Genomic DNA, 144,179 nt, shown 5'->3' with positions numbered 1-144,179 from the left:
AAATAAACATTTAAGTATATATATATATATATATATATATATATATATATATATATATATATATATATATATATATATATATATATATATATATATATATATATATATATATATATATATATATATATATATATATATATAATTGATATATAACTTAGGCTCTTTTATTTATTTATTCTAATTGCTGATAAAAGAAATAGAAGTAGATCTTTTGCTAAACTTTTATTCTAACACTTTTTTTTTTTTTTAAATATCTCATACTATTCTGAATAAAACACATTCATTGATTTTTCCACTAATAAAACAATTACTTAAAACAATCTTATTTTTTTTAATACTTAGAATTCTTCAGCAAAATAACTCATACTTTTCAACAAGTAGAATATAAATAATACTTATTTGAAACTAATTTTTCCATAATACAAAAGAAGCTTTTACATGCAACTCAAAGAGGCTTTTCTTTTTCTGAAACTCAAACAGAAGTAGAAATAAAACAAGCTTTTACAACTCTAGGATATTCTGCATATTTACAGGATGTTTCTTTGCTTAGCTACAACAATAAAACTCAAGTCTATTTTCAAGAATTACAACTTGCCTCTCATTTCTATAAATGAGGGCATACTTCTATAACAAATTTAAACAAATATTTGCATCTGGATTTAAGTATCTTCAACAATAATCTTCTGTGTCTTTTCATGGTTCCTATTCTCTTTCTCCTGACTTTCCTACATAATAGAAGATACAAATACGACCACGGAGTGCTCACCTCCTAGCCTAGGCTAACTGGTAGCCACCCCCGAGCTCGGAGAACCAATTCCTAGATGGGTAACATACAGGCAAACACATAGAAGGCAATGCATACAAATTATCAGACACACTCCCAACTTGGCTTCACAGCACCACACATTGGTGATGATCTTTTCAAAGGGTGGTAGTGGACCAATACCCTAAGGAGAACTGCAAGTATGAAATAAACAAGAAGCCATCTCTTGGCACAATAAATATATCAAGAATCTCAACCCCTTATTCCTTATGCCCCCCAAAGGCATTCTAGCCTTATATCCCTCCTTATGACCCCCATTGCACAAACAGGCCATGCAGCAAGGGTCACACAAAGATCCCTTGTGATCGCTCTCAAAAGAGAGTCTCTCACTCGAGGGTTGTCACTGCTACCACCCACAAGATCCTCTTCTCTCCCAAGAGTAAGAGGTCTTGAGGAAACTCCCAAAACACAACAAAAATCATAAAAAAATACCAAAAGATTTTTCAACAAAAACATTCAAGAAACACAGATTTCTTACACCAACAAACTTCCAGACATAAGCAAGAAGAAGACATTTTATTGAATAACTGAAACCAACCTTAATCTGCCCAAAAGTATTATGATATTTGAAGAAGAGCTGCCCAATCCACGAATCCTTTTTTTTTTTTCTTCTACCCTTAATCAATTTTTCTATTCCATAACATTATTTTCTTTTCAAAATTTCTGTTGTCTCCAAAAATGGAGAGTGGCTGATTACCCTCAAAATCTCAAAATCTTGCTTAAGAAGCTCACTCTCTGAGTTCTCACAAGTTTCTAAAAAAACAAAAGGGAAAGAAAGCAAAAATGCAAAAAGACTCCCATTCGAATAAGAAAATCTAAATTAGATTTAACTTCTAAATTTTCAATTTTCGCACAACTCAAAAAAGCCAATTTTTAAAGCGTTAAAAAGATCATTATAAAGTAGAAACTTGCCTAAAATTACCCCTAACCCCTAGGTATACCTTATGGGCTTTAGGAAACCCTATTAAACTACCCCTAGGTGTTCATTTAACCCATTTTAAACCCCTCTGAAGTTTATTTTCGGGTCAAACATAAGTTGACCACTCCAAATATTATATTCCCAAAGTATTTATGACAACACATTATTTTATTTAAGAAGAACTATAATTAAACACTTTCCCACCAAGAGACAAAATAAAACATTTGAATTTAAATCCACATATGTGTCAAGTGACACAAATAAAACACCTTTACAAAAATAAAACATGAAATTGTCTCTTGTGGTTTTTACACAATAAATTTAAATAACACCTAACACTCATGCAACATATACTATTACGAATAAAATACAACTCAAACGGGGTGTTGTCTCTCCAAATAGACAACCCCTGGCTTACGAACATACATAAGTCTAGGTTTGATTCTCCATAATTTTCCATGGTCACATGGTAAGTTTCCTGTGCATCTCAATTTACACATTAGTACTTTCAAATATCCATATATAATATAATTCAATAATATAACAATACACCTCATTACTTGCATACAATTTTCATCTGCACAGATTGAATACATCTTTTATCAAGCAAATTCACATAAGCAATTTCATCCCAATTCACATAAACTAAACATACATCATAGTTCTATATTCAGAGTAAAGTCCTACAAATTCAATAACGACATCTATCATAGCAATATCATCCTATTTAACAATCATGTAGTGTTCTATCTCATAAAGCATATAAGTAAATCACCAAATCATAGCAATGTTATCCAAATCCTGAAATCATGTAAGTTCTAAGTCTCAAAAAGCATCAAAATAAAGTATCCATCATAGTCTAAATATAAAATCCACTGAATGTCAGACTGAGTCGAGGTGAGGCCTCACAATGGGGAGGAGATCGAGTAGATCTACTTCACGACGGACTAGCAATGGTGGTGTTATGGGACCACCTTGACATCCTGGGGCAGGATCTAGTGGACAGGATCCACCTGCTGATAGAGGCAGTGTTGGATGATCATGTTATCTAAGCCTTCGGGCTTACATATTGTATTCACACACATTATCATTTTTGAGCTATATATATGGCATGTGGATTTTTTGGAAATCATCTATGTATATTATTTTTCATGTATGCTTTATATGATGTTATGAGCTATATGATGCATATCTACTTGAATTCTATACGATTCTAAATGCAATGGTAGTACATGTATGTAGTAATGATGTAAATGAAATCTAAAATGAATGCTAATGAACTCTATAATGAAATGCAAATGAACGCTAGAATGAAATAAAAATGAACTCTATAATGAAATGCAAATGAACTCTATAATGAATGATTTTTTGTATGATAATGGTTGAATAAATTTTAACTCAGATACACCTTGAAGGAATGTTAGTCAAATGGTAGAGAGAAAAATTGATGATAGAAAGAATGTTAGAAAGAATGTGAATTAGACAAAAGGTGAGAAACCAACAAACTATCAATAAGCAAATGAGATGAAAATAAGAATGAAATTGAATGAATCACAAACCTGTGTCACATATTTTATTGCGTCAATATATATTCATCACTGAGCCTTATTATTGAACAATGAAGCTTAGCACATCAGGGTATAAGGAACCAAGACGTAAAGATATCTCATTATAGAAACAAACACATAGCAGACAAGGAGTGAACCCTCCATTTTGGGAATTGCATTAGGGGTCGAGGTGTGTGTGGCGATTTCACCTTAATGTGAAGGCTCTTATCACAGACACCCACTAGAGAAATTTCCCTAGAATTTCATTGGTTCACACCACAAACAGCAAACAAAGAAAAAATTAATGCTCATCATAGCTCCTCTAGTCACCTGTGGACATCCTTGAGTAGCATACAAACAATATCTGTCACCAAATGATAAAAAGATAAAGACTGACCTGGACAAAATTTAGCAGCTATACTGACCTTGTGCCTTTGTTCTTAGTTGTTTGATGTGATGGTTGCTAATGTCTGATCTCATAAAGTTGTGGACTCCGTTTAAGACTGACCTGTCTAATTTTGAGTGTATCCTCTTCTTTTTAAGACAAGATAATGATCACGTTGATATGGATATGATACGATTGATAAGATAGTTTGATCAGTTGACTATAGATGTTTGACTGGATTGTCGTATCCTTTGTTAACTTCATGCAAAGTGTTTGTTGGATATCTGCTAGGGTATTTGTTTCTCACAAGACATTTTATTGCAAGTTTTTCTGATTGATTGATTTTTTGATTTTTAGTTCTTTTCCAAGAGCTTTTTCGATGTTTTTGGATTATGTAGGTAGATTTTTGAATGTTTTTGATTGGATGATTTTTAGGATCGTATTTGAATGTTTTTGGTTGATTTTTTTATTTTTATTTTTTCAATGTTTTTGCCTTTTGAGTTTTCTAATGTTTTTGGATTTTGAGTTTTTTAATGTTTTTGGATTTGTTCAGGACTTTATATTATTTTTTGGATTTTTTTAGGACTTTATCTGATTTTTAGGATTGTTTTAGTTATGCCCCCACTGTGTAGACCTACATGACATAATGATCTATAGAATGTATGTGGAGAAAAATAAATTTTTGACATGACCTATGTGAATGCAATATGCAAGATGAAGATGCATTTCCTATTCAAATAAGGTTGACTATGTTTGTTTTTGCATTTGAATACACCAATTGAAATGGAGGTGCAAAACATTTCATAGATAAGTAGTCAATCGATTTCTAAGGCCCTTCAGAACATTCATCTCAACACACTTAGTGACTAGGTTTTATAAATGGAGATGCGGAAAACTCCCCCATTGGTTCTTGAAACTTTGATCTTCTTTTGCCCATGTGTGTGTAAATGAGTTAATTCCCACTCTTGTGTTCACTAATGATCCTTAGCATCCTATACAACTAGCTACATGGATTATTCTAGCTTCAAAAGCATCCCGAATAGAGCCTCGCTACCAGCAAGCCTTGAGAGCTCCAATGAGGTTATAGACTATAATTTCTTAAATATTGCTCCATTGCCAGTAGGCGTCCATAGCCTTGATGGAGTTAATTGCATGTTCCTATAGTCAAGCTTTTTTTTTAATCGCATTTTGTATAGATGATATTTCAGTTATATATCATTTCTCTTTTTGCCTTTAGATGGATATTTGGCATAGTTATTTTTATTTTTATTTTCTTGCCTTGACTTGTAAGTAATGAAACCTACTTGGGTGTGACAATTACAATGGCGTTGAAGTAGAATTTCAGATTTTTCACTAGTCATATGATCAACTAGGTGTCTAGAATGAATTAGAGATTTATTGTGTTTGAGATATAGCAATTGATAGATTTTGGGTTAACAAGTCTCAAATAGTGAAATCACTACCCAGCCATAAGTAAAGCATCATCACAGGGTAATGTTGAAAATGAATCACTTTAGAACCTCAAAGATTTCATGTCCAAATATCTAAGAAAGGCGATGACCCTTGTTTTCTTTAGATGCAAACGAATGATAAACTCGAACAATTGCCTTGTTTTATTGGATGCTTCTATATAAGAATGTAGAACTTTAAGAATGCAATGTGTCTAAAATGGAAACTACATGTTATGCAATGTTTTAAATGATATGATATGTAATGCGAAAAGAAAAACCTAAACTACACAGCCCTTAGGTATAATATCGCTTAAGGTGCATGTTGTTCATAGGGTCAGAGATTGGATCTCCCTCCATGGTAGCCAAATTATAGGCTCCATTTCCTATGACCCTTGTTATAATGAAAGGACCTATCCAATTAGGTTCGAATTTCCCTAGCCTTTCTTGTTCTGCTAAGTTCCTTTGATTCTCTTTAAGTACTAGGTCTCCCACTTGAAAGGTTCATGGGCGGACCCTTTTATTATAACTTCGTCTTAGTTTGTTTTGATATCCTTGTAAATGATTGAATCTTGTTTGTCATTTTTCATCAAGGGTCTCTAGTTCTTGCAACCTTGCTACCTTGTAATTTTCCTCTGATATAATGTTTTGTAAGGATACTCTTAGAGATGGTATTTCTATTTCAATGGGGATTATTGCTTTTGTACCATAGACCAAGGAATATGGTGTTGCTCCTGTAGGTGTGCGTACTCCTGTTCTGTAGGCCCAAAGAGCGAGATTTAACTAGAGATGCTAGTCCCATCCTATGTTTGTGACTACTTTCTTAAGAATTTTCAATATTGTTTTATTTGTAGCCTTTGCTTGCCCATTACTTTGTGGATAATATGGCGTGGCAAATCTCTGTTGTATGTGGAATTTATCACACAACTCTTTTATTTCTTGGCTTTTAAATGGATGCCCGTTATTTGTAACAAAGCACATTGGAATTCCATGTCTACATATAATGTAGTTGAGCATGAATTTTTCTATTTGCTTTCCAGTGGTGTATGTTAAAGGAATCGCCTCAACCCATTTTGTAAAGTATTCGGTGGTTGTCAAGATAAACTTGTGCTCGTTGGAAGAAGTAGGGTTGATTTTACCTACTAGATCTAATCCCCATTGTGAAAATGGCCATGATGATGTGATGGGTTAAAGATCTTGTGCTGGTGCATAAATAAGGTCTCCATGCATTTGGCATTGTTTACACTTCTGTACATACTTATAAGCATCTTTTTCCATGGTTGGCCAGTAATACCCTGTTCTCAGCAGTTTCTTTGATAATGGTGGACTGCTTTGGTGAGCCCCACAGATTCCATCATAGACTTCTTTTAAAGCAAGGTGTGCTTCATTCTCATCCAGACACCAGAGAAGAGTTCCTTCGAAACCCTTTCTATACAAAGTATCAACTATAATGGTGTATCTAGATGCCTGACGAATAAAGGTCTTCTTTTGATTTCTGGATAGATATGGTGACATGTATTGGGTGTGTAAATATGTATATATTTCATTGTGCCAAGGTGATTCTAGACCCATGATTGCACATACATAGTCTGATAAGAGAGTCTCATATGCAGGTAGTGTCATGCCCAAACTTTTGGGCATGAACGAGATAAATTTTTTTTAATTCACTACCTAAAACATTAAATTTTGCCAACATGAAATGCATTAGAAAGTTTGTCTTAGCTATGTTCGAGTTAACTCTAACCACTAAATCAAGTAAATGAAAAATTATTTAAAATTAAATGCGGAATACTAAATGAATTAATTTATTATCTCATCAAATTTAGTCACTAGGTTAATTAAATCAAAACTCTCTACCATAATTGATGAAGATAAAATTAATCTCCAATATCCATTATTTGTTTTTAGGATCTAATTAAATTAGTCCTAAAACTTAGTTTATGACTGTCTATATTTTATTTTAGCAATAATTAAAAAGTGTTTAAACTAAATTGACTAAAGGGTCAATTAAATTCATAATGAATATTTTCCTATAAACTTTAATCTTAAAGACCTATATCAGGTTGAATCTCCAAAAATAATAATATAATTCTGAACATCATTTTTTAAAATATCCTCATGGTTATCAAACAAATATTTGCCCATATGTTTATTAAAACATATATAATTTATAAACACTTAATAAATTATTTAATCTAAATTTTGCCTTAAACTTTTATAATTTAAACTTTATGTATAATTATATAAATATCCATATATATATATATATATATATATATATATATATACTCTTTATTATAAGTTATCCATGCAAACCCTAACTTTATTAGTATAAAGATAAACCCTTTTAATATTTTTTTTCATTTCTTTATTCATACTATCATCTTTCGAACACCCTAACCCAAACTGGGTTAGGGTTTCAAATTTCTTTATTGTGCAGGGCTGAACGAAATCAGACATGATGAAGGGCAGCTGAGTTTTTTTTTTAAGAGGGAGGGACGGCGGCCATGGAGGGGGCTCCCCATAGGGATGGCCACTGTCGAGCTAGCGGGTCACGACCCACAGTGGCGGCCTAGGCCACCACTGTGGAACGTGGCTCACAGCCCCAGTAGCGTCGCTGCTGTGAGGCACCACCCACAGTGGGGGCCGAAGCCTCCCGCTGTGGGTTGCGGCCCACAGTGGCGGTTGTGGCCACCGCTGGAGGGGTCACCGCCCACTATTGCGGAGTGGGGGCTGCCCTGCGGGAAACTCCGTAGGGGCCGGGCCCCTTTCATGGTATATTTAAAAAAAATAAAAAATTATAATTTTTTTTTTATAAAACAAATTAAAATTATATATATCTATATAAATATATATATATATATAAATATATATGTATATATTACATATGGAAATATATTTTAATGTAAATATAAATAAATATATATATACATATACATATATATATATGTGTGTGTGTGTGTGTGTGTATGTGTGTGTGTGTGTGTGTGTGTGTTTATTTATATACATATATTCTAGATACAAATTAGATTTAGGGCTAAATTTTGTTTTAAGCAACCATATATTATTATTTTTTTGTTTTAAATCCAAGTTGCTATAATCTGAAATAATTTATTTAAACTTAGATTAATGACAAAAATCAGAACTTAAACAACATCTAAATAAAAATATATTAATCAAACTAGCTAGGCTATTTAACTTTAGCTTTTATATTCTGCAATAAGTAAATAACAGAGTTTAATAATTTTAACAGCAACTATATAAATATGCGATTATTTAAATTAGATAGACCATTTAATTTCTAGATTTAAATTTCTGCAAATAAATATGTGATTTTAATTTTTGCAACTTTATTTATCTAGAATCATTTGAATCTATCCTTAGAGATATGCAAATAGGAAATAAACTAAATATTTGTTTTCAAAGTAACATGCATGCATTCATTAACTTTTTAAGAACAATACAAGCTAAAACCCAATAAAATCATTTCATTTATGCAAAAATAAATTAACAAAAATACTGCATTTATTTAAGGCATTTTTAGAATACAATATAGACATTATTACAAGAGGGAGAAAATACCTAAACTATTCCCTCATTTATATTAAATGAGGACTTCTATTAAAATAGATACATTTTCTTTTCAAAGTAATTACAATCCCTTTCACATTGCTCCACTTTAAAATATAAATTATTTCAATCCCAAATCTTTTCTACAAACAATAAATCCATCAATCTTCTACTTGTCTTCTTCATTTTTTTTTTCAACAACCTGCAAATAAACCAAAAGGGCTATGACCATGGAGTGCTCACCTCCCAGCCTAGGCTAACTAGTAGCCACCCCTGAGCTTGGAGAACCAAGCCCTAGACAGGCTACACACATGCAAACACAACAAGCAGGGGAAAACAATCACAACAACATATTCCCAACCAAGGCTACACTGCACCACACAATGTGATGATTTTACATGGGTGGTAGTGGACCAAATACCCTGAGGAGACTAAAAGTATGGTAAAAACACAAAGCCACCTCATGGCAAACAAGATATATCAGAAGTTTAGTAACCTTGCATCCTTATGCCCCCCAAGGAATTCATGCCTTATTTCCCTCCTTATGACCCCCGAATGCATAAACAAGCCATGCAGCAAGGGTCACATAGATATCCCTTGAGATCACTCTCATAACAAAATCCTCTCACTCGAGTGCTGCCAAACTTCTACCACACACAAGACCATCCTCTCTCCCAAGAGTAGGAGGCCTTGGTTACTCCCAAAACATAGAATGCATACAAAAAAAAACAAAGACACAACGCATAATAATTTTCACAAACTAAAATGCAAGAGAACAACTTTTTCCACACAAACAATCTTTCCACCATAACATGCAACATGAAGAAAATAATACAAAGAAAAGTTTAACCAACCTTCAACTGCCCAAATGTATGCTAGATCTAGTTGAGGATGACCAACCCAATTCCACAATCCTTGTTTCTCTATCCTTAACCAAATTCCTATACCAATTTTTTTTTTCTTTTCAAAATTGCCTTGTCTCCAAAAATGGAGAGTGGGTGATTACCCGCAAAATCTCACATTCTTGCATAAGAAGACCTCAGTGAGAATTCTCATAGGTTTCTAAAATTGAAAAAGGAAAAAGTCCAAAAAAGATCAAAAGGGATCTCTCACCAAAAAGGTAAGTTAACTAACCTAGATGAAGCCTTCTAAATTCAATTTTCGCACATCTTAGAAAACTCACTTTTTAGGGTGACTAAACAGCCACATGGGAGTTGTCACATCCATAAAATTACTCCTAACTCTTAGGTATACCTTATGGGCTTTAGGAAACACCTTTAAACTACCCCTAGGAGTCCATTTAACCCTTTTTAAACCCATCTGAAGTTAATTTTCGGGTCAAACCTAAGTTTACCACCCCAAAGATTCTCTACCCAAGGGGAATATAGAACCACATTAAATTATTTTAAAAAGCTATGGTTAAAACAGCTCCCTCCAAGAGACAATTCAAAAATCAAGACATAATCAACACGTGTCAAGTGACACAATAAAAATACTTTCACAAAATTACACATGAAATTTTGTCTCTGGTTGGATTTACACAATTTAACACACATGCTACATTCACTTTCACAAATAAAATATGATACAAATAGGGTGTTGTCTCTCTAAATAGACAAACCCTGGTTTTACGAATGTACATAGGTCTAGGTTTGGTTTTCCATAATATTTCCATGGTCACATGGATAATTTTCATGTGCATCTCAATTACACATTAGTAATTTCAAATAACCTCATATAATATAAAACACATGAATAAGAATACACATCAAACACTTTGCATACAAATTTACATTTAAACAAATCAATATATCTTAGATCCAAATAAATTCACATAAGCATTTATCATAATCCACATAATTTTGATCCATACATAAAACATGCATTCCTATTTCTATCATCATAGTAAAGTCCTGCAAATCCAATAATGATACACGTCATCTCAATTTATCCTATTCTAGAATCATATAGAGTTTTGTATCATAAAACATATAAATAGAGCATCCATATATATCAATGTTATCCAAATTATGAAATCAAATAAGTTCTAAATCCATAATGTATAAAATAAAGCGTCCATAATAGTCTCAACATGAAAAATACTGAAATGCTAGGATGAGTCAGGGTAGGGCCTCACACCCTCCCCCTCTAGGCATAAACTTCCTCCTGGAGTTCATCAAAAAGATGGGGGTACTTTGATCTCATGCATGTTGCATCCTCCCATGAAGCCATAACCTCATCATAGCAATTCCACTGGACCCTAACCTGGTCTAGCTGGCATGCCAAAATGTGAATGGGCTCCAAAGCTAGCTGCTCGTCTAACTCCACCTGCAAGGTATCCCAATCTAAAATATGAGACTCATCATAGATATACTTTATCAAAACTGATACATGAAACACATCGTGGATGCATGACATGCTAGGTGGCAATGCTAAATGATAGGCAACTATTCCTATCCTCTCAAGGATCTCAAATGGTCCTACAAAGTGAGGTGCAAGCTTAGAACCCTTTCCATAATGGAGTGGACTCTTATGCAGTCACACTCTCAAGAAGACTCTGTCTCCAACCAAGTAGCTAAAATCTATCCTCTTCGCATATGCATATTTCCTCTGTCTATCATGTGCCTCTCTAAGACGCTGCCTAATCAAATCCACCTGCTGTTCCATATCCCAAACTATCCCAGGACCAATAGCAACTCTATCCTCTATGCGGTCCCAACTCAATGGTGTTCTACAAGGCCTACCATATAATGCCTGATAGGGTGGCATCCCCAAAGAAGTGTGATGCTCATTGTTATAGGCAAACTCCACTAAGGGAAGGTACTCTTCCTATTTGGTCTGATGATCCATGATGTACATGCGAAGCATATCCTCTAGCACCTCATTAACCCTCTCTATCTGACCATCCATTTTTGGGTGATAAGTTGTATTGAAGTTGAGCTTAGTGCCTATAGCTCCCTGTAATGCCTTCCAAAAGGAAGAAGTGAAGAGGGAATCCCTGTTAGAAATAATCTTGCATGGAACGCCATGAAGTCTGACAATGTCTCGCAAGAACACCTGTGCTACTGCTGGTGTTGTGAAGGTAGTCTGAACTAATGAAAAGTGGGCCGCTTTGGTCAACTTGTCAACTGTCACCAAGATGGCATCATGGCGACGGGATGACATAGGAAGACCAATGATGAAATCCATGGATATAGTATCCCACTTCCACTCTGGTATAGCATGAGACTGGAGCAACCCACCTGGATGGTGGTGCTCTGCCTTGACTCTCTGACACTCGGGGCATCAGGCTACTAACTTAACAATGAGCTACCACATTCCTGGCCAATGATATAACTGTCTCAAGTCAGTGTGCTTCTTCTTAACTCTGGGATGTGCTACATAAGTTTCTCTATGAGCCCCTGTGACAATGAACTCTCACAAAATCCTAGAAGAAGGTACATAGATGCGCCCTCTATGGCGTAATAGTCCATCGGACTCCAAGGAATAATCCACATATTTCCCTTCTAGAATTTCCTGAGATCGTATCACCTGACAAACCTTTGGATACCATCCATCCTCTAGCAACTACTGCAATATCCAATCTCTCAAATCTATGCCCATAGATATGGTGTATACCTCATGACGTCTCCTACTCAAAGCATCTGCAACTACGTTTTCTTTCCCTTTGATGTAGTGAACATCAAAATAATACTCGCACAAGAACTCCATCCATCTCCTCTGACGTGCATTAAGGTTCAGTTGAGTGAATATGTACTGAAGGCTCTAATGGTCTGAATGAAGCTCAAAATGATTACCCAAAAGGAAGTGTCTCCACCTCACAAGTGCATGCACTACTACTACAAGCTCAAGGTCATGAGTAGGGTAGTTAAGCTCATGAGTCTTAAGTTTCCTAGACTCAAAAGCTATAGCGCTACCATCCTGCATAAGGACTGCTCCTAAACCCTCTAGGGAAGCATCTGTGCAAACCATGAATTCAGCTGAGGGATCTAGTACTACAAGGATAGGTGCACTAGTAAGTGTCTTTTTGAGTTCCTGAAAGGCCCTCTCACACTTCTCTATGCACTCAAATTTCTTCCATTTACGCTGAAGAGAAGTAATAGGATGTGTGACTCTAGAGAATCCCTCAACAAAGCATCGGTAATAACCTGCTAAGCCCATGAAGCTCTTGACCTCTTTCACACTGGTTGGCACTAGCCAATCCATAATATCTTTGATCTTAGATGGGTCTACTGAGATCCCATCACCACAAATAACGTGCCCAATGTACTTGACCTCTAATAGAAAGAAAGCACCATTTGACAAACTGCCAAACAACTGATTATCCCTCAAACACTGCAAAACCTGTCTCAGGTGCTCCTCATGCTCCTTCTCATTCTGAGAACATATCAATATATCATTAAGGAACACAATCACAAAACGGTCAAGAAATGTGTGGAATACCCCATTCATGAGGCTCATGAAAAAAGCTGGAGCTTTCGTAAGACCGAATGGGACCACGATGAACTCATAGTGGCCATATCTAGTGCGAAATGTGGTTTTGTGGATATCACTTTCCACTATCCTCAACTGATGGTATCTTGAATTCAGATGAATTTTAGAAAATACTTTGGTACCCTGAAGTTGGTTGAATAAATCATCAATTCTGGGCAAAGGATATCAGTTCTTGATGGTTACTTTGTTCAACTGATGATAATCCATGCATAATCAGAGAGATTTGTCCTTCTTCTTCATGAAGATGACTGGTGCACCCCAAGGGGATATGCTAGGACAAATGTGACCCTTCTCTAGGAGTTCCTCAAGCTGCATCTTGAGCTCATTAAGCTCATTTGTGGTCATCCTATAAGGTGCTCTTGAAACTAGCTCCGCTCCTGGTATAAGGTCAATATGAAAGTCAATCTCTCTACAGGGCGGCATCCTGGGTAGCTCTAAAGGAAACACGTCTGAATATCCCTTAAGGATAGGATGGTCATCAATCGATGTTTCCTTTTCATCTTCTTCCCCTCTATCACTGATGGTGATGGCAAGTAACTGACATCCCTTTCACATGCTCCGCTTAAGCTGCATTACAAAAATCATACGAAGAGACATGGGTCTCTGAATCCTTGTGATTACTATGGGTGAACCCTGATCATCCTCACACTCAATTTCTTTTAGGTGGCAATCCATCTTAGTTGTATGGGCATAAAGCTAATCCATTCTAGGTACAATGCCATATGATCCAAATGGTGTAACTCTAAGGTCTACTAGGGTAGTGGTATTGCTAATCTCAAGCTGACATGCCCTGACCTCTGATTCAACTAACACTCTAGCCCCTGAAGCTAACTCCACTTCCCAACTGACACCCTGTCTAGTTGCCACTAGCCCGCAATGCTCCACAACCAATGGACATATAAAGGAGTCAGTAGCTCCTGAATCAAATAACATAGATACATTGTTACTTCTGATCATACCTACAGCCTTAATGACTGTGGCCTGGTGCTCTGCCTAGCAGTTGTCAACTGCTGCAAAGACCCTATGGGACCTGCCCATATCTCCAACTGTAGGCTCTGATGCTACCATCCTCTGATTCCCTACTATCTGACCTTGAGGACACTCTCTCACCATGTGCCACATGGCTCCACATGTGAAACAAGCACCGCATGCCTGAAACTGGATGCCCTAAGGCATAGAAAAAGACTGTCCCCCTGTCCTGCTAGAACCACTATACCCACCCCTGGAGGACTGTTGAGTCCTCATCGGAGGTGTGTAAGGAACTTGAGATCATTGATCTCGCCTCTGACCCTAAGACTACCACTGCTTAGGCTTTGTATCCTGCTGATTCTACAGAGGCCTCTGCCTATAGTTCTATTACGACTGTTGCAGAGGAGGGGGTTTGGAGAACCCCTGTGTGTTTTCTATTATTTCCCTTCCAATGGGGTTTTTGAAACCCATTTGTTTGGGGTATAGGGTTTCGATTCTAGAACTGATCCCTGGTATCCTGTGGCGTGACCTGAATCTCCTCTACTATCAATGCCTTCTCCATGGCAACCCGAAGGCTCCCTGGAGTGGACATCCTCACTGGTCTTGCTATGTCAGCATACACCCTCTAATGAAATGGTTGATGAGAAGCTTCTTGTCTTTCAGGTAGTCCACGTATGGTAAGAGCTCGAAGAATTTGCTCTCATACTGGGTCACTGAGAGACCCTTCTATTGGAGGTCATGAAATTCATCTATCCTACGCTGTTTGTAATGCTCTAACAAGTACCTCTCCCTAAACCTTTCTGTAAAAATCTCCCACGTGAGAGTATTAGAAACTAAGCCACACTTGTATTCCTCCTGTCTCCACCATGTGGAGGTCATTCCTCTCAATAGGTGGACTACTACGCGTGCTTTTAGATTGCTCTCATAAGAGAACAATGCAAAGCACCTATCAAGGCTCAAAAGCCAAGCCTCAGCTTCTACCCCATCGGTAGATCCCCCTAAAGATGGTGGCTGGAGGTGCATAACCTCCCTAATAAGATCCCCTGGCTCCAGACTAGCTCTCTCATAATACACTGGCTCTGCCACTGGAGGTGGTCCTGGTAGGTGCACAAACTCAGGCTCATTCCCACCCTGACTCTCTACAGGAATAGGAGGTGGACTCCTGCTTTGTTCCCTATCTGCCAATCTATGGCTCCCTGAGTTCAGATTTTCAACATGATGATCCTCTACTAGAAACCTATCCTGGACTATACCAATCAGGTTTTGGAGTGCTTCTAAGATGTTTCAGTTTGGGTCAACTGGTTGTTGGGGAGGAGCCTCTGGGTTCACTTCTGGAACCGATTCCTCCCTATCTACCTCTTCGTGTGCCATGCGTACACGCCTAGGTCCCCTTTTGTGCTTGCGAGCTTGCCGCATAGTCGGAGGCATCCTTAAGAGAAAATAACATAAAATAAATTTAATAACTAATTTCTTTGGAAAAATATTTAATTAATTAAATTTAAATCTCCCAGAAAATTAATATAATAAAATTAATAAAAAAATTAAAGCAAAACATAATGGAGAAAGGTTCCTAGTGTTGGAAACCTTGCTCTGATACCAAAATGTCATGCCCAAACTTTTAGGCACGAACGAGATAATTTTTTTAATTCACTACCTAAAACATTAAATTTTGCCAACATGAAATGCACTAGCAAGTTTGTCTTAGCTATGTTCGAGTTAACTCTAACCACTAACTCAAGTAAATGAAAAATTATTTAAAATTAAATGTGGAATACTAAATGAATTAATTTATTATCTTGTCAAATTTAGTCACTAGGTTAATTAAATCAAAACTCTCTACCATAATTGATGAAGATAAAATTAATCTCCAATATCCATTATTTGTTTTTAGGATCTAATTAAATTAGTCCTAAAACTTAGTTTATGATTGTCTATATTTTATTTTAGCAATAATTAAAAAGTGTTTAAACTAAATTGACTAAAGGGTCAATTAAATTCATAATGAATATTTTCCTATAAACTTTAATCTTAAAGACCTATATCAGGTTGAATCTCCAAAAGTAATAATATAATTCTGAACATCATTTTTAAAAATATCCTCATGGTTATCAAACAAATATTTGTCCATATATTTATTAAAACATATATAATTTATAAACAGTTAATAAATTATTTAATCTAAATTTTACCTTAATCTTATATCTATATCTCTATATATATATATATATATATATTTGTATTTATATATATATAAATAAAAATGATGTTTAATCTTTATTATAAGTTATCCATGCAAACCCTAACTTTATTATTATAAAAATAAACCCTTTTAATATTTTTTTATATTCCTTTATTCATACTATCATCTTTCAAACACCCTAACCCAAACAAGGTTAGGGTTTCAAATTTCTTTATTGTGCAGGGCCGAACAAAATCAGACATGGTGGAGGGCAATCGAGTTTTCTTTTTTAAGAGGGAAGGATGGGAGCCATGGAGGGAGCTCCCCACAGGGGTGGTCACTGCCAAGCTTGCGGGTCATGACCCATAGTGGCAGCCTAGGCCACTACTATGGAACGCGGTCCGCAGCGCTGACAGCGTCGCCATTGTGAGGCACCACCCACATTGGGGGCCGAAGCCACCCACTGTGGGTTGCGGCCCACAATGGCAGCTGCAGTTGCCGCTGGAGGGGTCACCACCCACTATTGTGGAGGGGGGGGCCACCCTACAGGAAAATCCGCAGGGGCCGAGCCCCTTTCATGGTATATTTTTTTTTTAATTTTTTTTTTTGTAATTTTTTTTTTATAAAACAAATTAAATTTTTATATATATATATATATATTATATATTTAATATATATAATTATATTACATATGGAAATATATTTTAATGTAAATATAAATAAATATATATATATATATATATTGTATATAAATATAAATAAATATGTGTATATATATATTTATTTATATACATATATTCTGGATACTCATTAGATTTAGGGCTAAATTTTGTTTTAAGAAACCATATATTTATTTTTTTGTTTTAAATTCCAAGTTGCTATAATCTGAAATAATTTATTTAACCTTAGATTAATGACATAAATCAGAATTTAAACAACATCTAAATAAAAGGATATTAATCAAACTAGCTAGGCTATTTAACTTTAGCTTTTATATTCTGCAATAAGTAAATAACAAAGTTTCATAATTTTAACATCAAATATATAAATATGTGATTATTTAAATTAGATAGACCATTTAATTTCTAGATTTAAATTTCTGCAAATAAATATGTGATTTTAATTTCTACAACTTTATTTATCTAGAATCATTTGAATCTATCCTTAGAGATATGCAAATAGGAAATAAACTAAATATTTGTTTTCAAAGTAACATGCATGCATTCATTAACTTTTTAAGAACAATACAAGCTAAAACCCAATAAAATCATTTCATTTATGCAAAAATAATGCATTCATTTAAGGCATTTTTAGAATACAATATAGACATTATTACAAGAGGGAGAAAATACCCAAACTAGTCCCTCATTTCTATTAAATGAGGACTTCTATTAAAATAGATACATTTTTTTTTCAAAGTAATTACAATCCCTTTCACATTGCTGCACTTTAAAATATAAATTATTTCATTCCCAAATCTTTTCTGCAAACAATAAATCCAACAATCTTCTACTTGTCTTCTTTTTTCTTTTTTTTTTCAACAACCTACAAATAAACCAAAAGGGCTATGACCATGGAGTGCTCATCTCCCAGCCTAGGCTAACTAGTAGCCACCCCTGAGCTTGGAGAACCAAGCCCTAGACAAGCTACACACATGCAAACACAACAAGCAAGGGAAAACAATCACAACAACATATTCCCAACCAAGGCTACACTGCACCACACAATGTGATGATTTTACATGGGTGGTAGTGGACCAAATACCCTGAGGAGACTAAAAGTATTGTAAAAACACAAAGCCACCTCATAGCAAACAAGATATATCACAAGTTTAGTAACCTTGTATCTTTATGCCCCCCAAGGAATTCATGTCTTATTTCCCTCCTTATGACCCCCAAATGCATAAACAAGCCATGCAGCAAGGGTCACATAGATATCCCTTGAGATCACTCTCATAACAAAATCCTCTCACTCGAGGGCTGCCAAACTTCTACTACACACAAGACCATCCTGTCTCCCAAGAGTAGGAGGCCTTGGTTACTCCCAAAACACAGAATGCATACAAAAAAATACAAGGACATAACGTGTAATAATTTTCACAAACTAAAATGCAAGAGAACAACTTTTTCCACACAAACAATCTTTCCACCATAACATGTAACATGAAGAAAACAATACAAAGAAAAGTTTAACCAACCTTCAACTGCCCAAAGGTATGCTAGATCTAGTTGAGGATGAGTAGCCCAGTTCCACAATCCTTGTTTCTCTATCCTTAGCCAAATTCCTATGCCAATTTTTTTTTTTCTTTTCAAAATTGCCTTGTCTCCAAAATGGAGTTTGGGTGATTACCCGCAAAATCTCACATTCTTGCCTAAGAAGACCTTAGTAAGAGTTCTCACAGGTTTGTAAAATTGAAAAAGGAAAAAGTCCAAAGAAGATCAAAAGGGATCTCTCACCAAAAAGGAAAGTTAACTAACCTAGATGAAGCCTTCTCAATTCAATTTTCGCACATCTTAGAAAACTCACATTTTAGGGAGACTAAACAACCACATGGGAGTTGTCACATGCCTAAAATTACTCCTAACCCTTAGGTATACCTTATGGGCTTTAGGAAACACCTTTAAACTACCCCTAGGAGTCCATTTAACCTTTTTTAAATCCATCTGAAGTTAATTTTCGGGTCAAACCTAAGTTGACCACCCCAAATATTCTCTACCCAAGGAAAATATAGAAACACATTAAATTATTTGAAAAAGCTATGGTTAAAACAACTCCCTCCAAAAGACAATTCAAAAATCAAGACATAATCAACACATGTGTCAAGTGACACAATAAAAATACTTTCACAAAATTACACATGAAATTTTGTCTCTTGTTGGATTTACACAATTTAATAAATTCAATTTAACACACATGCCACATTCACTTTCACAAATAAAATACGATACAAATTGGGTGTTGTCTCTCCAAATAGACAAACCCTAGTTTTACGAACATACATAGGTCTAGGTTTGGTTCTCCATAATGTTTCCATGGTCACATGGATAATTTTCTTGCGTATCTCAATTACACATTAGTAATTTCAAATAACCTCATATAATATAAAACACATGAATAAGAATACACATCAAACACTTCGCATACAAATTTACATTTAAACAAATCAATATATCTTATATCCAAATAAATCCACATAAGCATTTATCATAATCCATATAATTTTGATCCATACATAAAACATGCATTCCTATTTATATTATCATAGTAAAGTCCTGCAAATCCAATAATGATATACATCATCTCAATTTATCCTATTCTAGAATCATGTAGAGTTCTATATCATAAAGCATATAAATAGAGCATCCATATATATCAATGTTATCCAAATCATGAAATCATATAAGTTCTAAATCCATAATGCATAAAATAAAGCATCCATAATAGTCTCAACATGAAAAATACTGAAATGCTAGGATGAGTCGGGGTAGGGACTCACAGGTAGCATTAACTGTTATATGATAAACTCAAACTGAGTTTTGTTAGTAGGCATATTCAGAAGAGATCCTATGGTTGCCATTGCATCTGCTGCCTTGTTTTGTATTCTGGAGATTTGTTTGAAGGTAATTTTGCTAAAGTGCTCCTTGTAATCTTTGACCAACTTCTTATAAGGCATGAGTTTATCATCCTTCATATTGTAATCATTATTGACCTAGTTTACAATCAACTGTGAATCACCATAGACCTGTAACTCTTGTATTTTCCATTGTACAGTTGTATGAAGCCCTATGAGGAGAGCTTCAGATTCTACCATATTGTTGGTGCATGGGAAATTGATCCTAAATGACTTAGGTATAACATCCCCTTGAGGAGTGATGAAGAGGATACCCACTTCAGATCCATGATTTGTATATGATCCATCAAAATATAACTTCCACATTATTGGGGCAGTTAGTGTAAACATGGATTCGTCTGGAAAGTCTATTAGCAATGGGTGACTATCTTGCATAGAAGCCTCTGCTAATTGATCTGCTATGATTTTTGCTTTGATATCTTTTTTGTCCATGTATTCTATAACAAACTCGCTCAAGATCATAACCCACTTGGCCAATTGCCCAGTCAATGTTGCTCTGCTCAATAGGTATTTGAGTGGGTCAAACCATGCAATGAGTTGCACCTTATGACTCAACATGTAGTGTCTGAGCTTTTGGGATGCAAATATTACTGCTAAGCATGCTCTCTCTATGGAGGTATAATTAAGCTCATAGCCGATCAGAGTCCTAGTTATATAATAAATGGCTCTTTCTTTTCCATTTTCGTCATATTGTGCCAATAGAACTCCTAGAGCTGAGTTTGTTGCTGATATGTATAACAATAGAGGTTGTCCTGCAGTAGGAGATATTAACACTGGTGTGTTCAAAAGATAATCTTTTAGAGCTTGGAAAGATTCTTGGCATTGTTCTGTCCATTTAAAAGTAACTCCTTTCTTGAGTAAATGCTGGAATGGGTGACACTTATCTGCCAACTGTGCTATGAATCTCCTTATGGATTGCAATTTTCCTTGTAACCCTCCGAGTTGTTTAAGTGTTGATGGAGGTTGAATATCAATTATTGCCTTGACCTTGGCAGGGTCTATTTCAATTCCTCTATTTGATACTATAAACCCTAATAGTTTACCTGATGTTACACCAAATGCACATTTCTTTGGATTTAATCTGACATTATACTATTCCAACTGATCAAATATCTGTGTAAGAACTGCAAGGTGACTTTCTCTGATTTGTGATTTAGCCAATATGTCATCCACCTAATCTTCCATTATGTTATGGATCATGTCATGAAATAATGTTGTCATGGCTCTCTAGTATGTTTCCCTAGCATTTTTAAGACCAAATGGCATCACATTCCAGCAGTATGTTCCCCATGGGCATGTAAAGGCCATTTTATGTTGATCTTCTGGTGCAATTTTAATCTGGTTGTATCCTAAAAAACCATCCATTAAGGATATAATCTCATTTCCAGCTATGAGGTCAACTATCATGTTGATATTGGGTAGCGGGAAGTCATCCTTAGGGAAAGCTTTATTTAGATCTCAAAAATTGGTACAGATTCTGATGCCTCCTATGGGCTTAGTCATAGGTACTAGATTTGATATCCATTCTATGTAGTCAATAGGTCTAATAAAACCTACATCCAGCAACTTTTGTAATTCTATTGTAACCAATAATGCGATACTTGGATGCATTTTTCTCAATTTTTTCTTGTAAGGTTTAACTCCTGGTATCAATGGTAAGTGATACAACACTAATTTAGAATCTAAGCCCGGCATGTCTGAGTAGGACCAAGAAAAGTTGATAGGTCTTTGTTTGAGAAAATGAATGAATCTGTCTTTTTCTTCTTTGCTCAGTGATTTTGCCAGATGGATGTTATGTACAACTTCCCCTTCTATTATATTTACTTCTTCTGTTTCCTCTGTAAGTAATGTTGAACTTTCTCTTTCCATAGGAAGATTCCCCAAGTCATTAGGGGTAGTTTGATCCTAATCTTCTATTTGAGAAGTACTTTCTTCTCCAAAGTATGTCATTCTATTTAGGTCTATAGCAAACCTTGGTTTATGATCACCTCTCGGAAATCCCTCTTTGACTCCTAGAAATTCTAAAATTGCTTCGTCGTTTTCAAACCAATCTAGTGTTGGTTTTCCTTCTTGCCCCCAATCAATCAAGTCTGAATGTAGTAGGGGTAAATCAGTATTCCCTTCTATAGTAGAATCTGATAACATGAAGACTTGATTGTTTGATATTACATTGTCTGGTGGGTTAGAATCATGGAGTGATAAGAATTCATAGTCATGAGAATCTGTCTCACTGTCAATATATGTTTCATCATATGAGCTTTCATCACTTATTTCTTCTTGTTCTTGTCCCTCATTCTATTGTAGATTGACCGGTCTTATTTGTGCATTAGTGACCCATCTTAAGCGAGGTATAAGCCTTTGAAATCTTCCTTCATCTGTTTCGTTAGGTTGATCCTGAGTTTCCTCTTGTGGTAGAAGTATTGACAATAACCATGGGTGGGATTCAGGTGGTGGGGGTAATCCTGCATCTGTTGCCACATTAGCCTATACTATTGTGTCAATAACTGCATCATTTTGTAACTCTGCGGTGGGTTCTTGCAAGAGTTGTCACATGTCTTCGCCATCTAATTCTGCGCTTGGTGATGTAGGTACCTGATTGCTTGTTTGAGATGAAGATGGAAGAGCCTATGTGGACCAATTCCTTTGTGATATGTAATTTGATGGTTTGCTTGGTAGATTTAGTATACCAAGGCTATGTTGACTGGCTTGTGTGATATGTTGTACATGCTTGTATCCCAATCCTTGATTTCTTGGATTATCATTAGGAACAATAGGTTCCAGTCTTCCTTTCTTTTGTAACCCCAGGCCTGTGGTACCATCATATTCATGTCTTTGGAGTATTTTGAATCCAATGCCATACTGATCTGTGTGTATTCTAGGTGTTGTCATATGATCTTCTTCTCTATATATCCAATGGTTATCATCTTCGTTCAAAGATTCTTCCTCTAAGTCTCCCCATCTAATGAAAGAGCATGAGTCTGAGTATTTGACAATTTCTTTTCCTTTGTCTTTCTTTTGTACTATAGTGTGAGGTTTCCCAAAGGACTTAGGAGAAAGAGACAACTCTTTCTCATTTAAAGTATTTGCAATACAGTACTCTCCACAACCCATATCCTTTATTTGTAAGGAGGATGTCATAGGCATATCTTTTTGTGTTTCTATGGTCTTTAATGTTTCCAACTGTGTAGTGAGAGGTGCAGCCTGATTGATAGGTACTTGATTATTGACACTATCTTTTAGATAATTACAATGTTGAAATGGATTTGGATCACCCTTTATGGTGATTTCAATACCATTGTATGGGAATTTGACACACTGATGAAATGTGGATGGTACTGCTTGCATGGTGTGGATCCATGGGTGGCCCAATAACATGTTATATCCTAGCTCTCTGTCCAAGACTTGAAAAGTGACCTCTGTTGTTATTGGTCCTATTTGTACAGGTAATGTTACAATGCCTTTAGATGGATGTTCTTCATCATCATAAGCCTTGATGTTTATCCTTTTGGAAGAATCAATGTGAAGTTCAGAATATCCCAGTGCTTTGACTAGCTTTAAGGTACAAATGTTTAGACCGGCTTCCACATCTATAAGTACTCTTCTGATTCTTTTCTTGTGAATGTAAGCTTCTAGATGTAGTGGGTCATTATGAAACAATTTATCACTAGGAATATCTTGTTCTATAAATGCAATATGTGTACCTTGTGTCAGATTTCCTACCATAGACTAGAAGGCACATTCATCTATATCTCTGTCCACTACTGAATCTTGAAGTGCTTTGTCCAGTATAGCTCTATGATTGGGTGAAATACGCAGTATTTTGAATAAGGATATCTGTGCTAGAGTTTTCTTAAGTTGCTCAACTACATTGTAAGTCCCTACTTCTGGTGGTTGATTTTGTGGTATCCCTTGCAAGGTTACCTTTGACCTGCGAGTAACCATTGCACAATCTCTATCTCTGGGAGTAATTGTGATTGTAGCAATTGTATCATTTGCATCATAGGCTATCTTATCTAGATTTATATTAAATACTTCTTCATAGTCCCAATGTCTATGTGTGACATTCATAATATGTTCAATGAGTTCATCTTCAAAACAATCTGAGTGAGATGGTTGATCCTGCCCCCAGTCTTGGAGACAAAGATTCATATCATCATCGTACTTTGGTCCTTTAGATATCATGCAAATTTGGTTGTTATCTTTATGAGTGTCTTGATAATGGTCCTCTTGATTAGGTGTTTCTTGTGAATCATCATTTGTTATCTCTCCTGAGCTAATGGCATGAATAGTGTAGTCGTATGATACTTTCATGTAGTTAGCTGTATTGTCTTGGGTACCTGATGTGGTAGCTTTTCCCTTGTCATGCTTAACAAATGAATCTTTAAAAATCATATGATTTGTGTTTATTGAGGTCTTATCCATATCAATTGTGATATCCCCGTGGTCTATCATATCTTGGACCAAGTTTTTCAACTTGTAGCAACTTGCCATTTTGTGACCTTTAGTCCTATGGTAATCACAGAAATCATTGTCATTCCACCATGTGGGTTTAAAAGGACCTGGTTCATATACTCTTACTTCAGGTAGACTGATCATGTTTGTTTATATTAACTTTTTGAGCACTGACTTAATAGGTTCTCCTAAAGGTGTGTAATTTATTCTTGGAGCGTTTACCCTGGGGTATCTTGTGTTTGTATTTTGCGTATCATTTACATTGGTTGAGGTTGTGTTATTCCCAGTATGTGGATTTGTTGACTGACTCATTCCAAGTGATAAAAAGGGTTGAGTTTTGTTTATTGTTGTGGCATCTACAATACCATCATTGGTCACATTTTTGTTTTTTGACCAAAACTTAGATTTGTCATTGTTGTTGGTATTGCCATACTTAATAAGACCTTGTTCTACCAAGCCCTTCTCACATTTGAGAGCCTTTTCTATGATTTGTTTGAATGTGGTAAGACACTGCATTTGTATCAGATATTTTATCTTAGGAATCAAATTTTCTGTAAACATATCCACTTTCTTTGTTTCTAGGATAACTGTATTGCATCTCCTATAGAGAGCCCTCCATCATTGTATGAAGGATGCAAATGTTTCATTCTCATATTGCTTAGCAGCACATAAATCCATCAAAGTAACTGGGGTGTCAATTTTGTGCGAGAAGTTTGCAATAAATTGTTTAGCTAATTCCCCCCATGATGTGATGGTTGGTGGTAGATGTGAAAACCACTCTAAAGATGGACCTCCTAGACTTTTAGGGAATAGTGTCATTAGGTAAGTATCTTCTGAGGAAACTTCTATACATGCCATAAAAAATTCTCTGATATGATCTCTAGGATCACCCTTCTCTCGATATCTATCAAATTTGGGTGTTTCAAAATGTTGTGGGAAAGGTGGCATGTATAATGTGTGATCAAATGGATAAGGACGTAAGTACTACATTGTGTAGCTCTTTTTATTGTTACCAGTTTGCATGGTCATCATCTGTTGTTGCAAACTCTATACTTGTTGTGTCAGAATATCTGTTGATGTCAAAGGTATACCTTGTGTGTGTATGTCCCACAAAAGGATTTGTGTTTGCATAACTAGGAGGTTGTTGAAAGGTACAAAGATTATAACCTTGTGTGTTGTGTGTTCCAATAGGTACTGTGAAATAGGCAATATGTGAACCCATGTTTGGTTGAGGTGTACCTGTTGTATTGGTAATACCTAGATTTGTATTTTGATAACCATATGTTGATCCCATAAAATAGGAAATTAGAGGTTGGGTTACACTCGTTGATTGCGTTTGAATAGGTGCTGAGACATTTGATATTATCGGTATTCTCTGTGATGGTATACTAGCAATACTAGCATTGATCATTGAAGATGACATGCTTATTTTAAAGTTTGCATTTGTATTGAGATTTGTTGGGAGAGGTACATTTTGAGGAAGACTAGAGGTCATTGCTTGTATTTGCGTCAAGGGTGGTGTTTGACTATTATCTTGACCTAAAGTTTTTCCTGGTGGTAAAATCTTTGTGACATCAAAATCCTTAGGTAATTTTGCCCCATTTTGTATTAATAGCGAAAGATACTTGTCCCTATCACTATGTATAAATGCATCTAGGATCATGAGGACATGCGGGTCTTGCTATGTGGACTCAATTTCTTCCTTTTTCAGATGTTGTAATTCGTTTATAGTGGACATTGTTTGTGTACCTGAGTGTTGACCTATTGACATGTCCATGTTCCAAGTAGGGTTTATAGACTATGTGTTGTTCAGGTCCATTATTCCTTTTGCTTTCTGGGACCTTGTGACAGGCATCTAAAATTGCCTATATGATGATGGTTCTATGTAAGACAATGACCTAACACTAGACAATAGATGTAAATATGAGGTATGCAATACTATACTAGATGCTCTATTGAGGATTTTGATGTGAGACCTTTTTAGCTTTTCTAGCTTTCTCTAATGAAAGTCTTTCCATTTGTTGACGAAGTTGTTCGGCCTCAATCTCTCTATCAATTGTATGGGCAATCCTAGACTCAATATCTATCTCATGTATGACTCCCATATATTGGGGTGCGCTTCTTCTTAAATCCCAAGCTAAGTTAGCTAGACCATCAATGATTTCTCATTGACCGTCGTTTGGAACTAGATTAGGTTGCTCAAAGGGGAGCAAACCATCACCTGGGATACCCATGAAGGCACATGCTATGAACCTATAATTGATAATAGACTTAAATGTATATGAGGTCTAGGTGAAGACGTATATGATAAATGGTGGATTTATGCAACTAATATGGTTGATAATGCAAAAGACTTAGGATGATAATGAGGACAGAAGTGTGACAATGCAAAAGACTATGGATGATAATGAGGACATAAATGAGACTTTATGCAAAAGACTATGGTTGATAATGAGGACGTAAATGGGACTATGCAAAAGACTATGGTCGATAATGAGGATGTAAATGGGACTATGCAAAAGACTATGGTTGATAATGAGGACGTAAATGGGACTATGCAAAAGACTATGGTCACAAATATGTAAGGACATTTTGGGAATCAGTTTCAAAATGGACTTTGTTTCTAGTAACTTCGTGTGTAGGACAATGTTTTGCAGTTTTCCAAGTCTGTGAACAATGGTTGGTAGGTATGTATAGCTGACGGACTCAATTTTCATACAATCTCAAAAAATTCGGAGATACATGGGATAGGGCCTGAAATAGCCCAAGGGACTGACTCAATACTGGTCTATCACAACGATACATAAAAAATGTCATGCCCAAACTTTTGGGCACAAACGGGATAATTTTTTTTTTTTAAATCACAACTTAATAACATTAAATTTGCTAAAATGAAATGCACTAGCAAGTTTGTCTTAACTATGTGTAAATTAACTCTAACCACTAACTCAAGTAAGTGATAATAATTTAAATCAAATGCGAAACATTAAAAGAATTATTTATTATCTCATCTATTTTAATCAATAAATTAATTTAGCCAATTAATTGACGTATATAAAATTAATCTCCAATAACTATTAATTGTCTTTAGGAACTAATTAAATTAGTCCTAGCAATTAGTTCATAATGCCTAAAATTTATTTAATCAATAATTAAAATGTGATTAACTAAATCGACTAAAGGGTCAATTAAAATCATAACGAAATTTGATCTATAGAGTTTAATCTCGACAACCTATATCTAGGTGGACTAAAAATATTACCTATAGTCAAATAACTATCAACATAATTAAATTTCCTAAATGATTAACTCCAAACTAATTTAAAATTTAAGACTTCATATTTAAATGTTTATTTAACATATATAAAATATGAATGTTAAATAAACTAATTAAATTAAAGTCAAATTTAATTTTTTGGTTAGGGCTTTTATATTTCTTTTTTATTCCAAAATTTTGTAGGTCCGAACGAAAAGTATGGTGGAGTGTTTAGGAGAGGCAGAGGGTTCTCCCCGGCTGCCACTGTGTGTACACATAGTGGCGGTGCCGCCCACTGTGTGCCCACACAGTGGCAGGCCCTGGGCACCGCCCACTATGTGCCCACACAGTGGCAGGCCTTGGCGCCGTTCACTGTGTGTCCATACAGTGGGATTCGGCCCTCCTAAAACCCAAGGTTTTTTATTTTTTTAATTTTTTTTAAAATTTAATTTCCCCCCCTTTTTTTTAGAAAAAAAATATAATATAATATATATATATATATATTATATATATATAAATGTATTTTAAATATAAATATAAGTCTATATATATATGTATATATTTATATTTATATATTTTTGATGCATAAGAAACTAAAGCTAACTTTACTATGCAGTATATAATATTCTCTTTTTTTTAACCTTTTGACAGATTAATTAATCTATTCAGATTTAGATCAATGTATATATATACTTTTTTTAATAACTTTGCTACTTAAAACATAGATAGACTAAATATTTTAGATTTATTTTCTGCTATAAATGATTGACAGAAAACCAATAAATTTAAACAACAACTATAGAATATGATATTATGATATTCAAATTAACTAGACTATTTAACTCTAGATTTTATTTTCTGCAATAAGTAAATGACAGAATTAAATAAATCTTAACAACAACTTTATTTACCTAGAATCATTTGAATTTATCCTTAGAGATATGCAAACAGGAAATAAACTGAACATTTATTTTCAAAGTGACATGCATGCAATCATTAAACTTTCAAGAACAATACAAGCTAAAACTCAATAGAATCATTTCATTTATGCAATAATAAATTAACAGAAATAATACATTTATTTAAGGCATTTTTAGAATACAATATAGACATTATTACAAGAGGTGAAATACCCAAACTAGTCCCTCATTTTTATTAAATGAGGACTTCAATTAAAACATATACATTTTCTTTTCAAAGTAATTACAACATATAGTTTCCCCTTCACATTGCTGCACTTTAAAATATAAAATATTTCATTCCCAAATTGTTTTTCTGCAAACTAATAATTCCAACAACCTTCAATAAAATCATTGGCTATGACCATCAAGTGCTCACCTCCCATCCTAGGCTTACTAGAAGCCACCCCTGAGCTTGGAGAACCAAGCCCTAGACAGCTTACACACATGCAAACACAATAAGAAGGGGAAAATAAACACAACAACATATTCCCAACCAAGGCTACAATGCACCACACACTGTGATGTCTTTTCAAGGGTGGTAGTGGACCAAGTACCCTGAGGAGACTACAAGTATGGTAAAACATTAAGCCACCTCATGGCACAAACAAAGATATATCATAAGTATAATAACCCCACATCCTTATGCCCCCCAAGGCATTCATGCCTTATTTCCCTCCTTATGACCCCCAAATGCATAAACAAGTCATGCAGCAAGGGTCACATAAATGTCCCTTGAGATCACTCTCATAACGAGAGCCTCTCACTTGAGGGTTGTCAAACTTCTACCACCCACAAGACCATCCTCTCTCCCAAGAGTAGGAGGCCTTGGTTACTCCCAAAACACAGAATGCATACAAGAAATCAAAGTCATAGCGCGTAATAATTTGCACAAAATAAAATGCAAGAGAATAACTTTTTCCACACAAACAATCTTTCCAAAATAACATGAAACGTGAAAATTGAAAACAATACAAAGAGAAGTTAAACCAACCTTCAAACTGCCCAAAGGTATGCTAGATCTAGTTGAGGATGAGCAGCCCAATTCCACAATCCTTGTGTTGTCTTCAAAATCTGATTCACCTTAACATCCTTATAATAAAATGATTTAAACTTTGTGTAGAAGAGATATTAAAGGGAAGGAAACTCTTAAGACAACATATGACAAGGTTTGATTTAACCTTCTATACTTCGGACTTACTCAGAGTCCAAGTGGGTATACCTTTGTGAACTAAATTCACACTTTCAAAAGATAAATACACAACAAACCAATCCAGAAAACCAGTGGATCTAATCACCTTAAAACCAACTAAAACAAAGGAATGAAAATTATAATCATATTCAATATTTTGATCTACAAAACATGCAATAGACAACCTTGATTTATACCAGTGCCTTATCCAAGGTCACAGAGTCATCTAAATTCAAACAATACTCCCAAACAGAAGATCTCTACACATCCCATTGGCTCAGCTTTTGTTAATCCTTATATATGCCTGACATACATGAGAATTTATGCACACCAAATCAAACTATGCTCATCAAGATTCAAGATGTCTCATAAGTAATTTATTGGTAGAAGTGATCCCTGCATATTTAATTTCCCTCCTAAAGAGAAAAGCTAGCAAACACATCTACTAAAAGTTGCCTTACAACCCCTATTCAAACAAAATAACCCTGGATTATTCAATATGAAACCGTAAATAATTGCAAACACATTTGAAGATGACACAAAGCTTTACTCAAAACCAATGGCTTGTATATTGATATTATCTTCAAGAAAGTATTACAAGAGACATTTGAATATTCTCCATTAAACTTAGAAAAGCTCAGATAAATTTCTGTAGTGTTTTCTTATAATTCTTTGTGATCATTTTTTCACTAGTCCTGGTATCCATTTATAACATTATGGATGCACAAAGCTTCGGACTTTCGTAGGAGAATTTGTTACAATAATTGCTTCTCAAAAAGAAGTTACAAAACCTTTTGCAAAAATGATTACAAGTCCTTTTCGACCTCTGCAACTTCTTCAACTTGCTGCCCGATTGCAACCTCTTCTAACTATTCAGGAGCGCCCTCTAACTGCTCTACATCTTGGATGGCATATTTTCTTGTCCACTCATTATACACATAATCAATGGGCCATGTGAGATTAATCACTTTTACTTTAGCCTTGGTTAACTTTTTCCATGAATTCCTCATCTTGTTAACCTCTTAATTGAGAAAACCATAATGAGATTTGATTCTCTCTATCTCCTGAATTGTTACAACAAAAAAGGAAGCATCATCTAAGTCAACAATGCCTTTAATCATGGCTGACAATTTGGCCTCTAATTCCTTGAGCCACACTTGTTTGTCCTTCAGTTGATCTGGGCTGGCAAAAACTCCTGGGAGCAACTCAAAAACCTGATCAGTATATTCCTTTTTATACAAGTTAATTTTCCTATCAGCATTATCCACCCCTTCTGCTAGTTTCACTACATCCTTGGTGGTATCACAAGTGGATTTGATGATAGGATTGGCCCCTACTTCATAATAAGAGGCACAAATAGACTCCAAGTCTTGCTCTCTAGGCCTCCCTTTGTCAAAAATAGGTGTTAGGATGGCTTTATCTCCATTGAGCTCATTCCTCATTTCCAAAATCTTGCTTATATTACTGTATAGCAATGAGGCACTCATTGTATCTACAAAACTTGAAATAGTAGCCCTTACTCTCTCCTCATATTTCTTTGCATACAAGGCCTGAGCCTGTTTTAAATTCTCTAGCTCTTAAGGAGTAATCTCAACCATTTGAGAGCTAGAAGGTGTTGGAGATGGTGGGAACTCAATGATGGGGCTAGTAGGTGGAGGTCTTGTAGGGGAAGAGGAGATCATCAATGTTGAAGACTCGCCTTGATGGTACTATCCTGTCAACTAGCTCTGCAACTTAGTAATGATGCTATCCTTACCTCTTACCTCCTCCTTAACACTATTGTAGGCCTTCAAAACTGTCTCCAACTTGACTTGGAGGACCTCTTTTTCCTTGGCTTCCTTTTCTACTACTGCAACACTAAATTTTGTAGTCTCTAGCATAGTGCTAGCAGCTTCTACCACCCCTATGTTCTGCACTCTCTTCACTATCATTCCACCAACGTAGCTTGACCCTGGGGTATCTTTGCTTCTCTTACTCTCATCTCTCTTGAGAGACCACATGACAAGTGCAGCATTATCCTTGCTGAAAGTAATTCCCTCCATGGGCTTGGTCTCCTTTCTCACTACCTCTAGTACCAGGGCATCTGCTATATCCCACTCAGGTAGAATAAACACTCCAACTTGTGCCACCATATCTCTTCCTTGCTTAGGAGTGATGGTCTTAAATTCTTCCATCATCTCTTGTTTTATTTCCTCCTCCACCAGGGCTAGATCTTTGTTAGGCTGCTCACCTTTTCTCTTCTCACATCTTGCATTGTACTTATCTATATTTTGTTTCCATATAAACTGCATAAATGCTCCTGATGAGACAAAATTGTTGTCAGCCAAGAAGTCATCACTTGCCTGCTTTATCTCAGGATCCCACTCCTAGCCTTTAAGTTTAGTGGTAGTGATGTTCATTTCAGTAGCAAGGGGTTCTTCTGGCATACCCTCCTCTACTTCATCATATGTATAGGCAATTTCTCCTAGATTGCCTAATTGTAGAAGTTGCTCAGCTGCTACTTGCTCATCTCCTATGTGGGTAGGGGATTGGGATGGAAAGTACAAAGGTGTATCAGATTGTACTTCTTTCCCTACCCTCTTCTTCTTTGGGCTCTCTTGGATGTCAATGACATCTTGTATCTTCCTCTTTCCTTTGGAGGTAGAGGGCTCCCCTGTTGTAGGCATCAGCACACTATAACTAGATTTCTTATGCAGGGTGTAGTCACCAGGAGGGATTGCTTTGGTGGAGGCAGACCTACTAAGAATCATTCTTCCCTTTTTAGGGTTGCTTTTAATCACAACTTCCCTCTTCTCCTTCAAGGTCTGCATCACATCCTCAAAGAAAACAATTAAAAACTTTATTTTCTCCTGTAGAGGGAAAAAGCTAGACAATGGGTCATAGCTGGCATCAAACTGATGCACAAAGTCTAAGGCTTTCTTATAAGCTACCCATTTCTCCTTCCTCAATTCCTGCTCATCCAAATCAAATTCATTTTTATTGAGGTCTTCAGGAAACTGAAAATGATGGGGTCTACCTCTGCACGCTGCTCTCTTTCTAAACATGCCATTAAAGAAGTCTTCTAGATTAGCACACCTGGATATTGCAGTTGACAAATGATAAGGTTTGAGAAAAACCTCAAAACAATTCCAACCTCCCTTAGTTATTACAAATTGGTGGGCTATGGTAACTATAGGGAAAATGGTCTCTTTACCCCTGCCTGTCAGTTCTGCCTCTTTTACATTACCAATTTGTCTAAGGACTTCTGCAATTCCCACTTTGAGAGGGACCTGATAGGGCAACAAGAATGGAGTGCCTCTGAAACCAAAAACTCTAAAAACTGTTGAGACTGGGTATAGATAAATGTCACCCCAATTGTGAACAATCTTTATGCTCTCTGCAAATTCTTTTGGTCTAATTAATTCCAAAAGAACCTTGGAGATTCTTGGGTTCTCTGAGTAGAGGAGAGTCCTAATCTTGGATGCAAAATATTTATCAAACTTCAAGAAACTGGCATCCTCTCTATCCCATGACAAGACAGTACTCCATAGTTGTACTGGCATCTTTTCTCCGTCCTTCTCTTTGATAAGGTCCAATCCACTAGCAAAGTAATCACCTCCTTTGAAAAGAAATAGATGCATCAGGAGTGAGTACCATCTGAAAGGCCTATCCACCTTTCCATTATTTATTCCTACTAACCCTCCATGGATAGCATCAACAATGAAAGAAGCATAATCAAATGTTACTGCAAGGGAAGGATTTAAAATCTGAGCAATCATTAACAAGTAGTGATTGGGCATATTTGCTTCAGCATCTTCTCCCAAAACTTGGGAAAGTGACCAATACATTCCCTTAGCTCTGAGGGTAAACAAATTTAATGAGAAGGGATCTTCTGTGTTGGGTCCTACAACAGCCAACCCACCTATCTTCACAAAAAATTCTTTAAGGGGCCCACTCCTAAGATGATTCCTCTGTGCACTATATACTTGAGCTAATGATTTGAAATTTATGGGTTCAAGAAAATTTGTAAACTCATTTAGCCCAAAATCACTTCTGAATTCTTCAGTATTAATCTCAAGAAGGGCTTTTCCATTTATATCCTGAATGCTTCTTGTGACTAGATCATAATTAAGTGCAATTTGGGTCAACAGATCCATATCCATAAATACCCCTGGGACTACCAACTTCCCTACATCTAATTCCCAAATACTGTTTTGTGGGGCTGGAGAATTCCTCATTCCAAATCCAACCTTAAATAACCCCAACCCAGACAATCCAACCTACAGATCTCTCAACCAGTTACCCTTGTCATATAGCCCTTCTCCTATTTTCAAACAAGGAGCTCTAGGCACTAATTCTTTTGCTTTCGATGCCTGATTAGTTGACAATGTCAACTGCTCAAGAAAATCATCACAAATGGCTCTCTCCGGATAATTGACTTTCCTAGAAAATTCCTTCTTAGGTGTCATTTTTAAAAATGTAAGAAATCAAAATACTACCCCCAAATAGTTCTGTGACAAATCAATATCTTATTTAAAGCACACCACAACTGAATTACTACATGAGAGTACAAGAAAACCTATTTTTAGCTCGAGTGAATCCGCTCTACAACTAAATTGACTTGCTCTATATCTGCTCATTTGCAATAATTCTTTAGAAAGATACCTTCATCCAGTTGATAGGGAATTATATATGGTACCCAGGCTCTTAACTGCAACATTGATTCCGCATGCTTCGGCCATGCCTTCAAAATTGAATTCATGAGAGAATTCATTTTTTCGCTCCAACAGGCCATTTGATTCCTGCAATTCTTTCCTTTAACTCTTTCGCAACTTCGTGAAGCATAACCTTCAGGCAATTTCATCCTATGAAATAGCACCAACCATCCGATCAAAAGGAACTTGATCGACCATTATACTGACTTAACAGTCTTGCCTCCACACTAGGCCCCACCTTCTTTTCGCCATTTTGCAGACTTTATCTTTTGAGTACTTCTCCTTCGTGAAACAGTGCCAGGCACTAGATGGAACTCTAACTGCTCAGTGTTTAACTTTGACCGAAACCATCAACATCTTTACTAATCGTGCCTTTACTTTGACTGCTAGTGGTTTTTCGCTATTTCATGAAGCTTAAACATCTATCAACTTCAGGTTGCGAAACAGCGTGAAGCATTGGATCAATTTGGAGATGACCATCCTTTAAGGGAAACCTTTATGCTTGCTTTACTTACACTACCTTTTCATTGGCTACTGGTTACCACGTGGCACTCAACCATTGGCTTTGGAAAACCCTTCGCGTTTAATTCAACGTCAGCCACATGTCTCTCCTTTATACCATCGGTTTCACCTTGGCGGTCCCACAACTTCTTCTAAAACCATGTGTCCATGGACACGTCACCATCTATCATGAGACCTGGATGAACCCTTTTTACTTTCACTATTTCATGAAGCATATCCTATAAGCATCTTGCAACTGCGCAATAGTGCCGGTCGTTGGATCAAAACAAAGTCGATCCTCTTTTAACCTTATGTTTTATCTGCCTTTGGGGATGAAAAACCTTTTCGCCATTTCACAGGGTATAAAGCACGAGCATCTCATCCTTGCGAAATCACATGGGCCGTTAGATCATTTTCTACTTGTTCGGTGCTTAACCATCTGAATAGACTCTGACAGATGTGGGCCCTCTGACTCAACCTCGAACACCTAGCATCTAATCACTTTCAAAGCTGACATGTCAGTCTTTCATTTGCTGAGAGAAAACACTGGGTTCCAATTAATTCTTACCACCTGCATCTGCCATGTCACCTCTTATCTCGCGGCATGACTCACCTCTGGGACCCACCTTTTAACTCTTAGACCCGGCTTGCTGACTATTGTAGCCTATGCCACGTGCCACCATCTTACTCACCCTCTCGACTAGTTGGACCATCTACTTGGAATGCTAGGTCATTTCGCAACTTTGCGAAAGATAACTATTGAGCATTTTCATCCTGTGAAATAGCACGAACCGTCAGATCAAAAGGGACCTAATCACCTTTTAGTCACTTAGAAAATTCTCACATGTAGGGTCCCACCAAACGCTTTCACCATTTCGTGAAAGGTATTTCGCTTGCAAGTTCAGGCTGCAAAATAACACCAACTGTTGGATCTTGGACAAGATGAGACCTCTTTAGACCGGACCAAAATCGGCATTTAGAATGCAAAGCCTTTTCGCAACTTCGCGGGTTTTAAACCAAGTGCAACTTCGCCTAGCAAAATAGCGAAAACCATAGATCCACTCGAGAGATGCATACCACTTACTGGGCCCGACAACATTAGGAGGAAAATACATAAGGCATAAATTTTATGATTAATTCACACGACCGCCTAGGCAAATGACAAGGGGGGACACTTCCTACGACCCTAGGACCCATTACTTAAGTGGATAAAGTAACGAAGGAAAAGAAACCAGAGGGTTTTTTATCAGACATTAAGCGATTTAAAATCAAAACCCTAAACCCTTAAGACCCAACATAGACCTGAAGCAATTGATAATGTGTCTTACTCAAAATTTCAAAATCATAACCAATCATGGGAAAGGAAAACCCATTTTTTAAACAGTGATAACACCTTGTTTCTCTACACTTAGCCAAATTCCTATACCAAACCTTTTCTTTTCAAAATTGCATTGTCTCCAAAAATGGAGAGTGGGTCATTACCTGCAAAATTTCTCATTCTTGCCTAAGAAGACCTCAATGAGAGTTCTCACAAGTTTCTAAAATTGAAAAAGGAAATAGTCCAAAAAAAGATCAAAAGGGATCTCTCATCAAAAAGGAAAGTTAACTAACCTAGATGATGCCTTCCAAATTCAATTTTCGCACATCTTAGAAAACTCACTTTTTAGGGTGACTAAACAGCCACATGTGAGTTGTCACATGCCTAAAATTACTCCTAACCCTTAGGTATACCTTATGGGCTTTAGGAAACACCTTTAAACTACCCCTAGGTGTCCATTTAACCCCTTTTAAACCCATCTAAAGTTAACTTTCGGGTCAAACCTAAGTTGACCACCCCAAAGATTTTGTACCCAAGGGAAATATGGAACCACATTAAATTATTTGAAAAAAAGCTATGGTTAAAACAACTCCCTCCAAGAGACAATTCAAAAATCAAGACATAAATCAACACGTGTCAAGTGACACAATAAAAATACTTTTACAAAATTACACATGAAATTTTGTCTCTTGTTGGATTTACACAATTTAATAAATTCAATTTAACACACATGCCACAGTCACTTTCACAAATAAAATACGATACAAACGGGGTGTTGTCTCTCCAAATAGACAAACCCTAGTTTTACGAACATACATAGGTCTAGTTTTGGTTCTCCATAATATTTCTATGGTCACATGGATAATTTTCCTAGGCATCTCAATTACACATTAGTAATTTCAAATAACCTCATATAATATAAAACACATGAATAAGAATACACATCAAACACTTTCCATACAATATACATTTAAACAAATCAATACATCTTACATCCAAATAAATCCACATAAGCAATTATCATAATCCCCATAATTTTAATTCATACGTAAAACATGCATCCTATTTCTATCATCATAGTAAAGTCCTGCAAATCCAATAATGACAAATATCATCTCAAATCTATCCTATTCTAGGATCATATAAAGTTCTATATCATAAAGCATATAATGAAGCATCGACATTCATCAATGTTATCCAAATAATGGAATCATATGTTCTAAATCTATAATGCATAAAAAATAAAGCATCCATAATAGTCTCAACATGAAAATCACTGAAATGGTAGAATGAGTCGGGGTAGGGCCTCACACCCTCCCCCTCTAGGCATGAATTTCCTGCTGGAGTTCATCAAAAAGATGGGGGTACTATGATCTCATACATGTTGCATCCTCCCATGAAGCTGTAACCTCATCATAGAAATCCCACTAGACCCTAACCTAGTCCAGCTCTCGACCTCGAAGGGCCAGCGTCTAGCATGCCCAAATGCGAATGGGCTCCAAAGCTAGCTGTCCATCTGACTCCACCTGCAAGGCATCCCAATCTAAAATATGAGACTCATCATAGATATACTTCCTCAATACTGATACATGAAACACATCGTGGATGCGTGATAGGCTAGGTGGCAATGTTAAATGGTAGGAAATTGGTCATATCCTCTCAAGGATCTCAAATGGTCCTACAAAGCAAGGTGCAAGCTTAGAACCCTTTTCGTAACAGATTGGACTCTTATGCGGTCTCTCTCAAGAAGACTCTATCTCCAACCAAGTAGCTACGATCTATCTTCTTCACATCTGCATATTTCTTCTGTCTATCTTGTGCCTCTCTAAGACGTTGCCTAATCAAATCCACCTGTTGCTCCATATCCCAAACTATCTTAGGACCAATAGCAACTCTGTCCTTTATGCAGTCCCAACTCAACGATGTCCTCCAAGGCCTGCCGTATAATGCCTGATAGGGTGGCATCCCCAAAGAAGTGTGATGCCCATTGTTATAGGCAAACTTCACTAAGGGAATATACTCTTCCCATTTGGTCCGATGTTCCATGATGTACATGCGAAGCATATCCTCTAACACCTAGTTAACCCTCTCTGTCTGACCATCCATTTTCGGATGATAGGTTGTACTGAAGTTGAGCTTAGTGCCCATAGCTACTTGTAATGCCTTCCAAAAGGAAGAAGTGAAGAGGGAATCCTTGTCAGAAATAATCTTGTGTGGAACACCATGAAGTTTGACAATGTCTCACAAGAACACCTGTGCTACTGCTGGTACTGTGAAGGTAGTCCAAACTGGTGAAAAGTGGGCCACTTTGGTCAACTTGTCAACTATCACCAAGATGGCATCATGGCGACGAGATGACATAGGAAGACCAATGATGAAATCCATCGATATAGTATCCCACTTCCACTCTAGTATAGCATGAGACTGGAGCAACCCACCTGGATGGTGGTGCTCCACCTTGACTCTCTAACACTCGAGGCATCAGGCTACTAACTCAGCAATGAGCTACCACATTCCTGGCTAATGATATAGCTGTCTCAAATCAGCATGCATCTTCTTAACTCTGGGATGTGCTGCATAAGGATCTCTATGAGCCTCCGTGACAATGAACTCTCACAAACCCCTAGGAGAAGGTACATAGATGTGCCCTCTATGGTGTAACAGTCCATCGGACTCCAAGGAATAATCCACATATTTCCCTTCTAAAGTTTCCTGAGATTGTATTACTTGACAAACCTCTAAATACCATCCATCCTCTGGCAACTGCTGCAATATCCAATCTCTCAAATCCATGCCCATAGATATGGTGTATACCTCGTGACATCTCCTACTCAAAGCATCTGCAACTACGTTTTCTTTCCCTTTGATGTAGTGAATGTCAAAATAATACTCGCACAAGAACTCCATCCATCTCCTTTGACGTGCATTAAGGTTTGGCTAAGTGAATATGTACTAAAGGCTCTGATGGTCTGAATGAAGCTCAAAATGATTACCCAAAAGGAAGTGTCTCCACCTTACAAGTGCATGCACTACTGCTACAATCTCAAGGTCATGAGTAGGGTAGTTAAGCTCATGAGTCTTAAGTTTCCTAGACTCAAAAGCTATAGCACTACCATCCTGCATAAGGACTGCTCCTAAACCCTCTAGGGAAGCATCTGTGCAAACCATGAAATCAGCTGAGGAATCTGGTACTACAAGGATAGGTGCACTAGTAAGTGTCTTTTTGAGTTCCTGAAAGGCCCTCTCACACTTCTCTGTCCACTCAAATTTCTTCCATTTACGCTGAAGAGAAGTAATAGGATGTGCAACTCTAGAGAATCCATCAACAAAGCATCGGTAATAACCTGCTAAGCCCATGAAGCTCTTGACCTCTGTCACACTGGTTGGCACTGGCCAATCCATAATATCTCTGATCTTAGATGGGTCTATTGAGATCCCATCACCACAAATAACATGCCCAATGTACTTGACCTCTGACCAAAAGAAAGCACACTTTGACAAACTACCAAACAACTAATTGTCCCTCAAACACTACAAAACCTGCCTCAGGTGCTCCTCATGCTCCTTCTCATTCTGAGAATATATCAATATGTCATCAAGGAATACAATCATGAAATAGTCAAGAAATTTGTGGAATAACCCATTCATAAGGCTCATGAAAATAGCTAGAGCATTCATAAGACCGAATGGAACCACGGTGAACTCATAGTGGCCATATCTAGTGCGAAATATGGTTTTGTGGATATCGCTTTCCACTATCCTCAACTGATGGTATCCTGACTTCAGATCAATTTTAGAAAATACTTTGGCACCCTAAAGTTGGTTGAACAAATCATCAATTCTAGGCAAGGGATATCAGTTCTTGATGGTTACTTTGTTTAACTATTGATAATCCATGCATAACTAAAGAGATCCGTCCTTCTTCTTCACAAAGATGACTAGTGCACCCCAAGGGGATATGCTAGGACAAATGTGACCCTTCTCTAGGAGTTCCTCAAGTTGCATCTTGAGCTCATTAAGCTCATTTGGGGTCATCCTATAAGGTGCTCTTAAAACTAGCTCAGCTCCTGGTACAAGGTCTATATGAAAGTCAATCTCTCTACGGGGCGGCATTCTAGGTAGCTCTGAAAGAAACGCGTCTGAATATCCCTGAAGGATAGGATGGTCGTCAATCAATGTTTCCTTTTCATCCTCTTCCTCTCTATCACTGATAGTGATGACAAATAGCTGACATCCCTTTCACATGCTCTGCTTAAGCTACATTGCGGAAATCATACGAAGAGACACGAGTCTCTGAATCCTTGTGATTACTATGGGTGAACCCTTATCATCCTCACACTTGATTTCTTTTCAGCAGAAATCCATCTTGGCTCTGTGGGCATAAAGCCAATCCATGCCAAGTATGATGCTCTATGATCCAAGTGGTGTAACTCTAAGGTCTACTAAGGTGGTGGTATTGCCAATTTGAAGCTGACATGCCCTAACCTCTGATTCCACTGACACTCTAGCCTTTGAAGCTAACTCCACTTACCAACTGACACCTTCTCTAGTTTCCACTAGCCCACAATGCTCCACAACCAATGGAGATAAAGGAGTCAGTAGCTCCTTAATCAAATAATATATATACAATGTTACCTCTGATCATACATGCAACCTCAATGACTGTGGCCTAGTGCTCTGCCTAGCGGTTGTCAACTATTGCAAAGACTCTATGGGACCTGCCCATATCTCCAATTCTAGGCTCTGATGCTACCATCCTCTAATTCCCTGGCATCTGACCCTATGGACACTCTCTCGCCATGTGCCCCATGGCTCTACATGTGAAATAAGCACCGCGTGCCTGAAACTGGATGCCCTGAGGCCTAGAAAAAGACTGTCCCCCTGTCCTGCTAGAACCACTGTACCTACCACTAGAGGACTGCTCAGTCCTTGCTGGAGGTGTGTAAGGAACCTGAGCTCATTGATCTTGGCTCTAACCCTGAGACTACCATTGCTTGGGCTTTGTTCCCTACTGACACTGCAGAGGCCTCTACCTCTGGTTCTGCTATACCAAACCCTTGTTTCTCTACACTTAGCCAAATTCCTATACCAAACCTTTTCTTTTCAAAATTGCATTGTCTCCAAAAATGGAGAGTGGGTGATTACTTGCAAAATCTCTCATTCTTGCCTAAGAAGACCTCAGTGAGATTTCTCACAGGTTTCTAAAATTGAAAAAGGAAAAAGTCCAAAAAAAGATCAAAAGGGATCTCTCATCAAAAAGGAAAGTTAACTAACCTAGATGATGCCTTCTAAATTCAATTTTCGCACATCTTAGAAAACTCACTTTTTACGGTGACTAAATAGCCACATGTGAGTTGTCACATGCCTAAAATTACTCCTAATCCTTAGGTATACCTTATGGGCTTTAGGAAACACCTTTAAACTACCCCTAGGAGTCCATTTAACCCATTTTAAACCCATCTAAAGTTAACTTTCGGGTTAAACCTAAGTTGACCACCCCAAAGATTCTCTACCCAAGTAAAATATGGAACCACATTAGATTATTTGAAAAAAAGCTATGGTTAAAACAACTCCCTCCAAAAGACAATTCAAAAATTAAAACATAAATCAACACATGTGTCAGGTGACATAATAAAAATACTTTTACAAATTACACATGAAATTTTGTCTCTTGTTGGATTTACACAATTTAATAAATTCAATTTAACACACATGCCACATTCACTTTCACAAATAAAATACGATACAAATTGGGTGTTGTCTCTCCAAATAGACAAACCCTAGTTTTACGAACATACATAGGTCTAGGTTTGGTTCTCCATAATGTTTCCATGGTCACATGGATAATTTTCTTGCGCATCTCAATTACACATTAGTAATTTCAAATAACCTCATATAATATAAAACACATGAATAAGAATACACATCAAACACTTCGCATACAAATTTACATTTAAACAAATCAATACATCTTACATCCAAATAAATCCACATAAGCAATTATCATAATCCCCAAAATTTTAATCCATATGTAAAACATGCATCTTATTTCTATCATCATAGTAAAGTCCTGCAAATCTAATAATGACAAATATCATCTCAAATCTATCCTATTCTAGGATCATATAAAGTTCTATATCATAAAACATATAAATGAAGCATCAACATTCATCAATGTTATCCAAATCATGGAATCATATAAGTTCTAAATCCATAATGCATAAAAAATAAAGCATCCATAATAGTCTCAACATGAAAATCACTGAAATGCTAGAATGAGTCGGGGTAAGGCCTCACAAAAAAACACGGAATACAATCTTAGGCTGGATATTGGACATCATTTAGTGAGGCCCTTACAGTAAAATATCAAAACAAAATGAACAGATAGAAAGTCTGGTAGCACTGGCTCCACTCCACGGCTCACACTTCTCAGGCATGCCAGTCTCTCTTACCCCAAAGATCCAAAGATCTTATCACCGAGGGATTCCTATATCATAGTGTAAGGTACATGGAGGGTATCTATGGGGTACGATCCGCACTCTTGGAACCACTGAATGTAGGTTTTTTGGCAACTAATTTGGTTCTTAGTATTAGGTTTCGAGGGATCTTGATCTAATGACAGATTCTCAGAGCAAGCCACCTAAGGCTTTAGTTGAGCTTATCGGTGCAGGGAAGGCCCCCACATACGTCGAATTCACTCAACACTCTAGCCACGTAACCAATATATTTATATAGCGGCTCGAAAAACCTAGTCGAGAGTACGCTGGGAGAGATGATATCCCCAACATATCCCAATTCGAAGTACCTCTATGGGGTGATGAAATCCCCAATGAAAAATACCCCTCACTACGTAGAACAAAAAGAAAATTTGGATGTCGTTGTCACCTTCCTTCTTTCTCCTAAAAGCTCGATGGTGGGTAGAAAGTCAGTTAGTACAACTGTAGGTCCACCCTAGACATAATGAAAAGTTCTTTTCCCTTAAGAAAATGAAAAATGATTTAATCTAATGCAGCCTGATTCACATTCATTTTATAGCCCAAATTTAGGTGTTAGATCCGCATGTGCATGTCAATTTTAAACACCAAATCTAAGAATGAAGGCATACATATCAATTTTAACCATTTGTTTGATTTTTAAGCACCAAAAACCAAGTGTAAGATGCATGCATGTCAATTTTAGCCCATGTTCATTTTAAGCACCAACAACGAAGTGTGAGATTATCCATGCATGTCAATTTTAACTGTTGTTGATTTTAAGCACTAATAATTGAAGTATGAGATTTGCATGTAAAATTACTAATCTAATCCTCTCTGCGAATCCGCCATAGGCTGTAAACAGAAGATTAGTAGAAAAATAAACCAACAAAAACTAGAAATTGAAAACTTGACAAAGGCGATTGCGTAATACTACCTGAGCGATTGCGTTATACTTATTGAGCGAATGCATGAATCTGACAAAGCGAATGTGTGATGTTATCTACCTGATTGCGTAGCAATAATAGGTCGATTGTGTGATAGAATGTAGACAACAAAAAAAATTAGAAAAAAACAAGAAAACTAAACCTGATCAGGAACTTGCCAAACCAATTGTGAAGCCCTATCCAAATCCCTCATCATCCATTCAATATTGATTAGATCATATTTAACTATATAAGAAAGAACTAGGCTATTATATCTGTCTAAGGCTAGTTGTTCTTCTGAATCCTGTATAATTTTTTCTGCCTGCAGAACTTTTTGATATTGTTTGGCTTCTCTCCTTTGTTGTTTCGTCCTTCTTGCACCTAAAATCTTGAACTGAACTTTTCTTGCCATAAACTGTGTTAATCAAATCCTGAAGTAAAAAAGTAATTTTGATCTCGGATTAACCAAATTTAAGATAGAATTATACAAAACCGATATCAGACAAAAGAAAAAACAAAACAACAATTAACCCTGCAGATGCATGACCCAGAAAGGGTGATTGCATGATTTGGACAGGGCGATTGCATGACCCTGTCAGTGCGAATGCATGACCCCAAAGGGTCGAATGCGTAATTCTATATATGCGATTGCATGACGATGTAAGCTTGATTGCGTGACGAAAAATCTTTTATCAAAATTCGTGCAACTTGCAAAAAAATGAATAATCCGTACAATCTGCAAAAATCACACAGAACACAGAAAAAGGTTAAATTGTTGTTAGTTTACATCGGGTTCACCAAAATGTAAAGCATGCTAAAATTCATTCTTCAAATAAACAAAGTTATCAATTAGAAGCACAAGGGAAATCATGAATCCCTATCTAATCAAAGAATTTAACAAACTAACAATAAAATGATGCAAGATCAAATAAAACTCCCTATTCCAAGATTTGCATATTGCTTCCATTGCTCTTCTCCTCTTCGTGGTATGATGGCTCTCAGATATTGCATTGGTAACTTGCAAGTGACACAAAGATTCAAAGTTCGTGATTGTTGAAAATGGAGATTGGATGCTCAATTTATAGAAAATTGGAGAAGATTGATTGAAAGGTGGAACAAATTGATCAAGAGGTGTGAACTGAGGTGAGCTCAAATGTAAGTTGATAGTTAAACTGCTGATTGTAGGAGTGAAACTCAATAGATTGAATAGATTAATTGAGTCAACTGATTGAGAAAAAGCTAACTGAAGGAAGAAAAAGGATGATTAGTGGAAATAAAGAAGATGACATAGAGAGTTTAATTTAGAAAAAGCTAACTAAAAGATGGAAATAGAAGTTGGAGAGATAAATGATTTAATTAATTAATTGACTAAATTAATTAATTTAGCATGTGCTTGCATTTAGATTTAGATTATTAATTTAATCTTTGCATGAGATATTATTCAAATAATTGAATTTATTAATTCAATTTAGTATTTGAATATATTTAGAACTTGACTTTGATTTTCAATTTGGTGTTTGAAATCATGTACATGTATTTGAATTTGGAGGAAATTAGAAGAATATGAAATTAAATGAAATTAGTATTTGGGGAACTAGAAGACTCAATTAGTTAATTAAATAATTTAAAGAAACTACTTAATTATGTTAGAAATGGACTTTAATTAAATAATAAATATTATTTAAATTAAAGTATTAAATCACAATTAATTAAATAAATATTTAATTAATATTTAGAAAAGGGTTGAATGATTAGATGATGATAGGATTGATATAGAAATTGAGAATTAATTTATTTAAATAATGAAGATTATTTAAATTGAGGAATTAACCATAATTAATTAAATAACAAATATTTAATTAATATTAGAAAATGATTAAATTGATTAAATGATGATAGAATAGGAATAGAATAATTAGTAAGATGATGAGGAAATATGAAATTAGAAGAATAAGATTGTAGACACCCAAAATTGTCATGTCTAATTAAATAAATATTTTATTTAATTACCTAAGCTTAATTCTTCTATTAATTAAATAAATCTTGTTTTATTTAATTAATTCTTCTATTAATTAAATAAATCTTTATTTATTTAATTAATTCATTTATCCTCTTCTAGCCTTATTTCTCATTTAAATAAATACATTTATTTATTTAAATTATCCTTTTCCTAAATTAAATAAATATCTTATTTATTTAATTGATCCCACTTCTTCTATTAATTATATAAATCTTTATTTATTTAATTAATTCATTAACCTTTTCTACCCATGACACATGTCATTCATCTCTTAATTCATACACTACCTACCCCTTTCATTATTTTATTATTTCTTTTACCTACCCTCTAATCATAGGCGACCTCCTTTTTACACTTCTCAATCTTATCCCTCCATTTCATATAGTGTCTTCTATATAAGGAGATGTTTCCTTCATTATCAACCCTGGCTAATGAATTTTATGCACTTGACTACACTACGATCCTACTTGCAACCACATTTCGTTCTTTGTTGAGCTCTCGTGCACATAAAATCTAAGAGCAAATATATCAAACAAGATCAATGGAGATAGGAAGAATGGAGATCCAAACCCTATTGGAAATGTGATGGTATAATCTTCGTGATTTCATTTGATTTGCATTGTCTTAGGTAATCTTCATATGTTATGGTGGATCTTTGTTGTTGTTAGGCTAGGGTTTTGTGGTTGAATTCATTTAGCCTTTCAATATCGATATTGTTGTTATCCATTTTCACCATGCACATTTTGGCACGCCTGGTGGGACTCTTGTCTTTTTTTTTGCATTTAACACCCTTGTTGCAGATTTTGTATTTTGAAGTTGCAGATCTGACGTTTTCGATAGCATTTTGATATTCTCGCATCTGCGTACTTTTGGATCACATTTTTGATTTTTTGGTGCGTCTTCGACATCTGGAATCGCGTCTGTGTTATCGACAGTATTTTATTTTTGCAGGTTCTGAAAATCGCATTTGAGTTCCTCAGTCACGTCTGCGGTGTTTTCATCCACGTTTGTGTCCAGAGATTGTGTCTATGTTCTAGAGCCACGTTTGTGTCTCACAGAACTGCATCTGTGTCACGAAGTCACGTCTGTGTCGAGGGTAATCGCGTCTGTGTGCACCAATTTCAAATTTTGAGTTACTGATTTAGTTTTGGGCTTTTTGCATTTAGGGTTTCAGATCTGGTTTATTTCGAGCTAACATTTTCAGATCTAACAAAATTGGTGCAGCTTGTCTTGAAAGCAAAATCATTTGGTTGAAGGCTCCTATTTTCACAAAGTCTTTTGGATCTAAAATTTACCTAACTTGTGTGCTTGCAGGAAGGGGTGATTATTTCAAACAATCCAAACTACTAACAACTCTATGTTGCAGGTCTTTGGCAAGGGTTTTTGGATTTTTATTATGTGCCTTGTTTTCATAGACTAGCAAACACTTCAATTGGTGCATTAAAATTGAATCATTATCTTTTGTGTCTTGAGCAATAGGCTCTTTTTGTTTAATCTTTAGAGGGCCTATCTTCCCGTGTGGTCATTAGGACTACTAGTGAGAAGAGAACGACCCAAGTGGTAGCGAGGAAAACCCACCTCTTTCGAACCACTATAAACAACTGTATTCATGGTGAAAAATATGGATAATGTGTGCTGATTAGTTCATACCGGCACTATGTCTCCCCATAAACCCATTTGATCAAATTTATTTGATTGTTTGTAGGGCGTAACCCCTACCGGCTGGGAGCCTTCTGTATTTACAGAGCTGAAAGTGCCACATGTATGGCCACACGAGCGGATGCCCTTATTAGAACCTTTTTGTTTTAGAGGCCCAAATCCTTCTAGTTGTTGAGGCAAGAGGTCAGACCTCTGGTAGCAGCCCACACACATACGGTTCTTAGTAGAGATACAAAGTTCACCATGGGGAGTTTTCGTGGGGACTGATGCTTGGCTGACCCGAGAAGTGAGTGCCGAGGGTGGAGTCAGTGAGGTCAAGCATCTAAGTATCTGCTCTAAATAGCATAGCCTTAGGGGTAAAAGCCCATGTGGGATCAACAACTATTGTCTTGGCCAGCCATAAGAATTGTGCTTGACTTATTTTAAACATTCAAACATTCAAGACCAAACAACAAAACATTGTGTCTTTTGTGTCTTCAAGTGTATGCAAAACAACTTTACATCAAACAACACACTTTTCTTGGAGTCATTTTGAGTCTAGACAATTGCAAACATTGGGTCTTCATCAACACTGTGTCCTCTTGTCACGAAAAACCGTCAAATAGTCAGATTTGGTCATAATAAAACAACTTCACAGATTGGAAAAAATTGCACAAATTTTGCAGAAATGCGTCTGTGTCTGACATAATAGTGTCTGTGTTGTATAACCGCATCTGTGAAGGGTAGAAACGTGTCTGTGTTTCCAGAATCAACAATGTATTTTACAAAAATATCAGAAGTGCATCTGTGTTAAATAGAACCACGTCTATTTCAGGAAATCGCATCTGTGAAATATACAGGCATGTCTGAGTTCAGAATTGAAAAACTGTTACAGTCCAGCAAACAAACACAATCAGTTTCAGAATTCTTGAGCTTCCTAGGTCATTTCTCCAGGGTTCATTTAGCATTCAACTTGTCTTTGGGTCTCACAAAGTCCATCATTGCTTTACATCTTGCATTAAATTTACATTTGTCTAAACTTGAGTCAAAAGGTCACTTGCTTGTCCTCATCATACTTTGTCAACACACTACATACAACAACACTTTGCTAAGTGGTCCCTCATCAAGGTCTATCACCTTTGGGTCTCATTTGGTCTTACTTAGAGTCAAGGTCAACTTAGCTCATCAAGAGAAACTATCCTCTCTTTGGAAGTCACACCTACTCTACTACATACATACTTGGTCTTACACTTTGGACATTGCAAGTACACCTCAGATTCATTTACATTCCATCCATTTCTTGGTCTTCCATACTTTTTCCATTTTTCATCTAGTCTCACACATCTCGGTCAATACCTAGTTCATGGTTGAAACCCATCTTCAAAAATCTAGGAGAGAAACTAAAGAGGCTCAAGAGTCTGCAAACATGAGTTCTTATGAGTATGACAATGATATCTTTTTCAATTCCGATCATACTACATTACCTGACATGGATGCCTATAGAAATATTCCAAATGTTGAGAACATGGATGCTACAAACAACAATGCTACACATAATGACAATATGGACAAATTTTCCATACATTCAGCAAATGTGGAAGAATCCATTATGAATCCCCATTTCAATCGATTGGTTGAGGAAATAATGAGGAGGGATAGACAATACTTCTTACAAATGATGGCACAAAGTGGAGCCAAGATACCTCATGATTTTGACATGTCTCAAATAATGGAACATATACCTTTGCAACAAACTCACTCCAACATGGATCAAAGGAGGCCTAATAGTGGAGGAAATAGAGGACCACATATGGTACCTGAATCACCATCATCTTTGTTTCAAAAACCAGAGGTCCCACATACACATGGTCAAGCATATGATACTCACCTTCACAGACCATTATGGAAGTCTTATGTAGAGAAATATGCTCAATCACATATCAATGCTAAGGATCAACCACCAAAGCAATTGGATATTCAAAGGCATGCTCAAAATTTTGACACAAGGAAACCCCATGTCAAATTTAGGGGCAACACATTAGAACATGACATGCCTATAGAGTATGGTATACAGGGACAAAATAGATATGGTGTTCCTCAACATGAATCTATACCAAGTGGTCCATATACACAGCATCATTGTAGACCTCCTCCATATGAACATGTGTATGATCAATATCATCCTTATATGCAACATGCTCCTCCTCCTATTGGTGCCTCAAGCATGGGGTATGGTCCAAGAAGTCAATCTCCACCTAAGAGCAATTTGGAGCAACAAATCAAGGACTTACAAAAGAAAATGGAGGACATAAATACACCAAAGCCAACATACACAATGAGAGACATATGTCCTTATCCATTTGACAAGAGAATTCCAATTCCTCCTTTTCTACACACTTTGTGACACATAAATTTGATAAGTATAGAGGAAAAGGGGATCCTAAGGCACACATAAGACAATTTTTCATAGCCTGCATTGAGGTAGCAATAGAAGAGACATATTTGATGAGATTATTCCCACAAAGCTTAGGTGATCAAGCTATGGAATGGTTCTCCCAACTCCCACCTAGAATTAAGTCATGGGGTGACTTAGAAAAGGCATTTATTCAACATTTCTCCTACAACATAGAGACAGACATATCAGTCACTACTCTGTGCAACACTAAGCAAAGGGATGGAGAATCTTTTGCATCATTTTTACAAAGATGGAGAAATCTAGCCAGCAGATGCTCTTGTGAAATTCCACAAAAACAAATGGTAGAGATGTTCACCCAGAATGTTAACAAAGACATTGGCTATGATCTAAGGAAAGCTTGTTTGTCCACCTTCAAGGACGTCATTGAAAAAGTCTTAGCAATAGAGAAGGTCCTAATTGAACAAGGAGTCATTAAGATATTAAAGGAAAACAAAGATGACTTTAAAGGAAAAGACAAGCCAAGATTTTGGAATAAAAATAAGAACACAGTCAATGATGGTGTTGTTGATGCCAACACAGTGCGACCCAAATTCATTTTTTCTGGATCAAGTTCTACAAACAATCAGGTGAATACTCAAACAACTTCTAAATCACGAAGGAAGTATACCCCATTGGGAGAACCACTTGAGTTAGTTTTCAAAAAGCTAGTGGCAAACAAGGTAATCACAGTTCCAAATTTTCCTCCATATGAACCGAAGGTTAAACCAAATTGGTGGAATGATGATGAATATTGTGAATTTCATAAGAGCAAGGGACATAAAATAGGAAATTGTCATCAACTGAAGAACATCATACAAGATCTCATTGATAGGGGTGACATTGAGATTGAAGGGCACTCATCCAATCAAGAACATGAGATGTTTAAGGAACCATTCCCAAAGCATGACAAAGGAAAAGCTAAAGCCACAGATGATCAAACCAACTATACCAGAGCATCCAACAACTATGATTCAACTATCAATCACATCTCGATGGATAATTATGTCTCTACCATTATCATCAAGGACAAAAACCTTGAGAATTCTACCCAGAGACCCAAGATTGTCCTAAAAGGAATTAGATCTTCTTCCGAACCTACCTCTGAATGTAATGTCACAACTTGTCAAGGTAAATTCACTTTGCAAGGTGCTCCAACCAAAAACACCGCTTCCTCATCAACCAAACCTGAGTATGACCTTGTAGAACAGTTAGGGAAGACACCCGCGCTCATATCCATCCTTTAACTTTTGTGCATATCCCCCACACATAAAGCTATTATTGACAAAACCTTGAGAGACACTGCCATTCCTACTTATTTGAATGTGGACCAGTTTCAAGCCATGGTGGGATACCCTTCCATTCCACACTCCCTTACATTCATAGAAGCCGATGATGCCTCCGTAAGTTAGCCACATAATGCACCATTACACATTGAGGCCTTCATACACAAACATAGAATCAAATGAGTCTTGATAGATGGAGGAACAAGTCTAAACAATTGTACATTGAGCACTATTAAACAATTGGGATATTCCGATAAAGCTATGAATTCTACAAACAAAATTACCATCAAGGCATATGATGATGAAGAGTGTTCATCTAAGGGTACAGTCATTTTACCTCTCAGAGTTGGGCCAGTTACAAAGGATGTGGTTTTTCAAGTCCTTGATCTAGATCTCACATACAACATACTTTTGGGACATCCTTGGATTCATGAGATGAGCGCAGTACCATCTACATATCATCGATGTATCAAGTTTCCACACAATGGAGTTGAAGTGACCATCAAAGCTGACCCAAATCCATTCATATATTGTAACAATCTGTGACCTAGATCAGAAATAGAAATCCCAATCAATCAAGAAGCTATTTCTTCATCAGCATATGTGGATCCAGAATCATTGAAAGCTTCTACATCAAAACAAATAGACCTAAAAGAAAAGTTCAAGTTTAAAGACATGGGATGTGGTGAGTATATCTTTCATGTTGATCAACTCCCACTATCTTCTAAGGTATTTAGCCAACATGAACATCCTACAAATAATTTGCAATGCCAAGGAACTGGGTGTGAACCACCTAGTGTTGTGGCCACTAAGTCTGAATGCAAATCTTCTCTAGTGGTGCAAGCATCTCTTGATATCAATAGTCCTAAGAGTGGTTCCAGTGAAGAATCTATTGAGTGTATCGCTAGTCCTCTTGAGAGCTCACATAGTCTTACCATATCATCCACTCATTCCATTTCCACTCCACTTCCAGACTTGGATCAACAAGAATCACAAAAACCCTTAGTCATTGGGGATCAAGAATCAAGCTTTGAAAAGAAAAATCTAAAAGTCAAAAATAAAGAAAAGTGCTTTAGTCCAAATCAAAATCAAAAGCTATTGGACTGCAAAAATAAAAGTCAAGGATAAAAATCCTATGAAGGAAAAGGAACAAGAGTTGATCTCCCCTAATATCAAAATAACTGGGGGCAAAAGTTCTAAAATTTTAAATCAAAAAGCATACTTGTTGATCCTAAGTCTCCATCATGCTATCCTACTCTCACTTCTTTTTGCAATCACAAGCCTTCATTACTCATCCACATGTTCCACACATCCATTCCCTTCTAACGATACATCATGGACCTTTAATGGAGCTTCCTCAAAGGAATTTGTTATCAGGGATGCCCAAACTTCTTTAGGTGACATGCATATGGGCCTATGTAGTCCACACATTAGTAATTCTATCTTAGTTTCTTCATCAAGGAAGACAACCACTCAAGATACACATCATTCAGTCAAGGAACGTTGCAGTTACAATCATAAGGTTAAGCCTCACACATTTGAGGTAGGGGACTTAGTTCTCAGAGAAAACCCTAAAAATCAGCAAAACAGAGAGAAGAAGGGCAATTTTGAACCAAATTGGCTTGGTCCTTACATCATCACAATAGCATATGGATCTGGTGCATATCAGCTCTCAACTACAGAAGGTGAACCTTTGGAGGATCCTATCAATAGCAGGCACCTTTGCAGGTTCTACACATAGCTCTTTGGAATATCCTAATTCAAAAAATACAAAAAAAAATCAAAAATTCCAAAAGTACAAAAAAAATCATTACTTAGTGAAAACCTGGCAAACAGGCACCTTGTGACACAAAAAACATTGAAAAATAAAAAAAAGTAAAGAGAAATAATTTTGTCCAACAGTGAAAACCACTTTGGTGGCGCCCTAGGCAAGTACCATGATGAAAACTGGGTCACCAGCACCATGCGTAGAGACATTGCTCCTCCCTTCTTCGGGATTCACTTTTATCACTTCACTTTGCACACACTTACAACCTATTCATCCACAATAAACTTACCCATTCCCATCATGGTTTGTTATTGATCTACCCAAGATTGGTTAGCCATTCAAATAAATCTCCCTTTTCACCTCCCTTTCCATCCATAATAAATCAACTCCTATCTGTGGCCAAGGCAAATCCTACGTCTAGTGATAGGTGTAGAACTGGGAACATCACATGTTTTGAGGAGTACAGTTTCTTCCAGCTTCCTTCAGTCTATCCGCGCACAATTCGTAATAAAGCAACATTTGCATCACAGATCCGCAATAAATTTTCATCTTCTCCGCAATAAAGTATCAGTTTCATGGATTTAGTCAGTTTCAGATGAGACACAGCAGCATCAATGGGCTTCAACAAATCAAATCTTTCAACAGACTTAGACAACTTTATGGTTTAGTGCTATCTATCCTTTTGTAAAAGTAACATTGTGACCACAATCAAATAAGACTTATACAAGTGACAAGAGACACTAAATTTGAGGACTACAGTGGATGTTGGTGTCGAGTCTTGGTTTTCTTTTGATTACATCTTTTTTGGTGACATGTCTTTTAGCTTTTCCGGGATGTCTCTGACTAGAGATTCTATCTCCAAGATGTCTTTGACTAGAAAGGCGAGGATGGGGTATCGTCACCTATTTGTATTTATTGTCTATGGATTGTCTCTTAGTAATGCTATGACTTGTCCAAGGATATGAGGACACTATGAGTCTAGTATGAACTGGGGCATTCCTTGTTTATGATTGTCTTATCTCCATGCAAACAGGTACAATGACTTTCTAGGTCAAACATATGCCTCGATTGTCATAACCTACTTGCCATAATAAAGCTCAATGATGATAACACACAAGAAGCTCTTTCACTTTCATATCTTCTATCTTTCATCCCCCTTTCTTGATTGACTTCCATCATCCTTCTCGAGTCCGCGTAGCCTACTATCACATGATTGAGTATAATGATACACCAAAAACATTTGCATTTCATGTAGTTACACCTGCATTACCACATATAAGCATTTCATACATACATATAGATATCACAATTGCATCCTGCATGCAACAGATGTTAGCAAGCTTACATTTTTTGCATTATCATATTCATCTGCATTACATACATTCACATTTGCATCATGCATACACATGTAAAACATAAAAGAACAAAAAAAAATATATTGCATTTCCTCATGTACATATTTGCATCCATATCATAAGCATCACATAGAAACATACATCATGAAACATCTCATCACATAGGTACACATGCATAGAGCTACCGCAAAGATGAATCATCTCATATATATATATAAAGTGTCATGATACAATGATGTCAAAATCATATGGCTACAATCACCCGAAGGTGTCTACATCATCATAACAAAATGATACAATAATGATACATAGGGAGCCCTCTACGACTATGATGAACTCCCTTCCTCGGAGCCACCTGGCCTCAATAGAATTTGAGCCCCTAAAGGACCCACCCCTGGATCATCCCTCATGTCCCCTCTATCTGGTGGTGGTGGAGGACCCATATCCCCACCACTAGATGCCTATCTCCTCCGGCTCCCTCCCGTAACTGTCGCTATCTGCGATGGTCTATGGAAGCTCCTTGCCCACTAATCAATTGGCACCACACCATAATAGAGATCCCGCCAGTAACCAATCTCCTCCCCTACTCACAGAACATAGGCATATCCGACCCCTATGTCCTCTACCACCTACCTCCCAGCCCTCAGTGCTATCTCAACCTCTGTGTAGCATTGAATGGCCTAATCCTGCTCCCGCTCAGTATCTCTAAGCCACCTCCTGAGCCTATCCCTCTCTCTCTCCAACTCTTGGATCTTATCTGCCTGCCCCTGGCAGATCTCCTTCAGCTTCGTCAGCTCATCCTCCTCTGCCTCAGCCCCCTGTGGCTCTGCTTGTGGCTCCCCTTGTACGGGTGCCTACCCCTATGTCTGTGCCTGTACTGGTGCCTATACTAGTACCTGTCCCTATATTTGTCCCTGTACCTGCACCTGTCTGGGACCCTATGCTATTGGCACCTATAGCGGTAATCCACTGCGACCTCTCACTACCGAGCCTGCCTGTCCTCTCCACCCTCCCTCTATGGTGCCACCCTCCTCTCTCCAACTACCACCCTCCTCCTTCATCAGCCTTTGCCCCCATCATCTCCATCATCATCCCCATCCCCACCACCATCTCCATCTAGTAGCTCTCCAGGATCTGTCAGGCATGGGAATGGATGCTCGACCCAATATGTTGTGTACTTGGCATCCATGCCAGCATCCTCAATCTTTGGCCACATGTCCCAGGGTAGGACATCATCTCTACTAGCTGTGTCACAGCCTGATCATATGATAATAGGGGCCCAAACTGCGCCTAATCCCTGACGATCTGTGCATACATGCTTGAACCCCATGGCATCCGCTGAATCCTACCAAACTGTCTGCCCACCCTATCCACTAGCTGCCTCTCCAGCACATAGGGCATCTACCCAATTAGGTACCTGCTTCGAAAGGTGTAGGGAAGCTCTACAGCATCATCCTCCCACTGCTCACATCCTAGGTATGGCGTCCATATGACCATGTCAATATCATCAATCACCTGCCGCCAGTGCTCTAACCTACCAATCCGTGGCTGCGAAGTGATCATGTCATACAAGTATACAAAACTGCGCCCGTGACCTCTACCTCTAAAATGTATCAGTTTTGTCACTAGGAGATGCTCATAGGCCCACACTTGTAACAATGTGACCCCGCAGCCCAATCCCACTGACCCGTGGTACACAAACTGATGCAACTCGTAATACAGGTGTGCTAGCACACATGGTCCCCAAGCATATCTGGTGTGTTGTGTCACCAGTGTCTCCAGTGCACCTCCCCAGCCCACAACCAACCCTCATGTCGCTCTATCAAGACATAGGAACCCATTGATCGCTCCTCCTATCACTGCTAGCAGCACTAATCTTGTAGCTATCATGGTGTCCCAAGCCACATGTCTAGCCCTCATCTCCAGTCTTGGGTCCTAGAACACTCATCTCAGGGCCTCCCTATCTCCATCTTGATCATATGGAATCAACTCCCCGTTGATCGGTATCCTCAAGATCTTGTATACATCCTCGAGGGTGACTATCATCTCCCCCATCGGTAAATGAAATGTACAAGTCTTGGAGTGCCACCTCTCTGCCAGTGCAGTCAGCAGTCCCATGTTCGCCCGAAACTCAGGCACATACAAAATATGTCTTAGACCCATAGCCTCAATCACAGCTCGCTCCTCAACGGTCAGCTCAAGTCACAATCTCTGTGTCGATAGGAATCTCTCCCGTGACTCCATCATAGGAAAATACTCCTAAAGTCAAACAAATCAATCATGTTAGTCATTGTGGCATTCAATGTTGATAAAAAAATGCTACTTTTTATCTAAGTGCATATGGTTATCTATCCTAGTGACACTCCATGTTCATCATAAAGTGTTGCTATTTATCCTAGTGGTACTCCCTATTCATCACAAAGTACTACGTGTTTTGCACTCACTATTCATCACAAAGTACTGCTCACATTTGCACTAACTGTTCATCACAAAGTGCTACTCACATTTGCACTCACTATTCATTACAAATTGTTGCTCATATTTTAGTACTCCCTGTTCATCACAAAGTAATCTATCTTGGTACTCACTGTTCATCACAAAGTGCCTTGATCTATCCTAGTCTTCCCTAGATGACCTGCTTGAGTGTATCCTCTCAGCAGCTTATCCAATCAATAGCGTATGTTCATCATAGAACTACCGATTTGACCTAGAAGACACAAATTCACATTTTTGGACACAAACGCGCTTGAAGACTACATATATGCACTTGAAAGACACAGATGTGCCTATGCTCTGCATAGATGCGCCTAGGTGACACAGACATTCCTTCTTGGCATAAACGTGCCTACACATCACAGACGCGGCCGCATTTGGCACAAACGCGGCTGACACCAACACAGACACGCCTCGCGAACATAGACGCGTCTGGCACCAATGCAGACGCGCCTAGACATTTTTTGACATTTTTGGACACTAACCTAAAGCACATTTATTGCCCTATCTACCATGCATTAATGACAACAATAAATGCATCAAAGTACGAGGTGGTTTTGTGGTACTTACCAGCTCTCCTACCTCTGCTGGCCTCTAGAATCGGTGAACACGGCCGAATCTATGAACAAAGGCCATCACTGCTGACTATTGCTACTCTTTTCTCTCTCTGCTCTTTGCTCTCATGGATGTGTAGATGACAATGAGGATGTATTTTCCCCGTGGTCTATCTTATAGACTACCCTAGCCCTAGCCCTCATCTCCCGAGTCAGCCTTCTTTATCCCATGACTATCACTTTATCCGGTCAGTCCATTCTAACCTCTCTTTCTTATCGAGAAATTGTTTGCAATTTTTTCAAACATTTTCATCCAATCTCTCGAAAGGGCATATCATTCCCATCTTGGGGCAACTCTGTATCAGTTCATATTATCTTCTTTGAAACAACGCGACAAGCCGCATTGTCTCAAAGAGGGGCAAAATGTAGACACCCACAATTGTCATGTCTAATTAAATAAATATTTTATTTAATTACCTAAGCTTAATTCTTCTATTAATTAAATAAATCTTTATTTATTTAATTAATTCATTTATCCTCTTCTAGCCTTATTTCTCATTTAAATAAATACATTTATTTATTTAAATTATCCTTTTCCTAAATTAAATAAATATCTTATTTATTTAATTGATCCCACTTCTTCTATTAATTATATAAATCTTTATTTATTTAATTAATTCATTAACCTTTTCTACCCATGACACATGTCATTCATCTCTTAATTCATACACTACCTACCCCTTTCATTATTTTATTATTTCTTTTACGTACCCTCTAATCATAGCTGACCTCCTTTTTACACCTCTCAATCTTATCCCTCCATTTCATATAGTGTCTTCTATATAAGGAGATGTTTCCTTCATTATCAACCCTGGCTAATGAATTTTATGCACTTGACTACACTATGATCCTACTTGCAACCACATTCCGTTCTTTGTTGAGCTCTTGTGCACATAAAATCTGAGAGCAAATATATCAAACAAGATCAATGGAGATAGGAAGAATGGAGATCCAAACCCTATTGGACATGTGATGGTATAATCTTTGTGATTTCATTTGATTTGCATTGTCTTAGGTAATCTTCATATGTTATGGTGGATCTTTGTTGTTGTTAGGCTAGGGTTTTGTGGTTAAATTCATTTAGCCTTTCAATATCGATATTGTTGTTATCCATTTTCACCATAAACAAAGATTAATTAACTGAATTAAATAATAAATATTATTTAATCAATTAGAGGAATAATTAGTACATGATCAATGAGACATTTTTAGGTGTCTACAATTAAACTTCTGAAACTTGTGCACAAACTGAAAATATAGATCATTGTGTGACAAAAACCAATCATGCTCATCAAGTAGAACACTGTCATACTTATCAAAGCATACATTGCTACTGAAACCAATGTCACACTCCATAGAAACACCTCCCAGCTGAAAAAATAATGACTCGCATTCTAACACACAACTGGGAACATAAGCCTCATTCAAATCACTATTTTTCTCATCAAAAGGGGACTTATCAAAAGAACTCATCCACAAACCATACACATTAGGCAAACCATTATCAAGAAAAGAGAAAGAATCACTAATGATTCTTTCAGGTAACTGCAAATAATTAAGCTGATAAGAGACCTTAGCCCCTAACTCCGAGTCTCATTTAATTTTGCTTGCATCAATAACTTGTATGCATGTTGGATCAACACTATCATTTTTCCATGACCACTCATAAATATGCACCTTGTCTTCATTGTTATAATATGATTTCAGAATAATGTCCAATTTCTCTTCCACATGAAGGTCCTCCTCATAATGTTCATTTTCATTAGAAAGGATGCCTTCATACAAACCCACATCTAAAGCCCTCTCATCTAGATGACTTTCACAAAAAATACCATCATTAGAAGCCATGTGCATGCCATCAAAATAAAAATTTAAGTTTTTATCAACACGCACATACTCCTCATCAACACACAAGTCATAGTTATATTCAAAGAATCCCATGCCTTCAAGATCTTGATCACTTTATACGTTAGCTAGTTGAAGTATCGTAAGGAGATTAACAATGGGTTCATTACACTTTGCATCATAAGAGATAACCTCACTTTCAAAAATCAAATCAGCAGGGTGCATAGACTCATTACTCTTTCCATGTGCATACCTTAGATATTCTGCTACTAGTAAATCTGAGATCCCTTCACTACTGATTGAACAAGTGTCCTCTTTCTCATTCATATGTCCGATATTATTGTCCTCTGAGTCTTCACCAAGACTTTGAGCATTCTCCTCTTGCAAATAACTGTCTTCTTCAGCTGAAAGCTCACTAGGTTTACAAGAGCATATATTTTTCATGTTATGGAAGATTGCATCTCCAACAACCTTCTCCAAATCACAGTCACCCTCCAGAAGAAAGTGTTGATCCTCATGGTGTTCATCTTCAACTTCATTCAGACCGTCATAATATTCACTTTTAGGTGTATTCTCTTCCACCAACTATTGTTCACACACATTGTTTGAAGCAAGGTGACAATGCACTTCATCTTCAATAATGCAATGGGTATCATCACTAGCCTATGCATCACACTTTTGCTCAAACTTCTCATTATCAACATGTAAGTTTCCACCATTAAGCTACATCTTAGACTTGAAACCTTTGATCACATTAATCCATCCAATAATATGAGTCAAGATTGTTGGTTTCAATTCTTTTGACCATTGAAAAGGACTAGGCTTGTAGATTTGAAAGAATAAATTAACCCATCCAAAGTCTTGAAGCATGAAACTCATGGGAATAGCTTGATATTATTTCAAGAACCTTGAAAATAATTCATATGGTGGTTCATTTTCCAATCTTTTCATGTTGAGCTATGCACTAACAAATACCATTGGGTTTACTAGACTGGGATTAAGCTCAAATTTGGCTTGAGGTTGATAAAACTAATCATACGGATGAAAAGTATGGACTGGGACAATAGGGATACATGTGATTTAAAATCCACTTTCAACACCTAACACATGATACATGTGTGCATGCATTACATTCCCTCTTACTGGAGCATTATGAGATCTTGAGGGCTACTCATAACCTTGACTAATATCACTAAATCTATCCAATAATAGTCCCTTAAAACATTCCCAAGATGGTATAATTTGTGTGGGAAAACTTTCAATAAATCCTTTGCATCATCCTTTAGTGATCTCACAAAGAACTTCATAACAATATCCTCATTGTAAAACTGAAATCTTCAATAAAACCACAAAATGACCAGACATGGTGTAGTGCTGATTCAAATTCTTGTGCATGGAACAAAGGCACTTGATCCTTAAATTCTATGGGAAATGGATGTGGGTATCCCTCAAATGTTACTAAAATTTAGAGGTCTATATCTCTCGGGGATAAGGACTTCTCTTGGTAGGGTTTGAATAAGTTGTTGATTATTCATTATGCCTAGGACAATATAATGATAATACATCTCGACTTGTCTTTACAAGCTCACCATATAAAATTTGTAGTTAGATATTTCATGAATTCCTTTTCTTTTCATTACAAATCCTTAAGCAATAATGATATAAGAATGACTTAAAATTAGACTTAGGGACTCACTTAAATATGCCTACTAACATCATAACACATTTTCAACATAACATGTTGTTGCATAGCACACTTCTTTAACACAAAGAAATGACTGAAAATTACAATAAAGAAGCATGCAAGTTGAAAATAACTACTTTTCCCTTCTTACTAATGTTTCTACACTTGATAGGGAGCTCATTTCAAAACCATATACATTATGTTTTTCACAAAAATTTCTCAAAAGAAGAATATCTGGAAAATATAGCAGTAGTTGGTCACTTACTCTTTTGACTGGAAACTCCTTACAACTGAAGTTCTTCTTTGCTCTTTATTAGGTTCTTTTAGGACAGAGTCACCACCTCCTTGTAGAGAAACAAATTTTAAACAACAAAGAGATATTCAAAGCATTTTTCCATTCTGGTTCTTTTCCAATAGCAGAGTTAATGAGCATTTCTTCAAACATGTTTCTACAAAACTCTTTCCATAATGAAAACCATTCAACCAAAGACTCTTTGGAAGCACCTGATAAACTTCTCTCTTAAGTTTGTCCCCAGTTGAGTCGCTAATCTATTGGTTACCAAATAAACAGATTCCAAGTTCTAGAGGAAAAGCCACTAACTCATCAACAAACTCATAATAGGATTTGGCCAATGAATGAGATTCAGTCACAATATTGAGATCTCTTACACTTGTGGCTATGTGAGACCAAGGTGAGTTAACCTATGTAATGTCCAAATAAATTTCAAATTCCTACACTCTTGACATTACAAAATACAGTAGATCATCCTAATGAAGGATACTAAGGAAGATGGATAAACTCCTGGTTTTGGCTTTAACCTTAGTACATGAGCATCTAAGCACTCATTGAGGGTGGGTTTCTACTCTAATCGTAATCCTAATACAAAAAGTAAAAGATAATTTATTAAAGGAATGATTCTGAAAATTGAAAATAAACCCCATGACCAGTGCCTTATTAGGGCAATAGAGTCAACCTACAATATGTTACCAGTGAATTCAAATAGAATGAACATAATCAGCTATTTTTGAGCACTAATGGATGACATTAACACCCTCCATTAAATATTTCTTACAATCATACTTGAAGATCCGACATATACATGACACCATTCCTCATCTTATCATAAGCATTTTAATCTCTTCCTTGAAGAGAAGAAGAAGACAAAATGACACCAAACTTGTTGGGACAAAATGAAATGATACTTGATCTTTTATTTCATAAAATGAGAATAATACATGAAGGAGACAACTCATAAAATTCATAAGACTTGCCTGTATACTGGTTATAACTATTTGAAAGAAAAACTCAAACTACTCTAAACCTAGAACTGTGCATGGAAGTCTTGCTTCTAGCACTTACAAAACGTTACATTCAGAATCATCCCAAAATTGAGAAGAAGAGAGATCATATACAATCAAGAGGAGAAGACCTAAATAAAACCCTAAAAGCATCTTTGACAAAGACATGTCTTCATCCTTGAAATCTATATTCTGAAAATCTGCTCTTCTTCTCCCAAAATAAAACAAGAATGCACCACTGACCCCTGCTAGAAAAGTTGTCAAAAATCTAAAAATCACCACCTGCAAGCACTTGTCAATTCAATTTCTGCACTTTGCTCAAAATTTTCCACATTTGGCCACTGTTCCTCTGACTATAAAATCTTACTTTTCCCCTCTGTTCTAAAGAGCTAAAAAATAACTTTTGTGAAAGGAAACCTCCGAATTTTAGCCTACATATTTCCTCTGATCATAAGTAGCAAAAACACCCCCTTGACTGAAAAAGTGCCATGTGATTTTCATTTACTGTACTTTTACATCTTTAAAAATAAAAGATCCCCTTTGACTAAAAAACATTGTGAATTCATTTTTTATTCTCTGCACTTTATTGCATATAAAAAATAATCGCCCTCTTGGCAACAATGAAAGTCAATCTTCTACATATTTACCCCTGACTAGAAATGAAAATATCTCCCTTTTGATTGCAAAAATTCTAACTTTTACATGTACCCCCTTTTTGACCAAAATGGGGAATTTCCCTTTGATTGCAAATACTCAATGTTATTTTCTAATCATTTTTTAATAAAATGATCCCCCTCTGATGAAAGTAGATGCCAATTTTTGTACATCTTTCACTCATAAATATCTCCTCTTGTGTGAATAATTTTCATATTAGTTGCAAATGTCTCCTTATTGTAATTTACCTATGAGTAGAAATCAATTTATTCCACTACAAAATAATTTATCTTTGCATCTACCCTACTCCTTGCAACTTTACTTGCCATATGGTTCAATTTCATTCTCAAATTCTCATCCTGGTAAACACAACCATCTTGTTGCTACCTTTTATCTTTTCCAAGTGGAATATTTCTGCAAGATAACATTTACCTTGCCAATTCTATTTTATTTTACTGGAAGCTATATTTCTTTGAGTAAAGTATATCATCCACTCCCCCTTTTTATTCTTTCTGAATAACTTTTAGTAAACCAATAACCATAACAATAAATACTATAGCTCCTTAGTGCACTGAGATTTCATATTTGAATCTTCTTCATTCTATGGTCACCATTCCACATTATTTCTCTTTCCATTGTTTCCCTAATTACTCCAATCCATAATCCTCTTCCTCGAATATAGATTTTGTGACTATGAATATCAACACTGGGCTTGGCTCAACTATTCCATAGACTTTTAAGAAGTGAATCCCTATAATCCTAACAATCTTAATAGGAATCTCAATGATGTAATTTGTGCCACTATCAAACTTGCACTACATTATTGTGCTTCTTTAGTGCTACCCTAACCGCTTCTAATGGACAATGGCTATCTGTGTAACAAAGCACTCTGACCAAACTCATATTTTGTCCCATGCATGTTGTAGTGATTCAAACCGCCCTCTTAACAACACTCCCTACAAAAATATTCTTCGTCAGCCATAGGGCATTACAAGTCAAACTTTGTGAGATCAAGACTGTCTCTTAATCATACCATAAGAACCTTGAATCCATGTGGTGAAACCAGACTTATGCAAATATTCCCCAGCACCACTCTCAAACCAGCGTAATACTACAATTTTCCCCATAGCATTGAACCTCCCACATTGTGCCCACTGATCTTTGATCCTCTTCAACATCCATTTTCACATGGTTCTAGCGGTATTGTTGAAATAATACCTTGGCCCACTACACATTGCTTCATCCCTTTTTCAGATTATGGGTATCATATTGATATCCATGTGGCCATTAAGGATATCTACTCACAAAGAAAAGAACCAGGCTTATTGCAAGTTGTGATAGTCTTGGTGCAACCTTCAACATGATTTATTTATTCCATTACTATAGGATGTATCCAGATCATGAACACAACCAGATACACTAACCTTATAATATCATCTAGTTCAAAATAGGGGACATTTGATGGGAGAAATGAAGCATAGCAAATGTTCTTTAGTTTGCAACATAAACTACCTCATAACTCTCATTAAATTCATCATAGTTTTTTTCTAGCAAACCCCATTTCTCAGTAGCAGATCCTCTGGTGTAAAATTTGAATTTGCACTAACATACGCATGGTCAGCGCTTTCACATTTCACACACACTATGATTTGGATAGCTGCAACTGCAATATCATTGAAAAAGCATCAATCATTTGAGGCCCTCCATTTTTCTGACACTATTATTAGAGACCTCATCCCTATCAATGCCTAGCAAATTGTAATCTCATTGGTACATTTGTCTCTATCCTTCCTTCATCCAGATTGTGTGGTCAAAACCATAATTTTAATTCAAGTATTAGAAGCTATCACATTGGAACATTTCATTGGCCCTTCAATGCACTATTACTGTGAGTGGAGGACAACTGCAAATCGGTTAGCTTCTGCTTATCATCCACCCTGCAATCATGATCCATCCCCAAGATTAACTTCTTGTTTACCAGTCTATAAATTATATTTGTCATGGGCACCATGAAGCCTTTTGTTTCATCTATTGCAAACCATAAAGCTTGCATGTTTTTTTTTATGGATAAATGAATTTCATTATTGTCATTTTCCCTAACTTTCACCCTAGCATTGTCCTCCTACTATTCATTTTCTTTTTCACCTGATGGTCATTTTTCCTGCCCTACAATGTATTTGTGGCCACCCTATGTGTCTTGCAAGGTGGTAGGGAAAAGGATTCCTCTCTTCCTTCTAACCCCGTAACACATCTCCGCGCACCTAATCTGACCCTGCAAGGTGGCGAGGGGAGACTAAATCCCCCTCCCCGCTAGCCCACAACCTTTCATTAGACGTGCAAATAGTGTCACAGGGTAGCAAAAATATTAGCTTCCTCCTTAACACCGATATCCCACGGTCCTCTTAGCATGCTACAAAAATCCTATGAGATGAATTTTTTTTAAAAGACATTTTTAGAAAGTGTCGTGCGTGTGAAGTAGGGTACCTGCAGCTGCAACACAAACACTCAATATATCATTACAAGCATGGTTAGAAAATTGAAATCAAATGAAAGATAAACCATGACAAAGTGACCTATCACCTCCTAAGAGATGTGAGTGTGGATTTTCTCTCAGATCTAGATAATAAATCTCGATGACTTGACTACACCTAGATGGAGGATTTAAAATGATATGATACGCAAGCTAGATGATGATGCAATTAAGCTAGAATAGAGAATGATTAAGCTACATGATTCAACAATTATTCTAGAAAATGATCAAATTAAGCTAGATCTAAGATGCAATTTCTATTAGGGTTTCAAGCAGATCTGAAGCAATTATGAAATAACAATTATATGCATATTTAAATACAAAAGATAAAGAAATAAAACAGGACACAGATAACACAGAGATTTAACGTGGTTCACCCAGAATGGGTTACGTCCACCATACACAACCATCCAATCTTTCTTATTATCCAACAAAAATAGTACATCAACCTTACAATACCTTAAGCATCCCAGCTGCTTATAACATGCGTTTTTAGGGCAACAAACAAAGTCAGCCTTTTTAGGGTTTTATTACAATTTCAGTTTTCATCAACGAAAAATGGCAAAAAAAAATTTCTTGGGGGCTGTCGCCCTCGAACCCCTGCTAGGGCCCTAGCCCGACCCCGGACCCCAGCGAGGATACATGCTAAGTGTATATTACTTTGCTGATTAGTCACCACATGTCAACAATCTCCCACTTGGAGACTGATACTACATGACACCACTGTACATGCAACATCTGTTGGATAAAACACTAGGACTTGACTGGTATAAATTCGACAATTATCAATCAAGAAGACCAACAGAAACTGATGAAGAAATCAGCTTCTCCTGTGGAAGTGCCTTTGTGAACATATCGGCAGGATTCTCACTTGTGTGAATCTTCTCAAGCCGTAACTAACCCTCCTCCAAAACAGTCTGGATGAAGTGGTACCTGAGCTAAATGTGCTTTGTCCTTGAATGAAAAGCAGAGTTCTTCGCAAGATGAATGGCACTTTGGCTATCAGTATACAATGGGTGATCCTCCTGTGTCTTACCCAATTCCTCCAGAAAACATTGTAACCAAATCATCTCCTTGCTGGCTTCTGTAGCAGCAACATACTTAGCTTTAGTGGTTGAAAGTGCAACAACCTTTTTCAGCCTAGAAACCCAACTGACTGTAGTTCCCCCTATAGTAAAACATACCCTGTAGTACTCCTTCATGAATCAATATCACCCGCTAGATCAGAGTCAACAAATCCACTTAGAGCAACATTAGATCCTTTGAAACATAATGCCTTTGTAGTAGTTCCTTTCAAATACCAAAGAATCCATTTCACAACATTCCAATGTTCCATACCCAGATTACTCATAAACCTACTCACAACTCCCACTGCATGTGCAATATCTGGCCTTGTGCATACCATTGCATACATCAGACTGCCAATAGCTAATGAATACAGGATGTTAGACATTTTATTAACCTCTTCCTGTGCCTTTGGGCACATCTCCTTAGTCAATTTGAAATGACTAGCCAAAGGTGTACTAACTACTTTTGCATCCTGCATGTTAAATCTTTTCAACACCTTCTTTTTAGTACTTTGGGACAAATTCAAGGTTCTATTTTTCTTGTCCCGTGTAATCCTCATACCGAGAATTTGCTTAGCTGCACCCAAATCCTTCATAGAAAATGACCTGGCTAATTTCTGTTTAAGATCATTTATATGTTGCATGTTAGACCCAGCAACAAGCATGTCATCAACATAAAGCAACAGGATAATATAACTGCCATTATCAAATTTCTTAAAATATACACAATGATCAGAATCACATCTATGATAACCATGTTCAGCCATGAAACTATCAAATTTTAAATACCATTATTAGGGTGCTTGCTTTAGGCCATACAAACTTTTCTTCAACCTGCACACCAAGTTCTCCTTACCTTTGACCTCATATCCCTATGGTTGCAACATGTAAATTTCCTCCTCCAAATCTCCATGGAGAAAAGCTATTTTGACATCTAATTGTTCAAGATGTAAATCATCTGCAGCCACAAGACTAAGTATAGTTCTAATTGAAGTCATTTTTACAACTGGAGAAAATATTTCATCATAATCTATACCCTTTTTCTGTGCAAAACTTTTTACCACAAGTCTGGCCTTATATCTTTTTTGACCTCCTTCCTCCTCCTTTAGCCAATAAACCCATTTGTTAGGCAAGGCTCTTTTTTCTGTAGGTAAAGGGACTAAGTCCCAAGTCTTATTTTTCATAAAGGAGACCATCTCCTCTTTCATGCTTAGCTCCCACTATTGTTTGGCATCTACCTACATTGCTTCTTCATATTCTTCTGATTCACCAGAATCCGTTAATAAAATAGAATACAAAGAAGGAGAGAATCTTTTAGGGGGTCTACTTGTCCTCGTAGAACATCTAACACTTGCAGGAGTTTGTGGGACAATCTATTGTTGCTGAGCATCAGGTACCTGTGGCATTTCATTTTCAGGAATCTCATCCAACACCACATATTCTTGTTTTTCCTGTTCATGCTTCTTTTCCTGCATCTGTTCTTTATACATAACCTTCTCATTGAATATAACATCTCTACTTCTAATTATTTTCTTATTTTCAAAATCCCATAACCAATAGCCATATTCATCTATCCCATATCCAATGAAGGTACATTTCTGAGATTTAGCATCAAGCTTGGTTCTATTTTCTTTATCAACATGGACAAAAACTTCGCAACCAAAAGTTTTTAGAAAAGAATAATTTACCTTTTTATGAGTCCATGCCTCCTCTGGAATACCACCATCCAAAGGGGTTGAAGGTCCTCTATTTATCAAATAGACAATAGTATGTACAACATCTGCCCAAAAATGTAAGGGCAATCCAGCATGCAATCTCATGCTCCTCGCACATTCCATGATGGTCCTATTCATTCTCTCTGACACACCATTTTCCTGTGGAGTTCTTGGAACTATCTTCTGCTTTCAAATCCCATTTAAGGAATAGTAATCTTCAAATACTTTGTTGCAATACTCACCTCCATTATCCGATCTGAGACACTTCAACTTTTTTCCTATCTCATTCTCAACCAAAGCTTTCCATTTCTTAAAAGTTTCAAAAACATCTGATTTTTGTTTTAGGAAATATACCCATGTTTTTCTGGTTGAGTCATCAATAAAAATAACATAATAACAAGAGCCACCAAGAGATGATACCTGAGCTAGTCCCCATACATCTGAATGTACAAGCTCTAACTTCTCACTCTTCTTCTCTTTCCCAACCTTGAGAAATCTGACTCTTTTTTGTTTACCATAAACACAGTTTTCATAGAACTCTAAATCAATCTTCTTTAGTCCTGGCAATAGATTTTTGGAGTGAAGTATTTTCATCCCTTTCTCACTCATGTGCCCAAGCCTATGGTGCCACATTATCGAATCTGTTCTTGCAACATTTATTGTTGTTGTCCCTGCAGTAACTTTATCTGTAGCAGCTAAGGTAGAGTAAGTGTTACCAGTAAACAGATATAATGTGCCTACCTTCGCACCTTTAGCTACTGCTAATGATCCTTTAGTGACCTTCCACATACTATCTGAGAAGGTAACTATGCAACCTTCACTACCTAGTTGCCCTGCAGAAATTAAATTTCTTCTTAAATTAGGAACATGTCTTACCTCCTGCAGAAACCAATCATTACCATTCTACAACTTGATCTTTATCTTTCCTTTTCCAACAATTTGACAGGGCTCATCATCACCCAAATATACCTATCCAAAATCACCTTGAACATAATCTAGAAAATATTTTCTATGGGGTGTGGCATGAAATGAAGCCCTAGAATCTATTACCCAGGAATCATTAACATTATCCAAACATAAGATTAAAACATCTTGTAAAGTATTACTTGCAATATTAGCTTCCTTACTGTCATTTTCATTTTTGTCTCCTCTATTTTTCCAAGACCAATAGTCTTTCTTTAGATGACCAGGCTTTCTGCAGTATCAACAATCTTTCTTTCCTCTAGATTGTGAGCATCCTTTCTTTGACTTCCCTCGTGACTTCTCATTCCCAGGGCCTTTTCCTGTTTCCTTTGATCTTCCTCTGTTCTCCACATTCAAAACACTACCTAATGATGTTGAAGTCTCACATGTGCTTTTCCTTCGCATTTCCTCGCTTAGGATAACACCAACAATATCATCAAATACCAAAGTATTTTTACCAGAAATAGAGTTACTTACAGCCATAACCAAGCTATTCCAACTTTCTGGCAAAGAACATAAAATCAAGAGAGCCCTAACCTCTTCTGCAAAGGTAATTTTTACCGAAGACAATTGACTGGTAATTGTATTAAATTCATTTAACTACTCCGCTATAGATCCTCCCTCACTCATTTTCAAATTAAACAAACGCTTCATAAGAAATACCTTATTCGAAGCTGAGGATTTCTCATACAACTTAGCCAATGTTGCCATCAAATCTACTGTCATTTTTGCTTCTATTATATTGAATGCTACAGACGACGCAAGGCACAATTGAATGGATCTCAGTGCCTTTTTATCTAAAATGTCCCACTCTTCATCTGATATTGTAGTCAGTTTCTTTGCCTTTCCTTCCAATGGCCGCCACAAATCCTTTTGATACAGGTAATCCTCCATCTGCATTTTCCATAACTGATAATTCTGGTTGTTAAACTTTTCAACCTTGAATTTGGAATCCTCCATTGCTCCCACTCAAATCTGAAAGTCCTGCCAATTTACAGAAAACCTCGCTCTGATACCAATTGTTAGGGTTTCAAGCAGATTTGAAGCAATTATGAAATAACAATTATATGCAGATTTAAATACAAAAGATAAAGAAATAAAACAGGACACAGATAACACAGAGATTTAATGTGGTTCACCCAGAATGGGTTACGTCCTCCATACACAGCCATCCAATCTTTCTTATTATCTAGCAAAAATAGTACATCAACCTTACAATGCCTTAAGCATCCCAACCGCTTATAACATGCATTTTTAGGGCAACAAACAAAGTTGACCTTTTTAGGGTTTTATTACAATGTCGGTTTTCATCAACAAAAAATGGAAAAAAAAAAATTCTCGGGGGTTGCCGCCCCCGAACCCTCACTTTTGGGCTGCTGCCCCTAAACCCCTGCCCGAGGCCCAGCCCGGCCCCGGACCCCAACGAGGATACATGCTAAGTGTACAATACTTTGCTGATCAGTTGCCACATTTCAACAATTTCCTATAATAACAATGCTTAAATGATATGCTAGAATGGATATGCCTATAGTAACAATGCCTAAATTTATATGAGATGGGATACTTTTTGCTCCAAAATGGTGGATATTTATAGGATTTCCAAGGCCAAGGGTGAGGTGGCAGGAATCAATGGTCAAAATTGAGTCTAAAGATATCAAGGGTGAAATTGGAGGAGGTTGGAGAAGAGGTTGGAGGGAGGGACACTTGTCATCTCTATGGTGACAAGTGTCAAGGAGCCTTGCTCATAAGAGGGAAAGTTTCCAAGGGAGGAGACATGTGGCATTAGTGCCATGTATCTCAAGGGGAGGATATCCAACCCATAGGAGCTTAGGATAAGGAGGCTAGGATGTGCAAGATAGGATAGGGTTAGTTAAACCCAGGATTAGGTGGAATGGGTTAGGTTAGGGGATGGTTAGATTAGGTGGTTAGAAGTTAGGAGGTATGTGGGTGATTTGAATTTAAAAATTCAAATAATAGGAAAAGGCTAATTAACTTTCAACAACTCATAAATTGATTTGTTTTAATTAATTAGGGGATTAGAAGGAATGAATTAAATGAGGGGGGGATTAATTAATTTGGATTAATTAATCAAAGGGGACTATTGAAATGAACCTATTAAATAAAACCTTAGATTTATTAATAAGTAGATCAATGGGAAAATTTAATCAAATTGCTAATGAATTCAATTACATAGAGAAGGGGGACTAATTAAATAATTGCTTATTTAATTAATTATCTTCAGACCATTTTTAGGTGTATACAAAAAGCCTTCATCCTACACCACACCAACTGCATTGAATATTTTATCCCTCATGGTGCTTTGCCCATTCACATCATAGGGAAATTTTAGTTTGTTTTGTCCTTTCATGCTCGTGGGCCTGCCAATAGCCTTTTGGAGGGATAAATACAATACTTAGAAAGAATTAAATCACTTTGAACACAAAAGTCACTAAGGAAGATTTAATTGACCCCTTACTCCCTTTTTAAAAGTTCAAATTGAGAACATGATTTTAATAGCTCCATGCAATCCCCTTTTTCTTAGGCTATCATTTCATTAAACCAACAAAATGGTTTGTAATTCCATTTATCTGCAAATATCCATTAGATTGAATGTTACAATATTTAAATCAAAATGATTTAAATAATATGCAAAAATACTTTCAATAGCCTCCAATTGGTCACACTGGATTTTAGCACTAGTTAGGCCCAAGGAGGGCCCAACTAAACAAAATTCGTTCTCAAACAACTGACCATTGAAAATGATCAGATACCCTGACTGGAAATGATATTAATCAGAGGAATTGAATGCTAGATCATTTATCTTGACGTTTTTACAACCCTGATTTTTAGTCAAGACAACCTGAGTAGCCCCCAGAATGAGCTTTAAAAAACTGATCAAAACACTTGATCAAACCCTGCAACCTAACACACTGATAGATTGTAATATGAAGAATCTAGTGCATCAAATGGATCATCATTACGACATCCAAGGAAAAATATATTAACCCGCAAATATGCCCACTCAGAAAAATCTGAACATGCTGCTCATAAACCCTGAAAAAGTTCGTTTGGAATGGGCTTAAAAAACTGATCAAATGATGAGCCGACGGGATACAAACTGGGAATATGGTAGATAATTTTACAGATAATCATGGGGTATACTTTCTTTAAACTGTAGGTCAACTGGGCATGAAATATAAATTCACATAGGTGGCTACAAACTGCTGTTTGACACTATTTAGTTTGCAAAACTGAAGTTTTTGCAAATGGATTTAACTTTGAAAACCTATCAAACGGATTCGTGGAGATATGCCACCTAGCATGGGGCTTCAAAAAATAATAGAGAATCACAAGAAACCATCATTTTGGCTCAATAATAATGTGACACAAAGATACAACTTCTTAAAGTGGGCTCCTCAAAAAAGTTGAATTGTTGCAAATAACCACCCTAACTTCTGGACCTCCAAAGGAGACTTCAAAATCTCATAAAATCTGGTCTAGGGAAGCTGTAAATGGGATCATAGCATCTATGTAAGGTGCATAAAAATCTCCCAATAGGATTTTACATGACATTCAATAGGTGCAAAAATCTGAGCTCTCAAACTGACCAACTTAGGCATGTTCAAGAAGGCGATTTTGAATGTAATATACAAAATTTTGAACCCGGGTCTTCAAATTTATGTCAAATTTGGAGGTCCCAATAGACATTATTAATGACCCTTGAGAATAAAAGAGTGTGACTAATGTGCCTTCATTGTTCAAACCAGTAAATACAAACAAGATTTGAAAAGATCTTTGAACATGCACTCAATGTTTAGATTATAGAGTGAAATAAATGAAACTTTGTCTTATTGATTAATGTTGTATTTTCAGTCATTTTCAAAAGATCATCCATTAAACACTCACAATTTTCAACCCAAAACACAAAATTTCAAGTCACAGAGTAGTTTAGCACATTAGAGCAAAACAGTAGCACATCAAAGCAAAAAAATAGTGCATAAGAGAAAAACAACAACACATAGAATGTCAACAATAGTGCATCAAACAAGCAGAATTTACAAACTTTCAACTGTCCAAATTAACACAATATTAGTGCATCCATTGGATAGTTTAGCCCATACAGAGGACAACATAGCACATTGAACGTCCTAAGTAGGGCATACACTGAATCTTTTAGTGCATTCACTGTCTGTTTTAGTGTATAAGCTTGTGATCACCTCATACAAAGAGAAAATTTGAATTATTCTCAAAGAATAATAATCACTTCTAGATACCCTTTTCAGAGTTGACCTTGTCCGACATCAAAAACATCAGTTTAAATAAGCTATTGCAAGTTTAAACTTTCAACTGAACTTAGATCAAACAACTTGAGTACAATTATCATTCTGATTTTTAGCAGAGTTTCATCATCAAGATATATCATCCTTTATCATGAAATGAGGTTGAAAACTAGATTAACCAAGTCTATAAATAGGAAGGATCTTTCCTATTTGACTTAGGTATCTCATATTGACACTCACAAAAAAGATTGAAAGTTTAGAACAATCTCAATCATTTGTATGATCATCCACCATCGATTGATGAAGAGGAAACTTATTCAAAAAGAAATCCTAAAGAAGAGAAGATTTCTCTATATAAATCACAAACTCTTATTAAAACATCATAGATTTCTACACCATTTTTACAATTACCTACACGGTCATGAAAATGAGTTTGACAAAGAATCTTTAAAAACTTGCACCTTTCAACAAAGATCAACATTATCTCAATCTCTCAATAAGAGTGATAAAATCTCATTGTCATATCTACCTCGATAAGAAATCACTTATTGAGTCACTCACCATCCAAGATAACCTTTCATCAAATCACCCCTTTCAAAATGGTCACAATCAGATCACTCTTATGCCCGCAACTAACTAGAGCTCATAAACAAAAACTCAAAGGGGAGGAAATGGAACCACAACCAATCATGGAAGAATGAGAAGGAAATCCTTTTTCTAGTATCAAGATACTGAAATGGAGGAGATAACTGGCGATCTAATTAAAAAGGCTCAACAAAACCCCAAATTCCAAAAATTCATGGAAAAGCTTATAGAATGACCCAAAAAAATACTTTTTGATGTTGGCAAGTCAAGGTGCTAAACTACTTGTTGATTTTGATATAAGCACACTAAGAGAAAATCCCAAGAAAGTAGAAGTTGAGGCAAGAACCAATGATAGCAATCCATTGAATGTTTTAAATCAACAAATCTAAGCTCTTCAACAACAAATGCAAGACATTCAAAGGGAACAAGGAGATATACCTTGCAAGACATTTTCCCATATCCATTTTATCAGGAACTTAAACATGATACCATTTCCACCAAATTGTGAAATTCAAAGACATGATAAATACAATAGCGAAACTGACCCATGAGACCATGTGATGGAATTTTGCAACATGAGTTTGGAATTTGCACACAATGAGACCTATTTGATGAGGCTATTTCCAAGAAGTTTGGGTGGACAAACCGTGGAATGGTTCTCAAAACTTCCTCCAAGTATTAAGACATTCGATGAGCTAGTAGACAAGTTTGTATCTCAATACTTGTACAATATTCAACACGAAGTAACCATGCTTGACTTATGCAACACAAAATAGAAATTTTTTGAAACATTCCTTGCCTTCTTACAAAGATGGCAATGATTGTTTGCTAGTTATCCTCATCTGGTACTTGAGAGAGAAAATATGGATATTTCATTGATACACTAAACAATGCAATGAGCTATAGACTTCAACTACAATGTCCACCAAGTTTTAAAAAGCTAATAAAAAATGGTCTCAAGATTGAGGAAGCCTTGGTTAAAAGAGGAGTGTTAAAATTCTCTAAAGGTACAAAATTTTCCAATAGTTATAACAATAACAACACCAATAGTAATGATAAATCCAAATCTTGGATAAGAAATAATAACATTGTCAATGATGGTGTGGTCGATGCACATAACATCAAACCAAAGAAACCAATCTTGAACTTGTCATGAACTACACCCTCGAGCAATCTAAATAATGCCAAATCTAAACCAGCACCTACACCATATCAAAGAAAATTCATGCCTTTGGGGCAATCACTCAAATCAGCATTCAAAGAACTTCTTGCAAACAAACTCATAACATTTCCAAATACCTAGGATCTTGAACAAAAATTCAAACCAACATGGTGGAACAACGTGCATCATTGTAAGTTTCATAGAAGCAAAAGTCATAGTGTTGGCAATTTGGAGGAATTGATTATGTGTTGCATTGTTGTTTTTTCATTGATGGCAACACTAGCAGTTTTGGTTGTTTACAAGTTTCTGGTTGGTTCCGGTAGAGTGGTTTCTTTATGATGTTGATATGGTATGCTTTGGTTTATGGATTTGGTTTGGATCTATCATTCATACTATTCAGATGTGTATCATGATCAGTTGGTTCGGGATTTGATGACTTAGAGCTATCATTTGTTCTACTAAGCCTTTTAGTCACTAGTACCGATAGAGCTTTCTTGAAGATCTTTTGATGCACGTGATAAGTGGTGTTGGTGTGGCTTCTAGATGGCTATTAGGATTTTGTTGGTTATCTTTTTCATCTTCCTGTTGATCGGTGGTGTTGGATTTGGTTTATGGTGACCTATTTTGGGTCAGGTGTTATTTAGGTTATGGACCAGTTTATGTAACGTGTTGGTGGATGTTCCTGATGCATTATTGATGGGATTTGATGATTGGCTTACATTATTTTTGGCCTGAGCCAACTTGGTTGATTGTTGGCTTGTAGGTTTATGTTATGAATTTATTCTCTTATCTTGTAGGTGGCTGACCTAATTGTTTAGGTACCAGGTTGGTATAAATATGATGTATGATCTCTTTGTAGATCATGAATGAATGAATGTATGATTATGGGATATAGGATTATCTATGTGCGAATAATGTTGTAATCATATGCAAAGGTTTTGGCCGATCATAGGTGATCAAATTGGGTTTGTAAGAGACATTTAAGGCCTCCAATATTGAGCTTAACTAGAACTATACTCAGGCATAGGAGATGCTATACTTGCAGTTCAATCTTCATTCCAGATTGTAGTCCAATGTATTTTGTAGTCAATGAGGCTCTTTTTGTGATGAGCAGTGTGGTTTAGGCTGTTGGCCTTCCTACATGTGCAGGCCCCCTTCATATTGTAATCACATACTTATTGCAGAAGTATTATCTGAGTGTGGGTAGGCTTCCCACCATGGTTTTTCCCTTTACCGGTTTTTCCACATATAAATATTGGTGTCATGTGTTATGGATGGATTGTAACTGTTATGTGATTTATGTTTATTCTTAATTGCTATATCTCTTTTTTCGGTATTTGGTTTATGCATTCTAGTATTGAGTTTATGTGTTCTGGTAATAAGGATTTAAATGTTTAAAGTTTTGTAACCTGGTGACAATTGATTCACCCCCCCCCCCTCTCAGTTCTCCTCTGGTTATCTAAGATGTCTTACAATTGGTATCAGAGCATGGTCCTCTCTATAGAAGCTTAACCTCTTGAAGAAGATCCTATGGCATTTAACAGTGCAAGTTTATCTGTAGTTGTTTTCCGAAGAGAAATTCCTAGGCTTGATGGAACAAATTATAGGGTATGGAATATTAAGATGGAGACTCATCTGAGATGTCTTGGAAAAGAGATTTGGGAGATCACTGAGAATGGTGTTTCACTTTTTAATCCGGCATTAGGAAATCCTCCTCTGGTAGGTCTGGATAAAGAGCTTGAGAATGATTGTAGAGCTAGAGAATCCCTTTCATGTGCACTCTCTGATCAACAAATAATGTGACTAACTAACAAATCAACTGCAAAGGCTATATGGGTTGAATTGGAGACTCTGAATGAAGGTGACCCTACTATTAAAATTTCTAAACTTGATGGTTACTAGGTGAGATATGAGAACCTGAAGATGGAAGAAGATGAAAGGATTATAGCTTTTATGGAGAGAGTTAATGAGATTGTTCTGGGAATTCAATGTTGTGGTGGAACTCTGAGTGAAGATGAAATTTTTTCTAAAGTACTAAGATCTTTGCCACCAGCTTATAAGATGAAGGCTACTACAGAATTAAGAACTATGGCAAACACTTCTGTTAATAGGGGTATCTTGGTTGGGATGTTATCTGCTTTTGAGCTTGAGGAATTCGGACCTTCTGGAGCTATAAAATCAGAACTTGCTTTTCATGCATCTACATCATCTAACGACAAGAGGGTTTGGAAAGATTTATATGCAAAGGAACTAGAAGATATGAAGAAAGAAGATGATGAGTTTGAGCAACTTGAAGCTTTATTTTCTAGAAGAGTACCTAAAGGACCGACAAGAAGTAAGTATGAAGGAAAGTCACCTTTTAAATGCTTTACATGTAATAAGATAGGTCATTTTGCATCTAGATGTCCTGAAAGGAATTCAATATTTGAGGAAAGAGATAGAAGATCTTTTAGGCCTAACCATGATTATCAGAGCAAGCATAAGTACAAGAGGAACAAAGACATATCATGCTACTATGCTAATGAGGAAGGTGTGATTGATTTTGATTATGAACCAACACAAGATTCAACTAGTGAATCCAACAATGGAAAGGAATGGGTATGTTTGGCTATCAAATAAAATGATATGGTACCTGAAGAGAAGGTCCTTGTTGCTAAAATTGAAGACAAGGATGAATGGGTAATTGACAGTGGATGTTCATATCATATGACTAGAGATATAAGGAACTTATTATCTTTGCAATAATTTGATGGTGGTCTCATTATATTTGGAGATGAAAAAGCATGCATGATCAAGGGAAAAGGAAAAATATCATTGGATGGTAAGCGTAACAATGAAAATGTTTATTAAGTTGAAGGTTTAAGGCATAATCTTTTGAGTGTGGGACAATTACTGGATATGGGATTTTAGTTATAGTTCAAGGATGGAAAATGCAAGATTATCAACAGATCTAGATTGGAGATAGCAACTGGTACATAGACTAAAGGTAACATCTTTAATTTGAACTCCGGTGAGAAGACATGTTTGATCAGTTCTACTAAGGCAGTTAGAGATATACCTAAGATTGTAAAGCCCTATAATCCAATATGTAAGGAATGTCAAATGGGAAAGAAAGTTAGAACTACTTTTAAGAGTATACACAAGATAAATCTAATGATTTTCTTGATCTTATTCATACTGATTTGTGTGGTCCTGCTAGAATCAAATTTTTTTAGGGTGATAGATATTTCATGCTATTCATTGATGACTATTCAATAATTATGTGGGTTACTTTTCTAAGGGAGAAGTTTGAAGCATTTGAAAAGTTTAAAATATTTAATGCTAAAGTTGAAATAGAGATAGGATTGAAGATTAAATGCTTAAGGTCAGATCAGGGTGTATAATTCACAACCGGTGAATCTAACAACTATTGTGAGAAGAATGGGATAAGGAGATAGTTGTCTACACTTGAGACACCTCAATAGAATGGAGTTGTGAAAAGGAAGAAAATAAATATCTTGGATGCAGCTAGGACCATGATGATGGAAGCTAATATGCCTCATGTCTACTAGAGAGAAGTTGTAAGAATGACGATATATACATTCAATAGAGTTCATATCAAATGAGACACTGGTAAGACATCTTATGAGTTATGGTTTGGTCATACATCGACAGTTAAGTAATTGAAGCTTGTAAAGATGAATGTTGGATGAAAGCTATGGAGAAGAATTAGATCAGATAGAAAAGAATAACACATGGATTTTAGTTCCCTGACCTAAAATTAAGAATGTTATTAGAACTAAATGGGTTTGTAGGAATAAACTGAATGAAGATGGCCAAGTGGTGAGGAATAAAGCTAGATTGGTTTGTAGAGGATATTCTCAAAAGGAAGGAATTGATTATGATGAAACCTTTGCACCAGTATCTAGGATTGAAGTTGTGATATTATTTATTGCTTATGCAACACATAAGAACTACAAGGTTTATCAGATGGATGTCAAATATGCATTTCTAAATGGAGATCTTGAAGAGGAAGTTTATATTGAGCAACCTGGTGGATTTTCACTTTCAGATGACAAAACTATGGTTTTAGGTTAAAGAAAGCTTTATATGGATTGAAACAAGCCCCTAGAGTTTGGTATGCTAGATAAATATCTTTTGAAGATTGGTTTCACTAAAGGTAATGTTGAAAGTAATTTATATTATACGATCATTAATGATGATATATTGATTATTGAAGTCTTTGTTGATGATATCATTTTTGGAGGTGAAGATAAGTTGTGTATGGAATTCTCTAACAATATGAAGAACTAATTTGAGATGTCTATAATTGGGGAGATGATATTTTTCTTAGGTTTGCAAATTACTCAAACTGATAAAGGTATTTTCATTTGTCAAACTAAGTATGCTAGAGAGTTGGTGAAGAAATTTGGGTTGGAAAATTCTAAACTGGTTGGTACACCTATGGTTACAAGTGAGAAATTGTCAAAGAATGATCCATCTACACTGATAAATCCTAAAAGGTACAAGTCTGTGATTGGAGGTTTGTTATATCTAACTCAAACTAGACTAGATATAATGAATGCAATTTGCATTATATTGAGATATTAGAGTGATCCTAGAGAAAATCATGAGTGCGGTGAAAAGGATTTTTTCAGGTATTTGGAGGGAACAACTGAATATGGTTTGTGGTATCCTAAAAATGATGACTTTATATTAAGTGCATATACAAATGTGGACTAGGCTAGAGATGTTGATGACCGGAAGAGCACATCTGGTGGAGCTTTCTTTCTTGGAAAGAAACTTGTTTCATGGATCAGCAAAAAACAATCGTGTACATCTTTATCTACTATTGAAGTTGAGTATGTTGTTGCTACTACTAACTATACACAAGTTATATGGATGAAGCAAATGTTGAAGGATATAAAGGTGGATTGTAATGAACTGGTAGTTATTCACTATGATAACTTTGTTGCTATTGATATATCAAAGAATCTGGTATTTCATTCTAAGACAAAGCACATATCTATCAAGTATAACTTTTTGAAGGAAAAGGTGGAAGAAAATGAAGTCAGACTGGTTTATGTAAACACTAAAGAGAAGATTGTAGACATTTTCACTAAACCTTTGCCTAAAGAATCATTTGAGTACTTTGGAGACATATTGGGGATTTCTGCCCCTCCGATAGAGACTTGAATGATGTTGATTGACATCAATTTGATATGCATTTACAGAGATACTATTCAATTCGGATTGATGTGGTGGTGCTACTACTCAGGGGGAGTAGTCAGTTGTGTGGTTCAGTGGATCTATGATCTTTCTTTGATATTTATGCCAGATCTTTGGCATTGATGTCAAAGGGGGAGAGATATATGTGAAAAACATAACTTAACAGAATATTAGTCAAAGGGAGAGTTTTGTTTAGAGCTTCATTGTAATATCATCTTATGGGATATTGTTGGCTATCTTCCTTTGGGGGAGACTTGTTTGACATTTCTTGGCACTTGGATGTTTTTCACATCTAGTGTTACCATCAATGCCAAACAGGGAGATTGTTGGTGATTTGGAGGAATTGATTATGTGTTGCATTATTATTTTGTCATTGATGGCAACACTGGCAGTTTTGGTTGTTTAATGGTTTCCAGTTGGTTTCGGTAGAGTGGTTGGTTTATGATGTTGATCCGGTATGCTCCACTATGCTTTGGTTTGTGGATTTGGTTTGGATCTATCATTCATATTATTTAGATGTGTATCATGATCAGCTAGTCCAAGATTTGATGACTTAGGGCTATCATTTGTTCTAGTAAAGCCTTTTGGTCACCGATAAGAGTTTTACTGGCAAAGCTTTGTTGAAAATATTTTGATGCACATGATAAGTAGTGTCGGTGCGACTTCTAGATTGCTATCAAGATGTTGTTGGTTATCTTTCTCATGTTCCTATAGATATTTGGTGTTGGATTTGGTTTATGGCAACTTATTTTGGGTCCAATGTTATCTAGGTTATGGACTGGTTTATGTAACGTGTTGGTGGATTTTCTTGATGCGTTACTGATAGGATTTAATGATTGGTTTACATTGTTTTCAGCCTGAGCCAACTTGGCTGATCGTTGGCTTATGGGTTTATGTTATGAATTTATTGTATTATCTTTTAGGTGGCTGACCTAATTGCTTAGGTCCTGGGTTGGTATAAATATGATGTAAGATCTCTTTGTAGATTATGAATGAATGAATGTATGGTTATGGGATATAGGGTTATCTATGTGTGAATAATATTGTAATCATATGCAGAGGTTTTGGTCAATCATAGGTGATTGAATTGGGTTTGTAAGAGAGGTTTAAGGATTTTGGTATTGAGCTTAACTAGAACTGTACTCAGGCATAGGAGATTCTATACTTGCAGTTCAATCTTCATTTCGGATTGTAGTTCAATGTATTTTGTAGTCAATGAGGCTCCTTTCATGATGAGCAGTATGCTCTAGGATTTTGGCCCTCCTGCATGTGTAGGCCCCTTTAATATTGTAATCACATACTTACTGTAGAAGTATTATCTGAGTGTGGGCAGGCTTCCCACCATGGTTTTTCCCTTTACAAATTTTTCCATGTATAAATCTTGGTGTCATGTGTTATGGATGGATGGTAACTATTCTGTGATTTATGTTTATATTTAATTACTATATCTGCTATTCCAGTATTGAGTTTTTGTGTTTCTATAATAAGTATTTAAATGCTTAAAGTTCTGTAATCCGATGACAATTGATTCACCCCCCTCCCCCCCCCTCTTAGTTGTCCTATAGTTATCTGAGTTGTCTTACACATAGAACTAATGATTGCCAAAGATTAAAACATTTATTTCAAGAATTTCTCAATAGATGTGACATAACTATGGAAGGATACAAAATAAATGAGGATCGTGGAGCATTCAAAGATCCTCTTCCTAATTATGAAAAGGGAGAACCATCTTCATCAAACAAGAAAGGGAGTAAATTTAACTACATCTATGAAAATGTTATCAATCACATTTCCACATCAAACAATCAAATCAATGTCATCAAATTCAAGGATAAACAATATTACAAACCAATAAATATAACTACACAAGAACAGTATAAGTTTGTATTGAAAGGAAACACATCTAAAATATCTACTACCCCTTCAAATCAATACAACTTAGTAGATCAATTACAAAAGACACCGACATAGATATCCATATTAGAACTTCTTAAAATCTCACCTGCACACAAGGACATTTTAGAAAGGGCTCTAGTAGACGCCACAATGCCAAACAATTTGGATGTCGATTGATTCCAAGCCATGGTGGGGCATTTAACCACACCTCACAATCTATCATTTTCAGAAAATGATGATGTCTCCTTAAGTCATCCACATAACATTCCACTCCATATTGAAGTTTTAATCCATAAACATCAGGTCAAATGTATATTAATAAATGGAGGACCTGGTTTAAATATTTGTAATTTAAAGCTTGTCCATACATTGGGTTTCTCAGAAAATGCTAAGATCCTAAGAAAAAAATAACTATCAAATATTATGATGATGTAGAGAGATCTTCAATAGGATTAGTGGTATTGCCCATTCAAGTGGCACCAATTTAGAAAGATATAATTTTCCAAGTCTTGGACATGGACTTGACCTATAACATACTCTTGGGTCGACCTTGGATCCATAAAATGAAGGCAGTACCATCTACCTACCACCAATCTATGAAATTCCCCTATAATGGACAAGAAATATCAATCTCAACAGATTCTAATCCCTTTTAGTACTGTAGTAATCTCAAAGCAGTTCAAGATGTCTTTGTACCACACAACAAGGAAGCTTTTGCTTCTACTTCATCAAGCAGTGAAACCACACTCAATTCTTTATCAATAAATTTTGAGAAAAAGATGCAACTGAAAGATAAAGGTATGGGAGAATATTCTTTTGAAAATTCTTTGTCTATCAAAACTACCAGTTTCACCAAGATCTCATGGACAACCATTAACATCTAAGAAACAATCTTCATAGTATATCAAGCTCTTTGATGGTACATTTGTCAAAGAAATTGAGCACTCTAGCAGATGAATCTGATGACAAAGACATATTATAAATTGGCTATAAAAGGATGAAGAAGAAACCAAAGAAGCAACTTTAAATATCAAAGTACAAACAAAGAAATATGGTAAAAGGTTCAAAATCATGTAAAGAATGAGATATGATGGAAATGGTCCTATTGGCAGAAGAAAAGAAGGCATTCTATAACCAATATAGCTTCCTTCTCAAAATACTAAAAACAAATTGGGACTAGGATTTGGTCAGGACATTCTAGTTCATAGACAAGAAGAAGAAATAGTGCATAAACAACAACATGAAGAAGAAGCTCGAAAGCAACAAAACAAGGAAATAGTCTGAAAAATAGCAAGTGAAAGAAGCAGTCGATAAACAACAAGAGGAGGAATATGAGCAAAAACAAGAAGAACTTTCCATGAAGAAGGAGGAAGCTACTCAAAATCTCTATGAACAAATCCATAGATTGCAAGCTAGCTCCGAAACAGACTCAAATGAATGGGAATGGGACAAAGCTCAGGATCTCGACCATTTAAATTTGGACCACAACATATCGATGAATCTAGTGAGGATGATCAGATTCAGAACAAGATAGACACTCCTAAGGAGAGTAATATCATAAACCATGACTTCACTATCACAAAATCTGACAATATTTACATCATGACCCTTACTACCTTAGACATTAACCCACCCCATGATTCCTTACCATTGGTACATCCCGAACTCATCGACTGGGAACAAAACAAGCCTCTTAATATACGAGTCCTCCCTAATGATGATGCTATCATTAACTACCTTTTTTCAGTCAATCCAGAAAAATGTTCCACCAACGGATCTCATAACAATGTGTAAAGGGGAAAATTTGATTTGGCAATTTGCAACATAGAAGGAGAAATCACCAAATCAATTTTTGCTTTGGGGGAGGAATTCCTTTACATTCAAAAGAGGAGAAGAATTCACTAGATCTAGTCACAAATCAAATAAGAACTAAACCTACTAAGTGGATTGACTGATTATGATGCTTTTTTCCCTCTTTTGTATGTTGAAATACTGATTTAGGGTAAAGTGCTCAAATTGAAAACAAAATTGAGAAAATAATGAGCTCTAGGTTCATGATTTTGTCGTGCTCTTGGATCTGAGTAATATAAGCTGATTTTGAACTACCCTACAAAAATGCCCCAAAAAAGCAGGGACCACGACACGACAATATGGTCCTCCGAATTTTCCACATGCCAAAAATGATTGTTCTATCTCCATGTTTGAAGCTTATTCTGAGAAGTATAGTTGTGCACCTGTTTCCTATAGATAGAAAGGAAAGGGGAAAAAGGTTGGGAATAAGGGTTTGCCTAATTCAAACCCCAGTTTGGAATCAACCTCGAATGGAATATTGAAAATACCAAAATAAAATTATGGAAGGATATACCTTAGATTTGCAATGATTGCTAATGATACTTTATTTCTTGAATGTAATCATATATCTTGTATGAAATGGCATGAACATGAAAAAACCCTAGTCACACACACATGCTTGTAAATGAATGATGTAATGTTTCTCCATAATGGATGGATGAAGAATATTAAGCCTTGAAGGCCTCTAGAAATGATCAATTGCTTGAATGTAGTTCTCCTTTCCTTCTCTTTGTATTCGCCCTTATTCCTCAAATGAGAGGGGAAGACCTTTATATACTTTTTTTTCGTCAAACATATTAATTTTCTGACATAGGCCGACATGGAGAAGTAATTCCCACTCAAATCTTGGATAGGGCCTATTAGATAGTTCAAATAATTGGAAGACAACGAAGAGGGGGGGTGAATCAGTTGTCACAAATTACCAAAATATTTAGTAATTAAAAATTCAATACTGGAACATACCAGAACCCAAAACACTAATACTGGAATGCTTAAACTAAATACCAGAATAACAGTTAAACCAATTAAGCATAAACAATAATCACAAAATAAATACCATCCTCATGACACCAAGATTTATATGTGGAAAACCCGGTAAAGGGAAAAACCACAGTGGGAAGCCTACCCATAGTTAGATAATACTTTTGCAGTAAGTATGTGAATTACAATTGAGAGGTCTGCACTTGGAGGAAGGCCAGTAGCCTAGAGCGCACTACTCAACACAAAAGGAGTCTCACTGACTACATAGAAATCTAGAATACAATCTAGAGAAGTGTTTGAACTACAAAGATAACATCTCCTATGCCTGAGTACAGTTCTGGTTAAGCTCAATACTGGAGGACTAAATCCTCTTACATAAACCCAATTCAATCTCCTATGATTGACCAAATCCTCTTCTTTAATGATATTACATTATTCACACGTTACATATCCATATCTCATATCTTATCCCTATAATATGATCTACAATGAGATCTTACATCATATACAAACCCTCAACCATAAACAATCAGGTCAACTAGCAAACAATAAACCAATTACATAATTAGAAAACATGTCGGCCTTAGACCAAACAAATAATATCCAACCCATAAGACATCCCGGGAACAAATTGAGAGGTCTAATCCACATGTTACATTAAGTTGATCCATAACCTAGATCAACCAAGACCCAATATAGGTCCACACGCTAAAGCAATGATCTCCATCTGCCAAGTCTCAAACATGATCACCAACAACATCCAGAATCTCCACTAGAAGCTGCACCAACACCACTTATGTGATTCATCAAATATCTTCAACAAAAGCTTTGCTGATGAAACCCTCATCCGATCTGCAAGCCAAGCTTCCAAGCAAACAGGATAGCATTCGATCACTAGACCAAAACCAAATGACTAAATATGATCATGAGTGTCATGACTAAGCCAATTCCATAACCAAATCATACCAAATCCAAACCAACCAGAAACTGCTCAACCTAACGAGATCAAAAGGGTGTCGGTAAAGAATCCAAACAACTAGTGTTGACTTCAATGACAAAACATCAATGAAACACATAATCAATTCTTCCAAATGGCCAACAATCTCCCCCTTCAGCATTGATGGCAACACTAAATGTGAAAAACATCTAAGTACCAAGAAATGCCAAACAAGTCTCCCCCAATGGAAGACAACTAACAATCTCCCACGTAAAGATATAACAATGAAGTTCTAAAAAAAAGACCAAACTCCCCCTGTGAATGATATCTATGTAAAGCTCTGAATTATACATATATATCTCCCCCTAATGTATAAAAATCCTTAATTTTTTATTTTTCACATCAATATCTCTCCCCCTTTGACATCAATGCTAGAAATCTGACATAAATATCAAAATAAAAACATAAATCATTGAATCATAAAAATAACTACTCCCCCTGAGTAGTAGCATCCTGACATCAGTACTAGAATGAAAAATATCTCTAATAATGCATACCGGACTGATTCCAAACCACATCAATCAATTCTCTACCGAAGGGGCAGAAACCCCAATCTGTCTCTTAGGTACTCAAATGATTCTTTAGGCAAAGGTTTAGTGAAAATATCTACAATCTATTCTTTAGTGTTCACGTAAACCAATCTAACTTCATTTGCTTCCACCTTTTCCTTTAAAAAGTTGTACTATGCTTTATCTTAGAAATATCAATAGCAGTAGAGTTATCATAGTGAATAACTACCAGTTCATTAGAATCCACCTTTATATCCTTCAACATTTTCTTCATCCATAAAACTTGTGTACAGTTAGTAGCAGCAGCAACATACTCAGCTTCAACAGTAGATAAAGAAGTACATGACCATTTCTTGCTGATCCATGAAGCCAACTTCTTTCCAAGAAATAAATCTCCATCGAAAGTACTTTTCCGGTCATCAACATCTCCAACCCAATCAACATCTCTATATGCACATAAATTCAAGTCATCATCCTTAGCGTACCACAAACCATATTCTGATGTACCGTGTAAGTATCTAAAAATCCTTTTCACCACACTCTCAATATTTTCTCTAAGATCACTCTGAAATCTTGATATAATACAAACAACATTCATTATGTCAAGCCTAGTATGAGTCAAATAAAGAAGACCTCCAATCATAGATTTTTATCTAGTAGGATTTACCGGTACATAAACATCTTTTCTTGTCAATTTATCACTTCTAACCATAAGAGTACTTACCAGTTTATAATCTCCCATGCCAAATTTCTTCAAAAAGTCCTTAACATACTTAGTTTGACAGGTGAAAATACCTTTGTTAGTTTGAGTAATTTGCAAACCTAAGAAGAATTTAATTTCCCCAATCATAAACATTTCAAATTCTTTTTTTATATTGGTATCAAATTCCTTTCATATCTTATCTTCAGCTCCAAAAATGATGTCATCAACAAATACTTCAATAATTAGTATATCATCATCAGTGATCTTATAATACAAATTACTATCAGCATTACCCTTAGTAAAACCAAGCTTCAAAAGATATTTATCCAACCTTGCATACCAAGCTCTGGGTGCCTGTTTTAATCCATATAAATCTTTCCATAACCTGCAAACCATGTTTGTATCATTTGATAGTAAAAACCTATCAGGTTGCTCAATATAAACTTCCTCATCAATATCCCCATTCAAAAATGCACACTTAACATCCATCTGATAAACCTTGTAGTTTTTATGGGTAGCATAGGCAAGAAATAATCTTAAAGCTTCAATCCTATTTACATGCAAAAGTCTCTCCATAATCAATTCCTTCCTTCTAAGAATATCCTTTACAAACCAATCAAGCCTTATTCCTGTAGCATCCTAAAATTGTGACACTTGCAATTTCGACTGCATTTGGGTCTTCACGATGGCGGCGCAACGTTGAACCTAAATGGAGACCCCGAAACCTTCTTGTGACATCAAAAACTGCATATTTCTGCACCTTGGCATGATCCTTCCTTGCACCCTGCTGTCCTGGGAGGTCGAACCATGGCACCCAGTGCCCTAGTCCTTCTGGACCATGGCGCCTAGCGCCCTGGTCCCTGGCCCTATTCTGGGCCCGGTCTCTTGTTGGGCATCAGGTCTTTAAGTTTGCAATTCGGAAAATGATGTTCCTAGGTTGGCCTAAGGTCGAAAAAATCAGTCTCTCAACCCTAATTGACAAGTATATAAACTACTTTTCCTCTCCTAGAAAGGGACAGAAAGGAAATAAGAAAGAGCAAGACACGGAAGCAACATTCAAACATTCAAACATTCAAGCATTCAAGCATTCCTTCAAGCAATTGAGCATTCTAAGTCTCCATTCAAGGCTAGGTGTTGCATTCAAGACAAGGATTCAACCATTGAAGAGGAGATCACTTACAACATACAACATACAACATCATTACACCTTCGCATGTAAGAATACAAACATTCTTACAACAAGGTATCAGTACTTGTTTACATTACAAACATTTACATTTACAACATTCTCATTTCTTGGTTAATTCCAAAATCGGGGTTTGACCTAAAGGCAAACCCCTAATCCCTAACCCCCCAATCATCCTCTCTTTTCTGTGTGTAGGTTGCAGGTACGCGGCTATAATTGAAGATCTGGAATCCTTGTGCAGAGACGAACAGATCCCCCTTCATTTCGTGGATTTTTCAGAGGACTTTGTGCACTTCGGGCGCCATCATCCTCACAACTTTCGCTCAAATTTGTAGAACAGCACTGTCTCAACATTTTACTACAATTTTAGGTCCGTAGCTTCATCCTGTGTCCCTATCTCTGTCTATAAGCGAATCTTTCTTACGTTACATGCATTCCTAGTTCAATCATTCTATCTACATTCTTTACAAAAGAGGGTATCCTTGATGTCTTAACCCTTGAAACTCATTTAGAATCTAGTCTTGCATTGTGTGGGATTGGATCTTGTGGGTTTTAGCCCCTCTTTTGAATGTAAAGTCTCTCCTAAGTGAAAACCGTCAACCCTAGTGACCCTCTTTTCTCTCTCCTTGGAGTGGAGTGGGGGGAACACCTAGGGTTCAATTTTTCTGCTTTACATTTTGGTGAACCCGACATGAACATCCTAATTCTGATTATTCATGGTTAGATCTGAAAAATTTGCTTCCTTAATTACATTTCCATGTTTGATCTTTTGCAAATTTTAGAGGTTAATTGCATAAAAACCCTAAAAATTTCTTTTTAATAATTGAGCTTGTGAAATGTTTAAATGTTAATGCTTGTTTTAGATCTACCCTTCTATTGCAAATTGTCAATTCATATTTGTGCTTTACTTTTGAAAATTAAGTGGTTAAGTGTCAAAACCCTAATTTTTAAAACCTTCTTGATTCAACCTTTAACCAATGATTTCACTGATCAAAACACCTCCAAATAGACTGTAACTTTGGATTCCGCAACAAAATCATAATATCTGTCATCCCTGAAAATTTTGAAAAAAGTTACGAGGACCGTGTGCACCCCAAGCGCCATTGTCCCTGACATTTTTTCTGAAATTTCGGGAGCTAGATCTTACTGTATTTTCCTGCTAAAATCCAGAATTTTGGCTGATTTTATCAATTCTAACACTTTCAAAATTAAAGTCAAAGTTGGTCTAGTGATTGCTGGGATTAAGGCTTATAATCATTCAAAAAATTGTCAAAATTAAAATTCATATCAAAATTGTGTTTCTTACAGTCCTAAATCTGAAAAGTGTGTTAGCATTCATTCGAAATTTCAGTGCTTTATTCAAATTTTTGCAGTTTGTGACTTTTGAAATTAAGTGTTTAATTGCTGCAACTTTGATTTCCACTTTCAAATTTGAATTTTGCATGAAATTGAGTCAACTTTTAAATTTCAAAGCCAGCATTGCTTTCAGTATTCCCTCTAAAATCATAAAATTCAAAATTTCATTTTCCCTCTCTTTTTCAAAATTCAAAATTTGCATTTTTCAACAATCTTGGTAGGGTTCAATTTTGATTGCAACTTTAATTTGGCCTAGCTACAGATCATAAAATCACTCAATTTTTTCAGATTAGCTTTAAAATCATCATAACTTTCACCCCTGAAAATTTTGAAAAAAGTTGCGAGGACCGTGTGCACTCCGTTCACCACAGTCCCCGACATTTTTTCCGAAATTTTGGGAGATTGTCCTGATTGTATTTAACAGCTTAAATTTAGGAGATTGGCTGATTTTATTGAAATTTGCTACCTCTAAAATTCAAAATCTTCTCTCTCTCTTTAGTGCATGAGTTTTACAACAAAAATCCCTACTTACACTATTCCCGTTAGACGAAGCCTTAGAATTAAGTCTTTCAAAGGTGTAATTACCGAGGAGATGGAACCTAATTTGAATGGCCTTTTTAATGAGAACATGGGTAATTCCTCTAATCCTCTTAATGATGAAGAAGCTCTCCATGAGGTTTTTGTAGAACAACTTTTGAAATTGGATAACCAATTTTATGATTTTAGACAATGAATGTCTCAAGAATACCCCGATAGTCAAGCTCTTTCATTAATTGAGGGTCTAAAATGTATGGTTCAAAGTGATAAGAATGGAATTGATATTTTGCGTAGTATTGCACACATCGTGGATTTGAATGTGATGCCTATGAAAAGTTGTGCCGAAACTTTAGGTTATACACAACCTCCTACACAAGTTAATCATTCCATTCCTTTGACAACTTCTATTGCTAGTATACCTACTTTTACATCAAACATAATGACTACTTCAATACAAGACATTCCACCTATGATCACCAGTCATGGGGGCAATCCTTCTTCTTCAATCAACCCTCTTCCTTCATTCAATCCAACTTCTTCATTCATTCCTTCAATGAGTGTTCCTATTTCATCTCCACAAATAAACACGACGCAAGGGGGCAATTCATTCAACCCTTCCATTCCTCCTTGTAGTGTTCCTCCTTTCCAACCATCTCCTATGACTAACTATCATAGTGTCCCACCACCTTACTCTCAATCAATACCTTCTTTCAATAACATAATACCTCCATGACAATCTAACACGTCTAATATGAACTCTTCAACTGAAGCAACCATTAACAATCTTGCACAAACTGTCTCTTCTTTATAGCAACAAATTGCCTCTATGAATCAATCTAAGTCTAGTGTGCCCACATTTGATGTTGCGAGCCCACTTTCTCTTGACATTGTTTGAGCTATCCCCCCTAAGCATGTTGAAATCCCACAATTGGAGCTTTTTAATGGTAAGGGTGATCCTCTAACACATGTTAAGACCTTTCAAACAATATGTACCGATTTTGCTTATGACCAAAGGTTGCTTGCAAAACTGTTTACTAGAACATTAAGAGATAAAGCCCTACAATGGTATTGCTTGTTTCCTTCTTATTCTGTTACTTCTTTCGAACAACTTGCAAATGCTTTTATTCAACAATTTCAAAACAATATAAGTCCTAATGTTACTTTGATTGATTTAATGCATTGTAAACAAGGTGTTAAAGAAAAAGTGACTGATTTCATTGGTAGATATAAGCATCTGTATGCTCAAATTTCTTTTCCAGTACCTAACAATGATATTCAAAGAATCTTTATTTCTAACTTACAAAAAGATATTAGAGAAAAACTTCTATTTTCTGAGTTTACTTCTTTCCAACAGTTGTGCGCAACTCTTCACAATTATCAACTAACTGTGAGTCAAATGGAACAAGCAAATCATATGGCTCCGAGTGATAAGGGTGATAGTAGTCAACAACCATTTGGGAAGTTTAAACCGAATAGAGAGTCAATTAAATTCAATGAAAACATCATCAACAACAATGTGAATGCAACATCAAGTGTGCCTCCTATTTCTAAGTTTTTCAAGAAAGAAAGAAAGTTTACTCCTTTGAATGAATCATTGCATAGTATTATGAATAAGTTATTGGAACAAAATGTGCTTACTCTTCCTCCTATAAGGAAAATAGATCTTGCAAAGATTAATTCGCCCTATTTTGATAACAAATCTTTTTGTCAATTTCATCATCAACCTGGGCATGATACTGAAAAATGTTTTGCTTTAAAGGGTAAAATTCAAGATTTGATTGATAATAATACTATCTTTGTTTCTGGTGTGAATGATAAAGGCAACACATCTGTAGCTCCTCCTAACCAAAATATTAAGATTTTTACTGACCCATTACCTTCTCATACCTCTAATGTGATTGAGACTAATGATTCCTCTTTGTCACCTGATAGTCTTGTGTCTATGACTCTGAATGTGATTAACTTTGTGGAACAGCAGAAAATTCCTAAAGAACCTTCTATCACATTTGATTCCAGTGAAACTATCAGGGAACCTGATGGTCCTTTATATATAGTTGCAAAAGTCAAGAATACACCTTGCCGTGGAGTGCTTATTGATCCTTCTTGTATGGTTAATATCATTACTAAAGAATTTCTTTTTACTTTGCAATTGAATCAAGTGATCTATGACAAAACAAATATGGTTGTGAAATTATTTGATGCATTTTCTTCTCTTGCAATTGGTTCTATTACATTACCTATTGAAGTCCATAACAAACCCCTTGATGTATACTTTGCTATTATTCCATCATCCGAACAATTTCGTGTGAAGCTAGGCTATCCTATGCTATCTTCCATGAAAGCTATTGCTTCTCCTATTCACAAGTGCTTGAAATTTCCCCATAATGGTGAAGTTGTTACTATCAATCATAGTCTCTTTAAACCAGCTGAAAGAACTTCTAGCATTCCTATTGATTATTTTTGGCCTAAACAATTCCAATCTCTTCCACCGCAGAGTGATCATGTTTTCAAATCTTATCAAAAGTGGAAAAAAGATATGATCCTATCTCTAAGTGAACCTAGAACACCCAAACTTGATATTCCTATTGTTCTTGAGAAGGAAGTTCTTCCTTTGAAAGATAAAACTAATGTCTTTCCTCAAGAAGATTCCCAACCTATCCCTATGAATGTGACTACGTCTATGACTAATAAACTTCCTAAAAGTAGACCTATACCTCCTCATCATGATGGACTTGGTCTCCTTCCTAAACCAAATATTCCTCCCTTATATCTAGCAGTTCCTCCTCCTTCCTCTTATAGAGAGAAGAGACCTTCCTCTTCCCCTATTATTCAACCTAAGAGACTACAACCTAAACACCCAAGTGAAAAGGATGAGAACATTCCTCCTCCTCAATCTTCTCAACTTCCTACTAAGACTAGATGAAATCGTTCTACACGTGAACACCGACGAAAGCGTCGTCTTAGAGCTCAGGCAGCTGCTTCTCAAACTTTGCAATCCCCAAAAACACCTTCAGCTAGTATTATTCCATTTTCTCCTCAGCCAAAAATTGAGCCAAAATCTCCTAAACATAAGATGCATGATGGTCTTGATCCTGTGTGAGTTAAAGATCCTATTTTTATAAATCTTGATGATGATATAGATGAAAATGTTATTCATGATGAAAATGTTACTCCTCTTTCTTCTGATAGTGAATATGAATATGTTGATGTTGATAACCATTTATCTAACGAATTTTCTAAAGCACTTATCCTAGCTCCTAGACAAGAACAACGTGGCTTGGAACATGAACATAGCCCTTGTTTGGATCTTGTGATAGCTCCATCTGCTATGTTGGATGTTCCTCCTCTAGCGTGTTTCCTGCCTTCCCAAAATATTGATCAACAAGATCAGGGGGTAGATGACGTACTAGACTAGTTTCATTAGCATAGAAGACTCTCTCCTCCTCTCTTGATCTCTTTTGTTACCTCTTCTATGTGTTATTCTCATTCTTCTATTTGTTGTCCTTAGTGTTGTTTACTTGAGGACGATGCAAAGCATTGAGATCTCTTTTGGTCTCTCTCATGTTGACTCAAAAGACACATGTGTTCCCTTCTTCTAGGTGACCTTCCTTGATTGGGGAATGAAGAACAATTATGCATACATACATATGATATACATGAATTGTCATACAGCATACTGACCCCGAGGAAAGCAAAGTCACCTCTTGATTTGTGTTTTGTGTCTATTATCTTTGGGCTTATCTCACACTTGGGGGCTAAATCCTTGTGATAGCGTGCTCCTTTCCCTTGTCATTTCTTATATGTATCACTACCTTAAAGAAATCACCCCCGATGAGGCATGTGCGATCGCTTTAACGTAGGGGTGCATACACCCTGTTCATATCTCTTCAAGATGCTTAAAAATTTCTTCGCAAACATAGCTTTGCCTTGAAAAATTTTGGTATTTTTCTTGCATGACTCATATTGAGGGAACCTTACTACTGACCATCATGGTTCTCCCTCATGATCTTCCCTTTTACTTTGTCAATCGAAGTCGTAAGATCCTTAGTCCACTGGGGGCTTGGTGTATCTTGCCTCCTTAACATGGTGAAAGTTTTTCAATGTTGTTTCCTTGTACTTTACCAGAAGTATGGGCATACACTTATACTCCCGCTAAAGTGGGGGCTAAATGTAGCATCCTAAAATTGCGACACTTGCAATTTCTACTGCATTTGGGTCTTCACGATGGCAGCACAACATTGAACCTGAATGGAGACCCCGAAACCTGCTTGTGACATCAAAAACTGCATATTTCTGCACCTTGGCATGATCCTTCCTTGCACCCTGTTGTCTCAGGAGGTGGGACCATGGCCCCCAGCGCCCTGGTCCTTCTAGACCATGGCGGCTAGCACCCTGGTCCCCCAGGACCATGGCGCCCAGCGCCTTGGTCCCTGGCCCTATTTTGGACCGGGTCTCTTGTTGGGCATCGAGTCTTTAAGTTTGCAATTTGGAAAATGATGTTCCTAGGTCGGCCTAAGGTCGGAAAAATTAGTCTCTCAACCCTAATTGACAAGTATATAAACTACTTTACCTCTCCTAGAAAGGGAAAGAAAGGAAATAAGCAAGAGCAAGATGCAGAAGCAACATTCAAACATTCAAACATTCAAGCAATTGAGCATTCTAAGTCTCCATTCAAGGCTAGGTGTTGCATTCAAGACAAGGATTCAACCATTGAAGAGGAGATCACTTACAACATACAACATACAACATCATTACACCTTCGCATGTAAGAATACAAACATTCTTACAACAAGGTATCAGTACTTGTTTACATTACAAACATTTACATTTACAGCATTCTCATTTCTTGGTTAATTCCAAAACCGGGGTTTGACCTAAAGGCAAACCCCTAATCCCTAACCCCCCAATCATCCTCTCTTTTCTATGTGTAGGTTGCAGGTATGCGGCTATAATTGAAGATCTGGAATCCTTGTGCAGAGACGAACAGATCCCCCTTCGTTTCGCGGATTTTTTGGAGGACCGTGTGCACTCCGGGCGCCATCATCCCGACAACTTTCGCTCAAATTTGCAGAATAGCACCATCTCAACATTTTACTGCTAATTTCAGGTCCGTAGCTTCATCCTATGTCCCTATCTCCATCTATAAGCGAATCTTTCTTACTTTACATGCATTCCTAGTTCAATCATTCTATCTACATTCTTTACAAAAGAGGGTATCCTTGATGTCTTAACCCTTGAAACTCATTTAGAATCTAGTCTTGCATTGTGTGGGATTGGATCTTGTGGGTTTCAGCCCCTCTTTTGAATGTAAAGTCTCTCCTAAGTGAAAACCATCAACCCTAGTGACCCTCTTTTCTCTCTCCTTGGAGTGGAGTGGGGGGAACACCTAGGGTTTGATTTTTCCGCTTTACAATTCCTTATAACTTGACCATCCTCATTCAATTTATTCCTAAAAAACCCATTTAGTTCCAATAACATTCTTATTTTTAGGCCGGGGAACCAAAGTCCATGTGTTAGTTTTCTTAATCTGATCTAATTCTTCTTCCATAGCTTTCAACCAATATTCATCTTTACATGCCTCAATTATTGATACCAGCTCAACTTGTGAAATTGAACATACCTCATTAGTTGTCAGTCTTCTTGTTGTCATTACTCCATTGTTCTTATCCCCAAGGATTATATCTTCTAAATGATTCAATCTCACATACCAAGGAGTCTTCTGACTGTCTGTTCCTCTTCTTGGTTCTTCAGTTACTCTAAACTTTTTTGATATTGTCGGAGTAATTGGTTCAACACTCTTTTTCGGTAAAGGTGCTACCATTTCAGATATAATCATTTCCACCACCAGTTCCTTCTCATAAACTCTGATTTGACCTCTATTAAACTCATCCACTTTGACATTAGCATTCTCCACAATTCTCTGCAATCTCTTTTTATAACATCCATATGCCTTAACCACATCTAGGATCAAATTTTCCAATGATATCATCTCTCCTAATATAACATTCACTACCAAAGTCTAAAATACCTAACTATAGGTGTATTGCCAAACCATAATTCATAAGGTGTCCTACCAGTTTCTCCTTTGACAAAACCATTGTGCTCACTGCTTCTCTCCAGTAGATATGAGGTAGACTAGTTTCCATCATCATTGCTCTAGTAGCATCCAAGATATTTATGTTCTTCCTTTCCACAACTCCATTCTGCTGAGGTGCTCAGGGAGTAGAAAATTGTCTTCTTATACCATGCTTCTTACAAAAGTTATTAAACTCATCGGATGTGAATGATCCACCATGATCTGACCTCAAAGATTTAATCTTAAATCATGCCTCAGTTTCTACTTTAGCATTAAAGATTTTAAACTTTTCAAATGCTTCAAATTTTTCCCTTAGAAAAGTAACCCACATCATTCTATAATAATCATCAATGATTAGCATGAAATATCTATCACCTTGAAAACTTTTAACTCTACCAGGGCCACACAAATCAGTATGAATAAGATAAAGAACATCATTAGATTTATCTTGTTGGGGAGGAGAGTAGGAATAGTCTAGCCCTATTCTAGTAGTTCCACTCATCCTTGTGTGTGTGTGAAAGTGATGTCTGGTTTCAATTGTATAGCACCTCGTTTAAGAGTTTGTTTCGTTTGGTTTTGAGTGTGCGTCAACTTTTTTAAGACATTTAATGTAAATAAAAATGCCAAGGGGTGAATGACAGATACATATATGGTTTCAAGGACATCCCATGTAAGAGATTTTCTCTAGTTTCAATGATGTGTAACCTTGTCTAAGACATATATCAAATGTTGTGTCTAGTTTTGTGTGTGAAGCATCTCACTCTAAGAGTTTGTTTACTCTCATTATGAGAATGAACACCCCATTTAAGACATGCAAAATTGATATACAAAAAGTATAGTACAATATGATACAAAGGGAGTGATATGGGTGTCCCCCATTAAGATGACAACAAAGCCCTTTGTCGATGTCTTAAGGAAGCTAGAAACAAGCATACCATGCTTCAACACTAGGAGATATCCTTTAGGCAACAATATCATAAATCCAAGCTAGAGAGGGAATACTTTTCAAGAAAGGATAAGATAGTTGGAAAAGAGATATGTTGTAATGAGTGTAAAGGAGATCCTTGGAGGAGAAGAGATCTTTACTCAAAATACATCTACCTCTAAGAGGAGCTATCTTGAACAAACATAACATCTTCTACCAAAAGAAGGGAAGGAGAACAAGAATTCAGACCTTTCTCCCATTTCTAGGTGAAAGGGATTCTTGATGAAAGATGACACACTTTTGACCCAATGTGAGGGGTAAGTTTATGATAGATGTACATCGCCAAGTGAAGAAGAGGTTTTAGCCAAGGACTTACACCTCTTGTATAAGAGAGAATCCTTGAGAAAACAACAACTTCACACAAGAAATGACACCAAATCATGAAACAAACACCACTCAACAAAGGAAAGGTGGATCCTTAGAGAGAGAGAGAGAGAGAGAGAGAGAGAGAGAGATCATTGCCCCCAAAGTGTAAGGGCAATGAGAAGAGTTATGCAATCCTCTAAGGAGAGATTAGGAATAAGAAAATGCACAATATAATCACATGAATAAATATATAATGCATGAAAAGACATTAGTATATGTAAAATGCAACTCAAAATAAGATGTAATCTTCAAACAGAGAGAGAGAGAGAGAGAGAGAGAGAGAGAGAGAGAGAGAGAGAGAGAGAGAGAGAGAGAGAGAGATCCCATATTTTGCTAAGGAGGGATTAATCATAAGAGACATACCATTGCAAGAAAGGATATCAACACATGAAAAATGTAATCCCTAAAGGGAATAGTGATACAGTAGATAGAAAGAGAGAAATAGAAAAAGGAGAAGAACTACACATCTTCTAAAGAAAGGTTATTCATAAGAGACATGCCATTTTAAATAAAGAATAGATCCTAACCAAGGAAAAATCATGTGCTCGCATGAAGGATAACCCTATGCAAGAAAGGACATCATGTTATGAATAATACAACACAAAAGAAGAGGTAATACCTTCAAAGAGAAAGAGAGAGATAGAAGAGGGATCACAAAAGATCTATAAGGAGAGATTATTCATAAAAGATATACCATTTCAATCAAGGAATAGGTCCTAACCAAGGAACAAACATGTGCTCGCATGAAGGATAATTCCATGCAAAAAATGAAATTAGTTTATGAATAATGCAACCCATAAAAGGAAATGGTGAAAAGATAAGAGAATTGATAGAGATAAAAGAGGAGCATGTTGCTACCCCAAGATGTTTGAATTTGAAAAAGCACCACCTCTAATGACAAAGATCTCCCAAATAAGTTAACTACTTATATCATAGCGTGAGGAGAAACATGAGGGTGAAAGGAGTGCTAAGGCACTACCTTTTCACCTATAAAGAGAGAAAGATCTATTGAAAGACACATAAGAGCACAATTGAATTGTTATTGAAAAAAATCCTTAAATGCTTTACACTTTCCAAGAGAATGAGAACCGCCATGATGAAAAAGACAACATGCATTTCCTTCTTTATATTTATTGGTAAAATTCACAAAAGGAAAAACAAAATTCATTCCATACTTCAATTTCCAAAAGATTCTAGTTGCTAATATTTCTTGATCATTAATGAGTATAGGCTTATTCTTTTGAGATTAAGGATAAAATGTATTATTAGAAGAATAAGGATTGTCATCCATGATTTTAACTTTACCACTATCGATAAGTTCTTTTATTGAATTTTAAAAATAGGGACAATCTTTGACATTGTGATCATGAATTTGATGAAATGAAGAAAATGAAGGTTTTGAAGAAGAAACACTTTTATGAGAATGACTGGCTTGTTGTCTTGCAAGATGATATTTGAAGTCTTGAATCCTAAGAAGGTCATCTATGTTGGAATCAAGGAACACTGGGAGGGGGCTGAATCAGTGTTCTTCAAATTTTAACATTTTTAATCCGATTCTTCAACCACTTAATGCAACCATGATGGTATGATGAAAGAATAAGGATCCAGTCAACTTACTGAGAGGGGAGGGTGAATCAGTAGATAGAAAATTTGATATAAACTTTCACCAATCTTAGAATCAACCTCTCAAAGTAAACTTTAAACTGACAAGTTAAACCACTGAACTATAAATGCAATATCAATGTCAAGATAAACCAGTTGACTATTACAATAGAATAATAGTAAACAAATTGAAACTCACAAACATCCAAATACTTTTACTGGCATAAGTAAAACCTCATTTCATATGATGCCAGTTAACATAACTTATCAAAGTGGATTAAGTAGTTAAGAAAATCAACCATAGAAAACATAACCACAAAAATATTCACCACTTGATACAATATTTTTGACGTGGAAACCCAAATGGGAAAAACCATGGTGAGATGAGACTCACAAGTTAAACTATTTGAACTCTTCTGAAGTTCACCCTATAGGGAGCCAAGCATGTTAAAGCTTTTACAAAAAATACTATTAAGAACAGATCCTGTTAGGGACCACCCAGTTAAGGGATAAACTATAATGCCCTATTAGAAGAAATACCCTATGAGAAGTAACCTCGGTAGAGGATTTTAAATCCAAGCTAATGGACCACCTAGTTAGAGGATTTGAATAACACTAAGCTTACTAGAGCTTACCCAAATAAGGGATTTTAACTGCTATAATTATTAAAAAATAACAGGGATTTGTTTATCTATTTGAATAGCACTACACTTGCTTGTTCAGATTCTTTTCATGCTCATATTTGCCTTTACACAAACTATAGATACATCATCTAGTTAGGCAACCACACACTCAACTGAAACTTTCCCAACACTCAAACAAAACAACTCTTGACCTTATAAACAAATCAATAGGTTGGTAACACAACAAAAACCTAATTCTCTCATAGAGATTACAAACAAGTTGGTTCAAGTATGATCGTTGGATTACCTAACAATCTCTGCACATCATTCAAGAAAACCTTGAGTGCTCCTTGATCACCGCTTCATCGAACTCAGTAAATCATCACGCATTTTGCATTACATGCAATATACTTTCTCATTCCCTAGACAAAAATTGTTAACTCAATGCACCTAAAACACTTTGAAACTCCCTTCATACAATATGCATACATGTCATAATCATTACTGCTCATCATCAGATCATAAACCAATATAACTAATTCACCAAACTTAATTAGTTAGGGTTTATCAAATCAATAGGTAGGGTTTACCAGTTCAACTCTTCAATACTTAACAATACTGGTTCACTCCACAAACTCACCTACCGGTTGTAGTTCCCTTCACTAGCTCTTCCTTCCGGTCACAAAACAACATTATTGTTGGCAATTGACACTCATTGGAATGATATGTTGTCATTTATGGAAACAATATTCTTACATTGGCGAATACTAGCATTGAGTATTTAGGGTCATCTTCAGCACCAACATTGATATCCAACACTTCAGTGAAGTTGACATCAGTCTGGATCCGATAAGTTTTATTTGTAAAATAATTTTGTAATTATTGAAGGGCCGACATTGAATATATTTGGTATTGTAAGGCGACATAAGCATATTGATTGTAAAGGGTATATAAGTCAGTCTGTTAGGTCATTCTCTAGGTAGATTAACTATATAATGTGAAGGATGTGTATGAAGGTCATTTGTATGCGAATGTAATATCATACTATGATCAATAGATGGTTTGTAAAGAATTCTTGGCAGAAAGGAGATACCAGTAGAAGGATTCAGGGTTTCTGAACTAGTACAGAACATAGCTTTAACCGAAACTCTTTTTGGCATTGTAGATGCAATTTGTGAGTTCATTAGTACTCTTTTATCTTAGCAGAAGCTTGTAGTCAGTGAGACTCTTTTGTTTTGAGTAGTGTGCTCTAGGAAGTGTGCCTTCCTGCATGTACAAGCCCCCATGCTATGTAATATCTTTCATGTGGCCAGTGAAATGATATTGTGGGTCACAAATCCCACTGTGGTTTTTCCTCTTTGAGGTTTTCCATGTATAAATTTAGTGTGTTATGGTGTTCATCCATGTGGCTGGTTTATTTAGTTCATGTTATATGTTTTTTCATTTATCGGTTTATATGTGTATGATATAATAAGGTAAAATCTTATATAAACGACAGAACACTGATTCACCCCCCCCCCCCCCCCCCCCTCTCAGTGTTCTTAGATTCCAACAACTGGTATCAAAGCTTGGTACCTCAAAGGAAGTTTAATAGTTTGAGGAAGATCTTGAAATTGGAATCATTGAACATGGCTATAGAGAAGATGTTGGCATTATAACAGACAAGGAAGATTGTTGGCATTTCAATAAGGATATTGAGAAGTTTGTTGATGATTATGGATATAACTGCTAAAGGATGTTTACTGTCTTAATATTATTATTTTGTCATTGATGTCAAGAAATTGATTTTCTAATATAGTATGATGTTGCCATATCTTAAGAAGTATGATTTGATGAGTATAAAGATGTCGGTAAAAGACACAGAAAGAATGTGATGAATAAGGGGAGGAATAAGTTGTTCAATGGGCAACTATTACCAAGTTAGACAATGATGAGATCATGATGTTTAGACTGTTTTGATATCCTACATATGTTATTGATTGTAAGGTTAATACTATACTATGTTATCAAGAAAATAACCTAGTTGGTAAACCCTAAGAAACCTAGTCGGTAAACCCTAAGGTTATCGCTATCAGTTAATGAAGGCAGAATGTCTACCGAGTGAAGTTTAGTATTTACCGAGTTGCAACCGAGTAATAACAGAATGTATTGAATGAATAAAAGCATTATTTAATGAAGGAAGCTAAAGAGCTAGCTATGATTAAATGATTGGTATGCCGTGCATGAAGTTTGTTAAAGAATCTATGGCAAAAGGAAAATCGGCAGGAAGATCTACAGCTCAGATTGAACCAAAATACCCTAGCACAACTTCCAAGAAATGTATGCAAGTTCCAAGGCAGGGTAAAACATTTTTAGATCGAAGGATACATTGAACCTAGTCAAGTTTTAAGATCTGATGGCTATGATTGATAATGGGAAATGTGATCAAGGAGATTAAATGGTTGGCAAGTTGTTTATAAATAAGGAACTATTGATAAACAATGTATGCGGGCAAGTGTATGCACATGGAAGCTACATAGTGATTACCGAGCACAGAAGCTTGAAGACCTATTTGAATAACAGAGTATAGATCCCACCAAATGGACAAGATAAGTCCTATTGTATTGAGCAAATAAGAATTTTCTTTAGCATTTTTAGATGTGAAGTTGCAGATAGATTTTTATTACTGTTATTTTGTAAAGTGACAGAAAATCTCTTAACCGAGTGGACTTAACAGTCTTATTTGTAAAACCGTCTAGCAAGGTGACATTCAAATTGAGTGTTTGAAATCCTTTAACAAGGTCACTTCTAACAAGATGAAGATCCTAATAGATCTGAGGGAAATCCGTTAACCGCATCACATCTAGCAATGTGTTTGTAATCTTTAACAGGATTTGCTTTTAACCTAACATACTCTAGAAGAGTATATTTCTTAGTGGGTCTGAAATCCCATAGTGGTTTTTCCCTATTTGGGTTTCCACGTTCAATCTGGTGTTATGAGTGTTATGATGTTTATAAGCTTATGAGTTTGCATGTTTAGCAGTTTTGGTATATTATTGAAGTATATGTTATCGAGGTTGAATCTGTTGTTTTATTGAAGGTTAAGTTTGTATGATTCACCCCCCCCCTCTCATCTTATTAACTTGGCTTTTGTACTAAACATTTATTATCAGAACTATCAATTGGTATCAGAGCTATGGACTCTAGAAAGAAAAGTTTAAAGGTACTTGAGGAAAAGATCCAAAGATGTACAAGAGAGATGCACTAAAGCTGAACAAGTCAAGTTTCTCTACATGGCAGAAAAGGATGAAGTTGCACCTATCAAGAGTTGGAGAATATGTTGTATATTATCTGGAGAATGATTTCATTACACTGAGCACCTATCCATTAACAATGGAAGAGATAAAGGCAAAGCAAGAACATATTCAAGCAATGATTGAAATAACATCTGCGTTGACCGACTCAAAGTTTAATGATCTAGAAGGCTGCAATGATGCAAAGGCAATGTGGGACAAGCTCATATCTATGTATGGTGGAGATGAGCATGTTCAAAGAGAAAAAGTGGATAGTCTAAGAGGACAACTTGAATCTATGAGGATGAATGAAGGTGAGAACATAACCCAGTACAATACAAGACTAAAGGAGATTATCAATCAAATCAAAGGAGCAGGTGGAACTATTGAAGAAAAAGACATAACAAGTAAGTTGTTAAGAACCCTTCTACCAGCTTATGCAATCTGAGTCTCTGCAATCAATGAATTGAGGTCTGTTCCCAATATGCCAATTTCTTTAGATGCTACTATTAGTAAGCTACATGCATTTGAGTTAAGTAATTTTGATAACAGTGGGTCTTCGGTAATAAAGTTGAATCTGCATTTAGTTCTTTTCATATTGGTGAATCTGATGATTACAATGATAGAATGAGTAAGTACACTAAAGGGGATCATAGTGGAGCAAGAGAAAGATTTTGCAAGAACATGGAAGAAGTACACAAACTGTATGAGGAAATTAGAAAGCAAGAAGGTTACCGAGAGGCAAAGGTAAGTATAAAGGAAAACTACCTTTGAAATGTTTCAATTGTGATAAGATAGGACATATGGCTTCTAATTGTCCTGACAAAGATTATACTAAAAAGAGGGATTACCGAGATGACAGACAGAAAGATAATCATTACAGAGGACACCGAGACTTCAGAAGAAGAGATAAAAAGTCATGCCTAATAGCTAATGAGGATTCAAATGATGATAAATCAAATGAAACTGATACAGAGGAAGTAGTTTATGTGGCTATCAAAGATGGATCAGATGAAGAAAGGTATGAAGAAAAAGCCCTAATATCTCACATAAATACTAATAATTCTTGGATCATAGATAGTGGATGCTCACATCACATGACAGGTGATAAACACAAATTTGTTACATTAGAAGATTATGATGGAGGCTATGTAAGATTTGGTAATGATGCACCATGTCCGGTAAAAGGTAAATGATCTAAAACACTTCTTGACAATGCAAGATGCAATGATGTTTATTGGGTCGAAGGTTTGAAATACGATTTGTCGAGTGTAGCATAGCTAAACAATGCAGGATACCGAATAGAATTTTAGAAAGGAATTGTCAAAGTTCATGACAAGCATGGAAACTTAGCTACTACTGGGACACAAACAAAAGGGAACACATTTCACCTTGACTCAACTCGGAACAAGTGTCTGTATGCAAAGATAGATGATACCTGGTTATGGCATAAAAGGTTTTGTCATGTAAATTTTGATAATCTGATCAAAATAAGAAAGAAGCACCGAGTAAGAGGTCTACCAAGTCTTGAAAAACCTAAGAATGCTATGTGCCGAGGATGCCAGATGGGTAAGATGACAAGATCAAGCTTTACAAGTAAGTCCTACACTTCTAAGGGAACTTTAGATCTTGTGCACACTGATCTTTGTGGTCCTATGAAAGTTCAAAGTTATTATGGTGATAAATATTTCATATTATTTGTGGATGATTACTCAAGGATGATGTCAGTAATGTTTTTAAAAGAAAAATCAGAAGCTTTTAAAATGTTTAAATGGTACAAGGCAAGAGTTGAAAATGAAACAGGAAGACAATTGAAATATCTTAGATTAGATAGAGGAGGAGAGTTCACATCTGATGAGTTCAACTTATTCTGCAATAATCATGGTATAAAAAGACAAGTCTCTACACCGAGAACTCCACAACAAAATGGGATAGCTGAGAGAAGAAATAGATCTATTTTGGATTGTGCCAAAACCCTGATGATTGAAAAGAAAGTGTCACAAACATTTTGGAGAGAAGCAATAAGCACAACAGTTTACACCCTGAACCGAGTACAACTGAAGAAAGGAACTTTGAAGACACCATATGAGATCTAGTATGACAAGAAACCTAATGTAAGTTATTTTAAAATCTTTGGAAGTAGATGTTATGTTCACAAAGATGATAGAAATGGAAAATTTGACTAGAAAAGTGAAGAAGGAACATTTCTTGGTTATTCTTCTAGAAGTAACGCATTTAAATGTCTAATAAAATCATCTAACAAAATAGTAGAAAGTGCAAATGTGAAAATTGATGAATTTGCAGAAAGAAATGATGAATTTGTGTATGTTCAACCGACAAGTCAAACTAAGAGAACTATTGAAGAAAATGAAGAGAATACCCAGTTACCGAGTGATGAAGAAGATCATACAGAGCCTACCAAGCCTGTATTAGCCAAGTATGTTAGAAGACATCATGCATCAAGTCAGATTATAGGAGATAAGGATGATCCAGTGATGACAAGGAACAAACTGAGACATAACACATGTCTGATATTTGAATTTGAACCAAGGATAGTGAAAGAGGCATTTAATAGTGAAGATTGGATAAATGCTATGATAGAAGAGATTGATCAAATCAAGAAGAATGACACATGGACACTGGTCCCAAGATTGAAGGACAAAAATGTAATCGGTACAAAGTGGATATTCAGAAACAAGCTGAATGAAAAAGGCAAGGTCATTCGAAATAAAGCAAGATTAGTTTGCAAAGGTTATGCTCAAGAAGAAGGAATTGATTATGGTGAGACTTTTGCACCTATGGCAAGACTTGAAGGAGTAAGAACATTGTTGGCATATGCTGCTTACAAAATTTTCAAGGTATATCAAATGGATGTCAAATCTGCATTTCTGAATGGTATATTAGAAGAAGTTTTTATTGAACAACTTGAAGGATTTGTTGAAGACAAGAATAAAGATCAGGTATGTAAATTGAACAAAGCTTTATATGGTCTGAAAAAAGCACCCAGACCATGGTATGAAAGATTGCACTCTGATTTAATCAAGATTGGTTTTATAAGAACAAGTGAAAACAATAATATGTACATGAAGAATGATGAAAATGGAATACTAATCTCAGCCATATTTGTTGATGATATTATCTTTTGTGGAAATGGCTCTCTATGTAAGAACTTTGGAAATGAAATGAACAAAGAATTTGAGATGTCATTAATCGGTGAGATAAAGTATTTTATAGGTTTACAGATACTGCAAATGAAAGATGAGATTTTCATTACTCAATCCAAGTACATAAAGGAAATATTGAAGAAATATGGATTGGAGGATTCAAAACCAATAAGTACTCCTATGACTACCAACTGTAAACTATCAAATAATGATGAATCTGCATCTATTGATGAGACACTTTACTGATCTATGATTGGAAAGCTACAATATGTTGTTCACAGCCGGCCAGACATAGCACATGCAGTAGGTATAGTTGCAAGATTCTCTGTAGATCCTAAGGAAACACACATGACAACAATCAAGAGAATTTTCAGATACTTGAAAAGCACTGAGGATTATGGCTTAGTATATCAAAAAAGAAATGACTTTGATTTAAAAGTTTATACTAATGCTGATTGGGCAGGGAACATTGATGACAGAAAAAGCACAAGTGGAGGAGCTTTCTTTTTAGGAGAAAGACTAGTGAGTTGGCTTAGCAAGAAACAAGGATGTGTTTCACAGTCAACAACAGAAGTTGAATACATTGCTGCGGCATTGAATTGTACCATCATAGCATGGATCAAACAACTATTGGAAGGTATAAATGAGCAAGTTACCAATCCAGTAACTATATTCTGTGACAATACTAGTGCCATTAACATTTCAAAGAATCCTATTATGCACTCTAAGACAAAGCACATCTCTATCAAGTATCATTATCTTAGACAAGAAGCTCAAGAGAAGAAAGTGGTGTTGGAGTATGTTAGCACAAAGGAACAAATAGTAGATATCTTCACCAAGCCACTACCAAGGGACACTTTTGAGTATCTCAGAAGTAAGTTAGGGGTCCTACCCCTATCTTCCATTCACTGACTGAGTTCAGTGAAAGCATCAATTCGATGACTTTACAGAATATCTTTTAAGAGTTGATGCTGATTTACACACTTTAGGATGTTTTCTAAAGGTGTGTAGGAAACAATAATAGGGAACAGGAATTGAAGACAAAATGCTCTGACCGAGACTAAGTTGACACATAACAACAGGAAATCACTTCATATAGGAAGAAATTATGTTTTAGTTCTTTACTTTTTGGCATTGTTGTCAAAGGAGGAGAAGACTGAAGAAAAGGGGAGAAGACTAATGTATGGGGGAGAAGACTAATGATAGGAGGAGAGCATTTCAGAATTTTAGAATCTCACAACAATCTGAATCAATTAGGTCAAATCAATTGGTTTTGCCATCAATGTCAAAGGGGGAGATTGTTGGCATTATAACAGACAAGGAAGATTGTTGGCATTTCAATAAGGATATTGAGAAGGTTGTTGATGATTATGGATATAACTGCTAAAGGATGTTTACTATCTTAATATTATTATTTTGTCATTGATGTCAAGAAATTGATTTTCTAATATAGTATGATGTTGCCATATCTTAAGAAGTATGATTTGATGAGTATAAAGATGTCAGTAAAAGACACAAAAAGAATGTGATGAATAAAGGGAGGAATAAGTTATTCAATGGGCAACTATTACCGAGTTAGACATTGATGAGATCATGATGTTTAGACTATTTTGATATCCTACATATGTTATTGATTGTAAGGTTAATACTATACTATGTTACCGAGCAAAGAAACTAGTTGGTAAACCCTAAGAAACCTAGTCGGTAAACCCTAAGGTTATTGCTATCGGTTAATGAAGGTAGAATATCTACCGAGTGAAGTTTAGTATTTACCAAGTTGCAACTGAGTAATAACAGAATGTATTGAATGAATAAATGCATTATTTAATGAAGGAAGCTGATGAGCTGGCTATGATTAAATGATTGGTATGTTGTGCATGAAGTTTGTTAAAGAATCTATGGCAAAAGGAAAATTGGCAAGAAGATCTACAGCTCAGATTGAACTGCAATACCCTAGCACAAGTTCCAGGAAATGTATGCAAGTTTCAAGGTGGGGTAAAATGTTTTCAGATCGAAGGATACATTGAACCTAGTCAAGTTTCAAGATCTGATGGCTATGATTGATCATGGGTAATGTGCTCAAGGAGATTAAGCGGTTGGCAAGTTGTTTATAAATAAGGAACTGTTGATAAACAATGTATGCGGGCAAGTGTATGCACAAGGATGCTACATAGTGATTACCGAGTACAGAAGCTTGAAGACCTGTTTGAATAATAGAGTATAGAGCCCAGCAGATGGACAACATAAGTCCTATTGTATTGAGAAAATAAGAATCTACTTTAGCATTTTTAGATGTGAAGTTGTAGATATATTTTTATTACTATTATTTTGTAAAGTGACAGAAAATCTCTTAACCAAGTGGAATTAACAGTCTTATTTGTAAAACCGTCTAGCAAGGTGACATTGAGATTGAGTGTTTGAAATCCTTTAACAAGGTCACTTATAACAAGGTGAAGATCCTAACAGATTTGAGGGAAATCCCTTAACTGAGTCGTGCATCTAGCAATGTGTTTGTAATCTTTAACAGGATTTTCTTTTAACCAAGCATACTCTAGAAGAGTATATTTCTTAGTGGGTCTAAAATCCCATAGTGGTTTTTCCCTATTTGGGTTTCCACATTCAATCTGGTGTTATGAGTGTTATGATGTTTATATGCTTATGAGTTTGCATGTTTAGCAGTTTTGGTATATTACTGAAGTATATGTTACTGAGGTTGAATCTATTGTTTTATTGAAGGTTAAGTTTGTATGATTCACCCCCCCCCTCTCATCTTATTAGCTTGTCTTCTATACTAAACATTTAGTAATAGAACTATCAAAAGCAACTTGAGATGTCACTTGAGGACTATGATGCTAAAAGGATGAAGAACTTAAAAATACAAGATGGATTGAATTCTGCTAATGAGTTTATTCTTGTTCTACAAGAAAGGTTATCATCAGCTCAAGCTAAGAGAAAGGAACTTTTGGAAAGCCAGGATGATGAAGAGAAAAATGCACTTACGAAACAATGTCAAAAACTAAGTCAAGATAACATGCTCATGAAGAATGAAATGCAAGACCCAACTATGAGGTTATCAAAAGATATTAAGGATATAAATAAGAAGGAAGAAAATCTTGCTATATCTCTAAAGAACAAATTTCATGAATGTGGCAGATTGACTCATGAGAATAATTTGTTGAGAACTGAATTGGTACACTCCCAAAATAATGAACAAGAGCTTGAAAGACAAATAACTACTCTAAGAGATGATCTAACTACTACAAGTGAGTATAAAGAAAAATTTAGGATTAGTGCTGCACAATTGGATGATTTATTGAAAAGACAAAGGCAAAGTGAAGATTTTAGAGGACTTGGATTTGTACAAGGTGAAATCTCCGGTACTACAAATGAAGATCGAACAACCGATATGCAGAACTCATCAGACTTGAGGAAACTGGTAAGGCAATCTAATGCTTACAAATTCAATGGTAGATGTTTTGTTTGTAATAAATTTGGGCATATGGCTAGACAATGTTAAAATAGAGAAAATCAAAACTACAATTCATTTCCTGGTCAATGTATAAATTGCAAGAAATATGGTCATAAGTCAAAAGATTGCAAAATGAATGTTAAATGTCATGCATGTAGAAATTTTGGTCATTTGGCTAATCAATGTAGGTCAAGGAATGACACTGGATATGTCAAAGCAATTCAAAAGAACAATGTTAAATGTTATGCATGCAACAAAATAGGTCATATTGCTAAGTACTGCAGAAGAAAGTCTACATCGGTTAGCAATGATAAAGAAAATGAGAAAGGAAAGAAGAAGGTAGATGAAATACAACAAGATCACACCAAAAGATGGGTTAGAAAATCTAAAGAACCAAGTGGAGATGTAATTACACCGATAGACCAGAGCATTCCTGCACCAGCAAGAAATTCAACTGGTAATTGAGGCATACGCCTTAGGGGTTGGAAAATTCATTGAAAATCTTGCATAGTCCTCGGAAGAGATCTGGAAGAGATCTGGAGAGTGGTATTCATCAATGATGGAGGTTTATCCGACATAAAACTATGAAACTGACATCCGGTAGGGTACATCACTAAGCATTATGACAGTGATGAATTAGGGTTTACTCATTAATGAAAAGAGAAAATGGACTCATTTTCACTCACCCAGCACTAGAGAAAACTAGAGCAAATCAAAGGTGAATCATAGGTGATCAAGAGTGAGCAAAGGCATTCTGAAGGATTTCTAGCAGTCATCTAAGAAGCAATCAAAACCCTTCAACCAATGACTGTTTTCTAGGTATTTCTTTGAAATGGCATCCAGATCATCATCTACTCCTACTTTCATTGCAAATTCCACTATTGTTGAAGTCAAGGATAGGCTTAGGCCTATTTTCAAGGAATTTCCCCAAATTTATATGAAGGAAGACTCTACTAGCGCATTTTTGAGAGTTCCTGATGGCGTGGTTTATGTAGAAGATGTCAAGGCCTATATTCACTGCACATTAGAGGATTTAGGCACTGAGGAAATTAAAGGGATGTATCAATCTATGATACTAGATAGCTCTGGAACAATCAAACTGGTATATCAAATTATTGAGGATCTAGGGTTAACAGGAATCCTATACATATCAAAATTCAAGGATGAAGTGATCAGATATGTTCTAAGCAAGGTCCATAATGAATTTATCTGGCTGGACTGGCCCCACATGATCACCAAAGAAGCTATTCAGGCAGTCATTGGTTTACCCAAAGTCGGACAGGAACCAGGAAAGAATATCTCCAACACTATAGTTGAGAAGCTCATCGACACAACCCATGATGGAAGATCTATGAGGGTCAACACCATCAAAGACACATATGTGAAATTTTCCAGCATGATCATCGACTACAAGGTAACTCAATCAAGTCAATTGAACTTTTTTGCCAGTTCCTGCATCCATGTTGCATATTAGATGATAAAGAATAATGAAAAGTATGACTTGTGTGAATGGTTAAGAAGTGAGTTAATGATAAATCTTGGCAGGCTAAAAGGGGTTAAGAAAGGAACTTTCAGGTTTTACAATCTTATTACCTGTTTGATGCTGTACTTCATGAATGAGCTACCGGGTTTGGGAAAGAAGTGTTGGGCTCATGACATACCGGTAGGTATGCAGATCAAATAATAAATCTTTGGTCTTGGCCGTAACAGGGATGAGAAGCTTTGGGGCTACTTCAAAACTTTTTAGGAGAACACGAGACTGAGGGAGAGAATTTCCAAACACATTATGGAAAAATACTCCACTAATATTTTCTTTATGGTAAAAATAGAGACACAGATGGAAGAGTGGAACCTAGAACTATATGGGTCACTGAATCAGGTTATGAAGTAGATGACAACATTTTGGAGTTATATGCTAAAATTTTGATTGATTCTCTTTTGGATGATAAGGCTAAACACTTTGGCACTATAGAGGAAAAGGATTTTGAAGTTAAAACTAGTTTCAACAAGAAAAGAAGAGAAAAGAAGATAGACAAAATGTCTGCATTTATTCAGAATGTAATTCATAGGATAGATACATAACTAGGTTCTAGATCTAAAATGGTAGATCAACTAGCAGCGATTAGTGCTCCTCAAGTGAAGAGGCCTGCGACTTTCATTTCTTCTATCACTTCTGACTCTGATCCTGAGGATAATCAACCTCTTGCATTCAAAAGGGTACAGAGGAAGAAATCTAACAAGCCTCTGGTAGAGGAGAAGAAGGTGGAACCAAGGAGGAAGCTAGTTAGAAAGGTAACAGTTGCACCCACACCTCCGGTAAGGAAACCTACTCAGAAGAGGTAGCCTACTCCATCTGCTCCTACAACCCTTAGTAAGAAGAAAAAGAGTGATGAAGCAACTAAATTTGGTAAAATGACTTGTGCTGAATTGATTGATGAGATAACTAAAGATGGAATGCTAAAAAATGTGTCAAAGTTTTATGAAGATTTAGATGATAATGAGAAAAATGAAATAGAAGAAGCAATTTTGTTATATTTAGACATATATAAGAAGGCTTTGGTAGAGATTTTAAAGGAAATTCCCTTATCATTGTATAATAAGTTAGATGCAAGGAGATTAGATGCAATGAGAAGGAACAAAAAAATCAAAGAAGTTGAACTTTTGAATATGTGTGGCTCTATAAATAATGAGGAAATGAAAAGATGTATAGATGTTGCTAATAGAACAATCTTTATCAACCAAATCCAAGAAATAGGCCTAATGATGGGTAGAGTCAATGAGATAGTAAATGAGACCAGAGATGGTTGGACAAAATTCTTCCAAAAGAATCCTAATTTTCTCACTTTTCAAGAAGAATTTGCTAAGGCAATAGCTCCCACCATTCTAGACAAATCTAAAGGAAAATGAATTTTGGGAAGTTTAGTTCAAATTTTGAGTGAACTGGTAGATAAACCTAAAAATCATGAGAGTGTACAAACTAAATTGATAGAGACTACATTTGTACAATCTGGGCAAGGAAATATAGGTAATGTACAGGTTACAGATAATATTGTGGATAATACTCCACTAGCATTAACTGATACTACACCTAGTGGCAAAGCCATTGGTACATTAGAGGAGGAGAAAAGAGATACATTAGGATAGGATAAGGAAGAAAAGGAAAAGGAGACTGAACTGGCAGTTGATTACCCAGCAAAACTTTTGGCAATTGACACTTCTCAAGTTGAGAAGAAATCAATTATAGAGATGAGTCCCATAGAGATAATGAAGGAAGGATTTGTAGACAAAGGAATAATAGATCAATCAATAATAGTTTTGCATAGATTGATTCCTAAATGTATGATTGAAAATGAAGCAATCCCTTCTAGCAAGCTTAAGGCACTAGTAGAGCATATATCTAAAAACTTTCAATCATTGCAGCAGATTCCTGATAAGAAGGCACTTGAAAGATTTACTCTATCCAAGAAAGCCGCTTTTGACTAGATTATTGAGACATAGAAGAGGAAGGTTGAAGAGAAACTTGTACTCATTGAAAATTCTTTGAAACAATGTACTAATATCTACAAGGTCTGTTGTAATATAGAGATTCTTACAACAAATGTAGATCAGAGGTTAAAAGAATTACATGAAAAGATTTCTAACATTGCCAATTCTTTTGATGGACTAACTTCACTCACAACTTCCATTGATGGAAAAATTTTGACCTTGGCGAACCAAGTTTTTTCTTTTGAAAAAGAAAGAGACAAGATCATTCAGAGAGAAAGGAGTCTCAAAGGTTTGGTGAGTCCAAGATTGGATTCACTTGGTGTACATAAGAGGGAATGTATAGATATGCTTGCAAAGGCCACACCAACATAATTCATTGAGAAAGAAAAAATTGGACATTTACTGAGTGGAATTGTATCCATATCTGGAACACTCAAAACCGGATGGGATACCTAAGTACAGTTTCTAGAGAAAGCTTACCCATAAATTTTGAGATTGGTCAAGCTCTGGTAAAGTAATTTGTAATTATTCTTTCAATTCTTTCACCGGTCTTTAGAATTGATGCCAAAGAGGGAGCATATTATATGAAAAATATGTATGTAATCCTAAGGGGGGGATATTAGGCAGAGTATATTGCGGACATGGTCAATTAGCTAAGGGGGAGCATATTTCATGTTTCAATTGAACTGACAAGGAATCCATTTTTCACAAGAGTGTTGCCATCAATGCCAAAGGGGGAGATTATTGGCAATTGACACTCATTGGAATCATATGTTGTTATTGATGGTAACAAGATTCTATTGAAGGCATATACCGACATTTGGAGGCATACACCGACATTGCGTATTCAGGGTCATCACTAGAATCCAACACTTTAGTGAAGCTGACACCAATCTAGATCCAATAGGTTTTATTTGTAAAATAATTTTGTAATTATTGTAAGGGCCGACATTGAATATCTTTTGTATTTTAAGCTGACATAAGGCATATTGTTTGTAAAGGGTATATAGGTCAGTCTGTTAGGTCATTTTGATATAGGAGAATATATATGAAAAGGTAGAAGAACTATGTGATGTGAAGGATATGTATGAAGGTCATTTGTATGTGAATGTAATATCATACTATGATTAGTAGATGGTTTGTAAATCATTCTTGGAGGAAAGGAGATACCAGTAGAAGGATTTAGGGTTTATGAACCAGTACAGAACAAAGCTTTAACTGAAACTCTTTTTGGCCTTGTAGATGCATTTTGTGAGTTCATTAGTATTGTTTTATCTGAGACTCTTTTGTGTTGAGTAGTGTGCTCTAGGCAGTGTGCCTTTCTACATGTGTGAGACCCCATGTTATGTAATATCTTTCATATGGCCGGTGAATTGATATTGTGGGTCACAAATCCCACTGTGGTTTTTCCTCTTTGAGGTTTTCCACATATAAATTCAATGTGTTATGGTGTTCATTCATGTGGCTAGTTATTTACTTCGTGTTATATGTTTCTTCATTTATCAGTTTATATGTGTATGTTATAATAAGGTTAAATCTTATATTACTGATAGAACATTGATTCACCCCCCTCTCAGTGTTCTTGGATTCCAACAATTATAACAATATCATTACCAGTTAACTAACATCAATGACAATATAACATTTCATTAATGTAATCTTCATGCAAATGCAAACAAACTGAACACAGGAAAGATGCAAACACATAAAGAAAATATCCACAACACCATAACACTAGGATTTTTACGTGGAAACCTAGTTAAAGGAAAAACCACGGTGGTATTGAGACCCACAATATTAATATACTATGTTAAAATAATAGAAATATTATATAAGGGGAATGCACATGCATTCAGGCACATTACCTAGAGCTCACTGCTCAAATTACAATAAGGGCTACAACCCTAGAAGTATCACTTCCTTACAAGTGTTTACAATTATTAAAAGAAGGAATTAACTAATGAATAACATCTGAAAATGCCTAAAAATAGTTCTAATTAAACACAAAATACACAATCTTACTCAACTCTGCTACACTGCACTATTCTATTGTTCTGCATTATACCAAAGCACAAATCCTTCACTTGTGTACGTGAAAATGTGCACAATCACTCACAACCACATTTCATACAATCCACCAATACCAAAAATGATCATATCAATCGCTCTTTTATATCTGCAACATCAAATTAGGTATTCTTCATGTCCGCCCAAAAATGCATAACACACAAATGAAACATGTTACCCAAGTCGTCTCAATCCGAATCAAAAAAATTATACAGACCAAAAAAATTGTCCACATGCTTCCCATATGACAACTAATCATCCTCAAATACAAAACCAATCACCAAAATTACTCCGCATGATTCCCACAACGAATATCCATATGAGACTATTAATGAATATTGTTCTAACCAAAAAGCTATATACCAGACCTTCCAACTTACTCAAGAATCATCATGGGAGGCCACAAACCTAGGATAAGATAGATTACACATCCACAATACTTCTCCAAGATCCACAACACAAAACATTCAACCAAAATGAAGTACCAACCAAAATACTATACACAGATGGATGGCCTGTTCAAACTCACTGGACCTCGCCATAGCTCAATTTGTCTTCTAGTATGAACAAATTAAGAACTGCAGATGGAATATCTGACTCTAGTTGCCATGAATGACAACATCTAATCATCTATGTAGTGTCTCTTTCCAGCAATCCATAGGAGATTTATTATTGTTTCCTAGGCCTTTTGTGATAATTTGTGTAGGAGGGTTTATAAGGACTCAAATTCCTTGTTGAAATATTCCAAGTCCTTGTCCTCTAAAAATTTGTTTTGATATTATTTTAAAGCCACTCCTATAAGAATATTTTAATTGATAAGGCAAGGGAACAATATAATAATTTTTTTTGAAGTTTGTATTGTAAGGATGTTTTGAAGGAATGAAAATATGAATAGATGAAGATGGAATATCTTGTGGAGGGGGGATTTCCTTTCTTCCATCATGCATATCCTCTTTGGTAGATTGGGAAGGAAGGTCCTCATCATCCAAGGCCTCATCTTTTCTTAATGTTATGTTGGGAGAGAGATCATGAATGAAATGCATAACATCATCTTCTCTACAATTTTTTTGATGTTTAAGATAGGCTCTTGGAGGATAAGGAGGATCTAGAGAGATGGAAACACCAATATTTTGATCTTGCCCCCCTTGTGCAAGGGTATGTGTATGAGAAGAAGATGAGGCCATGTTTCTCTTTAATGCTTATTCTCCATTAGAGAGATAATAGATAAGAATAATAGCTCTTTCTTCATTCACATTAGATACCCTAAGAGAGGTACAAGTATTAAGTGTTTTATGAACATATTTAGGATTAGGATTTACAAAAGCTTTCAGGTGATCTATGTATGAAATGCATTTTCCCAAAAATATTACTATAACACAACATACATGATAAATGAAATCTTTGAGATCTAATTGATGAAAATAAATCAACTTGGAAAGCCTAAAAATCCAGTATGTCCAAGTGCTATGAATGAAAAGAAGTAACATGAAATTAAAGAAGCCATTATCTGACACATGATTATAATAAATGTACGTAAAAGTAATGTAATCATATGTGAAATAGCTAATAAATCAAATCCATTAGCTGCCATGATGAATATTTGAATTTAAATCCAAACAAATGATTAAATTACGATTTTATAAATAAAACCTTTAAGTTATTTGAATTGATAAAATTCACAAATTTGATTTTTTTTTTGTATTTTTTTTTTTATTACTTTTTTAATTTTGAAAAATATAAAATGAAATTTGAAATTTAGAACTTGCAAAATAATTGAATAATGCAAAATTTTAGAAAAAATGATTATTCAATTAAATAAGCAAATTGATTGAAAGAATAAAATGCAATTCTCTAGGAAATTTATATTTAAAATTAGGATTATGTAAAAATAATCTCTTAATTTAAATTTAAAAGAAATTTAAATTTAAAATTAGGGCCTTGTGAAAATAACCTCTCAATTTTAAAATTTAAATTTGAAATGTTGAAATTTGATCCAAGATTGCAATTTTGAATTTGAATTGAAATTAACAACCAAATTTGAAGAGGAAAATTCAAAATTTAAACAACCCACAAGCTCAATTTAAAAAAATAAAAAATTAAAATTAGGGTTTTTGAAATTAACCACTTAATTTTAAAATCTAATTGTGAAATTTCACTTGTACATGAAAATTTGAATTTTGGAATTGAAAAAGTACTCAGATCTGAAATAATTAATCCAAATTATGCAATTCACGAGCTCAATTTTGAAATTAAAATTTAGGGTTTTAATGAAATTAACCTCTAAATTTTAAAAATTTGCAATGAAATCACACTTGTAAATGAAAACTTGAATTTTAAATTACATGAACTCAGATCTGAAAACAAAAATCAAAATTAATTGTGTAAGGAGTAGGGTTCACCAAAATGTAAAGGGGAAAATTTGATTTGGCAATTTGCAACATAGAAGGAGAAATCACCAAATCAATTTTATCTTTGGGGGAGGAATTCACTAGATTTAGTCACAAATCAGATAAGGACTGAATACTAAGTGGATTGACTCATTATGATGTGTTTTTCCCTCTTTTGTAAGTTGAAATACTGATTTAGTGTAAGGTGTTGAAATCAAACACAAAACTGAGAAAACAACGAGCTACAGGTTTGATATTTTGTCATACACTTGGATCGAAGTAATATAAGATAATTTGCATTTTCTTTACGAAAATGCCTCAAAAAAGTAGGGACCATGATGCGGAAACATGATCCTCCTAATTTTCCGTACACCAAAAAGGGTTGTTCCATCATTATGTCTGAATCTTATTTTGAGAAGTACAACTATGCACCTATTTCCTATACACAGAAAGAAAGGGGTAAAAGGTTGGGAATAGGGGTTTGCCTAAGTCAAACCCCATTTTGGAATCAACCTTGAATGGAATATTACAAATACTAAAATAAAATGATTTAAGGATATACCTCAAATCCGCAATGTCCGATAATGATACTTCACTTCTTGAATGTAATCGCATATGTTGTATGAAATGGTATGAACATGACAAAACCCTAATCACACACATGCTTGCAAATGAATGATGTAATGTTGCTTCATAATGGATAGATGAAGAATATGCAACCTTGAAGACCTCTAGAAATGCTTGAATGCTTGATTTCTTGAATGTAGTTCTCCTTACCTTCTCTTTGTATTCACCCTTATTCCTCAAATGAGAGGGGAAGACCTCCTTATATACTTGCCTATCTTCAAACATATTAATTTTCTAACATAGACAGACATGGAGAAGTAATTCCTGCTTAAATTTTGGATAGGGCCTATGGATCAAATGGGTCCCCAATTAGGGGGGGTCATGGTGTGGCGTCATGGCCCCAGTAAGGACCAAGGTGCCATTCCCTGGTCCTACCCCAAATTGGGCCAGGGTTAAGGGGTCCCTATTGGACATTGTTGCTGCTAGGATATATTGTTGTCATTGATGTCAACATATTCCTCTAGTTCATTGCTCTAGAGATTGTAGATTGGTTTATTGGGATCATGGTTTAGTGTATAGAGTATTTTTAGTAACATTATATCTTTCTCTATTGGTTTTAGTGATCCAGAAGTTTAATTGATCTTATCATATGATCCAGTTTGCAGTTTGGTTTCTCTAATCAATGCTTTGTAGAGTTTAGTATTTCCTCTAGTATATTTCGTTGTGATCTAATCTTGAGATGATATTTTGGGAGATTGTTTGGGATGTTCATTTGAATCTTAATTTCAGATGGTTCATGATTTGGTGCTCCACAAGTTATCTTTCTTCATGATGGTTGCTGCAATTTAAGTATTCTTGAGTTTCAAATGTTGATCGATGAAGATTTGATAAGTAGTGTTGGTGCAGCTATTACAGATGACTCTAAAGTGTTTGTTGGTGTTTCCTAATTGTGTCCTATTTGTTTTGGTGGTCTACATTGATCCTTTTGCACGTTCTTGGTGTTTATGTTGATCCGATGATATTCTTCATGTTATGTAGTATTCTTGGTGGTGTAGCATGTTGTGGTTAATATTGGCATAATTTTCAGTGGTGTTGCCTATTTGAGAATTCGATTTATGTCCATGTTATATCATGTATATCATCATATTGATCTGGTGGTCAATCTTTGTATCATGTGATGTAATTTTGTAATTGTGAGATGAGGGTTTAACTGACCTTGTTGCCAAGGTTGATGATTAGTATATATAGGTGATGTAGTCATGTAAATTGTGTGTCGATGTTGTGTCTGCATTATCAGAGAGTGGAGTGATTGTTGTAGGGCAGAAAAATGTGCTTAATCAAAACTATCATCAGGCATTAGCAGATGCTATTTGAAGAAGTTGAGAAATACAACTTCAGAGATCCTAAGAACACCTGCAAACAAAATACCTATCACAAGAGAAGAATGGAGGCAAAAAAGCAATAATGGCTCTAAAGAGAAATATTATCATTCAGAGAGGGAATGAATAAATAAGTACAATACAATCCATATAAAAGGAGATTAGCAACCCTAAAGAAACCCTAAAGGGATAATGTGTATTTAATAATTAGAATAATTATTAAATACCTACAATATTATTAAATGCCTAAGTTTAACTTAAGTGTAGAGGATAATAGAATAATAATTAAATAAATATTAACTAGTACATGATAACTCTAACACCCCCCCTTAAGATGAACTTAAGGAGTAGCTAAAAACAACTAAGGACTAAAAAATGCATGAAAGTAACAGTGGGTCTTGATAACTAGGTTTGATGAGGTACCTAGGCACAAAAGATAAAACCTCATGGGAAAAACTCCTCTCTTAAAGAGAGAAATACAAGTGAAGGACTGAAGAAGCCTCTAAACAAGAGAATGTTTTAGAAAATAGGAACATAGGATGAACATGAAGAACACCACTGAAGCATGAAGCTGCAAACACTATCAAAGAATAACTCTCAATTTGAAGAACCTCCACTGAAATAGAAGATTATCAAGTAGAGAAGATTGTAATCTGCATGAGTGACCTCAAATAACACTACTCAAATTAGATGGAAAACAAAGGCAAACAACTAAAATCGAAGATACAGATGGCTAAAACACCAAAGTCTAAAGAGCTGATTAATCAAAGATAGAAGGTTGCATCCCAAAAAAAAGGAATGAAAGAGTGTCCATATGGTAAATGATCCATCTCACCGAAATGCATAGGTAACTAGCCATTGCATCCACCTAGTACATAGGAACAAATACTTAATACATAGCTCATTCCAACGAACAAAGGAAGCATTAGAACCAACAACCAACAAGAGAACCCCCCCATAATGCAAAGAAGGGAGAGGTGATGGGTACACTAAAATTGAATGCCATGAAAAACTGCATGAAGAAGAACCAGGAACAATGAGAGTGCAGCATAAAACTTACAAACACATATAAAGGCTAGTGTCATGGAAGGAACACTCACTTGACACACATCATGAGGCTAATGTTGTGGAAGGTAAACCACGTGAAAAAGGTAGATGGCAAACAAAGAAAACATCAAACCCCCACATGACACTTTATAATGGAGTGCGAGTACAATAAGCCACAAGATGTGCAAGATCCCAAGCATGCAAGGCATAGTGGCACTTTATCTTAGTGCGTTTACAAAAAAGAAAATTCTTACAAAATGATGTATGCAATGCTCAAAGAAGACAAAAGGCTAGAAATACATGAAGAACAACCAAAAACAACTTATCCCATGCAAACAAGAAGTTTCCATGATGTCATATGTCTAAGTAATTCACCAGAGTGTGAAAACACAAAAAACTGAATAAAATGTACCTGGAGTAAAACCTAGAAAAAGTGCATGGATGGATGTGAAGAGCTCTAAAACACTATCCCAATGCCGCAAGAATCGTGGAAAATGGAGAAACTGGAAAAAAGATATGAGCTTTGGACTAAAAAAATCACCTCTAACTTCAAATGGATATAGAATGTACTAGTAGAAAAACCAACTTTCCAATGATATCTTGTTTGCCAAAAAATGATATCGTATGCCCAAGTTATTGCTAAAGCAAAAAAAAAACCCTCTTTTAGGGCACAAAGAGGGTCAATGGGGGCCAATATGTTGTCTGTACCATTGATGTCAATAGAATATTATATGAATATTCTCTTTTCCTACCAAAAAATTCCCTTGCCAAAAAAACACGTCGGAAAAAAAAATCTGTGCCGGAAAAAAAAAACATTGGCAGGGACCGGAAAATGTTGGCGGGGGTCTTAAAATTGACAGCGGCACAAAGACAGCATGGACCAATGCTGATAGGTAGGAGGAAACAACAAGAAAGAGGTGGCATGGTTGCATGGTGGGGTGACATCAAACCCAAGGCCTGTGGCAAGCGGTTGGGGGGGGCAGTGTCCACAACCTGCTGCAGGGCATACGGACCTGCAGAGGCCGCCAGCCCCCCCTCAAATTGCTTTTTTTAAAAAACTTTTTTTATAGAAAAATTTTCACAATTATTTTCATTTTAGCCTGGGTATGTCATAAAACTGCCTAAAAATAAAATTTTAATAATTTTTAATGAATTTCTCGAAATTTGTGCACAAAAACTGGGCAAAAACCAAAGTTTTTTTTCGAGAGGCTAAAGTTGTCAAAATTGGACATATTTCATATGAAAATGGGGGTTTTGGGGTGTTCTAACTTCAACAATGAGGTCCGTTTGAGCCCAAAATTCCCAAAAACAAAGAAGAACCCCAGTTCCAAATAAAAAACTCTGAAAAAACTTGAAACCGTAGCCTCCAAAAATCTTCTGAAAAATCAAGAACATGCATCAGCAGATCTAAGCTTTGATACCATGAAGAAGTTGAGAAATACAACTTCAATGATCCTAAGAACACCTCCAAGCAAATACATGTCACAAGAGAACAATGGAGGCAAAAAAAAAATAATGGCTCTGAAGAAAAAGATTATCATTCATAGAGGGAATGAATAAAGAAGTACAATACAATCCTTATAAAAGGAGATTAGAAACCCTAAAGGAATAATGTGTATTCTAAATTAAATACTTGCAATATTATTAAATGCCCAAGTTTAGCTTAAGTGTAGAGGATAATAGATTAATAATTAAATAAATAATTATTAGCTAATACATGATAACTCTAACACTATTATTGTAGTTCATTCCTTCCAGATTGTAGTCTGAATCTTGTTGTAAGTCGGTGAGACTTCCCTGAGGGTTGTAGCCTTCCAACATCTTGAGCAGTGAGCTTTAGATAGTGTTTGAATGCATGTGCATTCCCCATCATAATATTTTCACATGCTACTGCAGAGTATCATCTTATTGTGGGTAGGTTCCCACCATGGTTTTTCCCTTAATCAGATTTTCCACATCAAAATATTGGTGTTGTGTGTTGTGTTATCAATTTGTTTATCTTTGTTATTGTTCCAGTTTATCAGATTTGTATTTGTGGTTAAGTTTTTTAATCCAGTGAAAATTGATTCACCCCCCCCCCCCTCTTAGTTTTCCTTCATTGTTATGCCAACAATTGGTATTAGAGCTAGATCCTTTGGAAGAATCTTGACCACTTGAGGTGATTTGGGATGGCAACTAGAAGTGGAAGTGTTATTTTTAAGAAGGAGAGTCAAAGATTTGGTGGAAGTAACTATGCTATATGGAAGAACTGCATGGAGGTACACTTGAGATGTCTTGGAAAAGATTATTGGAAGATTACAAAAGATTCCTATTCTGTTCCTTAGAATGGACCGGTCACTGCTCCTAAGATCAAGGATGCTGAAAATAAAAATAGTGCCAAGGAAGCATTGCTGAGTGTCCTGACTGATTCTGAGATGACTAATGTAATTGGACTTTAGACTACACATGAGATCTAGGAGAAGCTTGAGACCTTGTATGAAGGAGATAAACAAGTCAAAGTTGCTAAGTTGCAGAGTTTGAAAGGGAAGTATGAGATGTTGAAGAAGGGAGAAGATGAGAACATAAAAATTTTCATGGCTAAGGGGAATGAACTTGTCCTAGGTATCAAATGTGTTGGTGGAACCCTTGAAGAAGATGAAATTGTTGCTAAGGTGTTGAGATCATTTCCTTTTTCTTATAAACATAAGGTAGCTTCTAATGATGAAATCCGGAGTGTAACTACTATGACAAGAGATATGCTGGTTGGAAAGATTGTTGCATTTGAACTGAGCGAGTTTGATGAATCACATGGAAAGTCAGAGACAACATTTAGAGAATCTATATTTGGAAAATAGAATTATGACCCTGATGAATGCATAATATACAGATATGAAAAAGAGAGAAAAGAGATGGAAGAGAAAGAAAGAGAATTGGATGAGCTTGAAGCATTGATTTCTTGGAGATTACCTAAGGGAGCTAGTAAGTATGATGGTAAATTGCCTCTGCAATTATTTTCTTGCAATAAGATAGGACATTTTGCTTCTAGATGCCTAGAGAGAATGTCTAAATATGATAAGCATGATAGAAATGATAGATATGAAAAGAATGAGAAGTATGATAAGCCCGATAAGTATAACTAGAAGTATAAGCATCAAAAGAACTATTATTATGTTGCTAATGAAGGTGTTATAGATGAAGAATCAGAAGGAGATGAAATTGTGTTTATTTCTATCAAAGAAGATGGATCTATACCTATTGATTCCACAAGCTGCACTATTGAGGAGAAATCTCTAGCTGCTAAAATTGAAGAGAAAGATGAATGGGTGATTGACAATAGTTGTTCACATAATATGACTGGTGATAAAAAAAAATTTGTGAATATGAAGAGGTATGATGGTTGAATAGTAATATTTGGAGATGAAAAATCCTATGTGATCCATGGTAGAGGTTCTCTTTCCTTTGAAGGTAAGCATAACACTTTTGATGTCTTGTATGTTGAAGGTTTGAAGAATAATCTCTTAAGTGTTGGATAGATGGTTTACAAGGGTTATGATTTGCAATTCAAGAATGGAAAATGCAAGATCCTAAATGCCTCTGGTATAGAGATTGCATCAAGAAATAAGACAAAAGGTAATATCTTTCATTTGAATGCTGGTGAGAAAAGTTGCTTGATTGCCCAGGTTGATGAAAGTTGATTGTGGCATAGGAGAATGTGTCATGTTAATTTTGATTCAATGATTAAGATCTGTTCTACTCAAGTTGTTAGAGATTTGCCAAAAATTATTAAGCCTGCTAATCTAGTATGTAAGGAATGCCAAATGGGTAAGAAAACAAGAATTTCTTTCAAGAGCAAGCTATATTCATCTAATGGATTTCTAGATCTTGTGCATATTGACCTATGTGGACCTACTCCAATAACAAGTGTGCAGGGTGACAAATATTTCATGTCATTTATTGATGAGTATTCCAAGATAATGTGGGTTTCCTTTTTTAGGGAAAAATCAGAAGCATTGGACAAATTCAATATATTCAAAGCAAAGGTTGAGACTAACACATGATTGAAGCCAAAATGTCTGAGATCTGACAGAGGAAGAGAATTATGTTCTGGTGAGTTTGACTCATTTTGTGAGAAGAATGGAATTAGAAGACAATTATATGCTCCTAGAACCCACAACAAAATGGAGTTGTTGAAAGAAAGAACATGACTATCTTGGATGCTGCAAGGACTATGCTGATTGAAGGGAATGTTCCGAACATCTACTAGAGAGAAGTTGTTAGCACTATTATTTACACATTCAACCAAGTTCATATAAAAGGTGATACTAATAAGACTCCTTATGAGCTATGGTTTGTTCATGTTCCTATTGTGAGATATGTCAGAATTTTTGGAAGCAAGTGTTATATCAAGAGAGATGGGGATTTAAGAAAGTTTGATGCAAGAAGCGATGAAGGAATTTTCTTGGGATATTCAACAAAGACAAAATCCTATTGGTGCTACAATAAGAGATTGAGAAAGATAGAGGAAATTGCAAATGTGAAAGTTGATGAGAACTATGGAAAATAAATCAGAGCATGCAGATATGATGATGATCAAGATGTTGTTTTAATGCTAAATCAAACTGAAAATTGAAGAAGAATGATCCAGTAGAATCTGTTAACCTGGATATTGTTGTTGTTGGTAGAGAGGTGTAGGAGCTTGAAAATCAGAATAATCAGAAGACTCTAAGGTATGTAAGATTGAATCATTCTAAAAATCAGATCATTGGTGATTAAAGTAAAGGCGCAATGACTAGAAGAAGGCTAGTTGTTGAAGAGGTATGTTTGATTTCTAAAATTGAACCTAAAGATGTTGTTGAAGCTTGCAAAGATGAAAATTGGATGAAGGCTATGGAAGGATAATTGAATCAGATTGAAAATAATAACACATGGGAGCTTGTACCTAGACCTAAAGACAAGAATGTGATTGGCACTAAATGGGTATTTAAGAACAAATTGAATGAAGTCAGTGAAGTTGTCAAAAATAAAGCAAGACTTGTATGCAAAGGATATTCACAGAAAGAAGGAATTGATTATGAGGAGACTTTTTCTCTGGCGGATAGACTTGAAGTTGTTAGACTATTGCTTGCATATGCTTCTTATAAGGATTTTAAGGTATATTAGATGGATGTCAAGTCAGCCTTCTTGAATGGTGATCTTGAGGAAGAAGTCTACATTGAGAAACCTGATGGATTTTCATTATCAGATGATATAGACATGGTATGCAGACTAAAGAAAGCTCTTTATGGATTGAAACAAGCCCCTAGAGCCTAGTATGCTAGATTGGATAAGTACTTATAGAAATTAGGATTTAATAAAGGTACTGCTTACAATAATCTATATCTAAAGATTGAGGATGATAACATCTTGATTGTTGAAGTTTTTGTTGATGACATTATCTTTGGAAGAGATGATAACTTGAGTATGAATTTTTTCGATGATATGCAGAAAGAATTGAAATGTCTATGATAGGAGAAATGAAATTTTTCTTAGGCTTCTAGATTTCATAGATTGGAAAGGGTATTTTTATATCTCAAGATAAATATGTGAAGGAATTCCTCAAGAAGTTTGGGTTTGAAGATTCTAAACCGGTTGGAACTCCTATGGTGACTGGCTACAAATTATCTAAAAATGATGAATCTTTGAAAGCTAATCAGACCTTGTACACATCTATGGTTGGTGGAATGCTATACTTGACTCAGACTAGACCTGACACTATGCATGTTGTGTGCATGGTCGCTAGGTATCAAGCTGATTTGAAAGAGAGTCATGTCACTGCTATAAAGAGGATATTCAGATACTTGAAAGGAACTATGGATTATGGTTTGTGGTACCATAGGAATGATGATTTCATGCTAGTGCCTACACTGATATTGATTGGGCTGGTGATGTTGATGACCGAAAGAGTACCTCTGATGGTACATTCTTTTTGGGTAAGAAATTGGTTTCATGGGTAAGTAAGAAACAAGATTCAATTTCCTTATCTACTAATAAAGTTGGGTACATTGTTGTTGTTAGTAATTGCACTCATGTAGTTTGGATGAAACAAATGTTGAAGGACATCAAAGTTATCTATGATGAGCCTACTGTCATATACTATGATAATTCTAGTGCTATTAATATTTCAAAGAATCGAGTGCAACATTCAAAAACTAAACATGTATAAATCAAGTATCATTTCTTCAAGGAAAAAGTTAGTGAAGAGGAAGTGAAGCTAGAATATGTGTCTACAAAGGAACAAATTTTAAGTAGGAGCCTCCCCAGTCAATGTGCAATCTTGCATCAACCAAAGACATTTCCTTTCAGTTTGTTCTTATTTAGTTTTTTATGTAGTTTTTTGTCTACTTATTGGTATGTACCGGTAGTTTCTTGTTCTTCTTGGAAGATCTTATTTTTGGTTTCCAGACGGTTTCATGTGCTTGATTCTAGATTTCTAGGTCATTTGGGTTCTTTTCCGATCAGTTATCACTTCTGGTTGACTGTTTCTAGGTTTTGGGACAGTTCTTGTGCTTACTAGTTGGTTTTCCTTCTTTATCCACACGATTCTTGGCATGTGGATCCATCTTGGCTCTTGTCCGATGTGCTTGTTGGAATTCTACACTCTTATGAGAATAGTTGGTGTTGTCATTGATGGCAACCATCTAGCAATCTTTTGGCACTCATCTAATAAGCCACCGGTAGTTACCGACACCGGCATAGACATCTACATACACCGACAGATACTTCATCGATAGCAGAAACAGTGCATACTGTCACCCCAGCCGACAAGGAATAAACTTTTGTTTATTGTATTTAAATGTAATTATCTTTTGTAAAAGCCGACATGGCATATTGTACAAGACTCATATATATGTATGAGATCTTATAGGTCATTTTGTGTAGGGAAAAAGTATGCATGGAGAGAATATTGTTAAGCCCAATATGGAAAGCTAATGTACTAAGAGGGGAGGGGTGAATCAGTACTCCAAAAATTTTCTTCAAACATAACTTTACTGTTATGCATAAACTGAATAGTGCAGTAACACAATATAAAGCTAAAATAAATAGATAACAATCATACATGATTCACTCCATAACACATATATTTTGGTTATGCAAAAACTCTTGGTTAGAGAGAAAAACTATGGTGGGGATGGCACCCACAACTTCACTACTATAACAATAAAGGTTGCTCAGTTAGAGCTACATGTTTAACTATTTTTGATAGCTTACCCTATTAGGAGTATCAAGATCTATTAGATCTATCTTACTAAAGGATTTTACAACACTTAAACTAAATGCTGCACCTGGTTAGAGGCTTTACAATTTATAGACTTGATTAGAGTCTTTTACCCTGTTAAAGGTTTCTCTTACAACTTCACAATATTACAATAAAATCATTACAAATGTCTGCAACTTTACATCTGGAATGTTATAGTAGATTCTACGTGCTCAGAATAAGATTACCTTGCTTATAGTGTACCTCGGTAACCCATATAGTAACTTAGTAAACCCTTCTATTTACTCTGTTCTTTGACTTTCCTCTGAAATCCTTCTTAGTGACCTCTGTGTCTCTGTAACAGTCATAACACTTAGTGCTTTTACATGTCTTGCTTCATATATCTCTATATCTTCCTTTCTGTCATGCTACATGTATATTTTTTATCTTAATCCATGTTGTATAAATAGATCTCTTATGACAGTGATCCATTCATTGCTTCGATCTTACAAACATGCTTTATTGAATGAATAACCATGCAAAATATTTCATTGGTTAGATGACCTCAAAATCATACATAATCTTTAAGTGCAATTTCCAATGTGATAACGGTTAGATGTTCCTTGATCTTGTAACATGTTTCATATGAATGTCCAAGTTCAATGAATCTAGTAACACATTTCACTCAGTGTATATCAACTCGGTGTGTCATCTTTGCTGCTCGGTAGAAATGAAATGATACTCGGTAGACAGCTCGGTGTATACTACGCTCTGAGACTACTTTCTTCTATAACCGACTAGACTGTGCATACCAACTGAATATTTTAGTAGAGATAACTGACTAGAGTATATAGAATAAATTTGAACATAAAACTAATGGCAACTTGATAAGTAGTAACAATCTCCCCTTTTGACATTAGTTGAGATGTTTGCCAAAACTACTTTCAAAGTTACAACTCAATAATCTATATACTTACAAAATTTGACTATACTGATAGTATATACAATAGTCAATGAAATAATAAATCCAGATGTACTCCCCTTATCGATATACCATACAAAACTCTAATTTTGCATGTTGTTCTGTTCACTGCTCGGTTCACTACTCTTGGATACTCTGCTCACTCTGCTCGGTATACTCCCCCTGTATACTATACTCCTGTTGTTGAATACTATACTTTGAATACTATATCGCTCCTCTATCACTCCTCTAATATATTATATCACTCCCCCTTTTTGACAAACATCAAGACTTAGTTACCATTTGGTGGAGGCAACTGGTCAAAAATGGATTTGTACTTGGTTCGTGCTTTGGTGAGAATGATAGAGAGGGCATCCTTTAAACTATCCATTAAAGAATTTTGTGCTTGAATATCAGCCAATAATGATATTAAGCCATCTAGGGTGCTTCCCTCTTATGTAGTAGATAAGGAGGTGGCTTGGTTGATCTGTTCTTAGATAGATGAAAGATGAGGAAGGAATAATGTCTGAAGTGTCATTATGTCCATCCTGATCTTGTGTTCTTCATTTCTTAGGTCCAACTTTTGAGCCATGAGCTGTTGTAGCTTTGTATAAAAATTCTGAACTGAATTTGGCTCTGTGGTCAACTTGTTTGAGAGATCAGTGATCTCTTTCTCAATTGCTTCTGTTTTATTCTTGATGTCTTTAATGAATAAAGAAAATGTGTAGAGTTTCTGAAATAAATAATGAATGTGCTTGAGTTGAGGAGTCAACTCAGCAATAAATTTGACAAGTTTAACTTTGCCAATAGCTATAGCTTTCTATACCTCTTCTATCATTTTTGCAGTGAGCTCTTTGTCTTTTAGCTTGCTCAAATATTCTGATGCATCTACTCCAAATGTCTCTATCTTTGTTAGGAGTTCATCCAGTTGAATGTGGATGGCTGCATCTGTTGACACTGTAGCTTCAGGTAGCATATCTATTAAGAGTGCTTTCACCTTTTGAAGTACTTTATTTTTCTTTTGAATCGCCATTTGCTTCTCTTGTTTGGCCTTTGCTTTGCATAGTTTACCGAAATCAATGAGTGCTTGCCCCTTTAGTTTTGATATGTCTACATTGGGCAACACCATTGGTTTTGACAAATCAACTTTAAAACTATCCTTCTTCATCTTCTTTTCTTTACCTTTCACCGATGGAACTAAGACAATGGCTTGTGAGGCTTGATGACCCTCGATAGGTTGCTCGGTAGAGGAAACACTTTGGTTGGTTTCTTTAGCCTGTATAGTGTCCTTTGGTGTCTTAGTACTCAATGTCTCAGTTACAACATTTTCAGTGCTAGAAGGTGCTTGAGATATCTTTTCTTGAGTAGTACCTTCTCCTGCTATAGACTTGTGACCTTCGGTGCCTTGATCCATATCCTGAGGGGTTTCGGTTGAGACAGGTTGATTAACTAGTGGATAAGGCTGAACTTGTTCCAACATAGATTCATTGGATACAAGTTTTGCATATGCATTACCTTCTATCATTTCCTATTCCAGTGCCTCTATATCCATGTTATCTTCATCTATTTGAATGGTGTTAGCAGGGTCTTGCTCGGTTACATTAGGATCTTGCTCAGGTGACATCAACAATTTCAACTTCAACTTGCTCACCAACATCCTTGACTTTAAATATTTCTTGCCACTTTGCTTTTGTCTCATTTTCTACTTCAATATACAGACCATTCATAAGTTTTAAGGCTCTCTGTTTGATGAGAAACTTTGAGTTGTAGGTGGTCAAATGTTCTTTTATTTCAGCTATTGACATGTCAGGAAAAATATGTACCAGACTTCTTTCTCTGATCTATTTCTTTGAGTCCATTGCATACTTCCACCTATTATCAATATGCAAATAAAGTTCATTTGGAAGTGACTTAGATAGTTCCAATGGAGCTAACCGGAATTTTAGAAGTGTGCAGATGACAACTTCTTCAATTTGTCTCTTTTCATCATTATTTCTAGTTTCATACTTGATATATCTAAATGATCCAAATCCACCATATTCTTTTAGATTAGCACAAAATTTTTCAACACTATGTACATTTACCTTCTTGCTCTTAACAATCTGAAATTTGTTTGCATCCTTAGATTCGGTGTCACTAGACTCTTTTGCCAAAATGAGTCTTTGAGTAGATTTCTTGTAGGTTTTTGTTACCTTGGGAACAATAACACTATTTTTTCTTACTTGGTGAAGCTACAGATGCTCTTGTGTTAGGTTGCTTTACTGGAGGAGTCAGTGAGGCCTTTGATGAATCTAGTTTCTTTCTTTTCAACACTTTACCCTTGGGGAATTTAGTGCTCAGTGTTATAGCTACCTCTTGGGCTTCAGATTCTTCTTTGGTAATAGCTAAAGTGCCTTTGATAGGTGTGGAGGAAGAATCTTCTCTGAATTTCTCCGATAATTCCTTTATCATCTTTGTTGCCTTTCTTGTAGCTTTGGGTACAACAATACTCATCTTTACCTTTTCCTTCACTTCCTCATAGGTTCCATACCTCAGCTTGGTAGCATGCCTCGGTCATGTGAGAAATGCATCAATTTGCTATTGTGTGACGTCAAAATTGATCTCGTAACCCATAGGTGACAAAGATTGAGTTCTCGGTTCCACAACATTCACATAACTTTAATCAGTGTCTACTTCAAAACATATGTCATTTTTGTATTTCTCCACTAGCTAGGGTGGAATTCTATACTTGTTATGCATTTTCTTGTGGAACTTATTGAAGTAATCATCCATAATATCATTAAAATTATCTCCTAACTTCTTAATGAAGTCATTGATCTAATGGGTGATTGGTCGGTGTAGTTCCCAAACAACTTTACTGACTAATGGAAAGAATTTTTCAAAATAGAAAAACATGCATACAAGTAGTGATCCAAACTTTAGTGTATTAGCCGAGTTTTTCTTCTTCAGCTTCCTGATGGTGTTCAGATTCTCAAACAGGTTCTTCAGCAACACCTCACATAGATCAATTTTCATTCCCTTTTTCAAAATTTTGTATGCTAGGTCTACTGCTGCACAGGGTACACCATTTTCCCTTGCCGATTGGAAGAAACAGTAACCTATTACTCTAATGGAAAATTTTAGTTCTTCATCAATGACATTATTCAGTTTCAATCCTCTGCAATCTGATTCCATTCCGGTTAAACTAATCAATTCCTTCTATGATATCATCTTTTGAACTCGGGCATGATCATAAATGGGGTAACTGGTAATCAGATGAATGATTTCCTTGGTAATCTTAAATGGTTACTCTTCTAGCCACATGAAATCATTGTGAAATCTTCTTAGAACAAACTTCACCCACTGGGGTTTGAACACACGAGGATAGGTTAGGGCTTTAGTTAATCCCTTGATCTTAATGTGCTCATACTTGCTATTTAATTTACCATCTGTGCACAATTCATCATAGGTGTCTTTGATTTCAACATGATTGAGTTCTTCAACATGACATTTGGTGAAGAATCTCACATCCTCGACTAATAACACTCTATCCGAGATGAGTGAGAATGCGGTTTTGTCATCTGGTTCAGATGCAACTTTGGGAGTCAAAGAGTATTTTAGTGAGGGCTTCTCAACATTCTTAACAATGATGGGATCTTGGATCTTAGATGCCATTGTAGATTTCAGATAAAAGCTAACAAAGGATCCTTAGGTTTTTCAGGATTTTCAAATGGCATATGCTTTATACTTAGCAGATAATAGCAACTTGATAAGATTGGTAAACCAGCTTAACAATTCATTGAGATTGATGTAAATACCTTGAATTTTCTTTGTAGAAGGTGTGATCACCTTAGATTCGCTTTGCTCTGTTGTCTTGAAAACTTGGTAAGTAAAAATGATCACGAAAAATGCTTTAAGTACACAATATACCTTATCAGGCTCCGTGCGGGTTAGGTCAAAAACATTAAATGTACTCTATTCCACTTAACTTTCTTTCCTTTTGTGCTTTAACCGAGTAATCAAACTTCCTTCATTCATCGACTAGATAGGTTTCTTGTATACACCGACTTGACAAGTTTCCTATATAGTGCTCCAAAAGGCTTTGATAGAATTTCAAAGTTACTAATATATCTTAATTATGCAGATTTTGAATTAAGTACATAATAAAATAGGAACTGTTAAGATTTATCCTTGAGAGAATGCAGTCCCTTCATACCTTTACCAATTGATTTGGAATAGGTGCACCTAACTCGGTAGGTAAGGTGCTTTCTTCATTTGACAAAATTTCCTTCTTTTTCCAAATCATCTTTAATTTGTCTTTTATTTCTTCAGTGTCTTTTCTAGGTTGATCTATGTGATCTTCAGCCAAGTGTCCAACTTTGTGACAATGAAAACATGCCATACTAGGATTTCTCCATGATCTTCAGTTGTTCATCCCAAACCTTATAAAGAAGTTGGCACTTATATGTCCATATCTTCCACAACATTCACACCATATCCTTGTATTGTAACCCCATGGTACTACAAAATATTGTCAGTAAGGATTTGTGTGAGTCCGATAACCTCTAGCATTTGCTTGGTGTGCAGACCACATATAGTTCTTTTGCTTAAACCAACACTTCTTGGTACTATGTCCATATCTATTGCATTTTTTACAAAACCCCTTGAATTTTGCCTTCTGATAATTGTTAACAGACTTTGTCCTACATTGATTAGATGTGTGACCATGTTTATTGCAATTGTAACAATAACCTCTGGACTTAGTGACATTCGGTTGCTTACCTTTTCTGATTTATGTTGGCAGTGTGACCTTGATTTCCATAGTAGTTGAAAATAGGCTTTTTTCTTTTGATGTTATTCTTGTTTCCAGCTTGCTTTGATGATTCTCCTCTCTCGGTAGTATGAATTCCCTTCTCCGTAGAGTCTTTTCCTTTGTAACCAAGTCCTGCATCTTTGTTGGGTCATCTTGTATTCAGTTGCTCATCCAACATCTTTGATGCTTCATAACTCTTCTTCAATGTTTCTTTGGATTTCTTCTCTGTTTCAAATTCATCGGTCAACCTTGATACTTCAAGTTTCAATGCTTGATTCTCATCATTTTTCAAATTTGCTTCATGATGTGCATAACCTAGTTGATCTGATAGGTTTTGTTGAATTCCAGTCATCCTTGTGATTTCATCATTCTCATCAGATACGAAGACTTCAAGTTGTTGTTTCTATCTTTCTAGATCTCTTGCTTTATCCTTGGCTATCCTCAATGCATCAAGATTTTTAGTCATCTATGTGCTGAAATGTTCATGTTCTCTTTTCATTGCTTTTAGTTGATCAGCCAATGCTTTGTTATTTTCTTTCAATACTCCAATCATATCTTCAGTCTCTTCAGATATACTATTCTCAGATGATGTCTCAATTTGTTCCACTAACTCTTGAGAGTCCTGCAAATCATTAGATAATCTTCTTCTCACTTTCAGAGATTTTTGCATTTATCTTTGCATGTCTGGAATTACTTGATTAGCATGATCCAGCTCTTCTTGTAGATACACAATCCTCTAAGTTTGTTTATAGCCTTCCATTGATAAGATCTTTCTCTTTAGAGGGTTAAACCCTTTTTCAAGATTGAAGCTCTGATACCAGTTGTTAGGCCCAATATGGAAAGCTAATGTACTGAGAGAGGAGGGGTGAATTAGTACTCCAAAACTTTTCTTCAAAAATAACTTTACTGTTATGCATAAACCGAATAGTGCAGTAACACAATATAAAGCTAAAACAAATAGATAACAATCATACATGATTCACTCCATAACACATATATTTTGGTTACGCAAAAACTCTTGGTTAGAGAGAAAAATTGTGGTGGGGATGGCACCCACAACTTCACTACTGCAATAATAAAGGTTGCTCAGTTAGAGCTACATCTTTAGCTATTTCTAATAGCTTACCCTATTAGGAGTATCAATATCTGTTAGATCTACCTTGCTAAAGGATTTTACAACACTTAAACTAAATGTTGCACTTGGTTAGAGGCTTTACAATTTATAGACTTGATTAGAGTCTTTTACCTTGTTAAAGGTTTCTCTTACAACTTCACAATATTACAATAAAATCATTACAAATATCTACAACTCTACATCTGGAATGTTATAGAAAATTCTATGTGCTCAAAATAAGATTACCTTGCTTATAGCATACCTCGGTAACCCATTTAGTAACTTGGTAAACCCTTCTGTTTACTCTGTTCTTTGACTGTCCTCTAAAATCCTTCTCAGTGACCTCTGTGTCTCTATAACAGTCATAACACTTAGTGCTTTTACATGTCTTGCTTCATATATCTCTATATCTTCCTTTCTGTCATGCTACATGTATATTTCTAATCTTAATCCATGTTGTACAAATAGATCTCTTATGATGGTGATCCATTCATTGCTTCGATCTTACAAACATGTTTTATCGAATGAATAACCATGCAAAATATTTCATTGGTTAGATGACCTCAAAATCATACACAATCTTTAAGTGCAATTTCCAATGTGATAACTGTTAAATGTTCCTCGATCTTGTAACACATTTTCATATGAATGTCTAGGTTCAATGAATCTAGTAACATGTTTCACTTGGTGTATATCAACTTGGTGTGTCATCTTTTTTGCTCGGTAGACATGAAATGATACTCGATAGATAGCTCGGTGTATACTGCACTCTGAGACTACTTTCTTCTATAACCGACTAGACTGTGCATACAGACTGAATATTTTGATAGAGATAATGGACTAGAGTATATAGAATAACTTTGAACATAAAACTAATGGCAACTTGATAAGTAGTAACAAATATATGGATGATATTTTGTATAAGGAGATATAGTTGACAGCAAAGATTTTGGTTATAGAATAAGCTTAAACCGGTACTGAACCTGGCATAGTTGATGCTAATTTGAAGTAGCACATTGCATTGGATTTCATAATCCACTTTTGTAGTCAGTGTGACTCTTATTGAGTAGTGAGCTCTAGGCAGTTGGCCTTCTTGCATGTGCAAGCCCCTCATTGTAAGTAATATTTATTCATTGGCCAGTGAATGAATATTGTGGGTCACAAATCCCACCAAGGTTTTTCCCACACCGGGTTTCCTCGTTAAACATCTTGTGTTATGGTGTGTTTTATATGTTGTCTTTATTGTTTACTGCATTAATTCTTATTTACCAATACACTATTTTGGAATGCAAAGTTCTTAATAAGGTTAAATATTTTGCTAACCGATTAGATATTGATTCACCCCCCCTCTTAGTATCTTTGGGACTGTCATTAATCCTAACAATTAGTATTAGAGCTTGGTCCTCTATTCTCAAAAGCCTAATAGCTTGAGGAAGATTCTGACATCGGTATAGATGGAGAACTTAAGAAAATAATTGGAAGGAGCTCTTGTAGAGTATGATGTAGAGAAATTGAAGAATATCAAACTTGAAGATGATCTGAGGACTACACAAGAATTCATTCAAGGACTTCAGAAGAATCTTACCATAGCTCGAAATAAAAGAAAATAACTTCATGAGAAGATGCAGAGTGATAATGATGAAAAGGAAACTCTTAATGAACTTGTGAACAAGTTGAGACAAGAAAACAATACTATGAAGAATGCAATGCAAGATATGACTATGAGGTTTTGTAAAGACATTGAAGATAGGAAGAAGAATGAAGATGACTTGACTAAGAGACTCAATGATGTTGGAAATGAAAATCTAAGACTCAGTCATGAAAATGATATGTTGAAGACAGATCTGATTCACATGCAACATGATAAAACTGAGCTTATGAGACAAAAAGGAATTCTAGAAAACAAGTTGGCTACTGCAAATCAACACAAAGAGAAATTCAAGAAAAGTTTAGAAGAATTTGATAACATGCGGAAAAGTCAAAAACCTAATGGAGATACTAATGGACTTGGACTTGAAGTTGGAGAAAGTTTTGATACTACAAACAATCATGATCACTGTAAATTGGTAAGACAACCTAATGCTTACATATTTAATAGGAAATGCTTTAACGGTAACAAGTATGGTCATAGAGAAAATCAGTGTAGATCTAGAAACAATTAGAACATTAATGCACCCACTGGTCAATGTTCCAAATGCAACAAAGTTGGTCATAATTCTGAAAACTGCAGAATGAATGTGAAATGTTATGTTTGTGGAAGATTTGGGCGCTTATCTAATCAATGCAGAACACAAACCGGCATAGGATATGGAAAGGCTATTCAGAAAAATAATGTGACTTGTTATGCTTGTAATAAAATTGGATATATTGCAAAATTTTGTAGAAGCAAGACTTCATCGGCGAATAATAAAGGATCTAGTTTGAAAGGCAAAGAAAAGGTAGATGAGGTAAAGCAATAATTTTCAAAACAATGGATTAGGAAGACAAATTAGAATGTTGATGAGACTATCTTTATACTAGTAGAACAGAGTATTACTCCACTAGCAAGAGATTCTTCATCCAGCTGAGAAGTAACCCTTTGGGGGTATTGCATCAAATTGAATATCATGCAGATTACCCTTGGTTGATGGTGAGAAGATAGATTTCTTCTTTACTGACAGATGTGTTAAGTTTTCACTTAACCGATGAGCATTTAATGCAGTTGTTGAGAGAAATTTCATTATAATCATCAAATTTCCCTCATTTTTGATTCACTGAGCATTCAAATTAGCACAGAGCGCAAAATATGAGCGAAGGCATTCAAGGAAAAGGTGTGAAGCAATTTATTTCAAGCATTCAGATATTGTCAGGAAGCTAAAGGCATTTTTCAATAGCTTCTTCTTCTGCTCTCGAGTTTATTGTGAACCCTACTATTGTGGAAAATGTAAAACGCCCTAGGCCCGTGTTAAAATAATTCCCGAAGTAGCTAAGCAAGATGATTCAATAGGAGAATTTTCAAAAATTCCTAAAGGTGTATCTTATGCTAAAGACCCTAAGATTTATATTCATTGCAATATTGAAGAATTAGGTTCTGAGGAATTGTTAAAAAATATTTAGAACCATAATTTGTGATGAAAATGGCACTGTCAAACATGAACACAAGATTGTGGAGACTTTAGGTTTTGTTGAAATATTGAATATCCTTGAATTTGCAAAAGAAGTAGTGAGAATTGTCCTAAGTAGGGAGCATGGAGAATTTCTATGGTTGGATTTTGTCTGCAAATTCACCTGGCAAGCAATTAGGGCAGTAACTAGTTTTCCCTCAACTGACAACAGACTAGACAAAACAAAGAAAGTTCCTAACAACTAATTGACCAACACTCAAAAGATTATGCTTATGAAATGGTGAACAACAATGAAAAAATAGATATGTGTGAATGGCTGAAAGATGAACTCATAGATAATTTGAAAAATATTAAAGGAGATAAGAAAGGGACATTTCGCTTTGGTAATCTTTTACTATGCTTAATGTTGTATTTCACAAAAGAAATCCTCAGTATAGGACATAAAGAATTTGGATATGACATACCAGTAGAAAAACAATTACAGGAAGCTTCTATCGGCATGGGAACTACAAAGGACAACAACATAACTAAATAGTTTTAAGCTTTTCAAGGTAAAATGAAAACTAGAGAAAGACTACCACAGAGTGTAGTGGACAAATATGACAAAGAAATTTGTTTTGTCATCAAGAAGGATGAAACATGGATGAAAGTTTTACTTCCTATAATTGTATGGGTAACTGAAATGGGATATGAGGTAGATCTCAACATAATTGATACTTATGCAAAAGCTTTGTTAGATGTACCAAGAGAACCAATAGAAGAAGTTTTTGGCAGTGCAGAAACAATTGAAAGTGATGTGAAAACAATGAAGCAAAGGAAGAGAAGAGAAAACTATATTAGGGATGCATCAAATAAGGTAAAGGTAAATCAAAGAAAATGTTATGAACATTACTGGTATATCGGCTAGTGAGCTGGAAGGACTACAACCAGAGGTACACATTTCACCAGTTGGCACATCTTTTGATAGTGAGAAACCATCTGATTTCAAAAGAGTTGAAAGGAAGAGAAAACACTCACTGATTCCCTCTCCTCCACCCAAAAGAACAAGGACTTTAAGGAAGAAATAAAAGGTAGTAAGACAACCGGCTAAGAAACTAACTCCCAAGAAGAAATAGAAACCGGTTATACCTTCATTAGATAATTTGTTAAGTGAAATAACTGATGATGGTAATTTGGCTAATATGAGTAAATTGTATAACACATGTTGACATTTTGATGATGTTGTGATTGTGATTGATGGACACACACTTGTTTTATGATCACTTCCTTATGTATGAGCTATGCTCAACCGATAATTGTTCCAACCGGTATTATATATTATAGTCTTTGAGACTATCAGTATTTTGCACAAGGTGTTTACTAGTCACAAATTGACTGAAGACCCAAAGCAGTATGAAGACCTCAAGAGGTTCGAGGATCCCAAAGCGGTACAAAGGAACAAAGCGGTAGTTAACATTTTTCTAGTCTTCATTGTGACAACTAGTAATTGGTAAAATGTATGAACCAGTAATCGGTAATGAACCGGTATTACTCTGTGATGAGTTACCAACCAGTATTTCTATGATGAGTTATCATCCACCGACACTTTGGTAGTGATTTTGTGTCGTGTTACCAAATGTGTCTAGATGCACTAAACCTAGGAACTTGTATTGTAATCCTATTGGACCAACATGAAATTAGACTCCTTATAAGGACATCATGTCTAGGGTTTTAGGTGTTGATGTGGGTTTTGTATGTGCGATTATAGAACAGATTAGGTCTATGTGAAGAAATAGAGTGTGGAGATATTGAAGGCTGAAGTAATGCTAAATGTGCATTAACAATGAGCTATCAAGGATCTAACCAAGCATACTGTGCTAGTAACTAGATCATCTACTTATTGATTACTCATATCTTTGACAAGTCTGAAACCCTTAACCGGGTAGGCCCAGCAAAGCCTTTGTAAATCCTCTAACAAGGTGATTCACAATCATGAATCTAAAATCCTCTCACAAGGTAGTCTTTAACAGGACTTATCTCCTAACACTGATCTAGATTCCTAATAGGATCTGTTCTAGTGAAGAACATTGTATGACCTTAACCGGTCTGGTTTCTATTCTGCAGATAGTTACTTGTGAGTTTCTGCTCACCATGGTTTTTCCCATTTGGGTTTCCACATCAAAACCTCTTGTGTTATGGTGATTGTGCTCTTGTGGGTGAATGCTTTATTTGCATTTGTCTCAACCACTTTGCTAGTAAATCTATTATACTGGTTAACTGCTAAACTGTTTAAGAGTTTAAGTTCAATTTTTTTTGGTATACTAATTCACCCCCCTCTTAGTATTCATCAATTGGTATCAGAGCCAACCTTTTTAAAAATTTAACCACTTGGAAGGAGATATGGGGGAATACACTGTGAGGGAACTTACTCATCATCTCACTCGGATTGAGAAATCCCTTGATGAACTCAAAGTCAAATATAAGGCCTCTCTAGCAAAAAGAAGAGAGCATGCTAAGAAACTAATGGAGCTTACTAAAAATAGTTCTTCTGATGAAGAAGTTGAAAAACTAAATGAATCTAATGCCAACCTGAGAAGGGAACTGGAAGGACTGACTATTAGAATGTGTCAAGAGCTTGAGAACCAAAGGAAAGCTGAAGACCTGGTAAAAGACAAAGATCATGAGATCTCCGAGTTGAAGCAAGAAATCAGTACCCTTATCACTCATCTCCAAGAGAGTAAAGTGGAAAAAGAAGAAATGCAAGGTGAACTAAACATGGCTATTTCTGAGAATGCAACCTTGAAGGAATCTAATGCTGCTATTTCCAAGGATCTCACTAAGTCAAAGGAAATACTTGCCAAATTCAATAATAGTACTGTTAAGCTAGAACAAAAGTTTGAATCAGCAAAACTAGTAAAGAATACCACTGGACTTGGTTTTTCCAGTTATGAGGAAGGTGAGACCTCTAGAACAAAAGATGTAGCATCAAATAAGCAACTAACATCAAAGGATAAAGGTAAGAAAAAGTTTAAACCTATTTTCTTTAATTGTCTCAAGGAAGGACATACTGCTAATGTGTGTAGAAATAAGGCCTACAATAATTTTCCTTATTTTCTAAACAATAAGCCTAGATCCAATAGATTCAATGGAAACTGTTATGCATGAAACAAGTTTGGGCATAGAGCATTTGAATGTAGGTATGTTATGCACAACACTGGGAGATATCCTCAAAGGAATCAAGGAGTTTTTCCTAAATCCTCTGTCAACCAGAATCCAAACTGATATAATGCCTATGACCATCAGTTAAGTGGTGGTGGCTATCAAGCAGCAACCGGTTAGAGAGAAACTTGTTTGATCTACCATGGTAGTGGTCACACTGCTACAACATGCAGGAGGAAGAATGGTAGAATGAACAATGGACATGGAGAACACCTGGAATGGCATGCTATCATTGCAACAAACTGAGACACCCTGCCAAAACCTGCAGAATGAGAAAGAACCTATCAGATGATATACCGGTCACTCTAGAAGGGAAGATTGATGTTGAAACCATTCAAGCAGGAATGAATAAAACATGGAAAAAGAAACCTGAAGAAGTATAACAAGATGAACTAGTTTCCGCACCTAGTGTGGAAGTCTCTGAACTGGCAAACTGAGCTTCAGAAAGGCTTAGGGGGAACAAATCGGTGAAATTTTCTAAACCCCTAGTTTATACTGGTAAAAGACTTTAACCGGTATACATTACTTGTCAATCGACAGAAGATTGTGAAGTGGTAAAAGGCAAAATTAGGGTTTATGCCCTAGCGACAGAGCATTTATTATGGTAGGTGAAGAATTCGTTTAAAAGAAATTTTTAAAGTCATTTCCACTTATCAGTTTTCGAGTGAATAATTTTTCAAGAGTAGAGCGACAAAAGGTGATTCAACTTGTGATTCAGAGAGATTTCAAATCTTGCAGAAGTATCTAGAGATATTTACAATCAATCAAGTGAAGAACACCAAGCAGTAATCAAGCAACCGAAGTGGCGTGGTGTGAGCTGCATTTGTCAAACCCTAAATTTTGAAATTGTGAAGGTATTTCTCAAAATTTTGTTTATCAGTTAAATCATGGCTTCTGCATTGCACTCTAGTTCTAGTGCACCTATGGACTCAGCTAAATTCATTCAAAGAAAAATGAAATACAATGCCCTGTCCCAAATACTTGTCGAAGTCATTCTTGAAGGAGATATTTCAGAGTACATCGACTGCAAATTAGAAGACCTAGGATCCTTAGTGATTCATTCCTAGCTAAGTCTATTTTGTGGGGATGACAAGAAGATCAAACCAGAATACAACATTCTGGAGAGGAAGAAACTTCACAACATGGTTTACTTCCTTCAAGAGTTCATTGAAGACCACATCCACATCATCTTGAGCAAAGTGCATGGCAACAAGATATATCTCAAAAGGATGCATGCCATTATGCCTGAAGCAATACATGTCATCACCAGTTTCTACAACATTGATGAGGTGCCAGCCCTAAGGAAGGTCATCAAGACAGAAATGACTAAGCGCATCGGTTCTCTGAGCAACCAACAAGGAATGACTGTCAACACCATCAAAGATGAGTTGGTCAAGTATACTTGCATGGTGATTGGATACTGGATGTTTTATGCCAGCAGATTAAACTTTGTCTCTGCTACTGTGGTTAATGTCACCTACAGAATGATCATGGAGGATGCCTCATTTGATCTATGCACCTTATTGCAAAAGCAACTTCTATTAAACTAAAATACCATCAAACAAGACAGTGCCCTAAGATTCAAATTTGGACAACTTTTGGTAGGTCTATTTTTCTACTTTCAAGGCTATTTCCTAGGAGTCGGTGATATTCAATGGTCTGCTGACCAACTAGTCACCAAACAAATTAGGGAAAGTCTCCAAGCGGTGGGAACCAAATATCTTGAAGTCTTGAATAAATACTTTGATGAATTCAAGCGGAAGATGAGTCAAAGGATGAGGATATCTGGAGACATTGTTAAGAAATATGAAGAGGACATCTTCTTTATCATTAGAGTATATGAATATGTAATGGAAGCGGTAGAGCCCAGATAAGAAGAAGTAGAACCTATGGGATATGAGGTGATGTATGACATGTTGGATGGGTATGCCTCCACCCTGATTGCCTCTCCTTTAAATGCAAAGAAAAAGAGAACCGGCACCTACTTGGTAAGGGTAACACTGGTTGAAGAACCTTCTATGAAAAAGGGAAAGGCAGTGCCAGTGGCATCGGCACCGGTTACCTCAGCCAACCCTAAAGTGACCAAGCGGTCACCTGCCAAGAAGAAACTAGAAGTTACACCCATTAAAGTATTTGAAAGGAAGCAGAAGACCAAGAGCAACTCACCAGAGTCTGAAGATATAGAATCAGATGTGCAGCCTAAAAAGACTAGGCAAACAAGGAAGAAGATAAAAGCTACCAGCAATACACCTGCATCATCAGCACTGGTAAATATTAATGTCTCTTCTTATAAGCCAATGACACATTGTCAAAGGACTATCAAGAATATAAGAAGAAAATTTCTTAGTGATCTGAAGGAGTGTTTTGATGATTTTACCGATAGTGAGAAAGAGGAAACAGAGTGGGAAGTCATTAATTATTTGTGTATGAATGACCAGTCACCTTCAGAAATTAGATCTGAGGCACCTGATTCATTATACAATTCTTTAGACAACAAATGGCACATTGCCATAGAAAAAGAATAGGAAATAAGGGAGAAAGTATTTTCTCAGTACTTTCCTGAATCCTCCAATTTTGAATGATTTCAGATTATGGACACATATAAAGGTCTCTTCTTCATGAGAAGAAGAAGACTCGGGCTGATAGAAGGAAAAACCTCTAAAGTAGAGAAGGACACTCATCTGCATGCCAAAGCTATTGTCTAGTTGCATCAAGTGTCTAAGGCCAATAAGAAATCTTCAACCAAACTGGATGAGGTATTTGATGATGAAGGAGAACTAGCTACAGAACAAGTGGACACCATCGATGTTGATGCTTTGGATGTTGAAGATGTCACTCCAAACACTGAAAAGGAAAAGGTTGATAAAGAAAAAGAAGATAAGGAGAAACATGACAAAGAAAAAGCAGACAAGTAGAAGTTGGAAAAGGAAAAGGCAA

Source organism: Cryptomeria japonica, chromosome 9 (genome assembly GCF_030272615.1).
Source record: "Cryptomeria japonica chromosome 9, Sugi_1.0, whole genome shotgun sequence".
NCBI lineage: Eukaryota > Viridiplantae > Streptophyta > Pinopsida > Cupressales > Cupressaceae > Cryptomeria > Cryptomeria japonica.
Note: the sequence above shows the minus strand (reverse complement) of the source record.